General features: G+C 45.5%; 6 protein-coding genes and 1 pseudogene across 6 annotated transcripts; all 7 read left to right on the forward strand.

Moving 5' to 3' along the window:
• The first annotated feature begins 6,344 nt into the window (after positions 1–6,344).
• On the forward strand, positions 6,345–12,061 carry LOC136652519 (vomeronasal type-2 receptor 26-like). The gene is made up of 3 exons (XM_066629462.1): positions 6,345–6,371; positions 7,862–7,988; positions 11,157–12,061. Exons 1-3 carry the CDS (start codon positions 6,345–6,347, stop codon positions 12,059–12,061), a joined length of 1,059 nt encoding a protein of 352 aa, XP_066485559.1.
• A 4,522-nt stretch (positions 12,062–16,583) lies between these two features.
• LOC136652521 (vomeronasal type-2 receptor 26-like) lies at positions 16,584–38,917 on the forward strand. The gene is made up of 6 exons (XM_066629463.1): positions 16,584–16,748; positions 23,506–23,559; positions 24,050–24,113; positions 24,479–25,375; positions 34,148–34,298; positions 38,533–38,917. The coding sequence occupies exons 1-6, from the start codon at positions 16,584–16,586 to the stop codon at positions 38,915–38,917; spliced, it is 1,716 nt and encodes a 571-aa protein (XP_066485560.1).
• A 15,875-nt stretch (positions 38,918–54,792) lies between these two features.
• On the forward strand, positions 54,793–60,521 carry LOC136652522 (vomeronasal type-2 receptor 26-like). Its single transcript, XM_066629464.1, has 3 exons — positions 54,793–54,819; positions 56,310–56,436; positions 59,617–60,521. The coding sequence occupies exons 1-3, from the start codon at positions 54,793–54,795 to the stop codon at positions 60,519–60,521; spliced, it is 1,059 nt and encodes a 352-aa protein (XP_066485561.1).
• Positions 60,522–85,407: 24,886 nt separating this feature from the next.
• LOC136652523 (vomeronasal type-2 receptor 26-like) lies at positions 85,408–86,142 on the forward strand. The gene has a single exon (XM_066629465.1). The coding sequence runs from the start codon at positions 85,408–85,410 to the stop codon at positions 86,140–86,142; it is 735 nt and encodes a 244-aa protein (XP_066485562.1).
• Positions 86,143–95,837: 9,695 nt separating this feature from the next.
• Positions 95,838–106,501, forward strand: LOC136652524 (vomeronasal type-2 receptor 26-like; the record flags this gene model as incomplete). The annotated part of the gene is made up of 5 exons (XM_066629467.1): positions 95,838–96,378; positions 101,366–101,375; positions 104,556–104,721; positions 105,160–105,286; positions 105,648–106,501. Coding segments are annotated over exons 1-5 (1,698 nt in total), but the record flags the coding sequence as incomplete, so codon positions are not given.
• Positions 106,502–110,568: 4,067 nt separating this feature from the next.
• Positions 110,569–122,416, forward strand: LOC136652525 (vomeronasal type-2 receptor 26-like; the record flags this gene model as incomplete). The annotated part of the gene is made up of 3 exons (XM_066629468.1): positions 110,569–110,634; positions 121,075–121,201; positions 121,563–122,416. Coding segments are annotated over exons 1-3 (1,047 nt in total), but the record flags the coding sequence as incomplete, so codon positions are not given.
• A 16,851-nt stretch (positions 122,417–139,267) lies between these two features.
• Positions 139,268–140,255, forward strand: LOC136652526 (olfactory receptor 6B1-like; annotated as a pseudogene).
• The last annotated feature ends 3,924 nt before the right edge of the window (positions 140,256–144,179 follow it).

Genomic DNA, 144,179 nt, shown 5'->3' on the forward strand with positions numbered 1-144,179 from the left:
TTAGGAAGGGTATTGAGAACAAAACGGCTAATATTATAATGCCATTGTACAAATCTATGGTAAGGTCACACCTGGAGTATTGTGTCTGGTTCTGGTTGCCGCATCTCAAAAAAGACATAGTGGAAATGGAAAAGGTGCAAAAGAGAGTGACTACGATGATTACTGGGTTGGGGCACCTTCCTTATGAGGAAAGGCTATGGCGTTTGGGCCTCTTCAGTCTAGAAAAGAGACGCCTGAGGGGGGGCATTTTTGAGACATACAAAATTATGCAGGGGATGGACACAGTGGGTAGGGAGATGCTCTTTACACTCTCACATAATACCAGAACCAGGGGACATCCACTAAAATTGAGTGTTGGGCGGGTTAGGACAGACAAAAGAAAATATTTCTTTACTCAGCGTGTGGTCAGTCTGTGGAACTCCTTGCCACAGGATGTGGTGCTGGCGTCTGGCCTAGATACCTTTAAAAGGGGATTGGACAAGTTTCTGGAGGAAAAATCCATTACGGGGTACAAGCCATGATGTGTATGTGCAACCTCCTGGTTTTAGAAGTGGGTTATGTCAGAATGCCAGATGCAAGGGAGGGCACCAGGATGAGGTCTCTTGTTATCTGGTGTGCTCCCTGGGGCATTTGGTGGGCTGCTGTGAGATACAGGAAGCTGGACTAGATGAGCCTATGGCCTGATCTAATGGGGCTGTTCTTATGTTTTTATGTTCTTATGAAGACCAAAAAATAGGTCTATATGAAGAAGATGTAAGTTTTGATAAAATATTTTTGATTGATGAAGGGAAATATATAAGAAAAATGTACAGTTTTCTGGAGATAAGAATGGAAGATGAGATAGTTAAAGATGCAATGGTGCGTTAGGCAAAAATTTTTAGATATAATATATCGATGGATGACTGGAATTAAATTTGATCTTCATAAACATGAAGATAAACATAAACGTTTGATCTTCATAAACATGTATGTTATTCATTTCACAAGGACGATCAGGGAGGTGTTTAGGTACTCTGTAATTATCCAGTACTGTAATTTCCTTCCTTGGGTAATCAGTAAGAAATACATCCATATTTCAAAAGGAGATGGATTTATTCTGAACTGTGTCAGTGCTCAATGGTGGAACAGAGATTGATCAGGCATCTCTTCTTTAGCTCACCTCACCGGCCAAACATTTCAGGAGGAAACTCTGTGACCACACATGCTGCTTACATGTGGCTCCAGAGTGAGGCTCTAGCGAGGAGCCTGCCATAGAGATATCATTGTAGCTGGAACTGTAGTTCAGGATGCGGAAGTTCAGATGCAGCTGGGTTAGACATGCATTTGCAGCCCTGTGGTTGTTTTTGCTCTTCTTGCTGCTGTTTCTCCCTTCTCTTGCCTGTTGGGAGGATGTGCCCAGTGAATGTGAATTTGAAGAAAGCTATGGGGATACTAGGCTAGGAGATGCAGTCATTGGTGGGGTCCTCTCTCTTATACGTCCTGTACACTCTGCAATCAATTTTCAGAGACTACCAGCAATGAAGACAAACACATTCTTGTAAGTTATTTCTTGTTTGGTACCCATCATGCTATTTGAAATATGAAGACTAGGGAACAAATGACTGCACTGTGGTGGAATTTCAACAGTTGCAGCTTGTTGGAAAGAACAGGGTGGGGATAGGGGTGTGCCATGGCCGGAAAGGGAATGGCTATTGTTGCAACCAGCTTCACTGACATTTGGTCTCCCTTCCTGGCCACCAACAACTCACACATATCCACTGGGACTTGCACAAGCAAAATCATTGCTGCAGGTCTGAGTAGATCCATTGCAGATCTATGATTGGGGCAGCTAAGACATGCTTCATGGCAAAGGAAGAAGTGTTATCTTACCTAATCATTTTTGTCCTGTTCAACTTCATTCCAGCTCCCCTCTTCCTTAACCCTCTTTAATTCAGCTTCCTTTTCTCATTGTACTAGCGATGAGTTTTTCGGTGTAGAATACTGCAGGGATCATTGTCCCTCAAGTGATTGAGTGCCGTGTGAGTGCCATGTGAACCAGCACTAAAAAAAACAACAACTTTGATCTTGATGGGGCAAGAACCTGACACTGATTGGCCGCTTGCATTCACAATAGCTGTCAGTCATGCCCAGGATGAACAATGCTGTAGCAAAACAGTGCTCATGGAAATGCCACTGTGGGTGGTACTGCTTTATATGTATTTGTGGTGCATGTGACAATGTGATAGACGTTATCTCTGCCTCAATGTCAATCTAATTGCAGAATAGAGTTCAAACATTATCAACATGCCCTGGCCTTCATTTTTGCCATTCATGAAATCAACAGGAATCCCAACCTCTTCCCCAACATGACCCTGGGTTTTAAAATCTACGACAACTTTTTTGAAGGAATGGACACGTATAAGTCCATCCTGGATCTACTCTTCAAAAGGCAAAGGAGTGTACCCAATTACAAGTGTGATAAGAAAGGTGATGTCTTGTCTGTCATTGGGGGATTCATGGTAGAACATGTCATCCAAATGGCCAACATTCTTAGCCACTACAAGTTTCCACAGGTATGTACATTCAGATGCATGAATGGGTGGCAGAAAACTGCTCCTCACTCATTATCTATTATTTGGGACTTTATCAGTGAATGCCCTTTTTTTAGCTTGAAAAGAATTGCAAAGGGGCAATGCAATGAAATAAGTAAATTGCTTATTTTAAAAAAGTAACCATTTGAGGAGGTCCTTGAGATCTCAATTGTATAGGAGGACATAAAATGACTGACCAGCATCCCAGGTGTGGGCAGAGAGACCTTCAGCTCTTAATAATAATAATAATAATAATAATAATAATAATAATAATAATAATAATAATAATAATAATAATAATAATACTGGTATTTTTATGCCACCTTTCTTGGTCATCAGATTTCTCCTCAGACTTTAAATCAAGGCAGTTTTCATACCAAGGTTTTCTAAACCCCCAAAGAGATTTTTACAATAGAATTGCCTCCCAGTCTGGCCTTCCTCTGGCTGCTTCGTCTCCCATGCAACTTGACCGCAACTCTTCTCTGTCACCGATGGTCAACTCGTTATCAGCGTGTCAATAACTCTCGGATACTTCTGGTTGTTTTGTACTGGTGTCCCCAGATCTTCAGGCAGGCATGGCAGTAGCTGAGCTAGACCTCCTGCACAAAATATGTCTTTCAGTGTATAAAACTCAGGTTTGTATCAAGAAAATGTCTCATAAATACAGCACATTATATAAACTGTTCTTAAGCGCACCAATCTTGTCGCACTGATTTAATACTATTTAGTCATGTCTCATATTCTGGGGATACAAACCATAGAGGTGATTTTAATCTTTCAAAAAATTGAAACTTGAAGCTCGGCAAAACAATAGCTTGGTCTGAATCAAATACATTATCCATTTCAGGACTTTAAGTGATGGCTTGTGGACATGGTGAAAGGAAATGTGTTGTAACACATTGAGAGCACAACCCTAAGCATGTCTACAAGTCTCACTGTGTTCAATGGGGCTTACTCCCAGGAAAGCAAGTATAGTGTTGCAGACTTACTATAAATTCCAGGCATAAGTGTGCATAGGATTGCAAACTTACTATAATTTATTGATGGGAATGTCTTCAAAGATACATTGTTCAGTATACTCAGAGTATCATTGATAAGCAAAAATCTGGATTGTAGTAAACACTTTGGTTTGGAAAACAGTGGTTAATTCTCAAACCTGATATGAGCCATGTTTCCCCCTGTTAGCTTACCTATGGAGCATATGAGATGCCAGTCACAAGAAATAATTTTCCTTTTATATACTGGATGGCAATAAGGGAAGGTACTCTACACACCGGAATAGTCCAGCTACTGATGCATTTTCAATGGACATGGATTGGCCTCATTGTTTCAGAGGATGATAGTGGAGAAGGCTTCCTGCAAATGTTGACACCATTGCTTGCCCAGAATAGCATTTGTGTTGCCTTCTTAAAAAGGACTGACAGTCCCAAGGATTTTAATGTGTATTCCACTCAAAGTACATACTTAAAAAATATATTAAGTATACGCCCTACACTTTTATCAACGACAGCCAATGTTGTTATTGTCAGTGGGGACTCTCAGTCTCTGGTAACACTAGCCATCATTTTAAATATTGCTGAATTTATCTATAAATCCCATATAGGGAAGATTTGGATCACACCACCTCAATGGGATATCACCAGATCTACAGAAAATGAGGGCTTCTGTGCAAAAACATTCCATGGGACTTTGTCTTTCACAACCTCCACAAGGCCCGTGCCAGGATTCCAGGACTTCCTTCAGACTCTAAAGCCTGATAAGTCACTCACACGTTTTCTCTGCATTTTCTACAAATCTGCATTCGGGTGTTTCCATGATGGGGAACACTGTACAGGAGAGGAGAAACTGGAGAGCCTGTCTCAGTCTCTGTTTGAGATGGAGATGAGTGATCAGAGCTACCGCATTTACAATGCTCTCTACGCTGTAGCGCATGCTTTAAATGCCATGTTTTTGCCCAGACCAAAAACAGTGCTGAACAGAGGCACATCCAAACTGTTGAACATTGAACCGTGGCAGGTATATTCCTCACTGCATTGATATGGTTATGTATGATGTAATTCCAAACACAGTTAGTAGGAAGAAACTTGCTACTGAGCAGAATGAAAAGTTCTTCTAAATGAAATTGCTGTGGATGGAATGGGTGGTGTGGGTGAAATCATGTCCCTGGGCACATGGGGTGGACACACTGCAGAAGCTAAGCAGATTTGGATCTTGCAGAACTTTGAAGACAGTCAAACTGGGTATCCCAGATGCAATGCTTTAAGTTGCAAAAGGAAAGAAAGATGGAATATAAATATTTAATTGTGAAAACCAGCCACTAGTATTGTTAACACAAAGCTCCCTGTAAACCACTGAGTAGAGGAACAAATGAAATACTTCAATAGAGCTCAACTTTTCCAGCTTTCTATCACCAAGGCAGCTGCAGTGTAGCCCCTAGGCCTCTGTGACTAGCCCCACACTGCAGGATGTAGTGCATGCCCCATTGGCATCAGTACTAGAAAGTTGAATAGCATTGGGCCCAAAGATATGGAAATGTTGGATGGATATAATGGTGAGCTGAGAGGAGAGAAAGATGAGGAAGATCTGGCAAGCCTATTCTGTTTTTAATGAATGAATAAAATGTTCTTGTATCTTGTAATTGGTACATCTCAGGTTTACAGGTACCTTTTTTTGACTGGGTGTTTGATAATACAGTGTACAATATTAAGGTATCAACTGTTTTCTACTTTCCGTTTTTGTCCAATCTAGATGCACTCTTTTCTGAAAAATGTCCACTTTAACAATGGTGCTGGCCATGAAGTCTGGTTTGCTGATGAGGAATTGTCATCTGGACTTGATGTTATTAATTGGGTCACTTTCCCTAATCAATCCTTCCTTAAGATTCAAGTTGGAAAGATGTCTCCAAGTCAAGAGTTTACCATCCACGATGATGCCATTGTGTGGAATAGCAGATTTAAGGAGGTAGGGCTAAAATTCTTCAGCAAGGTGACCTCCTCATTTGCCTGGGAACATGATTTTACCCACACCACCCAAGCATTCCTGAGCATCTGAACGTTCCTGGAGACATGCACTGCATGCTATGGTGAAGGCATGACTGAGAGGCCTTTGAGATGTAAGGGAACATACTTTCCCCTTACCTCTGCATAGGCCCCTGACAGTTTATGGGTCTCCTCCTACCTATGCCTGCCAGTTAATTGGTATGAGCCCAAGGAGATCCAGAGGGTGGAGCAGCTTGAAAAATAGGGGATCGAATCCAAAATGCATGACTGCCAGCAGATCAACCCTTTCCTTCCCTGACACACCCCAGTTCCTCCCCTGAAGTGCCCCATTACTCTTCCTCTCTGCTTATGGCCCACCCCTGACGACAACTTGCTTGGGATGGTAGAGACTCCTGAAGCCACGGCTGTGCACTCTGTGGTGCTCACCATTTGTGGCATTGGCCTGACAGCACGCAACAGAGGCCCGGCTCTTGTGCTGCCACAAAGTGTCCTGCAATGCTGGAATGTGAGTTCTGGCAGTGCAGAGTGACCATAGGATTGTACCCTTACAGAGCAATCCTATGCCTCCCTACTCAGAAATAAGTCTCACTGAGTTCAATTGAATTCTCAAACTGTGGGTCAGGACCCACGAGGTGTGTCACGAGCCATTTTCAGGTGGGCCTCCATTCATTTCAAGGTGTATTTTATTTTTAATATATTAGATGCATGTGACTGCATTTGTGGAAATGTTACCGATCTGCACTTTTAACAGGCTACTATGGGTATGCCTTTAACGATGATAGTCAATGGGGATTACACCCAGGTAAGTGTGAATAGGATTGCAGTCTGTGTGGTGTTTGGGGCATTTTTAAAAAACTGATTGACAACAGCTTGGGAGGGTTGTTCTTTATTTTAAGCCAATCTGTAATATTTTAATGTACTTATTTACTCTAATTTTGTTGTATGGGGGAGTGAAAAACGTTCCTGCTTGATGATGTCACTAGAAGCCATAAGATCACTTCCAGGTTAATGACATCACTTCTTTTGGGTCCCAATAGATTGTCACTCTAAAAAGTGGGTCTCGGGGCTAAAATAAATAAAAGACAGAATAAAACTATTTTAAACATATTTGCAAGGCACATAGCATGTCATGTTGATTAAACAAATACCTATATTGAGATAAACGTTGAGATAAATATCAAATAGATAGCTGGGTTTTGAGGTGGGACTCAAAGTTTGTGTCCCATGTACAAGTTTTAACAAGTTGAAGCCTACTGGAGAAAGAAGGATGGCCATAGTGGGGGACATTAAAAGAGCTTCTACTTATGTCCCTATTTTTTATTCTTAGACATCACCCCATCAGAATCTAATTGCTATTGGGCACTGGCAGACCTGGGGAGGAGGTAAAATGCCATGGGGCGCCACACCTCAGAGCCGGCCAGCCCCCATGCCTCCGTCCACACCCCTGCTGCCAGCCATGCCCCCTCACCACTGCTTTTGGGTGACCTCCGGAGGCATTCTGGGGGCTGTGGAGGTCGCACATGTCAGATCTGCCACATTTCCCATCATGCATACCATGGTAGCATCAGGTTTAATATGCTTAAAATGAAGTGAAGTGAATGGGGACACACCTGACCGACCTAATCAATCCTGAACCACAGTTAGCTGCCATCCACACCCCCACCGCCATCCACATCTCCCAATCGCCATTTTCGGCTGCCCTCTGAAGTCCTTCTGGGAACTGAGATGGCGGCACAAGGCCTTCTTCAAAACCCTGCAAACTGTCACTTCTGGTTTTCCGACAAAAACTGGAAGTGATGTTTAAAAGCACTTGAAGGCCTCCGGAAGGCCAGAGGAGGCCACGTGCCTCCTGGATGTGATGGTAAGAGGTAGCAACCACTGGGGCAGGCAGCATTCTGTAGTCCTGGCCTGGGGCAGCACAGGGGCCAGGAATGCCAGTGCGATGGGCCAGTTCCCTGATGAAATAAAAGCATGCTAAGTCTTCTGCTAGCAAAGGGCCCTTTGGGAATAAAACCAAATGCTGACGTATTTCCTGTTTCATTTGGCTCTGCCCTGGGCTCTTTTGAGCCTCGGTAGGAAAAAGAAACCTCTCTACCAAAATGTGAGAATAGAACTCTCCCTGAAATCCAATAGAACGGGAGTCTTCAAGAGGTCACTCGCAGCACGGGAGTAATCTGTTGCTGGTCAGGTGAGCTGCTCTCGATAAGGTGAAGTGCACTGAAAGGGAAGGATGGTCATGGTGGTGGGCATCCAACGTTGGCTTCAGCGTTTCTCCTCATTCTTTGCTCTTAGAATCTGCCTCGTTCAACCTGTGTTGAGAGCTGCCGTGTTGGACACAGCAAGACGGTTCGAGAGGGGGAAGCAATCTGTTGCTATGATTGTACTCCGTGTCCCGATGATATGATGTCTAACCAGACAGGTAAGTGGCAGTGCACAGATTTTCCAGGAAATATTTGCAAATATTAGTCCACCCTAAAACCATAACATATACCTTTGTACTGGCCTGCTCTGCTGCAAACAATTTATGATGCACTGCTTCTTAAAGGGATCACTGATTGCAACTGCAACAAGGGAGGCACCATGAAAGACTTCATAAGAACATAATAACATAAGAATAGCCCCACTGGATCAGGCCTTAGGCCCATCTAGTCCAGCTTCCTGTATCTCACAGCGGCCCACCAAATGCCCCAGGGAGCACATCAGATAACCTCATCCTGGTGCCCTCCCTTGCATCTGGCATTCTGACATAGCCCATTTCTAAAATCAGGAGGTTGCACATGCACATCATGGTTTGTAACCTGTAATGGATTTTTCCTTCAGAAATTTGTCCAATCCCCTTTTAATGGCATCCCAGGCCAGATGCCATCACCACATCCTGTGGCAAGGAGTTCCACAGACTAACCACACGCTGAGTAAAGAAATATTTTTCTTTTGTCTGTTCTAACTCTCCCAACACTCAATTTTAGTGGATGTCCCCTGGTTCTGGTGTTTTGTGAGAGTGTAAAGAGCATCTCTCTCTCCACTCTGTCCATCCCCTGCATAATTTTGTATGTCTCAATCATGTCCCCCCTCAGGCGTCTCTTTTCTAGGCTGAAGAGGCCCAAACGCCGTAGCCTTTCCTCATAAGGAAGTGCCCCAGCCCCGTAATCATCTTAGCTACCCTCTTTTGCACCTTTTCCATTTCCACTATATCCTTTTTGAGATGCGGCGACCAGAACTGGACACAACACTCCAGGTGTGGCCTTCCCATAGATTTGTACAACGGCATTATAATATTAGCCATTTTGTTCTCAATACCTTTTCTAATGATCCCAAGCACAGAATTGGCCGTCTTTACTGCCACCGCACATTGGGTCAACACTTTCATCAACCTGTCCACCACCACCCCAAGATCTCTCTCCTGATCTGTCACAGACAGCTCAGAACCCATCAGCCTATATGTGAAGATTTGATTTTTTGCCCCAATGTGCATGACTTTACACTTACTGACATTCAAGCATATCTGCCATTTTGCTGCCCATTCTGCCAGTTTAGAGAGATCCTTCTGGAGCTCCTCACAATCACTTCTGGTCTTCACCACTGGCAAAAGTTTGGTGTCGCCTGCAAACTTAGCTACCTCACTGCTCAAACCTGTCCCCAGGTCATTTATGAAGAGGTTGAAAAGCACTTGGGGCACACCGCTTTTCACTTCTCTCCATTGTGAAAATTGCCCACTGTCACCCACTCTCTGTTTCCTGGTCTTCAACCAGGTCTCAGTCCAGGAGAGGACCTGTCCTCTAATTCCCTAACTGTGGAGTTTTTTCAGTAGCCTTCGGTGAGGGACCGTGTCAAATGCCTTCTGGAAGTCCAGATATATAATGTCCACGGGTTCTCCCGCATCCACATGCTTGTTGACCTTTTCAAAGAATTCTAAAAGGTTCGTGAGGCAAGACTTACCCTTACAGAAGCCATGCTGATTCTCCCTCAGCAAGGCTTGTTCGTCTATGTGTTTTGAGATTCTATCTTTGATGAGGCATTCCACCATCTTACCCGGTATGGATGTTATTCTTAGATGTTATCGCATCAGAATCTAATTGCTATTGGGCACTGGCATACCGGGGGGAGGTAAAATGCCCTGGGGTGCCACCCCTCAGAGCCGGCTGGTCCCCCTGCCATCATCCACACCCCTGCTGCCATCCTTGCCGCCTCACCACTGCTTTTGGCTGCCCTCTGGAAGCATTCTGGGGACTATGGACGGTGCACATGTCAAAACTGAAAGTAGTGTCTAAAAGCACTGGAGGGCGAGAGGAGGCCATGCGCAGCCTGGTGGCAACCAGTGGGGGAGGGGCAGCATTCTGTGGTCCTGGCCTCGGGTGGCACAGGGGCCAGGAATGCCAGTGCTACTGGGCCAATTCCCTGATAAAATAAAAGCATACTAAGTCTTCTGCTAGCAAAAGAGCACTTCTGGAATAAAACCAAATTCCGATGCATTTCCTGTTTCATTTGGGCTCTGCTCCGAACTGTTTTGAACCCAGTAGGAAGACTAAATCTACAGCAGCGGTTCTCACACATTTAACATTGGGACCCAGTTCTTGGAATGAGAATCTGTCAGGACTCACCTGACCGGAAATGACATCATCAAGTAGGAAAAAATTTTACAATCCTAGGCTGCAATCCTACCCACATTTACGCAGGAGTAAGTCCCATTTACTATCATTGTGAAAAGAATATACATAGTAGCTTGTTAAAAGTACAGGTCTGAAACATTTTCCCAAATGCATTCACATACCACAGTAGCATCAAATCTAATATACTAAAAATAAAATATTGAAATGAATGGAGACACACCTGAAATTGGCTCACGACCCACCGAGTGGGTCCCGACCCACAATTTGAGAAAAACTGCTCTACAGAAATGTGAGTATAGAACCCCTGCTGAAGTCAAATACAACAGGAGTCCTTAACAGGTCGCTGCAGCAGGGGAGTTCTCTGTTGCTGGTCAGAATTGAGTTGAGCTCCTGCTCTTGATAAGCTGAAGTGCACTGAAAGGGAAGGATGGTTCTGGTGGTGGGCATCAAATGTTTGCTTCACATTTTTGTTCTTCGAATGTGCCTCGTTCAACCTGCGTTCAGAGCTGCCACGTTGGACACAGCAAGACGGTTCGAGAAAGAGAAGCAATCTGTTGCTATGATTGCACGCCCTGTCCCGATGGCATGATGTCTAACCAGACAGGTAAGTGGCAGTGCACAGATTTTCCAGGAAATATTTGCAAATATTTGTTCACCCTAACACCATAGCACATGCATTTGTATGGTCTGCTCTTCTCCAAATACTTAAATCATGATCCACTGATTCTTAACGGGAACACTGGTTACAAATGCAACAAGGGAGGCACCTTGAAAGACTTCAGAGGCAGTCCATCATACAGTTCAGTGCACTTAATCCCGCTGGTGCCTATCCCTTGCTGCATTTGGTCATTCACTCCCCCAACCCTAAGCACTGAAGTGCTTACAAAGAAAATGGGGAATTCCTGTCCAACATTTTCTCTCAACCTCCCATCATTCTTCTGGATTCATACAGCTAGTGACACTCTCTTTGTCCTTTTCAGATGCAGCTCATTGTGACAAATGCCCAGAAGATCAGTACCCAAACAAGAATCAAGATCAATGTATCCCCAAAGAGACAGCCTTCCTAAACTACGAGGAACCCTTAGGAATCAGTTTGGTTTCTATTGCTGTTTCCTTTACAGCAATAGCAGTTATGGTGATACTGATCTTTTTAAAGAACTGGAACACTCCCATTGTCAAAGCCAACAATCAAAACCTCACCTGCATTCTTCTCACCTCCATCCTGCTTTGCTACCTTTCCTCCCTGCTCTTCATCGGCAAACCTGGAAAGGTCTCCTGCCTTCTCCGACAATTGGCTTTTGGCATCATTTTCTCTGTGGCTGTTTCTTCTGTTTTGGCTAAAACCATCACTGTAGTCCTGGCCTTCATGGCCACCCAGCCAGGGAACAGGATGAGGAAATGGCTGGGGAAAAAAGTGGCCCACTCCATTGTTCTTTCCTGTTCCCTCATTCAAGTGGGGATCTGCACTGTATGGCTGTCCACCTCTCCTCCATTTCCAGATGTTGACATGCACTCCCAGACTGAGCACATCATAGTGGAGTGTAATGAAGGGTCGATCATCATGCTCTATTCTGTCCTGGGCTACGTTGGTTTTCTGGCCCTCACCAGCTTCACAGTCGCTTTCCTTGCCCGAAAACTGCCAGATACTTTCAATGAAGCCAAATTCATCACCTTCAGCATGCTGGTCTTCTGCAGTGTGTGGATCTCCTTCATTCCTGCTTACCTGAGCACCAAGGGGAAAGACGTGGTGGCTGTGGAGGTCTTTGCCATCTTGGCTTCCAACACTGGCCTTCTGATTTGCATTTTTCTGCCTAAATGCTATGTTATTGTGCTAAAACCAGCTCTCAACTCCAAGCAGCTGCTAACAGAGAAAAGAAGTAATTAAATCCGATTCCAAGATGATAGTTGTTTTGCATGTTTCTCTCTCTCTATGTTTCCATACAGCAAGAATACTAGAGCATAGCATATCACATTTTTAACTCAGATCAGATTCTTTGGTATGGAATGTACACGGAGGGATGAGAAATCATTTCAGGATCAATAGTTGCATCTCCTTGGCAGCTATCCAAGGATAATGTTAATAATGCAGGATAAAGACACAACCCAGAAGTCAAAATGATGAAACAAGGAAATAGAAACTTCATATAAATGCATGATACTGAGGCAGCACAGGGTCACCAAAACAACCCAAAGGTTTCCATCCTTTAAGACAGGGGTGTAAAACCTTTTGGCAAAATGGCCACATCATCTCTCTCACACTGTGTCAGGGGCTGGGGAAAAAAAGAATGAATTCAGGTTAAAAGTTGAATAAATATACATAAGTTTACATAAATTAATATACTAGAGGTGGAACTTATATGAATGAATGAAGGTCTTGCAATAGCTCAAGGCCTATAAAAGGTCTTACAAAAGGCAAGGCAGGCTTTTTCTTTGCTGCTGCTACTGCATCACAGATGTGAATCAGCAAGCAGTGGAGGGAGCCCTCATCCCACAGCTAATGTGAGAGGTCAAACAGTCGCCAAACAGTCACCCTCATGCTGAGAGCAGTTGCATCCGGACAGTGCAGGCTCCAGCAAGTTTCTGGAGGGCCAGAGGCTCATTGGAGACTGGGGTGTCCCTGAGGGTTGCATTGGGATTCTTCAATGGCCGCAAGTGACCCCATGGCAGGGGTTTGGGTACCCCTGTTCTAAGAGTAGTATCTTCCTCCAAGAAGTCCTTCTTTCACAGGAAGAACACTTTATCTGAGTAGAGGAAGGGAATCTCTGTAGTCCAAACTATTGGAAATTTTCTATAGTTCTGAGTTTTTTTTCTAATCATGGATATTTCTGGTCATGATCCAATAACCCAATTTCTTCTCAGCATTATAAAGTGCTGCTTCTCAGTACTTTTACCACAGTACACTTATAACGGGCCCTTTTCTTTCAATGTTTATCATCTAGATCTCAGCCACACAGTCATAATGAACTCCAGGTTGATGCATTAGACCAGAATAAGCACCCAACACTGATGCACTGGTGCGGTCACTGGGTCAGAAAGAGAAAAATTGCGATATGCCTTATGTGGTATCATGAAGGGGTGTGGATGGTGCGTACTGCATCGGCTGACACCCTCAGGGAGATGGAACCACTAGTGGTCGACATTTTGGAAACCTATTTGACTATTTGAATTTATGAATAATACCATCATGTTATATGGGACTTGAATGTTAGATATAGTAATAGTAATTGCATGCAGAACATAAATGAAACAAACCATGTTGAATTATCTGCATTCCATCACACATTGGGCCATTTAACCCCCAGAAAGAAAACACAACTGCCTTCCTTATGTAACAAAAAGTGAATTTGCTGAACTCAAAACTCACCAGTAACACTGATTGTTCCAAGTACCAATGATGTGTTATTGTGACACAGCAGGCAACCAATACGGTGTTCGTATGCAAGGATCAGCAAATTAAGCGCAGCTTGACTTGACTCAAGTTATGAGTCTCCACCCCCTTTAACTTGACTCAAAAAGGAGCCCGAACAAGCGGACTTTCCTACTTGCCTAGAGCATTCTGGGGACTCTAAAAGACTTAAATCCTGAGTTTTTAGGTAAAAAAGGCAACTGCAGCTCTGTGGACAAAAACGGAGCTGCTGGCAGGGTGTGTGTTTATGTGTATGTTGGAGTTCTCATTTAATACTCCCCTGATGTCCCCATCATATCTGTAAACAAGGTGGGAGGGGGTGGAACAAACTGTGAGTGCGCAGACAGAAGTGGCACGAGGGAGGAGGGTCACATGCAGCAGCGGGCAGGCTTACCAGTATGACCCACTCCTTTGCAGCTCTACTCATAAGTAGTTTCATTGTGACCAGTCATTCAAGGAGCCTGCTGAAACCATGCCATGACTCCTGGATGGCTATGAATTACCACCACCACCACCCCCGCCGCCTTCTTCCCTCACTCGTCCAGGGAAAAAATCTTCTTCCAATTATCACTAGTTCCTTTAGAGATGGACAAGGGAGCCCACCCGCCTGCTTCTCAATGCAAATCCAAAACATTAAGTCTTCCCTGCCTCCCAGCTGGAAATGCCCTGCTGCTTGCCCGGTCTGAATGATGGCCCCACAATGTCTTTCACACCTCAGAAAAAGTAAACAAGCACACCCAGACAGAGACAGACTTGATTCTGCATGTGTGGGGACTCCTTTCCGAGTGACCTCAGACCCGAGTCAGTGCCAGAGTAAATAATATATAACACTAAATTCATAGCATGGGATGGCTGCTTTGCCTTCTTTTTTATTTTTTTATAAGTCAAATAGCAGTTGGAGGACCTGCCATATGGAGCAAAAGTTTCAGGATGTGGCTGCAGTTCTTTTGGACTTTGCTTTGGTTCCACTCCTGATCTCACCACTATACAATATTCCAGCAGTTTGCAAACTTTGTAGAGGCCCGAGAGGCTGCAGCCTGATTTCTAAATGCCAAGGAATGTGGCTATAATGGTGATTGGGCAGGAGTGCTCTCCCCCCTCCCGATTAGCAGCTTGTTGCACCCTTGATGCACAGTCTGCCCTGTCAGTTTCACACCCAAACAAATATGGGGTCAAGTCCCACTAGTGGGTTTCAGACTCACAGTTTGGAAACTGCTACACGATTTGAAACAGAACAATGTTTGCATTGACAAACCATTTGGTGCTTCTTTCTGTTTAAATTTTCACACAGGAGCATGACTGGAAATGTAACCATATGTCCAAAAGTCCTAAACCCCCCTACCATCCACCATTGTTTTGTTAAATTAAATACTATCCCCACAGTTTTAAAAAAAATTCCAACAGACCATTTTTCATATGTAGTATAATAAAATTTGGCCCATCTGCCTAGCACTCCTTTATCAGATTTATCTAACATATAGCAACTCATCTATGGAAAGGGGTGAAATCTGAATGGGGATCACAAGGAAGGCAACCCACATCTCACCATGATCCCAGTTCAGACTCCCTTCCACAAAATTGCATACCCTTTGATCTTTGTAAACATGTATGTTTTTCATTTCACAAAGACGATCAGGGAGATGTTTAGATACTCTGTAATTATCCAAAGTATGGTTATTTCCTTCCTTGCGCAGTTGGTAAGAAATGCATCCATATTTCAAAAGGAGGTGGATCTATTCTGAACTGTATCAGTGCCCCATGGAGGAACAGAGATCACCAAACATTTCTTCTTCAAAACATTTTGGGAAGACATCTCTGTGACCACACATGCTGCTGAGTGAGGTTCCTGTGAGGTTCCATCAGGATGCCAGCCACAGAGATATCATTGTAGCTGGAACTGTAGTTCAGGATGCAGAAGTTCAGATGCAGCTTGGTTAGACATGCATTTGCAGCCCTGTGGCTGTTTCTGCTCTTCCTGCTGCTGCTTCTCCCTTCTCTTGCCTGTTGGGAGGATGTGCCCAGTGAATGTGAATTTGAAGAAAGCTATGGGGATACTAGGCTAGGAGATGCTGTAGTTGGTGGGGTCCTCTCTCTTATACGTCCTGTACACTCTGCAATCAATTTTCAGAGACTACCAGCAATGAAGACAAACAAATTCTTGTAAGTTATTTCTTGTTTGGTACCCATCATGCTATTTGAAATATGAAGACTAGAGATCAAACAACTGCACTGGGGTGGAATTTCAACAGGTGCAGCTTGTTGGGAAGAACAGGGTGGGGTTGGGGCTGTGCCATGGTCAGGAAGGGAGCGGATATCTTTGAACGCACCTTTGTTTATATCCTATCTCCCTTCCTGGCCACAAACTACCTACACATATCCACTTGGACTTGCAGCAGCAAAATCACAGGCACAGTAGATCCATTGCAGCAGCTAAGACTTACTTCAGGACAAAGGAAGAAATGTTCCCTTACGTAATCATTTTTGTTCTGGTCAGATGAACAACTCCATTCCTGCACCCCTCTTCCTTACACCTCTTTAGTTTTGTTTCCTTTTCTCATTGTACTTGGGATGAGTTTTTCACTGTACAAGCATATATCCAGTAGTGTGGGTGTCACTGTCCTCTAAAATTGAGTGCTGTGCAAATCAGCACTAAAAAAGCACACTGTTCTTGATGGGACAAGAACCTGACACTGATTGGCCAGAATACACTGCTCTGATTGACAATAGCTGTCAGTCATGCCAAGGATGAACAACACTGTAGCAAAACAGTGCTCAAGGAAATGCCATTGTGGGTCGTACTACTATAAATGTATATGTGGTGCACATGACAATGCGCTAGACCTTATCTCTGCCACAATGTCAATCTAATTTCAGAATAGGGTACAAACATTATCAGCATGTCCTGGCCTTCCTTTTTGCCATTCATGAGATCAACAGGAATCCCAATCTCTTACCCAATGTGACCTTGGGCTTTAAAATCTATGACAACTTTTTTGAAGGAATGACCACATATAAGTCCATCCTGGTTCTATTCTTCAAACAGCAAAGGAATGTACCCAATTACAAGTGTGGTAAGAAAGGTGATGTCTTGTCTGTCATTGGGGGATTCACGGTAGAGTATGTCATCCAAATGGCCAACATTCTTAGCCGCTACAACTTTCCACAGGTATGTACATTCATATGCATGAATGGGTGGCATAAAACTGCTCTTCACTTGTTATATTATTTGAGACTTTATAAGTGAATGCCTTTTTTAGCACACCAATCTTGTCGCACTGATTATAATACTGCTAAGTCATGTCTCATATTCTAGGGTTACAAACCATAGAGGTGATTTTAATCTTTCAAAAAATGGAAGATTGAAGCTCGGCAAAATATAACTTGGTTTGTATCAAATACATTACACATTACAGGACATTAAGTGATGGTTTGTGGACATGGTGAAAGGAAATGTGTTGTAACTCATTGAGAGCCCAACCCTATGCATGACTACTCAAAAGCACGTCTCATTGTGTTCTATGGGCAGTGGTGTAGCTAATAAGTACACATATAAGTCCATCCTGGATCTACTCTTCAAACAACAAAGGTATGTGCCCAATTACAAGTGTGATAAGAAAGGTGATGCCTTGTCCGTCATTGGGGGATTCATGGTAGAGTATGTCATCCAAATGGCCAACATTCTTAGCCACTACAAGTTTCCACAGGTATGTACATTCAGATGCATGAATGGGTGGCATAAAACCACTTATTATATTATTTGGGACTTTATCAGTGAATGCCTTTTTTTAGCTTGAAAAGTATTGCAAAGGGGTAATGCAATGCAACAAGTAAACTGTTTATTCAGAAGAAATAACCATTTGAGAAGGTTCCTGAGATCTCAAGTTGTATAGGAGGACATAACAGGACTGATCTGTAATCCAGATGTGTGGGTAGAGAGACCTTCAGTTCTAAATAATAATAATAATAATAATAATAATAATAATAATAATAATAATAATAATGTTTGTCGGGGTCGCTGCCTCCCTCCCACCCCGACTGACCTGGAGAGGCAGGGGGAGGGAGACCCCACTGGCAGCAAAAGCCTCGGGAGGAGGAGGAGAGGCTGCCTGGACCCTGGGACCACCCGCCCAGCTGCCTGTTCCACCAAACACGAGGGAAAGAAGGGAGGCAGGGACCAGAGCCCCAGGCCCCTGTAAGGAAGTGGGAGGAGGGTGAGGGAGGAAGGGGGGAGCAGAGAGGGCTTCATAATGGAGGCCTGTGATGAGAGTGAAGGGGGCAAGGTGTGGAGCGGTTCCTGCTGCCCCACTGGTGAACACCACCCTCAAGAGACAGAGAGGAGGAGAAGGGTGCTGTGACCCCCTCCCTCTGGTCACCCAGCTGAGGCTCCAGAGGCACTCCCCTCCACCCTTCGTTAGGCCTCCTCTCCCTTGCTGGGAAGGCCTGGGAGACAGTGAACCAAGCTCCACGGACGACATCCGCCTCGCCCCCACACGAAGCCTGACAATACTAATGTTGGTATTTATATACCGCCTTTCTTGGGCATCAGATTTCTCCTCAGACTTTAATTCAAGGTGGTTTGCATAGCAAGGCTTTCTAAACCCCGCAGGAACCTTTATAATAGAATAGTTCTGATCTTTCATACAAAGCCTCATTACAGCTGAATTCCTTCCCAGTCTGGCCGATTCTCCTCCCATGCGCCTTGACAGCAACTCCTCCCTGCCACTGATCATGCACTCGTTATCAGCATGTCGACAGCTCCCAGATACTTCTGGTTGTTCCGAACTGGTGTCCCCAGATCTTCAGGCATACAAGGCAGCAGCTCTACCACTGAGCCAGACCTCCTGCCCTAAATATACTTTTCAGTGCATAGCACCCAGGTTTGTATCCCAAGAAAATGTGTCATAATTGCAGCCAGTTATATACAGTGTTCTTCAGCTTAAGCAAGCCAATCCTATCGCACTGATTTCAATACTGCTTAGTCATGTCTCATATTCTGGGGATACAAACCATAGAAGTGATTTTAATCTTTTAAAAAATGGAAACTTGAAGCTCGGCAAAACAATAGCTTGGTCTGAATCAAATATATTACCCGTTTCAGGACATTAAGTGATGGCTTCTGGACAAGGTGAAAGGAAATGTTTTGTAACTCATTTGGAGCACAACCCTATGCATGACTACTCAGAAGTCAGTCTCATTATGTTCTATGGGCAGTGGCATACCGAATGATTGTGTAGCCCAGTGCTAAGCTCAAAATGTTGCTCGGGAAGTGATGTCACAACTGGAAGTGACGTCACACCCGGGCTTTTAAATACAGGGAAGAACACACCTCCTCCTCCCAGCAGCTCACCACCCACTTGCTCTGCTGCCTCAGTGGCATAGCTAAGGCATCTATCTGCTACCTGGGTTCAAAGAAGATTTGTAGCCCCCCCCCCCAGATAAAATAAATGAAAAGTGTGCCCCTGATTGGTTCAAGATACTGTGATGGGGTGAAGAGGGATGGTTTTTCTCCCCTTGATAAATATAAGAGGGGCATCACTTGAAAAAGTGCCTTTTTACCCGGCTAGCACGGGTAACTGTATTATGATGCATGGAAATGAGAGCTGACTCATATTTACACCTTCTTGGTTTCATGCTGTATCATGATAATATGTCATTGCAACAAGTCAATAACAAAATTACATGTCATTGACTCTCAGAACAATTAGTGTCATAGGTCAGTTTTGAGTTAGAAAATCCACTTTTTGTTCCATAAGGCAGTTGTTTTTATTTTCTGGTTAATTGGCCATAACTTTTGATAGAATACAGATATTCCAATGCCATTTTGTTTCATTGCATTCTGCATTACATTACTTGTCCAATGATATATAACATGATGGTATTATTCATAAATACCAATATTTTCATACCAATATTTTCACAATATTGGTCACTAGTGTCAAGCTCAGCTAGTTCTCCCACTAAAGCTTGATGCCCGGTGCAACTGCTACCCCCTGTACCCCCTTAGCTAAGCCACTGTCTACGGGGCTTCCTCCCAGGAAAGTGTGCAGACGATTGCAGACTTATTATAATTTATTGATGAAAATGTTTACAAAGATGCATTGTTCAGTATACTTAGCATATCATTGATAAGCAAAAGTCTGGATTGTAATAAATATTTCGGTTTGGAAAACGGTTGTTAATTTTCAAAGCGGTTATGAGCCATGTTTTCCCCATTAGATTACTTATGGTACCTATGAGAAACCAGCCACAAAAAATAATTTCCCTTCTCTATACTGGATGACAATAAGGGAAGGTACTCTGCACACCAGCATAGTCCAGCTACTGCTGCATTTCCAATGGACATGGATTGGTCTCATTGTTTCAGAGGCTGATAGTGGAGAAGGCTTCCTGCAGAGGCTGACACCACTGCTAACCCAGAACAGCATTTGTGTTGCATTCTTAGAAAGGACTATCGTTGTCAAGGATCTTAATTTGGATAACACTCAAAATGCATTAAGGCAAAACATATTCAAGATACGCTCCACACTTTTATCCACTACAGTCAACGTTGTTATTGTTGACGGAGACGCTCAGACTCTGGAACCATTGGAAGCCATTTTATACGTAGCTGAATTTTTAGATAGACGTCATATAGGGAAGGTTTGGATCACGTCACCTCAGTGGGATTTCGTCAGCACTGTTTACACTGAGGGCTTCTTTGCAAAAACATTCCATGGGACTTTGTCTTTCACAACCTCCGTGAAGGCCGTGCCAGGATTCCAGGACTTCCTTCAGACTCTAAAACCTAAAAAGTCGCTTGTACGTTTTCTCTGCCTTTTCTACAAATCTGCATTCAGGTGTTGCAGTAATAGGAAAATTAAAACTTGTAAACACTGTACCGGAGAGGAGAAACTGGAGAGCCTGCCTCAGACTCTATTTGAGATGGAGATGAGTGATGTGAGCTACCGAATTTACAATGGTCTCTATGCTGTAGCACATGCTTTAAATGCCATATATACGTCCAGGTCAAAAACAATGCTGAACAGAGATACATGCAAACCTTTGAACATTGAACCCTGGCAGGTATATTACTCACTGTATTGAAACGCTTATGTATGGTGCAATCCCAAGCACACTTACTAGGAAGATAATTGGAGCACAGTGGAAATCACTTCTATGTAAACTTGCTGTGGATTGAGTGGGTGGTGTGGGTGAAATCATGTTCCCAGGCACATGGGGGGGGCATATTGCTAAAGCTAAGCACATCTGAACCTTGCAGGACTTTGATGACAGACCTCTTGTATATCCCAGGCACATTGCTTTATAGCCCAAGCCTATGCTTGTCTACTCAGATATAAGTCCATTGTGTTCAATGGGGTTTACTCCTAGGAAACCGCATAGGGCTGAAGCCTTAAGTTCCAAAATGTAAGAAAAGCAGAATATAACAGGAATGTGTGATTCAGGCTGCGGGCAAGACAGAACTTTCCCTTTGTAGCCCATGGAAAAGTGCCACAGCTTCCCCGCCTGCTTACACCTGAGGAGGCTCTCTTTACATTCGAGAAAGTAGGGGCGAGGAGAGCCTCCTCGGGTGTAAGCAGGCAGGGCAACTGAGGTGCTTTTCCAAGGACAAAGACAGGGCAGTTCTGCCACACCTATTGCTCTGAACCGCACAACCCTGAAATATTAATTTTCATTGTGAAAGCATCCACAAAGCTCCCTGGAAACCTTTGAGTAGAGGAGCAAATTGAATACTTCAATAGGGCCCAATCCTACCCAATTTCCAGCACCAATGAGCTGCACCGTAGCCCCAAGTAAAGGAAAAATTATTCCCTGACCTCGACAAGGCCTCTGTGACTACCCCCACAGGGTATAGCAGAATGCAGAGCAGGCCCCATTGACACAGTTGCATCAGTGCGGCAAAGTTTGGATTGGGCCCATAGATGTTGAAATGTTGGATATGATGGTGAGCTGAGAGGAGCTGAAGATGAGGAAGATCTGCCAGGTGTATTCTTATAGTTTTTAATAAATGAAAAATGTTCTTTTAACCTGTACATCTAAGGTTTACAGGTGTCTTTTCTGACCAGGGGATTGGTAATACAGTGCGCAATATACATTTAAGCTATCAGCTGTTTTCTGTTTGTGTCCAATCTAGATGCACTCTTTTTTGAAGAATGTCCACTTTAACAATGGTGCTGGCCATGAAGTCTGGTTTGCCAATCAGGGACTGTCTTCTGGACTTGATGTCATCAACTGGGTCACTTTCCCCAATCAATCCTTCCTTAAGATTCGAGCTGGAAAGATTTCTCCAAGTCAAGAGTTTACCATCCATGACGAGGCCATTGTGTGGAATAGCAGATTTCAGCAGGTAGGGCTAAAATCCTTCAGCAAGGTCACCTCTTCATTTGCTTGGGAACATTCCTGAACATGAGAGCATTCCTGGAGGCATGCACTGCAAGCTATGGTGGGGGCAGGATTGAGAGGCCTTTGAGAATGTAAAGGAGCATACTTTCCCCTGACCTCCGTATAGGCCCCCTGACAGCCTAGGGGTCTCCTTGTACCTATGCCAGCTCTATAACTGATATAAGCCTGAGGAGAGCCTGAGGGTGGGGAAGCTTGTAAACTAGGGGATAGGATTCGACATGCATGACTCCCGCCAGATCAAACCCCTCCCCTCCCTGACCGACCCCGGTTCCTCCCCTGAAGTGCACTATTACTCCTCCTCTCTGCCCAAAACCCAACCCTGCCAACAACTTACTTGAGTCTCCAATTGTGGCAGCCAGAAAGTGTCCTGCAATGCTGGAATGTGAGTAATAGCAGTGCAGGGTGACCAAAGGATTTTACTCCTGTGGTGCAATCGTTTGCCTGACTACTCAGAAATAAGTCTCACTATGTTGAATTGGGCTTACTGCCAGGAAAGTGTATATAGGATTGCAGCCTTACAGTCACAGCTGGTATTGAACAAGTCTTGTAGGAATGCTGAAACAAACCATTAGTACATGTAAATGAATTTTAACTGATCTATTTTCCCCAAACATCCCAGAAGCTGTAAATCTAACCACGCTTACCTCGAGTAAGACCCATTGACTATCACTGTTAAAAGCATATACATAGTAGCCTGTTAAAAGTACAGATCTGAAACATTTCCCCAACATACATACCATGGTAGCATAAAGTCAAATACATTAAAAATATAATGCACATTGAAATGAATGGGGACCATCCAAAATTGGTTCGCAACTCACCTAATGGGTCCTGACCAACAGTTTGAGAAACACTGAATACGACTGCAAGAGTCACAGATCGGTATTATCCAGGTTTTGTAGGATTGCTACGACTACACCATTAGTACACTTGCCTAAAGTAAATATCCTCAAGCACTTTAACCTAAACTTATACTGGGTCATTCCTGTCCTCTACAGACACAGAATAAAATCATTTTAAACATATTTGCAAGGCACATAGCCTATCAAGTTGATTAATCAAATATCTATATTGAGGAAAAGATGGTAAATAAATATACCTATATTGAGAAAAATATCAAATAGATAGCTGGGGTTTGAGTTGGGCCCCACTCCAAGGTGGGCCCCACCTTTTAACAAGTTGAAACACACAGAAAAAAGGAGGATGTCCCTAGTGTTGAGTATTAAAAGACAGCTTTCTCTTATGTCCCATTCCTTTTATTCTTAGATGCTACCCCATTCAGAATCTAATTGCTATTGTGCACTTGCGTACCACAGAGGGTAAAGGGGGACACACGTCCCAGGATTCCACCCCTCTGCCCCCCTGCCAGCATCCATGCCTCCATCCTCTCAAGCACCACTTTCACCACTTTCAGCTGCCCTTCAGAGACCTTCTGGGGCCGGGGAAGTTGCATATGGCCTCCTCATGCCTCCGAAGGGCTTCTGAATCCTCTGGAAGGCTTCTAAAAGCCCTTTTGTTTAAAGCCTTATAAGACCTCCAGAGGACCAGAGGAGACCACGTGCGGCCTGGACGCGATGGTAAGGGGTGGCAACCGGTGAGGGGGGGCAGTATTCTGTGATCCTTGCCCTGGATGGCACAAGGGCCAGGAATGCCAGTGCAATTGCCAATTCCCTGATGAATAAAATCACGCTGAGTTTTCTACTAGCAGAAAGACACTTTGGAATTAAAACCAAATCTTGGTGTATTTCCTACTTCTTTTGGACTGTGCTCTGAACTGTTTTGAATCCCAGTAGGAAAAACAGATCTCTCTGCCGACTCTCCCTGAAGTCAAATACCACAGGAGTCCACAGCAGGTCGCTTGCAACAGGGGAGTTCTCTGTTGCTGGTCAGGATCAAGTTGATCTCCTGTTCTTGATAAGCTGAAGTGCACTGGAAGAGAAGGATGGTCGTGGTGGTGGGCATCCAATGTTTGCTTCAGCGTTTCTTCCCCTTCTTTCTTCTTAGAATCCGCCTGGTTCAACCTGTGTTGAGAGCTGCCGTGTCGGACACAGCAAGACGGTTCGAGAGGGAGAAGCAATCTGTTGCTATGATTGTACTTCGTGTCCAGATGACATGATATCTAACCAGACAGGTGACTGACAGTTGCTGATTTTCCAGGAAATATTTGCAAATATTTGTCCACCCTAACATCATAACATATGCCTAGGTATGGTCTGTCCTTCTCCAAACACTTAAATTATGATGCACAGATTCTTAAAAGGAAACTGGTTGCAACTATAACAAGGGAGGAACCTTGAAAGATTTCAGAAGCAGTCCATTACACAGTTCCGTGCACTTAACTCCACTGGTGCCTGTCACTTGCTGCGTTTTGTCGTTCCCCTGATACTAAGCATTGTTCTCCAGGAAAATGAGGAATTCTTGTCCAACGTTTGCTTTCAACCTTCCATCATTCCTCTGGATTCATAGAGCTACTGAAATTCTCTTTGTCCTTTTCAGATGCAGCTCATTGCGTCAAATGCCCAGAAGATCAGTACCCAAACAAGAACCAAGACCAATGTATCCCCAAACAGACAGCCTTCCTAAACTACGAGGAACCCTTAGGAATCAGTTTGGTTTCTATTGCTTTTTCCTTTACAGCAATAACAGTTATGGTGATACTGATCTTTTTAAAGAACTGGAACACTCCCATTGTCAAAGCCAACAATCAAAACCTCACCTGCATTCTTCTCAGCTCCATCCTGCTTTGCTACCTTTCCTCCCTGCTCTTCCTCGGCAAACCTAGCAAGGTGTCCTGCCTTCTCCGACAATCGGCTTTTGGCATCATTTTCTCTGTGGCTGTTTCTTCTGTTTTGGCAAAAACCATCACTGTGGTCCTGGCCTTCATGGCCACCCAGCCAGGGAACAGGATGAGGAAATGGCTGGGGAAAAAAGTGGCCCTCTCCATTGTTCTTTCCTGTTCCCTCATTCAAGTGGGGATTTGCACTGTATGGCTGTCCACCTCTCCTCCATTTCCAGATGTTGACATGCACTCCCAGACTGAGCATATCATAGTGGAGTGTAATGAAGGGTCGATCATCATGCTCTATTCTGTCCTGGGCTACGTTGGTTTTCTGGCCCTCACCAGCTTCACAGTCGCTTTCTTTGCCCGAAAACTGCCAGATACTTTCAATGAAGCCAAATTCATCACCTTCAGCATGCTGGTCTTCTGCAGTGTGTGGATCTCCTTCATTCCTGCTTACCTGAGCACCAAAGGGAAAGACGTGGTGGCCGTGGAGGTCTTTGCCATCTTGGCCTCCAACACTGGCCTCCTGACTTGCATTTTTCTCCCTAAATGCTATGTTATTGTGCTAAAACCAGATCTCAACTCCAAGCAGCTGCTAACAGAGAAGAGAAGTAATTAAATTGGATTCTAAGATGATAGTTGTTTTGCATGTTTTTCTCTCTATATGTTTCCATGCAGTATGAATACAGGATCACAGCATTTCACATTTTTAATCGTCCTGATTCTTTAGAATCCACAATGTGGGGTGAGAAATCATTTCAGAAGCAATAATTGCACCTCCTGGGTAGCTATCCACGGATAATGTTAATAATGCAAGATACAACCCAGAAGTCAAAATGTTGAAACAAGGAAATATCAAGTTCATATTAAAGGCATGATGCTAAGGCAACACAGGTTACCAGAAGAACCCAAGGGTTTCCATCCTCTAAAACAGCCTTGCCCAAACCCCAGCCCGGAGGCCATTTGTGGCCCTTGGGGACCCCCAAACCAGCCCACAGAGCATCCTCAGTCTCCAGTGAGCCTCTGGCCCTCCAGAGACTTGTTGGAGCCTGTGCTGGCCGGACGTGACTACTCTCAGTGAAAGGGTCCACTGTTTGACCTCTTGCGTGAGTTGCAGGCCAAGAGCTTCCTCCGCTGCTTGCTGTTTTACATCTGTGAAGCTGCAGCAAAGGCCAGCCTTGCTTTGTTCAATACATTACACATAAGCAGCCCCGCAGCATTAATTGTTCTATCTTTCGATTGCCTTTCGAATAGACAGGTCTCTGGCAATATCGTGTCAGTAGGTAAGTCCCAAAGTTGATGAAAGATGTCAGAATTGTGCCCCACCCTGGAATTGAAATCTCCTGAAATTAGAATCTTATAAGAGGGAAATTTACCGGATTTACCAAAATTAAATCCGGATAAGACAGAGGCTCTCCTGGTTCGGAAATCCTTGATGCAGGTGCTGGACTATCGGCTTGCGCTGAATGGGGTTGCACTCTCTCTGAAGGAGCAGGTCCGCAGCTTGGGGGTCCACCTGGACTCGCAGCTGCTCCTGGATTCCCAGGTGGCGGCTGTGGCTAGGGGGGCCTTCGCTCAGCTTCGGCTGGTGCGCCAGCTGCGGCCGTACTTGGATCGTGCAGACCTGGCCACGGTGATCCATGCCTCGGTGACATCGAGATTAGATTACTGTAACGCACTCTATGTGGGGCTGCCCTTGAAGACGGTTCGGAAACTGCAACTAGTGCAGAATGCGGCGGCCCGTGTGGTTACTGGAGGTAGGCGGTTCGACTCTGTCAGTCCGCTTCTCCATCGGCTGCATTGGCTGCCCATTCGTTTCTGGGCCCAATTCAAGGTGCTGGTATTGACCTTTAAAGCCCTATACTGCTCAGGACCAGGGTATCTTAGAGATCGCCTGCTCCCGTACAATCCGGCTTGTCCTCTTAGGTCATCAGAGAAGGCCTTTTTACAAGTGCCACCGCCTAGGGAGGTACGTGGGGCGGCTGCAAGAAATAGGGCCTTCTCAGTAGTGGCACAAATGCTATGGAACTCCCTTCCCCCTGACTTAAGAATGGCTCCCTCTCTTGAGACCTTTCGGCAAGGCCTGAAGACCCTTCTGTTTAAACAGGCCTTCTGAGTTCTCGGCCTTTTAACATCTTTTTAACATCTTTTAATATTTTTACAGGCCTGTTTCTTTTATGACTTGCTGCTGCTCTATGCTCTTTTCACCTATTTTTTACTCTGACTGCTGTTTTTTATGATGTGTTAATATGTTTTTATTTGTTTTTAAATTCTGTTTTTATATGTTGTAAGCCGCCTTGAGTCCCTTTGGGGAGAAAGGCGGGATAAAAATAAAGTTATTATTATTATTATTATTATTATTATTATTATTATTATTATTATTATTATTATTATTATTATTACCAGTCAGGTCATTAATTATACCACTAAGATATGCACATTGCTTTTCAGTAGCAGATTTATCTTTTAAAGGAGGCATATATATATATATTAATTATCATTATGCTTTGGGGCATTAGCTTCACCTTGATCGCTTGTATTTTGCAAAAACTGTCAGCCATAAATAGCAATTCATGTTTGAAAGCAGGTTTCACTAATATGGCAAGGCCTCCAACTGGGCGGCCTTTTACTGCATTCTTCCGTGCGGGTAAACATATAGAAAGAAACCCATCAAACTCAATAGGTCTAATTGCCCAAGTTTCCTGCAGTAAAATAATGTCTCGGTCTCTTAAAACAGTATCTAGCTCTTTTCCACGAGTCTTTGCAAACCAACCAGCGATATTCCAAGAAAGGATTTTCAGCTGGCCCTGTGGAATGCTCTGGGAGCGGGTAGGTGGAAGTCAATCTAATGAAGTTGACGTTGAGAGAATTTGAGTATCTGAATCCCTCTGATTTCTTATAAGAGAATGTCGTGTCCCTTTTTCAGGGGTAGTGTCCTCAGACAGTCTTGACTTGGCATCTAGGTTGTTCAGCAGCTTTGCCCCTTCTGAGGTTGTTTTGGTTTCTGGAAGAGGATGAGTGTAATCAGGTGTAGAAGGTATCTGCACCAATTGGCTAGATTGAATATCCTCTGATGAGAGCTGTGGTAGTTGTGCTGTAGCTTCCTCTAGATTAGCAAATACTGTCTGTTGTTTAGTTGGTGGAAGAAAATTACATGTCTCTGCCGCTGCTTTCTCCAACACTACCATTGATTGGCAAAGGCCACTGACAATGGTCTCTGTATATGGTGAGTCCAGATTATTCAAAGGCAGTTCCATAGTCTCAGAGATCTGAGCCATGTTGACAGATGATAGACCTAGAGAGGAGGACAAACTACCTCCAGTTGGAGGCTCCTGATGAATCTCTGCCTGGATGGATCACCTCTGAGGCGGGGCTGCATCTGGAACAGAAGTTGTATGGTCTCGTGAAGGAGGTAAGCTCTTAGATGATGCAGAGCCACAAGGGATCAATAGAATGTCCGTTAGTTCTTGCCATACCATCTCCAATTTCTTGACCATTCTTAGTTGTTCCCGTCGGGGAAGAAATCTAAAAGCCTCCAGGGCCTCCCTGGTCAATGTGTCCTCATCAATGTTCAGGTACAGTGATAGATCTATTGACTAGGAGCTTGTGATGCTGCTGAGAGAGCCAGTTTTCTGAGGAGATATCAGTTTGTGGAGGGTCGTTAGGTGGACGCTGGGGAACATCACCAGTACTTGCAATCTCCTCAGAGCTGAGCACAGAGTTCTTTGAAGGATGTTTCCTGGCGCATTCCATATCTATGTCGGGCATCTCATCCTGTGGTTCTGTAGTTGAGTTAATGACCCTCTTTGGGCACCTTATTGAAGGTGAACCCACATGGTCCATCCTGACCAGTTGGTCATTTAGTGTCGCGGGGGGTCGTTGGTTCAGACCTGCAGAGGTGGTTGAAACTCTTTTAGCAGTCAGCTCTATGGATGAAAGAGAGTCTGGAGGAACAGACCCATCTGCCAAATTCCTTGAGTTATTGGATTCTTCAGCAATTTCCATACTATCAAGCTCAGTAGCATCGAGCTGTGATAAAAGGTCTTTCCTAGGATTTCCAGGCATTGTGCCCACAATGACATCAGCTGTTTCATCAACATCCAAAGGACAGCTTACCGACTTAGGTTCAGTCTCCCTCATTTGTTCCTGCCGTGTGGCAAACGTATACATCAGATGGGACTCTGACAGAGCGGGTTGGGAAAGCTTTCCACATATGTCTTTGTCAGTTCCTGGATATCGCAGGTTGGAATTGCGATTCAGTTCAGTTAAGGCAGTTTCTAGGCAGAGGGATAGGCTTTGCTAGGTAGCAGAGTCCCTTTCAGTAGTGTTCTTTATTATATTTGGACTCGGAGAGTTTGTTTGCTCATTAGAGGGGGATGTTGCTGCAGTCTTATCAGCTGTCTGAGCAGGCAAGAATCACTTTGTGCAGGGATGGAGGATGATACAGTGGTCAGAGGCTTGGAGCTATGTGTGGAGGAGGGCAGCAGCTCTTGATTAGAGTCAGAGAAATCAGAGAAGACTCTCTTTGCTGTTATTTTGAATGTACTGAGAAACCTTCTCATTCGAAGCAGAGTCAGGGGAATTGTAGAGGTGTCAAAGGACAGAAGGAGTCTGACTCTAGATGCAGGACTACTTAGCCATTGGGCACTTATCATGTCAATTTGATTAAGATCCATACATAAAAGTTTACTTAAGGATATTTTTACACAGAACCTGTCCCTCCATTTTCCATAATTTACTGGCACTCTGCCAACCTCCAAGAGAATTTGGTTTGCTTGGAAACAGCGTGAGTGAGAGCCAGCAGCTTTAAGCAAAGAGACAGGTTTGATCCTAGATTCTTTCGCAAAGACAGAGGCGTCCTTGGACATTATCTGCGTGTGGCTATAAGCTTGTGTTGTTGCTGGAGAACTGCCCTTGGGTCTTGGGGCTGATTGCTCCTGCAGCTTCTTTTGTAGTTTATCAATTTGGGAGGATATAAACTTAAGTTCCCGAAAGATTGCCAAAACTGTTCTAGCCGCAACAAGGGAGTGATCTCCCAAAAGAGTTAAGATGGAAGTATTGCCTGGTTCAAGGTCCACCTGTTTCTCTTGGTCTCTGTGAGTTAGGTCCTTATCTCCCAGTGCACTCTCATGAGCATAAACATTTACTGAGATCGCTTCAGGGCAGGACCCATTCTTAGTGTTTCCCAAACATGGTATGCTGTTATGTTCTTCCCCCTCCAAATCAATTTCAGCCTCTAGACAGCTCGAGTTATTAGATGAAGCAGGGTTGGGAGTAACACTTACGGTCTCGTTCCAAGATGTTATTTGGTCCAGTCTGAGCTGTTTAGAGACCTTTGGAGGGGACCCGCTGCCAGCTCGCTGCCTTTTCTTTCTCCTGCCCATGCTCAATCCAAATCAATCCACAGAAGTAGGCACTCCAAAGCGGCAAAATAACCAGTATCAATGTTGTCAGCAGGGTCTTCAGCTAGTTAAAATAACTTTGGAGAAGAAAAAACCTCCCGCGTTGCCACTAAGGCAAAAAGATAAGAGCTCCAGCAGCTGAAATTCTGCTAGACGGCAGCCCAGTTCTAAGTAACATGACTGAGAAGCAGTGCTTCATAATGCTCAGAAGAAGCTGGGTTATTGCATCATGACCAGAAATATCCAGGACTGGGAAAAAGTAGATACTGCATACAAATTTCCAAAAGTCAAGTGGGCTATAGAGGTCCCTACTTGGAAAAAGTGCTCCACTTGTGAAGGAAGGACTTCTTGGAGGACGATTCTTCTCTTAGAGCAGGGGTGTCCAAAATTTTTGTCAGGAGGGCTACATAATCTCTCTGACATATGTGTTGGGGGCCAGGAAAAAAAGAATTCCTTTACATTTAAAATTTGAATAATGGTTTTACATAAATGAATATATTGGAGATGGAACTTATATGAATAAATGAAGGTTTCTTTTTTTCTTTTTTTTAATATATTTTATTCATTTATTACAGATACAGGAAAGGAAATAGGCTTAACTTTGGGTAGGGTACAACACAGGTTACGCATAAGGTTTGGCCCCAGATTCCAACATACATCATTCAATTAACACAAAAAAACACACAATAATCATCAATACAAAGGTTCGCATATTTATCAATATAAAAAATTAATTTTTACGAAACACTCAATTTTATCTAACTAGATTTATCTGCCCAATCATAAAAAAACTTCCAATATTTTCTTACTCTATCTAGATCTCTCTCTTTCATTCTTTCTGTTAAAACATCCATTTCTGCTACTTCATAAATGTTATCTATTAAATCTTCTTTAGTTGGTACATCTATAGATTTCCATTTTTGCGCAAACAATATTCTTGCTGCTGTAACAATATTTACAATAAGGTGTTTCTTAGGTTGGTCTTTAATTTCTGATGACACATTTAGGGGGAATATTTCTGGTTTGAATGGTAATACACAATGCAATATCTCTTGCAACACTTTATGTATCATTTTCCAATATTTCTTTGCTTTTTCGCATGTCCACCACATATGATAAAAAGTTCCTTCTAACTCATTACATTTCCAACACTTATTTGATAACCCAGAGTACATTTTTGCTAACTTCTCTGGTGTTAAATACCATCTATAAAACATTTTATATAAGTTCTCTTTAAAAGTCACTGCTTTAGTTATCTTAATATTTGTATTCCAAATTTGATTCCAATCCTCCATTAATATATTATATCCAAATTTTTTTGCCCAACGCACCATTGCATCTTTAACTATCTCATCTTCCATTCTCATCTCCAGGAGAAAACTGTACATTTTTCTTATATACTTCCCCTCATCAATCAAAAATATTTTATCAAAACTTATATCTTCTTCACATAGACCTATTTTTTGGTCTTCTCGTAATCTTGTTCTTATTTGCATTTCATTCCACCAGTCCAACTTTATTCCTTTCCCTTCTAACTCAGACTTACTTAAAATCTCTCCTTTATTGTTCAGCAAGTCACTATATGACATGCACAATACCACAATACCACAATTTTAGACTTTTCATAGTTTAGCTGCAAAGAGTTTGTTGTAAGATATTCAATGCAGGCTTTGACCAGTCTCCATAAGCCCATTTTTGTACATGAGATCAGAGCCATGTCGTCAGCTTATAAAAGTAAAGGGACGTCCACCGATCCTAGTTCGGGGCAATGCGAGTCAAGCTTTGATAAGATGGGGGCCAAATCATTGATGAAAAGGATGAACAGAGTGGGTGCCAGCACACAACCCTGCTTGACCCCCTTGTTGATCGGGATTGGAGCTGAAAGGTCACCTTGTGGGGATAATTTCACTTGAGAGGAAGTGTTTAGGTGTAGGACACGAATTAGTTCTAGTAATCTTTTGTCAAGTCCCATCCCTTTTCCAGATGTCGACCTGCACTCCCAGACTGAGCATATCATAGTGGAGTGTAATGAAGGGTCGATCATCATGCTCTATTCTGTCCTGGGCTACGTTGGTTTTCTGGCCCTCACCAGCTTCACAGTCGCTTTCCTTGCCCGAAAACTGCCAGATACTTTCAATGAAGCCAAATTCATCACCTTCAGCATGCTGGTCTTCTGCAGTATGTGGATCTCCTTCATTCCTGCTTACCTGAGCACCAAAGGGAAAGACGTTGTGGCTGTGGAGGTCTTTGCCATCTTGGCCTCCAACACTGGCCTCCTGACTTGCATTTTTCTCCCTAAATGCTATGTAATTGTTCTAAAATCAGCTCTCAACTCCAAGCAGCTGCTAACAGAGAAAAGAAGTAATTAAATCCGATTCTAAGATGGTAGTTGTTTTGCATGTTTTTTCTCTCTACATGTTTCCATACAGTATGAATACTGGATCACAGCATATCTCATTTTTAACTGACCTCATATCCCTTTAGAATCCATTTGGTGGGATGAGAAATCATTTCAGAAGCAATAGTTGCATCTACTTGGAAGCTATCAAAGGATAATGTTAATATTGCAGGATAAGGATACAACACATAAGTCAAAATGTTGAAACAAGGAAATACAAATTTCATATTAGAAGCATGATACTGATGCAGCACAGGTTCTTTGGGAAAGAACCCAAAGGTTTCCATTCTCTTCCAAGGATGGAAGAATCGTCTTCCAAGAAGTCCTTCCTTCACAGGAAGAACGCTTTTTCTAAGAAGAGGTAGCCTACTTAACTATTCTTTTCCATCTCCTTTCAAATGACTTGGCCTCTTGTCTGGGTGAAGCTGAGGGACATCTGCCTCTGCTGGGCTCGCATCGAGTCCCTTTACTGTTGTATGCTGATGATGTGGTCCTGGTATCTCAATCACGTCTTGGTTTAAAACTTTTGGTTCTTAAATGTGTAGGTTACCTTACATCAAACAAACATTCCCTCAGTTTTGATAAAACTAAAATTATGATCTTTAGTGATGCTTGGAGGAAATATTCCTGGCCTTTCAGAGGAAGGCAGATTGAGCAGGTAAAATGCTTTACCCCCACACCCACAAATAAAGAGTCCAGACTTCGGCTTGGATGCAAATGGGTCACTTTATTGTGTCTCAAACTGCAGCAGGGCAATAAACTATAACCTCAAGCATGCGGGGCTATATGGGGGAAACGGTCCTAGCCGTCTGCCTCCCCCTGCAAACTCCTTGGGTGTACCGCCTGACTCGAGGCCCCAGCTGTCAATTGCCAGCCTAGGTCTTTCAACGCCACCCCCAAAGGGGGCAAGACAGTCAGACTTCAGACCAGTCAATAGAGCCTCACCGGCCTGACAGTCCAGGCAAGGGGTTCGCCTGCCTGCCTCCTGGAGCTGGTCAGGCATCATGGGAGCAGTTCAGGCTCACCCCTCACCTTGCTGCCTTGGATGGACACTGAGCCAGAAACTTACCTACCCAGCCCCGCATGTATCCTGCCACAGGGGAGGACAGCCTAGCGCTTGTCCTCACCACTCCCCACAAGGATAAAATTCCTCAAGCCCTGCTGTAGGTCCGCTAAGAACTAATCATTGCCCATTGGTGACAAATGCACCCCATCACTGTGGAACAGGGCAGGCTGCCTAATCCCAATAGCAGGGTGCTGGATTACTGTCCCGCCCTGCTCAACTACTACCCTTCCCAGGTACGCATTAACTCTTTTTCTGGTGACATCTATTCTACGGATGCTCTGCACCCCGCACCAAACATGCCGGGGGAGGAGATTGGACCAAAGGATAGCAATCCCCGGGAACCAGCTTCTAAGCATTGAGAACTCCCTGTGGGCCTGAAGCCTCAAAGACATCGAAGTCCTCTGGCCCAGGTCAATTTCCCCTAGATGTACCATGATTACCTGGGGAGGGGGATGCCATTCAAGATAGTTAAGCAGCATGGGCAAGAACTGTCCCCAGCACATGCCCCTTCTGGCAGCCCAGGTGACACTGGCCAGGCCGCCCAGTCCCAACTGGGAGTCGAACCCACTGGCCAACGCTCTTTTCCGGGCCCAAAAGACAATTGAGTGTCCGCAGATCAGGACCCTCACCAGAGTCGACCAACGCAGACCTGCAACAGAAAAGGTAACGTAAGCCACAGATATGGAACCAGAACAAGATGCCATAGGCAACACGACCAGCGACTCCAACCGGACCATCCCTCCACTTAACACCAAGGCTGGCAATGCCAGTCAACATGCCCCCCTAACCACTGGGGGAGCCCGATAACACAAACTCTGGTTTGTGACTGGTGGACCTCAGCAAACATAATATCCAAAGGCATCTGAGCGCCATCGCCCAATCCTCTGAATAGCTCCTGCATGGAAGCCAAGCCTGCATGGAAGCCAAGCCTGGCTGCTGTCAATGCGGCACTGATTCTAAAGGAATGCAGGCTGAACTGCCCGGCTGCCACTCCAAGCCTCTGTAAGGTGGCATTAAAAACCGCCCTGAACTGATAAACTGTCAGGGGGGAGGTGTTCTGGTGCCGAAAAAATGGCCTGTCTCCCCGGGGCGCCACGCGGCGGTAGTCCGCGATCACCTGAACCGGACAGATATCCACAATGGCAGCTCTTTTCAGGTGGACCCACTGGCCCTTGCCACGCTGGTCAGTTTAGAACACCTTAAAAATAGAGAAACACGGTTAACACCCAACTGACAATCGCCCCATCACAAGGCTCTGTCCCCGGGGGTGACTTTGGAAACAGACACTACCTCACTGGGGCAAAAAACCCCAAAAAATAAGACCAGGCAACCGGCCTTGAACAGCATCTCCTCATAGTGCGATGCGCAATGTAAACCGAAGTCGTCACATAAGCTCTGTAATAGCCCTGGGGTGACCGGCCTCTGGGCATCCAGGGGCACCGGACAGGTGCTCCTAATCCCATCCAGCATCCGCCTAACTCGGAAATCAGAGGTGGTGTCAACCCATCCCAAGGCCTTGGTCTGGAAAGAAAGAGCTGCCAAGTAGTCAGAAATTGAGCGTGCTGACAACTCCCTGTTCCAAAGGGCAATCACAAACTTCATCAGGTGGTGTACTGGCAGAGGCCATGCGTCCTCCAGACGCTGCTGCCTGCGAAAAGCCAAAAACTCCTGAACCTCCCTCCCATAACTGACCCTGGTAGCGGCTACTAGGGAAGACCAGATCATGTTTTGGGCGGTGCTGAGCCAAGGTTCCACAGCCATAGGGGAATGAGTTCTGGGTCCAGACGAGACTCCGGAGCCAGCTGCCTGAAATGCTCCTCCTGAAAACGGGAGAGAGCATCGGCAATGCTGCTTTCAACCCTGGGCACGTGCCTTGCAGAAAAAAGGACATTAACTGATAAGCACTGGCGAACAAACGCTCTCACCAAGCGCATAACCCTGGACGATTTTGCTTGTTGATGATTCTGACCACCGCCTGGTTGTCACACCAAAAGCGAACGGAGGAGTTGGCAAACTCAGGGGCCCATACATGCACTGCCACACTGATGGGAAAAATCTCAAGAAATGTTAAATTCCTTGTGATGCCCAACTGCTCCCATTCGCTTGGCCAGCGAGCAGCACACCAGCTGTCTCTAAAATAAATTCCGAACCCATGACCCCTGGCTGCATCAGATTGGACCTGCAACTCAGCCTCCACCAGCCTCCGTGTTCTCCAAAAGGAAATACCATTAAACTGATTGAGAAACCGGAGCCACAGGGCCATGTTGTCCCGCAGGCCAGACGTGACCCGTATGCGATGGGAAGGCCTGCGCAGCCCTGCCATTACTTCACACATGCGCCTCAAAAAGGCCCGCCCCGGTGCCACGACCTGGCAGGTGAAGTTAAGATACCCAACTAGTACCTGAAGCTTCCTCAGGGTCATCTTCCTGGCAGCCAGGGCCTGCCTAAGCAAGCCCTCCAGCCTGTGCAGCTTGGCCTCTGGGAGCCTACTACATTGATTAACAGTGGCAAGCTCGATGCCAAGGTATGTAAGCTGAGTGGCGGGACTCTCGGTCTTGTCATGCACCAGGGGAACTCCCAGCTGCTCGCACAGAGAAGTAAAAGTCGTGAGCAGCATTTTGCATGTTTCAGTACCAGCCGGTCCCATAAATGAAATCATCGAGATAGTGAGTGGTGGTAAGCAGTCCAGTCTGAAACTGGACCGCCCACTCCAGGAAGGTACTGAAGCACTCAAAATGGGCACACGAGATAGCATATCCCATTGGCAACACTCTGTCAACATGGTAGGTGCCTTCAAAACGAAAGCCCAGGTGGCAGAAATCATCCGGATGGACCGGCAGCAGGTGGACTGCTGACTCTATGTCTGCCTTTGCCATTAGAGCACCCATGCCGCACGACTGCAGCCGCCCTACTGCCTGGTCTAGAGAAGTGTACCTGATGGAACACAGGTCACTAGGGATACCATCATTCCCTCCGGGAAGGAAAGATGGTGAATTAGCCTAAACTCACCTGGAGCTTTCTTGGGACCACCCCCAAAGGAGAAACCTGCAGGTTGTGAATAGGCGGGGTCGGAAAAGGACCAACCACCCTACCCGCTGCAACCTCCTTAGCAATCTTCCTCCGTACAACGTGCTCCATCCCCTTAACTGAATGCAAATTCTCGGCCAGCACAGGCTCAACAGGCCTTGCTGCCGGAATTCAGAAACCCCAAGAAAACCTCTCCACCAAACACACCACTGCAACTCTGCTGGGGTAAGAACCCAACCATAAACGTAACTGAGGCAACTTAATCGGTGTTGGCCCCTTTGGTATTGGAGGGAGGGAAAGAGGGAATGCCGCCCCTGCAGCTACCCCCTGCCTGCTGCCCGGTGCCCTGCCTGGACGCCCCCAGCTTGGGGCAGGTGGACACCAGGTGTTTCGCCCCACACAAGCCGCATGCGTGCAGGAAAGTGCAGTTGCTCCTTCCACACTTCCCTGAGGCATTGAATTCAAAACACGTGCGCGGGTTTTGAACCCAGGGGGCACCGTTGGGTGCCTTGCTGGGTTCTGATTTATTCCTGGCTATAAGATGACTGCTGTCTGAGCAGTCACCCCACGCTAGCCTAGAAGGGATGACTAACTGTGTCCACAATTCCCATTGCGGAACACGCCAATCCAGCACCGGATTGTGTGCTGTGCGCAACCGAAAATGGTGGTCATAAGCCATCCAGGCCGTGCCAGTGTAATCCCTGAACGCCCTGTGCACAATATCTAAGTACTTGAACAAAGCAGGTTGGGGTACATCTGGAGCAGCACGGATGCGTAAATGAGAAAACTTTTCAGCCTATTAACCCAGTTCTTGTCAATCTTCTACTTCCTCACCATCTCCTGGTCCTGTACCGGCTCCCCCAACTTCAGGACGGGATCAGGCTGATCTGCAGGAGGCTAAACATGTCCACATATTCGCCCCTCCAGATCCTTTCTTTGACCACTACAGCCAGATGACCCCCCCAGAGGGAGTGTGATGTCTCCATAAGCTATCCGAGGATGCTCAACCTGCTCCACACAGCCCCCTAACGGCAGTCCAGGGGTGGCCAAAGAGGCCATCAGGTGCCCTAGAGGAGGAAAAGCAGCTAGACCTGGTGCCCCAGGAGCCCAAATGGGGGGTGGGGGAGTGCCCACACCGGCTGGTGCCAATGCAGCCTGGGCAAACCCACCCTGGGCTCCTTGCTGGTATGAGCCCCCCAGAAAATAAGGATTGGGAGCCCCCCACTGAGACCAGGGCCACCTTTGTCCCACTAGGGTGGCAGAGGGCACTGCGAAGCCCTCCTGCTCATCCCAGACTGCTCCTATACTATCACCTGCATCCAGCGCCTGCTCACCTGAAGTGCCTGGTGCCAGCAGCGTGCCCTCCTGAACTACCTGCATGGCACCTGTGATCTCCACCTCAGGCGTGTGGTCCCCTTGGGTGGAGGGCTCTGGAAGGTAACACCCCCTTGGCCCCTCATACACTTCCTGGAAGACAAAAGTTCACTAAGCCTGGCCCCCCGACCTTTCCTCGTAGATTAACACAGCGGGGTAACTGTACCGGATACCCCACCCCCATCACCTTTCCCAGCACCTCGGAGGGCTTTCTCCTTCTCTCTGGCCTCAAAGCATGCCAAGAGAGCTCTCAGCTCATTGAAATCTTCTTCCCCCTCTGAGGAAGAAACTGGAGGAGAAGGAGGGGGTGCAGGTCTCTTGGGGGATTTCCTGCCCAATTTTGGCTTTTCTTTCCCATAGGCCTAGAAGAGAATGTCCATCCCCCCATGTGCAAAAATTCACTGTGGGATACAGGTGCCTGCCGGCACAGAACAGTAGGGGAGGAGGCACATGCCCTGACTCCCAAGCTCTCTGTCGCCCGCTCTCTTCCTGCACCCTCAGGTGGATGGAGGAGCGCCGCTCAGCCCGGGAAGGCACCCCACGCGGTCTCATGCCTTGCGCGCCACGCCCTCCTCAGTGGGACCGCTGCCTGCCTGGCCACCTCTGCCTCGCTGTCCGAGGCTCCCCACTGCCCACCGCTGCAGCCCATCGACGGGGGGCGGGAGGCTTAACAGCTGCGCGCCGCCTGCTCCCGCATGCCTTCGCCTCCCTGGGCACCGTGCTGCCGCTGGCGGAGCCGCAAGTCTGCCCCCAGTTTGATCCCTCTGAGACAGATGCATCTGTCCTTGTTGCCAGCTGGAAGCGAACTGAGCCCAGCTGGAGCGCACGCTCCAGGATTGTGCTCTGGCCTCGCCTCCCTCCAGCCGCGATAACTAACCGCGGATAAGCCTCAGCCTGGAGGCACGAGGCGGGGAGGGGGGTAATCAGCTGCTGGCACTGAATTGGCACCAACAGCTTATTTTGGCATTCACTTGTCGTACAATCTTACTTGGACCAGACACTGTAAAATCAGGATGAATCATTGATGGTGCAGAATATTTTACGTTTCCACTTTTCTAGAGGGGGTGCTTATGTCTCTGCATCTCTGAAGGTACTCAATGCCAAAATTATCCCCCAGATCCTGTATGGTGCTCCAATCTGGATTAAGGAGATGAATTGTTCCTTAGAACAAATTCAATCTGTTTTTTTCTGAGGAAAGTCTTGGATCTACCCAAATGTGTTACCTTTGTTTACAGATGGGACAATAATTGGGCTTGGTTAAGGACTTTTAAATTTTGGTTAAGAGTTTATTACATGTCTAGTCAGAATAGCCTTTTATTTGAGCTCTTAAGGGATCTGCTTACCCCAGTGGGATCTACGGGGTTTCTTCATAAGATCAGGACAATTGGCATTGATGTAGAGGTGATGGATGCACTGCCCTTTAAGTTGGCAAATCACTTAATTAAAAGGAGATTTTTGGACATCCACACCCAACTTCTTTACAGCGCAGTGAGTCAAGTTTGTTCCCCACAGAATTTTAAGACTTTAACGAAAGCAGGTGTTATGCCATCATATTTAACTTTGTTACTGTGTCCTTATGAGCACAGAGCGTTCACATTGGTTAGATGCAATTCCATGCTATATTTTCTATTTTTTCCATTCAGAGATATTTCTGGTCGTGCTCCAATAACCCAGCTTTTTCTGAGCTTTATGAAGCACTACATCTCAGTAGTGTTACTGCAGTACACTTATAATTGGCCCTTATCTTTCAATGTTCATCGTCTAGGTCTCAGCCACATAGTCACAATGATCAGAATAAGGACCCAACTCTGCAGTACTGAGAGATCTCGATATACCTTCAGTGGTATCACGGGGGGGGGGGGCATGGAAGGTGTGTACCAGACCAGATGACACCCTCAGCTTGACTTGAGTCAGGTTATGAGTCTCCACCCCCTTTAACTTGACTCGAAAAGGAGCCAAACAAGCGGACTTTCCGAGTTGCATTCTGGGGACTCTAAAAGACTCAAGTCCGGGGTTTTTAGGTAAAAAAGGCAACTGCATCTCTGTGGACAAAAATGGAGCTGCTGGCAGGGTGTGTGTTTTTGTGAATGTTGGAGTTCTCATTTAATACTCCCCTGATGTCCCCATCATATCTGTAAACAAGGTGGGAGGGGGTGGAACAAACTGTGAGTGCGCAGACAGAAGTGGCATGAGGGGGGAGGGTCACATGCAGCAGCAGGCAGGCTTACCAGTATGACCCACTCCTTTGCAGCTCTACTCATAAGTAGTTTCCTTGTGACCAGTCATTCACTGAGCCTGCTGAAACCATGCCATGACTCCTGGATGGCTATGAATTAACACTCCCACCACCCCCGCCGACTTCTTCCCTCACTTGTCCAGGGTTAAAACCTTCCAATTATCACTGGTTCCTTTAGAGATGGACAAGAGAGCCCACCTGCCTCCCCCTCCCCCACCTCCTTCTCAATGCAAAACCAAAACATTAAGTCTTCCCTGCCTCCCGGCTGGAAATGCCCTGCTGCTTGCCCGCTCTGAATGATGGCCCCTCAATGTCTTTCACACCTCAAAAAAAGGAAGCAAGCACAGCCAGACAGAGACAGACTTGAGTCTGCATTCGTGGGGACTCGTTTCCCAGTTAGTGGCCCCAGACCCGAGTCAGTGCCAGAGTAAATAATATATAACATTAAATTCATAGCATGGGATGGCTGCTTTGCCTTCTTTTTTTATTTCAAACAGCAGTTGGAGGATGTGGCAAATGGAGCAAAAGCTTGAGGATGTGGCCGCAGTTCCTTAGGACTTTGCTTTCTACTCCTGATCTCACCACTATACAATATTTCAGTGGTTTGCAAACTTTTTAGAGGCCCTAGAGGCTGCAGCCTGATTTATAAATGCCAAGGAATTTGGTTATAATGGTGACTGGGTAGGAGTGCTATCCCCCCCCCCCATTAGCAGCTTGTTTAACCCTTAAAAAAAGGGTGGAATTTCAACAGGTGCAGCTTGTTGGGAAGAAAAGGGTAGGGATCGGGGTGTGCCACGGCTGGGAACAGAGTGGCTATTGTTGGAAACAGCTTCATTAATATCCTATCTCCCTTCCTGGTCACAAGCTACCTAAACATATCCACTTGGACTTGCACCAGCAAAATCACTGGCACAGGTCTGAGTAGATCCATTGGGGATCTATGACTGGGGCAGCTAAGACTTGCTTTGGGGGAAAGGAGGAAGTGTTCCGTCACCTAATTATTTTGTCCTGATCAGATGAACAGCGCCATTCCTGCACCCCTCTTCCTTACACCTCTTTAGTTTTGATTCCTTTTTTCATTACACTAGGGATATGTTTTTCAGTGTACAAGCATATATCCAATAGCGCAGGGGTCATTTCCCCCTATAATTGAGTGCAGTGTGAAGCAGCACTAAAAAGACATTGCTCTTGATGAGACAAGAACCTGATACTGATTGGAAAGAATACACTGCTTGAATTGACAATAGCTGGCAGTCATGCCCAGGATGAACAACACTGTAGCAAAATAGCGCTCAAGGAAATGCCATTCTGGGTGGTTCTGCTGTATATGTGGTGCACATGACAATGTGCTAGACCTTATTTCTGCCTCAGTGTCAATCTAATTGCAGAATAGATTGCAAACATTATCAGCATGTCCTGGCCTTCCTTTTTTCCATTCATGAGATCAATGTCCTTCCTTCACAAGAGGAACAATTTTTCCAAGTAGGGACCTTTATACCCTAATTGACTAATGGAAATTTGTATGCAGTATCTACTTTTTCTTTTTCAGTCATGGATATTTCTGGTCATGATGCAATAACCCAACATCTTCTGAGCATTATGAAGCACTGCTTTTCAGTCATGTTCCTTATAACTGGTCCTTTTCTTCCAACTTTCATCACCTAGTTCCCGGCCACTTAGTCATAATGAGCTCTAGGCTGGTGCATCAGATCAGAATATGCACCCAACTCTGCTGCACTGGTGGGGTCGCTGGGTCAGAAAGAGAAAAATCTGGATATACCTTCAGTGGCATCACAGGGGTGTGTGTGTGGAAGGTGTGTACCAGACCAGATGACACCCTCAGGGGCATGGCACCACTAGTGGCCAAGATTTTGGAAAGCTTTGGGAAAATGTGTATTTATGAATAATACCATAATGTTATATATCATTGGAATAATAATTTCATGAAGAATGTAATGAAACAAACCATGTTGAATTATCTGTATTCTGTCATCTATTATGGCCAATTAATCTAATAAAGAGAACACAACTGCCTTATGTAACAAAAAGTGGATTTACTATACTCAGCAGGCAACCAATAAGGTGTTCAAATGCAGAGATGGGCAAGTCAAGCACATCTTGACTTGAGTCAAGTTATGAGTCTCCACCCTCTTTAACCTGACACAAAAAGGAACCCTAACAAGCAGTGGCGTAGTTAGGTCATTTGACATCCAGGGCCCATAAATTTTTGTCACCCCATAAAACATCATTCCTTCCTTCCTTCCTTCCTTCCTTCCTTCCTTCCTTCCTTCCTGTTTTTATACCACTTTCCCTCTAAGCAGCTCAGGGTGGTGTGCAAGGTTCCTCTCCTTATTTTGTCCTCACAACCCTGTGAGGTAGGTGAGACTGAGAGATAGTAATGGTCATGACATGAAATGAATAATAATAATGGCCAGAAAATAAAGCAGTGAATATTTTCCCACAAACAACGCATAAAAATCTGCATCAAATGGTATTTAACATGATGGCATTATTCCTATAAGTCATGATTTCTAGAATTTTGGTCTCTAGGATGCCACCCACTTTCCACCCCCCAAGGAAGTCTCATTGAACTGTTTTCAGTTAAGGCAGTAGTTCTCAAACTTTTAACACTGGGACCCACTTTTTAGAATGACAGTTTGCCCAGGACCCACTGGAAGTGACGTCATGACTGGAAGTGGCATCATCTAGCAAAGTAAAATAAATAATTAAAAAAATAAAATAAAGAAAAATAAATAATTAAATAAGGGGAAACCAGCCCTGTTTCACCAAGGGAATTTTCTCTGTAGCCTACCTGCTATAACACCCCCCCCCCCCAAAAAAAAAAAAAATAGTGAGATTTCCAGCCCTCCCCAGTGTCCAGTTCAGTGTAAGTTTTTATATTTCAAGCATATCACTATCAGGACCCACCCGGCTTTACAAGTCTAAAAACAACGAAAAATTGACCTTACCAACTGACGACTCTGTTCTGTTCTTGGGGGGGGGGGTTGCTGCCTTTTGGAGCATTTGTTGAGCTCCACTTTCATCGCATTGGGACCATGTAGCTAGCCTTGCATTCCCCTTTCCATGACTTGACCAGCAGCCAAGCACAGTTGCTTACTTGTGAGTAAACATGACATGTGAGTTACTTACACTTTCGATAGGGCTCAATACTTTCCTTTGCTTGAAGGGAGGGACTTCCTTCTTAGGTGTTTTTTTGGGGTTGCTTTCAATGGATAGGAACCATTCCGGTGTCTTTGGATTCCTCTAAGTCTACCCTTTTGAAAGAACTAAGGCAGGTTCACCTACTCATGAGTAAACGTGCAATATGGCTCAATTTCACTTTCCATAGGGCTCCATGCATTTTTCAGTTTCCTGTTTTTTGTCCATTACATTTGATGGAAAGAAGATATCTTACCCTGCTTTTTTTCCACTGCATTCAGATAGAAATTCGGCATCCAATGGTATGTAGCATGATGGGGATATTCCTAACCTCTGCAACATTAGCGATGTTGGGTCATGTCAGGGGTCGAGCCCTTGTCTGACCCCTGACTTACCTGGCTGTAGGCCAGAAGCAGAACTGCTGAGCCGAAGATCCACCACTGCCTCTGCAGTTAACCAGGCAAGACACAGTGCAGCTGGTTCGAGAGACTACCCACCCAGAGCTCACCTGACCAGAGCAGTGAACAGGGCAGGGTCACCCTTAACCACCAAAGAGGAGGGAAGCAGGCTAGGGTCAGGGCCCCTTTCAGCCTAGAGAGGGAGGAAGGGGAGGAGCCGAGGGTGTGACTGGGGAGGATTAAAGCAGGGAAGCCTGTGATGACAGGCAGTTCTGGAGAGGGAAGACAGGTGTCCCTTCCTGAAGACCAAGGGTCTTAGGTCCTGCCTCCAGGGAGGAGGACAAGGATGTCTTGAACCCCCTCCCCCTGGCCTGGTCTGAGGCTTTCCCAGCAAGGAACCCAAGGGAGTTTGACACCCTACCCAGGGGTCCCAAGTTGGCACTTGGCACCCTGTCGGGTGACCCCAAGAGACCCCCCCTTTAGGGGCACCCCTCACAGGTCATATGTGGTGTCACCCCCCAAGGCTGGTACTTGGGGTAGACCACCCCCATGCTCCTCGCTAGCTACGCCTCTGCTAACAAGCAGAATTTCTGAGTTGCCAAGAGCATTTTGGGGACTTTAAAAGACTCCAGTGCCAAGTTTTTCTGCAAAAAGGTCGGCTGTGGCTCTGTGGACATAAACAGAGCTGCTGCCAGTGTGTGTGTGTGTATGTTGGAGTTCTCATTCGATACTCCCCTGGTATCCCCATCCCATCTGTAAAAAAGGTGGGAGGGGGTGGAACAAACTGCGTGAGAGTGGGGACAGAAGCGGTGAGAGGCAGGAGGGTCACATGCAGCAGCTGGCAGGTTTACCAGTATGACCCACTCCTCTGCAGCTTGACTCAGAAGTAGTAGGGCTAGGACTACATAGGTTACACACAAGGGTGGTGGCCATCAATTACAACAAACATTAATCCAAACGAAATTAATTATCAATACAAAAGTTATCATATTCATTAACCCAACTGGTTAATACTTTAACATTCCATATTTTTCCTCTAACCTTATCTATCCCATCATTTAAAAAAACTTCAAATTTTTACTTATACACTCTTCTTACCACTAAACTAGTCTCTAAAATAAAATCTTTCTTATCTAATTCTTAATTTCTAATATCACATCTAAAAAAGAAGTCTCCGATTACAATGGTATTACCCCCTTCAATATCTCTTATAACATATTATATATCATTTTCCATAACTATCCAATCAAAAAAGGCTTCAAATTTTTACTTATAGACTCTTCTTACAACTAAACTAACCTCTAAAATAAAATCTCTTATCTGATTTTTAATTTCTAATATCACATCTAAAAACAAATATCTCCAATTACAATGGTATTATACTTCACTTATCCACCACATATTTATTAACCCAAAATACAGGTTTAATATTTTCTCCAAAATAAATTGACATCTATAATTTATACTATTTACCTTCTCTTTTAAAAAATAACCCTTTTATTTATCTTAATACCACTTTGGTTTACACAATACTTATATTCCAAATTTGCAGTTCCATCTAATTTATTTCATATGTTTACCACTTTAATTTTCACAATACTTATAGTCCAAATTCCCTTTTCATCCACTTTAATTAATATAATTAATAAAATATTTATCTGAATACCACTTAATTTCCACAATGTTTATATTTCAAATTTTTATTTACATCTATTTTGATTTAATATGATTTAAAAAAATTCTACTTATTGTTCAACCATTTTGACCTACTTCTTATTGCTTACTTTGTACTCTATCTTATTGGTGTTCCCTCTTAGTTCTCCGACTGGTTCTTCCACTTCTTCTTTTTCTTCTTAGGTCTGTTGAATTTCTTGGCCCCCCTCTGTTTTTCTTTCTTCTTTTTCATTCTGTTATTCTTGAATTCAATCCATAAATTCTTCCTCTTCTTGAGACAGCTTGCTCTCTCAACATTTCCTCTTTTTTCTTCCTTAAGGTTCTTAGTTATTATGACAATTGCTTCTTCCGTCTCATGTCCCATTTCAAAATACTCCACTTCTTTAACTTCACCCGACATCTGATCCATTCTTTTTTCTTCTCTATTGTTTATAATCTGTTCCTGCAAGTTTACAAGGGAGGAGCTTATTTGCCCAATTTTTTCAGACAGTTCTCTGACCTGTTGCTCCATTTCTCTTCTAAAATCCATCACAAAATCCACCAACAAGGCCTGGCTTCCACGAACATCTTTTAAATTTTCAAAAGCCATTTTTATCAACATCAACTCAAACCACTTCCTGCAGGGCTACTTTCCAATTTTGTATCCAGGGCTACTTTCCAATTTTTATATCCAAAAAAAGTCAGTCAAATCAACACACTCAAATTAGGTTAGTATGCCTTTAAATGACCAAAAAAATTCAAGCCTCTTGCTGAGAAACCAAAAGTAGCAGTGACCAGGCTTAAATCAAGGCTTTTTGCTGGGAAAATGAAAGTAGACTTTATTCCTTCGTTGAAGATTACTTATTTATTTCTCTTCGGTACATACCATTAAAAAATAATAATCTTGTACTTACTCCAGCAGGGGAAATACCAATTCACCTATCCCCCCCGGGTGACTAGCGGCCAGCGTGAATAATCTTGAAATCTCCTCCTCCTCCAGACTTCTTACTTACAGTTCTCGGCAAAACTTTTTAACGAGCCAAGTTCACTCACTCTTAATAACTTTTTTTGCTATGAAGGCTATAAAGAGTGGCTGTCGTTGTTTCCTGCATTTCTCCTGCAGTTGTCTAAGGGAGAATACCATATCAGTGGTGGACCTGTTGGCTCGGAATCCGCACTGTGATTCTGGATAAATGCTCTCTGCAAGTACCTGGAGCCTCTTTAGTGCAACTCGGGCAAACAACTTTCCTACAACGCTAAGGAGAGAGATGCCGCGGTAGTTGTTGCAGTCACCCCTGTCGCCTTTGTTCTTGTACAGCGTGATGATGTTTGCATCCCTCATGTCTTGAGGTACTCCACCTTCTCTCCAGCAGAGACAGAGGATTTCATGCAGCTCAGTGACGATGATCTCTTTGCAGCACTTTAGGACTTCAGCAGGGATGCTATCTTTTCCAGGTGCCTTGCCAAAGGCAAGGGAGTCCCGGGCCACGTGAAGTTCTTCTAGGGTTGGTTCACTGTCAAGCTCCTCCAGTATAGGCAGGCACTCAATGTTGTTCAGCGCTTCTTCGGTGACTACATTATCTCTGGAGTATAGCTCAGAATAGTGCTGCACCCAGCGTTCCATCTGCTGCGTCCAATCCTGGATGACCTCGCCTGTGGCAGACTTCAGAGGGGCAATTTTCTTCTGCGTTGGACCTAGGGCCTGCTTGAGACCGTCATACATCCCCTTGATGTTGCCTGTGTCAGCTGCTATCTGTATCTTGGAACAGAGCTGGAGCCAGTAGTCGTTAGCACATCTCCTGGCAATCTGCTGGACTTTGCTGCGAGCAGCTCGGAGGACCTGCAGGTTGCGCTCACTGGGACAGGCCTTGTATGCTGCTTGAGCTCTCCTCTTTTCCTCAATGACTGGTGTCAACTCATCAGAGTGGGCTTAACAAACCTGTCTGCCGTCTTGTTGGTCTTCTTGCCAAATATGGACAAGGCGGTGTTGTAAACGGCATTCTTGAAATGTTCCCATCTGTTGGATGCGTTTGCATCGACCGGGCCTGGAAGAGATTCCTCAAGCGCTCGTGCAAATTCCTCCACTTTTCTCTGATCCTGGGTCTTGCTGGTATCAATGTGAGGTCTTCCTTCCTTTTTCGTGTGGTACAGTCGCTTTGTTCGCAGTTTCACTCTGCTGCACACCAGGGAGTGGTCGGTGTCGCAGGCAGCACCCTGATAGCTGCATGTGATCTTGATGCTGGGAAGGCTGGAGCGTCTGGTGAGAATCAGGTCCCAAATTGGTGAGAATCCACCAGGATTGGTGAGAATCCTGGATTGGTGAGAATCCAGGATTGGTGAGAATCCAATCCAAAGATTGGATGTCCACCCAGACTCCTCAGCATCATCAGATCCTTCCACAAGGACATGAAGGGCACTGTTGTCTTCGATGGATCCACATCAGACCCCTTTGACATCCGAAGCGGCATGAAGCAGGGCTGTGTTCTTGCACCAACCTTGTTTGGGATTTTCTTCGCTGTTCTGCTGAAGCATGCCTTTGGAACTGCAACAGAAGGCATCTATCTCCGGACCAGATCAGATGGAAAGCTCTTCAACCTCTCTAGACTGAGAGCAAAGTCCAAAGTCCAGCTGAAATGTCTGCGTGACTTCCTCTTTGCCGACGATGCAGCTATCACTACCCACTCTGCCAAAGATCTCCAGCAGCTCATGGATCGTTTTAGCAAGGCCTGCCAAGATTTTGGACTGACAATCAGCCTGAAGAAAACACAGGTCATGGTTCAGGATGTGGACTCACCTCCCTGCATTACAATCTCTGCACGTGAACTAGAGGTTGTCCATGACTTTGTGTACCTTGGCTCAACGATCTCCGACACTCTTTCTCTCGATACCGAGCTAAACAAACGCATCGGTAAAGCAGCTACCAGGTTTTCCAGACTCACAAAGAGAGTCTGGTCCAACAAGAAGCTGACGGAACATACCAAGATCCAGGTCTACAGAGCTTGCGTCCTGAGTACACTTCTGTTCTGCAGCGAATCATGGACACTTCACTCACAACAGGAGAGGAAACTGAACGCTTTCCACATGCGCTGCCTCCGACGCATTCTCGGCATCACCTGGCAGGACAAAGTTCCAAACAACACAGTCCTGGAACGTGCTGGAATCCCTAGCATGTACGCACTACTGAAACAGAGACGCCTGCGTTGGCTCGGTCATGTTGTGAGAATGGATGATGGCTGGATCCCAAAGGATCTCCTCTATGGAGAACTGGTGCAAGGAAAGCGCCCTACAGGTAGACCACAGCAGCGATACAAGGACATCTGCAAGAGGGATCTGAAGGCCTTAGGAGTGGACCTCAACAGGTGGGAAACCCTGGCCTCCGAGCGGCCCGCTTGGAGGCAGGCTGTGCAGCATGGCCTTTCCCAGTTTGAAGAGATACTTGGCCAACAGTCTGAGGCAAAGGGGCAAAGAAGGAAGGCCCATAGCCAGGGACACAGACCAGGGACAGACTGCACTTGCTCCCGGTGTGGAAGGGATTGTCACTCCCGAATCGGCCTTTTCAGCCACACTAGACGCTGTTCCAGAACCACCTTTCAGAGCGCGATACCATAGTCTTTCGAGACGGAAGCTTGCCAACTACCATTGAGTGTTTCAATAAATGCAATTTTTTATATTGATAAATATGATAGCCTTTGTATTGATGATTATTTTGTTGCTGTTTTTTTAATGTATGTTGGAATCTAGGGGCCAATACCCTTATGTATAACCTGTGTTGTACCTACCCTAAATATAACCTATTTCCTTTCCAGTATCTGTAATAAATAAACAAAAAAATATTTAAAAAAGGAGTATGAAATATACAATACTAAGGGCAGAATCCTAATCAGGTCTACTCAGAAGCTGATCTGTAATAGGGGTGAAATCTGAACTGCAATCACAGCAAAGGCAGTACACATCTCACATCTCACCATGATCCCAGTTCAGACTGCCCTTCCCAAAATTGCATACCGTTTGATCTTCATAAACATGTATGTTATTCATTTCACAAGGATGATCAGGGAGGTGTTTAGGTACTCTGTAATTATCCAGTACTGTAATTTCCTTCCTTGGGTAATCAGTAAGAAATACATCCATATTTCAAAAGGAGATGGATTTATTCTGAACTGTGTCGGCGCTCAATGGTGGAACAGAGATTGATCAGGCATCTCTTCTTTAGCTCACCTCACCGGCCAAACATTTCAGGAGGAAAATCTGTGACCACACATGCTGCTTACATGTGGCTCCAGAGTGAGGCTCTAGCAAGGTGCCTGCCATAGAGATATCATTGTAGCTGGAAATGTAGTTCAGGATGCGGAAGTTCAGATGCAGCTGGGTTAGACATGCATTTGCAGCCCTGTGGTTGTTTTTGCTCTTGATGCTGCAGCTTTTGCCTTCTCTTGACTGTTGGGAGGATGTGCCCCATGACTGTGAATTGGAAGGAAGCTATGGGGATACTAGGCTAGGAGATGCTGTCATTGGTGGGGTCCTCTCTCTTATACGTCCTGTACACACTGCAATTGATTTTCAGAGCCTACCAGCGATGGAGGTCGGCAAATTCTCGTAAGTTATTATATGTTTGTTAGCCATCACTCTATTTAAAACATGAAGACTAGGGAACAAATGACTGCACTGTGGTGGAATTTCAACAGGTGCAGCTTGTTGAAAAGAACAGGGTGGGGATAGGGGTGTGCCATGGCCGGAAAGGGAATGGCTATTGTTGGAACCAGCTTCACTGACATTTGGTCTCCCTTCCTGGCCACCAACAACTCACACATATCCACTGGGACTTGCACAAGCAAAATCATTGCTGCAGGTCTGAGTAGATCCATTGCAGATCTATGATTGGGGCAGCTAAGACTTGCTTCATGGCAAAAGAAGAAGTGTTCCCTTACCTAATCATTTTTGTCCTGGTCAGATGAACAACTTCATTCCAGCTCCCCTCTTCCTTAACCCTCTTTAATTCTGCTTCCTTTTCTCATTGTACTAGCGATGAGTTTTTTGGTGTAGAATACTGCAGGGGTCATTGTCCCTCAAGTGATTGAGTGCCGTGTGAGTGCCATGTGAACCAGCACTAAAAAAAACAACAACTTTGATCTTGATGGGGCAAGAACCTGACACTGATTGATCGCTTACATTCACAATAGCTGTCAGTCATGCCCAGGATGAACAATGCTGTAGCAAAATAGTGCTCATGGAAATGCCACTGTGGGTGGTACTGCTTTATATGTATTTGTGGTGCATGTGACAATGTGATAGATGTTATCTCTGCCTCAGTGTCAATCTAATTGCAGAATAGAGTTCAAACATTATCAACATGCCCTGGCCTTCATTTTTGCCATTCATGAAATCAACAGGAATCCCAATCTCTTGCCCAACATGACCCTCGGTTTTAAAATCTACGACAACTTTTTTGAAGGAATGGACATATATAAGTCCATCCTGTGTCTACTCTTCCAAAGGCAAAGGAGTGTACCCAATTACAAGTGTGATAAGAAAGGTGATGTCTTGTCTGTCATTGGGGGATTCATGGTAGAACATGTCAACCAAATGGCCAACATTCTTAGCCACTACAAGTTTCCACAGGTATGTACATTCAGATGCATGAATGGGTGGCAGAAAACTGCTCCTCACTCATTATCTATTATTTGGGACTTTATCAGTGAATGCCCTTTTTTTAGCTTGAAAAGAATTGCAAAGGGGCAATGCAATGAATTGCTCAAATGGTTACTTTTTTAAAATAAGCAATTGTTTTTTTCAAAAGAAGTAACCATTTGAGGAGGTCCTTGAGATCTCAGTTGTATAGGAGGACATAAAATGACTGACCAGCAACCCAGATGTGGGCAGATTTCTCCTCAGACTTTAAATCAAGGCAGTTCACATGCCAAGGTTTTCTAAACCCCCAAAGAGATTTTTACAATAGAATTGCCTCCCAGTCTGGCCTTCCTCTGGCTGCTTCATCTCCCATGCAACTTGACCGCAACTCTTCTCTGTCACCGATGGTCAACTCGTTATCAGCGTGTCAATAACTCTCGGATACTTCTGGTTGTTTTGTACTGGTGTCCCCAGATCTTCAGGCAGACATGGCAGTAGCTGAGCTAGACCTCCTGCACAAAATATGTCTTTCAGTGTATAAAACTCAGGTTTGTATCAAGAAAATGTCTCATAAATACAGCCCATTATATAAACTGTTCTTAAGCGCACCAATCTTGTCGCACTGATTTAATACTATTTAGTCATGTCTCATATTCTGGGGATACAAACCATAGAGGTGATTTTAATCTTTCAAAAAATTGAAACTTGAAGCTCGGCAAAACAATAGCTTGGTCTAAATCAAATACATTATCCATTTCAGGACTTTAAGTGATGGCTTGTGGACATGGTGAAAGGAAATGTGTTGTAACTCATTGAGAGCACAACCCTAAGCATGTCTACAAGTCTCACTGTGTTCAATGGGGCTTACTCCCTGGAAAGCAAGTATAGTGTTGCAGACTTACTATAAATTCCAGGCATAAGTGTGCATAGGATTGCAAACTTACTATAATTTATTGATGGGAATGTCTTCAAAGATACATTGTTCAGTATACTCAGAGTATCATTGATAAGCAAAAATCTGGATTGTAGTAAACACTTTGGTTTGGAAAACAGTGGTTAATTCTCAAACCTGATATGAGCCATGTTTCCCCCTGTTAGCTTACCTATGGAACATATGAGATGCCAGTCACAAGAAATAATTTTCCTTTTATATACTGGATGGCAATAAGGGAAGGTACTCTACACACCGGAATAGTCCAGCTACTGATGCATTTTCAATGGACATGGATTGGCCTCATTGTTTCAGAGGATGATAGTGGAGAAGGCTTTCTACAGAGGCTGACACCATTGCTTGCCCGGAATAGCATTTGTGTTGCCTTCTTAAAAAGGACTGGCAGTCCCAAGGATTTGAATGTGTATTCCACTCAAAGTACATACTTAAAAAATATATTAAGTATACGCCCTACACTTTTATCAATGACAGCCAATGTTGTTATTGTCAGTGGGGACTCTCAGTCTCTGGTAACACTAGCCATCATTTTAAATATTGCTGAATTTATCTATAAATCCCATATAGGGAAGATTTGGATCACACCACCTCAGTGGGATTTCGTCAACGCTGTTGACACTGAAGGCTTCTGTGCAAAAACATTCCATGGGACTTTGTCTTTCACAACCTCCACAAGGCCCGTGCCAGGATTCCAGGACTTCCTTCAGACTCTAAAGCCTGATAAGTCACTCACACGTTTTCTCTGCATTTTCTACAAACTTGCATTCAGGTGTTTCCATGATGGGGAACACTGTACAGGAGAGGAGAAACTGGAGAGCCTGCCTCAGTCTCTGTTTGAGATGGAGATGAGTGATCAGAGCTACCGCATTTACAATGCTCTCTATGCTGTAGCGCATGCTTTAAATGCCATGTTTTTGCCCAGACCAAAAACAGTGCTGAACAGAGACACATCCAAACTGTTGAACATTGAACCGTGGCAGGTATATTCCTCACTGCATTGATATGGTTATGTATGATGTAATTCCAAACACAGTTAGTAGGAAGAAACTTGCTACTGAGCAGAATGAAAAGTTCTTCTAAATGAAATTGCTGTGGATGGAATGGGTGGTGTGGGTGAAATCATGTCCCTGGGCACATGGGGTGGACACACTGCAGAAGCTAAGCAGATTTGGATCTTGCAGAACTTTGAAGACAGTCAAACTGGGTATCCCAGATGCAATGCTTTAAGTTGCAAAAGGAAAGAAAGATGGAATATAAATATTTAATTGTGAAAACCAGCCACTAGTATTGTTAACACAAAGCTCCCTGTAAACCACTGAGTAGAGGAACAAATGAAATACTTCAATAGAGCTCAACTTTTCCAGCTTTCTATCACCAAGGCAGCTGCAGTGTAGCCCCTAGGCCTCTGTGACTAGCCCCACACTGCAGGATGTAGTGCATGCCCCATTGGCATCAGTACTAGAAAGTTGAATAGCATTGGGCCCAAAGATATGGAAATGTTGGATGGATATAATGGTGAGCTGAGAGGAGAGAAAGATGAGGAAGATCTGGCAAGCCTATTCTGTTTTTAATGAATGAATAAAATGTTCTTGTATCTTGTAATTGGTACATCTCAGGTTTACAGGTACCTTTTTTTGACTGGGTGTTTGATAATACAGTGTACAATATTAAGGTATCAACTGTTTTCTACTTTCCGTTTTTGTCCAATCTAGATGCACTCTTTTCTGAAAAATGTCCACTTTAACAATGGTGCTGGCCATGAAGTCTGGTTTGCTGATGAGGAATTGTCATCTGGACTTGATGTTATTAATTGGGTCACTTTCCCTAATCAATCCTTCCTTAAGATTCAAGTTGGAAAGATGTCTCCAAGTCAAGAGTTTACCATCCACGATGATGCCATTGTGTGGAATAGCAGATTTAAGGAGGTAGGGCTAAAATTCTTCAGCAAGGTGACCTCCTCATTTGCCTGGGAACATGATTTTACCCACACCACCCAAGCATTCCTGAGCATCTGAACGTTCCTGGAGACATGCACTGCATGCTATGGTGAAGGCATGACTGAGAGGCCTTTGAGATGTAAGGGAACATACTTTCCCCTTACCTCTGCATAGGCCCCTGACAGTTTATGGGTCTCCTCCTACCTATGCCTGCCAGTTAATTGGTATGAGCCCAAGGAGATCCAGAGGGTGGAGCAGCTTGAAAAATAGGGGATCGAATCCAAAATGCATGACTGCCAGCAGATCAACCCTTTCCTTCCCTGACACACCCCAGTTCCTCCCCTGAAGTGCCCCATTACTCTTCCTCTCTGCTTATGGCCCACCCCTGACGACAACTTGCTTGGGATGGTAGAGACTCCTGAAGCCACGGCTGTGCACTCTGTGGTGCTCACCATTTGTGGCATTGGCCTGACAGCACGCAACCGAGGCCCGGCTCTTGTGCTGCCACAAAGTGTCCTGCAATGCTGGAATGTGAGTTCTGGCAGTGCAGAGTGACCATAGGATTGTACCCTTACAGAGCAATCCTATGCCTCCCTACTCAGAAATAAGTCTCACTGAGTTCAATTGAATTCTCAAACTGTGGGTCAGGACCCACGAGGTGTGTCACGAGCCATTTTCAGGTGGGCCTCCATTCATTTCAAGGTGTATTTTATTTTTAATATATTAGATGCATGTGACTGCATTTGTGGAAATGTTACCGATCTGCACTTTTAACAGGCTACTATGGGTATGCCTTTAACGATGATAGTCAATGGGGATTACACCCAGGTAAGTGTGAATAGGATTGCAGTCTGTGTGGTGTTTGGGGCATTTTTAAAAAACTGATTGACAACAGCTTGGGAGGGTTGTTCTTTATTTTAAGCCAATCTGTAATATTTTAATGTACTTATTTACTCTAATTTTGTTGTATGGGGGAGTGAAAAACGTTCCTGCTTGATGATGTCACTAGAAGCCATAAGATCACTTCCAGGTTAATGACATCACTTCTTTTGGGTCCCAATAGATTGTCACTCTAAAAAGTGGGTCTCGGGGCTAAAATAAATAAAAGACAGAATAAAACTATTTTAAACATATTTGCAAGGCACATAGCATGTCATGTTGATTAAACAAATACCTATATTGAGATAAACGTTGAGATAAATATCAAATAGATAGCTGGGTTTTGAGGTGGGACTCAAAGTTTGTGTCCCATGTACAAGTTTTAACAAGTTGAAGCCTACTGGAGAAAGAAGGATGGCCATAGTGGGGGACATTAAAAGAGCTTCTACTTATGTCCCTATTTTTTATTCTTAGACATCACCCCATCAGAATCTAATTGCTATTGGGCACTGGCAGACCTGGGGAGGAGGTAAAATGCCATGGGGCGCCACACCTCAGAGCCGGCCAGCCCCCATGCCTCCGTCCACACCCCTGCTGCCAGCCATGCCCCCTCACCACTGCTTTTGGGTGACCTCCGGAGGCATTCTGGGGGCTGTGGAGGTCGCACATGTCAGATCTGCCACATTTCCCATCATGCATACCATGGTAGCATCAGGTTTAATATGCTTAAAATGAAGTGAAGTGAATGGGGACACACCTGACCGACCTAATCAATCCTGAACCACAGTTAGCTGCCATCCACACCCCCACCGCCATCCACATCTCCCAATCGCCATTTTCGGCTGCCCTCTGAAGTCCTTCTGGGAACTGAGATGGCGGCACAAGGCCTTCTTCAAAACCCTGCAAACTGTCACTTCTGGTTTTCCGACAAAAACTGGAAGTGATGTTTAAAAGCACTTGAAGGCCTCCGGAAGGCCAGAGGAGGCCACGTGCCTCCTGGATGTGATGGTAAGAGGTAGCAACCACTGGGGCAGGCAGCATTCTGTAGTCCTGGCCTGGGGCAGCACAGGGGCCAGGAATGCCAGTGCGATGGGCCAGTTCCCTGATGAAATAAAAGCATGCTAAGTCTTCTGCTAGCAAAGGGCCCTTTGGGAATAAAACCAAATGCTGACGTATTTCCTGTTTCATTTGGCTCTGCCCTGGGCTCTTTTGAGCCTCGGTAGGAAAAAGAAACCTCTCTACCAAAATGTGAGAATAGAACTCTCCCTGAAATCCAATAGAACGGGAGTCTTCAAGAGGTCACTCGCAGCACGGGAGTAATCTGTTGCTGGTCAGGTGAGCTGCTCTCGATAAGGTGAAGTGCACTGAAAGGGAAGGATGGTCATGGTGGTGGGCATCCAACGTTGGCTTCAGCGTTTCTCCTCATTCTTTGCTCTTAGAATCTGCCTCGTTCAACCTGTGTTGAGAGCTGCCGTGTTGGACACAGCAAGACGGTTCGAGAGGGGGAAGCAATCTGTTGCTATGATTGTACTCCGTGTCCCGATGATATGATGTCTAACCAGACAGGTAAGTGGCAGTGCACAGATTTTCCAGGAAATATTTGCAAATATTAGTCCACCCTAAAACCATAACATATACCTTTGTACTGGCCTGCTCTGCTGCAAACAATTTATGATGCACTGCTTCTTAAAGGGATCACTGATTGCAACTGCAACAAGGGAGGCACCATGAAAGACTTCATAAGAACATAATAACATAAGAATAGCCCCACTGGATCAGGCCTTAGGCCCATCTAGTCCAGCTTCCTGTATCTCACAGCGGCCCACCAAATGCCCCAGGGAGCACATCAGATAACCTCATCCTGGTGCCCTCCCTTGCATCTGGCATTCTGACATAGCCCATTTCTAAAATCAGGAGGTTGCACATGCACATCATGGTTTGTAACCTGTAATGGATTTTTCCTTCAGAAATTTGTCCAATCCCCTTTTAATGGCATCCCAGGCCAGATGCCATCACCACATCCTGTGGCAAGGAGTTCCACAGACTAACCACACGCTGAGTAAAGAAATATTTTTCTTTTGTCTGTTCTAACTCTCCCAACACTCAATTTTAGTGGATGTCCCCTGGTTCTGGTGTTTTGTGAGAGTGTAAAGAGCATCTCTCTCTCCACTCTGTCCATCCCCTGCATAATTTTGTATGTCTCAATTATGTCCCCCCTCAGGCGTCTCTTTTCTAGGCTGAAGAGGCCCAAACGCCGTAGCCTTTCCTCATAAGGAAGTGCCCCAGCCCCGTAATCATCTTAGCTACCCTCTTTTGCACCTTTTCCATTTCCACTATATCCTTTTTGAGATGCGGCGACCAGAACTGGACACAACACTCCAGGTGTGGCCTTCCCATAGATTTGTACAACGGCATTATAATATTAGCCATTTTGTTCTCAATACCTTTTCTAATGATCCCAAGCACAGAATTGGCCGTCTTTACTGCCACTGCACATTGGGTCAACACTTTCATCAACCTGTCCACCACCACCCCAAGATCTCTCTCCTGATCTGTCACAGACAGCTCAGAACCCATCAGCCTATATGTGAAGTTTTGATTTTTTGCCCCAATGTGCATGACTTTACACTTACTGACATTGAAGCATATCTGCCATTTTGCTGCCCATTCTGCCAGTTTAGAGAGATCCTTCTGGAGCTCCTCACAATCACTTCTGGTCTTCACCACTGGCAAAAGTTTGGTGTCGCCTGCAAACTTAGTTACCTCACTGCTCAAACCTATCCCCAGGTCATTTATGAAGAGGTTGAAAAGCACTTGGGGCACACCGCTTTTCACTTCTCTCCATTGTGAAAATTGCCCACTGTCACCCACTCTCTGTTTCCTGGTCTTCAACCAGGTCTCAGTCCAGGAGAGGACCTGTCCTCTAATTCCCTGACTGTGTAGTTTTTTCAGTAGCCTTCGGTGAGGGACCGTGTCAAATGCCTTCTGGAAGTCCAGATATATAATGTCCACGGGTTCTCCCGCATCCACATGCTTGTTGACCTTTTCAAAGAATTCTAAAAGGTTTGTGAGGCAAGACTTACCCTTACAGAAGCCATGCTGATTCTCCCTCAGCAAGGCTTGTTCGTCTATGTGTTTTGAGATTCTATCTTTGATGAGGCATTCCACCATCATACCCGGTATGGATGTTATTCTTAGATGTTATCGCATCAGAATCTAATTGCTATTGGGCACTGGCATACCGGGGGGAGGTAAAATGCCCTGGGGTGCCACCCCTCAGAGCCGGCTGGTCCCCCTGCCATCATCCACACCCCTGCTTCCATCCTTGCCGCCTCACCACTGCTTTTGGCTGCCCTCTGGAAGCATTCTGGGGACTATGGACGGTGCACATGTCAAAACTGAAAGTAGTGTCTAAAAGCACTGGAGGGCGAGAGGAGGCCATGCGCAGCCTGGTGGCAACCAGTGGGGGAGGGGCAGCATTCTGTGGTCCTGGCCTCGGGCGGCACAGGGGCCAGGAATGCCAGTGCTACTGGGCCAATTCCCTGATAAAATAAAAGCGTACTAAGTCTTCTGCTAGCAAAAGAGCACTTCTGGAATAAAACCAAATTCCGATGCATTTCCTGTTTCATTTGGGCTCTGCTCTGAACTGTTTTGAACCCAGTAGGAAGACTAAATCTACAGCAGCGGTTCTCACACATTTAACATTGGGACCCAGTTCTTGGAATGAGAATCTGTCAGGACTTACCAGAAGTGATGTCATGACCAGAAATGACATCATCAAGTAGGAAAATTTTTTACAATCCTAGGCTGCAATCCTACCCACATTTATGCAGGAGTAAGTCCCATTTACTATCATTGTGAAAAGAATATACATAGTAGCTTGTTAAAAGTACAGGTCTGAAACATTTCCCCAAATGCATTCACATACCACAGTAGCATCAAATCTAATATACTAAAAATAAAATATTGAAATGAATGGAGACACACCTGAAATTGGCTCACAACCCACCGAGTGGGTCCCGACCCACAATTTGAGAAAAACCGCTCTACAGAAATGTGAATATAGAACCCCCGCTGAAGTCAAATATAACAGGAGTCCTTAACAGGTCGCTGCAGCAGGGGAGTTCTCTGTTGCTGGTCAGAATTGAGTTGAGCTCCTGCTCTTGATAAGCTGAAGTGCACTGAAAGGGAAGGATGGTTCTGGTGGTGGGCATCAAATGTTTGCTTCACATTTTTGTTCTTCGAATGTGCCTCGTTCAACCTGCATTCAGAGCTGCCACGTTGGACACAGCAAGACGGTTCGAGAGGGAGAAGCAATCTGTTGCTATGATTGCACTCCCTGTCCCGATGTATGATGTCTGACCAGACAGGTAAGTGGCAGTGCACAGATTTTCCAGGAAATATTTGCAAATATTTGTTCACCCTAACACCATAGCACATGCATTTGTATGGTCTGCTCTTCTCCAAATACTTAAATCATGATCCACTGATTCTTAACGGGAACACTGGTTACAAATGCAACAAGGGAGGCACCTTGAAAGACTTCAGAGGCAGTCCATCATACAGTTAAGTGCACTTAATCCCGCTGGTGCCTATCCCTTGCTTCATTTGGTCATTCACTCCCCCAACCCGAAGCACTGAAGTGCTTACAAAGAAAATGGGGAATTCCTGTCCAACATTTTCTCTCAACCTCCCATCATTCTTCTGGATTCATAAAGCTACTGACACTCTCTTTGTCCTTTTCAGATGCATCTCATTGTGACAAATGCCCAGAAGATCAGTACCCAAACAAGAATCAAGATCAATGTATCCCCAAAGAGACAGCCTTCCTAAACTACGAGGAACCCTTAGGAATCAGTTTGGTTTCTATTGCTGTTTCCTTTACAGCAATAACAGTTATGGTGATACTGATCTTTTTAAAGAACTGGAACACTCCCATTGTCAAAGCCAACAATCAAAACCTCACCTGCATTCTTCTCACCTCCATCCTGCTTTGCTACCTTTCCTCCCTTCTCTTCCTTGGAGAACCTAGCAAGGTGTCCTGCCTTCTCCGACAATCGGCTTTTGGCATCATTTTCTCTGTGGCTGTTTCTTGTGTTTTGGCAAAAACCGCCACTGTGGTCCTGGCCTTCATGGCCACCCAGCCAGGGAACAGGATGAGGAAATGGCTGGGGAAAAAAGTGGCCCACTCCATTGTCCTTTCCTGTTCCCTCATTCAAGTGGGGATTTGCACTGTTTGGCTGTCCACCTCTCCTCCGTTTCCAGATGTTGACATGCACTCCCAGACTGAGCACATCATAGTGGAGTGTAATGAAGGGTCGATCATCATGCTCTATTCTGTCCTGGGCTACGTTGGTTTTCTGGCCCTCACCAGCTTCACAGTCGCTTTCCTTGCCCGAAAACTGCCAGATACTTTCAATGAAGCCAAATTCATCACCTTCAGCATGCTGGTCTTCTGCAGTGTGTGGATCTCCTTCATTCCTGCTTACCTGAGCACCAAGGGGAAAGACGTGGTGGCTGTGGAGGTCTTTGCCATCTTGGCTTCCAACACTGGCCTTCTGATTTGCATTTTTCTGCCTAAATGCTATGTTATTGTGCTAAAACCAGCTCTCAACTCCAAGCAGCTGCTAACAGAGAAAAGAAGTAATTAAATCCGATTCCAAGATGATAGTTGTTTTGCATGTTTCTCTCTCTCTATGTTTCCATACAGCAAGAATACTAGAGCACAGCATATCACATTTTTAACTCAGATCAGATTCTTTGGTATGGAATGTACACGGAGGGATGAGAAATCATTTCAGGATCAATAGTTGCATCTCCTTGGCAGCTATCCAAGGATAATGTTAATAATGCAGGATAAAGACACAACCCAGAAGTCAAAATGATGAAACAAGGAAATAGAAACTTCATATAAATGCATGATACTGAGGCAGCACAGGGTCACCAAAACAACCCAAAGGTTTCCATCCTTTAAGACAGGGGTGTAAAACCTTTTGGCAAAATGGCCACATCATCTCTCTCACACTGTGTCAGGGGCTGGGGAAAAAAAGAATGAATTCAGGTTAAAAGTTGAATAAATATACATAAGTTTACATAAATTAATATACTAGAGGTGGAACTTATATGAATGAATGAAGGTCTTGCAATAGCTCAAGGCCTATAAAAGGCCTTACAAAAGGCAAGGCCGGCCTTTTCTTTGCTGCTGCTACTGCATCACAGATGTGAATCAGCAAGCACTGGAGGGAGCCCTCATCCCACAGCTAATGTGAGAGGTCAAACAGTCGCCAAACAGTCACCCTCATGCTGAGAGCAGTTGCATCTGGCCAGTGCAGGCTCCAGCAAGTTTCTGGAGGGCCAGAGGCTCATTGGAGACTGGGGTGTCCCTGAGGGTTGCATTGGGATTCTTCAATGGCTGCAAGTGACCCCATGGCAGGGGTTTGGGTACCCCTGTTCTAAGAGTAGTATCTTCCTCCAAGAAGCCCTTCTTTCACAGGAAGAACACTTTATCTGAGTAGAGGAAGGGAATCTCTGTAGTCCAAACTATTGGAAATTTTCTATAGTTCTGAGGTTTTTTTCTAATCATGGATATTTCTGGTCATGATCCAATAACCCAATTTCTTCTCAGCATTATGAGGTGCTGCTTCTCAGTACTTTTACCACAGTACACTTATAACGGGCCCTTTTCTTTCAATGTTTATCATCTAGATCTCAGCCACACAGTCATAATGAACTCCAGGTTGATGCATTAGACCAGAATAAGCACCCAACACTGCTGCACTGGTGCGGTCACTGGGTCGGAAAGAGAAAAATTGCGATATGCCTTCTGTGGTATCATGAAGGGGTGTGGAAGGTGCGTACTGCATTGGCTGACACCCTCAGGGAGATGGAACCACTAGTGGTCGACATTTTGGAAACCTTTTAGACTATTTGAATTTATGAATAATACCATCATGTTATATGGGACTTGAATGTTAGATATGGGAATACTAATTGCATGCAGAACATAAATGAAACAAACCATGTTGAATTATCTGCATTCCATCACACATTGGGCCATTTAACCCCCAAAAAGAAAACACAACTGCCTTCCTTATGTAACAAAAAGTGAATTTGCTGAAATCAAAACTCACCAGTAACACTGATTGTTCCAAGTACCAATGATGTGTTATTGTGACACAGCAGGCAACCAATACGGTGTTCGTATGCAAGGATCAGCAAATTAAGCGCAGCTTGACTTGACTCAAGTTATGAGTCTCCACCCCCTTTAACTTGACTCAAAAAGGAGCCCGAACAAGCGGACTTTCCTACTTGCCTAGAGCATTCTGGGGACTCTAAAAGACTTAAGTCCTGAGTTTTTAGGTAAAAAAGGCAACTGCAGCTCTGTGGACAAAAACGGAGCTGCTGGCAGGGTGTGTGTTTATGTGTATGTTGGAGTTCTCATTTAATACTCCCCTGATGTCCCCATCATATCTGTAAACAAGGTGGGAGGGGGTGGAACAAACTGTGAGTGCGCAGACAGAAGTGGCACGAGGGAGGAGGGTCACATGCAGCAGCGGGCAGGCTTACCAGTATGACCCACTCCTTTGCAGCTCTACTCATAAGTAGTTTCATTGTGACCAGTCATTCAAGGAGCCTGCTGAAACCATGCCATGACTCCTGGATGGCTATGAATTACCACCACCACCACTCCCGCCGCCTTCTTCCCTCACTCGTCCAGGGAAAAAATCTTCTTCCAATTATCACTAGTTCCTTTAGAGATGGACAAGGGAGCCCACCCGCCTGCTTCTCAATGCAAATCCAAAACATTAAGTCTTCCCTGCCTCCCAGCTGGAAATGCCCTGCTGCTTGCCCGGTCTGAATGATGGCCCCACAATGTCTTTCACACCTCCAAAAAAGTAAGCAAGCACACCCAGACAGAGACAGACTTGACTCTGCATGTGTGGGGACTCCTTTCCGAGTGACCTCAGATCCGAGTCAGTGCCAGAGTAAATAATATATAACACTAAATTCATAGCATGGGATGGCTGCTTTGCCTTCTTTTTTATTTTTTTATAAGTCAAATAGCAGTTGGAGGACCTGCCATATGGAGCAAAAGTTTCAGGATGTGGCTGCAGTTCTTTTGGACTTTGCTTTGGTTCCACTCCTGATCTCACCACTATACAATATTCCAGCAGTTTGCAAACTTTGTAGAGGCCCGAGAGGCTGCAGCCTGATTTCTAAATGCCAAGGAATGTGGCTATAATGGTGATTGGGCAGGAGTGCTCTCCCCCCTCCCGATTAGCAGCTTGTTGCACCCTTGATGCACAGTCTGCCCTGTCAGTTTCACACCCAAACAAATATGGGGTCAAGTCCCACTAGTGGGTTTCAGACTCACAGTTTGGAAACTGCTACACGATTTGAAACAGAACAATGTTTGCATTGACAAACCATTTGGTGCTTCTTTCTGTTTAAATTTTCACACAGGAGCATGACTGGAAATGTAACCATATGTCCAAAAGTCCTAAAACCCCCTACCATCCACCATTGTTTTGTTAAATTAAATACTATCCCCACAGTTTTTAAAAAAAATTCCAACAGACCATTTTTCATATGTAGTATAATAAAATTTGGCCCATCTGCCTAGCACTCCTTTATCAGATTTATCTAACATATAGCAACTCATCTATGGAAAGGGGTGAAATCTGAATGGGGATCACAAGGAAGGCAACCCACATCTCACCATGATCCCAGTTCAGACTCCCTTCCACAAAATTGCATACCGTTTGATCTTTGTAAACATGTATGTTTTTCATTTCACATAGACGATCAGGGAGATGTTTAGATACTCTGTAATTATCCAAAGTACGGTTATTTCCTTCCTTGCACAGTTGGTAAGAAATGCATCCGTATTTCAAAAGGAGGTGGATCTATTCTGAACTGTATCAGTGCCCCATGGAGGAACAGAGATCACCAAACATTTCTTCTTCAAAACATTTTGGGGAGACATCTCCGTGAGCACACATGCTGCTGAGTGAGGTTCCTGTGAGGTTCCATCAGGATGCCAGTCACAGAGATATCATTGTAGCTGGAACTGTAGTTCAGGATGCAGAAGTTCAGATGCAGCTGGGTTAGACATGCATTTGCAGCCCAGTGGTTGTTTTTGCTCTTCTTGCTGCTGTTTCTCCCTTCTCTTGCCTGTTGGGAGGATGTGCCCAGTGAATGTGAATTTGAAGAAAGCTATGGGGATACTAGGCTAGGAGATGCTGTCATTGGTGGGGTCCTCTCTCTTATACGTCCTGTACACTCTGCAATCAATTTTCAGAGACTACCAGCAATGAAGACAAACACATTCTTGTAAGTTATTTCTTGTTTGGTACCCATCATGCTATTTGAAATATGAAGACTAGAGATCAAACAACTGCACTGGGGTGGAATTTCAACAGGTGCAGCTTGTTGGGAAGAACAGGGTGGGGTTGGGGCAATGCCATGGTCAGGAAGACAGCAGATAGCATCTCTGTTTATATCCTATCTCCCTTCCTGGCCACAAACTACCTACACATATCCACTTGAACTTGAACCAGCAAAATCACAGGCACAGTAGGTGCACTGTAGCAGCTAAGACTTGCTTCAGGCCAAAGAAGAAATGATCCTTTACCTAATCATTTTTGTTCTGGTCAGATAAACAACTCCATTCCTGCACCCGTCTTCCTTTCACCTCTTTAGTTTTGTTTCCTTTTCTCATTGCAATTGGGATGAGTTTTTCACTGTACAAGCATATATCCAATAGTGTGGGTGCCATTGTCCCCTAAAATTGAGTGCTGTGCAAACCAGCACTAAAAAAGACATTGTTCTGGACGAAACAAGAACCTGACACTGATTGGCCAGAATACACTGCTCTGATTGACAATAGCAGTCAGTCATGCCCAGGATGAACAACACTGTAGCAAAAGAGTGCTCAAGGAAATACCATTGTGGGTGGTACTACTGTAAATGTATATGTGGTGCACATGACAATGTGCTAGATCTTATGTCTGCCTCAATGTCAATCTAATTTCAGAATAGTGTACCAACATTATCAGCATGTCCTGGCCTTTCTTTTTGCCATTCATGAGATCAATAGGAATCCCAATCTCTTACCCAATGTGACCTTGGGCTTTAAAATCTATGACAACTTTTTTGAAGGAATGACCACATATAAGTCCATCCTGGATCTATTCTTCAAACAGCAAAGGAATGTACCCAATTACAAGTGTGGTAAGAAAGGTGATGTCTTGTCTGTCATTGGGGGATTCACGGTAGAGTATGTCATCCAAATGGCCAACATTCTTAGCCGCTACAAGTTTCCACAGGTATGTACATTCAGATGCATGAATGGGTGGCATAAAACTGCTCTTCACTTGTTATATTATTTGAGACTTTATAAGTGAATGCCTTTTTTAGCACACCAATCTTGTCGCACTGATTATAATACTGCTAAGTCATGTCACATATTCTAGGGATACAAACCATAGAGGTGATTTTAATCTTTCAAAATATGGAAGATTGAAGTTCAGCAAAATATAACTTGGTTTGTATCAAATACATTACACATTACAGGACATTAAGTGATGGTTTGTGGACATGGTGAAAGGAAATGTGTTGTAACTCATTGAGAGCCCAACCCTATGCATGACTACTCAAAAGCAAGTCTCATTGTGTTCTATGGGCAGTGGTGTAGCTCATAAGTACACATATAAGTCCATCCTGGATCTATTCTTCAAACAGCAAAGGAATGTACCCAATTACAAGTGTGGTAAGAAAGGTGATGTCTTGTCTGTCATTGGGGGATTCATGGTAGAGTATGTCATCCAAATGGCCAACATTCTTAGCCGCTACAAGTTTCCACAGGTATGTACATTCAGATGCATGAATGGGTGGCATAAAACCACTCTTCACTTATTATATTATTTGGGACTTTATCAGTGAATGCCTTTTTTTAGCTTGAAAAGTATTGCAAAGGGGTAATGCAATGCAACAAGTAAACTGTTTATTCAGAAGAAATAACCATTTGAGAAGGTTCCTGAGATCTCAAGTTGTATAGGAGGACATAACAGGACTGATCTGTAATCCAGATGTGGGCAGAGAGACCTTCAGTTCTAAATAATAATAATAATAATAATAATAATAATAATAATAATAATAATAATAATAATAATAATGTTTGTCGGGGTCGCTGCCTCCCTCCCACCCGACTGACCTGGAGAGGCAGGGGGAGGGAGACCCCACTGGCAGCAAAAGCCTCGGGAGGAGGAGGAGAGGCTGCCTGGACCCTGGGACCACCCGCCCAGCTGCCTGTTCCACCAAACACGAGGGAAAGAAGGGAGGCAGGGACCAGAGCCCCAGGACCCTGTAAGGAAGTGGGAGGAGGGTGAGGGAGGAAGGGGGGAGCAGAGAGGGCTTCATAACGGAGGCCTGTGATGAGGGTGAGGGGGGCAAGGTGTGGAGCGGATCCTGCTGCCCCACTGGTGAACACCACCCTCAAGAGACAGTGAGGAGGAGAAGGGTGCTGTGACCCCCTCCCTTTGGTCACCCAGCTGAGGCTCCTGAGGCACTCCCCTCCACCCTTCGTTAGGCCTCCTCTCCCTTGCTGGGAAGGCCTGGGAGGCAGGGAACCAAGCTCCATGGACGACAACCACCTTGCCCCCACACGAAGCCTGACAATACTAATGTTGGTATTTATATACCGCCTTTCTTGGGCATCAGATTTCTCCTCAGACTTTAATTCAAGGTGGTTTGCATAGCAAGGTTTTCCAAACCCCGCAGGAACCTTTATAATAGAATAGTTCTGATCTTTCATACAAAGCCTCATTACAGCTGAATTCCTTCCCAATCTGGCCGATTCTCCTCCCATGCGCCTTGACAGCAACTCCTCCCTGCCACTGATCATGCACTCGTTATCAGCATGTCGAGAGCTCCCAGATACTTCTGGTTGTTCCGAACTGGTGTCCCCAGATCTTCAGGCATACAAGGCAGCAGCTCTACCACTGAGCCAGACCTCCTGCCCTAAATATGCTTTTCAGTGCATAGCACCCAGGTTTGTATCCCAAGAAAATGTGTCATAATTGCAGCCAGTTATATACAGTGTTCTTCAGCTTAAGCAAGCCAATCCTATCGCACTGATTTCAATACTGCTTAGTCATGTCCCATATTCTGGGGATACAAACCATAGAAGTGCTTTTAATCTTTTAAAAAATGGAAACTTGAAGCTCAGCAAAACAATAGCTTGATCTGAATCAAAGACGTTACCCGTTTCAGGACATTAAGTGATGGCTTGTGGACAAGGTGAAAGGAAATGTTTTGTAGCTCATTGAGAGCACAACCCTATGCATGACTACTCAGAAGTCAGTCTCATTATGTTCTATGGGCAGTGGCATACCGAATGATTGTGTAGCCCAGTGCTAAGCTCAAAATGTTGCTCGGGAAGTGATGTCACAACTGGAAGTGACGTCACACCCGGGCTTTTAAATACAGGGAAGAACACACCTCCTCCTCCCAGCAGCTCACCACCCACTTGCTCTGCTGCCTCAGTGGCATAGCTAAGGCATCTATCTGCTACCTGGGTTCAAAGAAGATTTGTAGCCCCCCCCCCCCAGATAAAATAAATGAAAAGTGTGCCCCTGATTGGTTCAAGATACTGTGATGGGGTGAAGAGGGATGGTTTTTCTCCCCTTGCTAAATATAAGAGGGGCATCACTTGAAAAAGTGCCTTTTTACCCGGCTAGCACGGGTAACTGTATTATGATGCATGGAAATGAGAGCTGACTCATATTTACACCTTCTTGGTTTCATGCTGTATCATGATAATATGTCATTGCAACAAGTCAGTAACATAATTACATGTCATTGGCTCTCAGAACAATTAGTGTCATAGGTCAGTTTTGAGTTAGAAAATCCACTTTTTGTTCCATAAGGCAGTTGTTTTTATTTTCTGGTTAATTGGCCATAACTTTTGGTAGAATACAGATATTCCAATGCCATTTTGTTTCATTGCATTCTGCATTACATTACCTGTCCAATGATATATAACATGATGGTATTATTCATAAATACCAATATTTTCATACCAATATTTTCACAATATTGGTCACTAGTGTCAAGCTCAGCTTGTTGTCCCGCTAAAGCTTGATGCCCGGTGCAACTGCTACCCCCTGTACCCCCTTAGCTAAGCCACTGTCTATGGGGCTTCCTCCCAGGAAAGTGTGCAGACGATTGCAGACTTATTATAATTTATTGATGGAAATGTTTACAAAGATGCATTGTTCAGTATACTTAGCATATCATTGATAAGCAAAAGTCTGGATTGTAATAAATATTTCGGTTTGGAAAACGGTTGTTAATTTTCAAAGCGGTTATGAGCCATGTTTTCCCCCATTAGATTACCTATGGTACCTATGAGAAACCAGCCACAAAAAATAATTTCCCTTCTCTATACTGGATGGCAGTAAGGGAAGGTACTCTGCACATCGGCATAGTACAGCTACTGCTGCATTTCCAGTGGACATGGATTGGTCTCATTGTTTCAGAGGCTGATAGTGGAGAAGGCTTCCTGCAGAGGCTGACACCACTGCTAACCCAGCACAGCATTTGTGTTGCATTCTTAGAAAGGACTGTTGTTGTCAAGGATCTTAATTTGGATAACACAATCAGGCAAAACATATTGAGGATACGCTCCACACTTTTATCCACTACAGTCAACGTTGTTATTGTTGACGGAGACGCTCAGACTCTGGAACCATTGGTAGCCATTTTAAACGTAGCTGAATTTTTAGATAGACGTTTTATAGGGAAGGTTTGGATCACGTCACCTCAGTGGGATTTCGTCAGCACTGTTGACACTGAGGACTTCTGTGCAAAAACATTCCATGGGACTTTGTCTTTCACAACCTCCGTGAAGGCCGTGCCAGGATTCCAGGACTTCCTTCAGACTCTAAAACCTAAAAAGTCGCTTGCACGTTTTCTCTGCCTTTTCTACAAATCTGCATTCGGGTGTTGCGGTGATAGGAAAATTAAAACTTGTAAACACTGTACCGGAGAGGAGAAACTGGAGAGCCTGCCTCAGACTCTATTTGAGATGGAGATGAGTGATGTGAGCTACCGTATTTACAATGGTCTCTATGCTGTAGCACATGCTTTAAATGCCATATATACGTCCAGGTCAAAAACAATGCTGCAGAGAGACACATGCAAACCTTTGAACATTGAACCCTGGCAGGTATATTCCTCACTGTATTGAAACGGTTATGTATGATGCAATCCCAAGCACACTTACTAGGAAGATAATTGGAGCACAGTGGAAATCACTTCTATGTAAACTTGCTGTGGATTGAGTGGGTGGTGTGGGTGAAATCATGTTCCCAGGCACATGGGGGGGGGCACATTGCTAAAGCTAAGCAGATCTGAACCTTGCAGGACTTTGATGACTGACCTCTTGGATTTGCCATTTTGCTTTATAGCCCAAGCCTATGCTTGTCTACTCAGATATAAGTCCATTGTGTTCAATGGGGTTTACTCCTAGGAAACCGAATAGGGTTGAAGCCTTAAGTTCCAAAATGTAAGAAAAGCAGAATATAACAGGAATGTGTGATTCAGGCTGCGGGCAAGAAAGAACTGCCCCTTTGTAGCCCATGGAAAAGTGCCACGGCTTTCCCGCCTGCTTACACCTGAGGAGGCTCTCTTTACATTCGAGAAAGTAGGGGCGAGGAGAGCCTCCTCGGGTGTAAGCAGGCAGGGCAACTGAGGTGCTTTTCCAAGGACAAAGACAGGGCAGTTCTGCCACACCTATTGCTCTGAACCGCGCGACCCTGAAATATTAATTTTCATTGTGAAAGCATCCACAAAGCTCCCTGGAAACCTTTGAGTAGAGGAGCAAATTGAATACTTCAATAGGACCCAATCCTACCCAATTTCCAGCACCAATGAGCTGCACCGTAGCCCCAAGTAAAGGAAAAATTATTCCCTGACCTCGAAAAGGCCTCTGTGACTACCCCCACAGGGTATAGCAGAATGCAGAGCAGGCCCCATTGGCACAGATGCATCAGTGCGGCAAAGTTTGGATTGGGCCTATAGATGTGGAAATGTTGGATATGATGGTGAACTGAGAGGAGAGGAAGATGAGGAAGATCTGCCAGGTGTATTCTTATAGTTTTTAATAAATGAAAAATGTTCTTTTAACCTGTACATCTAAGGTTTACAGGTGTCTTTTCTGACCAGGGGATTGGTAATACAGTGCGCAATATACATTTAAGCTATCAGCTGTTTTCTGTTTGTGTCCAATCTAGATGCACTCTTTTTTGAAGAATGTCCACTTTAACAATGGTGCTGGCCATGAAGTCTGGTTTGCCAATCAGGAATTGTCTTCTGGACTTGATGTCATCAACTGGGTCACTTTCCCCAATCAATCCTTCCTTAAGATCCGAGCTGGAAAGATTTCTCCAAGTCAAGAGTTTACCATCCATGACGAGGCCATTGTGTGGAATAGCAGATTTCAGCAGGTAGGGCTAAAATCCTTCAGCAAGGTCACCTCTTCATTTGCTTGGGAACATTCCTGAACATGAGAGCATTCCTGGAGGCATGCACTGCATGCTATGGTGGGGGCAGGATTGAGAGGCCTTTGAGAATGTAAAGGAGCATACTTTCCCCTGGCCTCCGTATAGGCCCCCTGACAGCCTAGGGGTCTCCTTGTACCTATGCCAGCTCTATAACTGATATAAGCCTGAGGAGAGCCTGAGGGTGGGGAAGCTTGTAAACTAGGGGATAGGATTCGACATGCATGACTCCCGCCAGATCAAACCCCTCCCCTCCTTGACCGACCCCGGTTCCTCCCCTGAAGTGCACTATTACTCCTCCTCTCTGCCCAATACCCAACCCTGCCAACAACTTACTTGAGTCTCCAATTGTGGCAGCCAGAAAGTGTCCTGCAATGCTGGAATGTGAGTAATAGCAGTGCAGGGTGACCAAAGGATTTTACTCCTGTGGTGCAATCGTATGCCTGACTACTCAGAAATAAGTCTCACTAGGTTGAATTGGGCTTACTGCCAGGAAAGTGTATATAGGATTGCAGCCTTACAGTCACAGCTGGTATTGTACAAGTCTTGTAGGAATGCTGAAACAAACCATTAGTACATATACCTAAAGTTAATATCCAAATGAATTTTAACTGATCTATTTTCCCCAAACATCCAAGACTGAGAGATAGTAATGGTCATGACATGAAATGAATAATAATAATAATGGCCAGAAAATAAATGCAGTGAATATTTCCCCACAAACAGCACATGAAATTCTGCATCAAATGGTATATAACATGATGGTATTATTCCTAAAGTCACGATTTCTAGAATTTTAGTCACTAGGGTGTCACCCATCCGCCACTTCCCCGAGGATGTCTCATTGACCTGTTTTGAGTTAAGGCAGTGGTTCTCAAACTTTTAACACTGGGACCCACTTTTTAGAATGACAATCTGTCCGGGACGCACCAGAAGTGATGTCATGACTGGAAGGGACATCATCTAGCAAAATAAAATAAATAATTAAAAAAATAAATTAAAGAAAAACAAATAATTAAATAAGGGGAAGCCAGCCCTGTTTCACCAAGTAAATTTTCTCTGTAGCCTGTCTGCCATAACACCCCCTCCACCCAAATAGTGAGATTTCCAGCCCTCCCCAGTGCCCAGTTCAGTGTTTTATATTTCAAGCGTATCACTATCAGGACCCACCTGGCTTTAAAAGTCTAAAAACAAATAAAAATTGATCTTACTAGCTGATGCCTCTGTTCTATTCTTTGGGGGGGGGCTGCCTTCTGGAGCATTTGTTGAGCTCCACTTTCATTGGATTGGGACCATGTAGCTAGCCTTGCATTCCCCTTTGCCTGACTTGATCAGCAGCCAAGGCACGGTTGCTTACTTTTGAGTAAACATGACATGTGGCTTACTTTTGCTTTCCATAGGGCTCAATACATTCGTCTGCTTGGAGGGAGGGACTTGCTTCTTATGTGTTTTTTGGGGGTTGTTTTCATTGCATAGGAACCATTCTGGCGTCTTTGGATTCCTCTCAGTCCTTTCAAAAGAATTAAGACAAGCTCACCTACTCATGAGTAAACATGCAATATGGCTCAATTTCACTTTTCATAGGGCTCCATGCATTTTTGGGTTTCCTGTTTTTTTGGCCATAACATCTGATGGAAAGACCTTACCCTGTTTTTTTTTTCCACTGCATTCAGATAGAAATTCGATATCCAATGGTATGTAGCATGCTGGGTTTATTCCTAACCTCCGCGATGTTAGTGATGTTGGGTCATGACAGGGGTCGAGCCCTTGTCCGACCCCTGCCTTACCTGGCTGCAGGCCAGGGGCAGAACTGCCTAGCCACAGAGCCACCACTGCCTCTCCAGCTGACCAGGCAAGATGCAGGGCAGCTGGATGGGAGAGACTGCCCCCCAGAGCTCACCTGACCAGAGCAGTGAGCAGGGCAGGGTCACCATTAACCACCAAAGAGGAGGGAAGCAGGCTAGGGTCAGGGCCCCTTTAAGCCTAGAGAGGGAGGAAGGGGAGGAGCCAAGGGTGTGGCTGGGGAGGATAAAAGCAGGGAAGCCTTTGATGACAGGCTGTTCTGGAACAGGAAGGCAGGAGCCCCTGCCTGAAGACCAAGGGCCTTAGGTCCTGCCTCCAGGGAGGAGGACAAGGGAACTCCTTGTGAACCCCCTCCTCCTGGTTTGGTCTGAGGCTTCCCCTGCAAGGAACCCCAGGGAGGTGGACACCCCACCCAGGGGTCCCAAGAGACCATCCAGCTGACCCTTAACAACCTGCTGTGTGATTCCAAGAGATCCCCCTTTTGGGGCACCCCTCACAGGTCATATGTGGTGTCACCCCCCCAAGGGTGGGTGGACTTGGGGTGGACCACCCCCATGCTGCTCGCTAGCTACACCGCTGCTAACAAGCAGACTTTCTGAGTTGCCAAGAGCATTTTGGGGACTTTAAAAGACTCCAGTCCCAAGTTTTTCTGCAAAATCGTCAGCTGTGGCTCTGTGGACAAAAATGGAGCTGCTGCCATGGGGTGTGTGTGTGTGTGTGTGTGTGCATGTTGGAGTTCTCATTTGCTACTCCCCTGGTATCCCCATCCCATCTGTAAACAAGGTGGGGGGGTGGAACAAACTGTGTGAGAGTGGGGACAGAAGCGGTGAGAGGCAGGAGGGTCACATGCAGCAGCTGGCAGGTTTACCAGTACGACCCACTCCTTTGCAGCTTGACTCAGAAGTAGTTCCACTGTGGCCAGTCATTCACTGAGCCTGCTGAAACCATGCCATTTTTTCTGAATGACTAAGAACCACCACTACCCTTGGCCAACACCTTCTTCGCACACTTGTTAGGGAAAAAACCATCCAATGATTCTCAGTTCCTTCAGAGATGGACAAGAGAGCCTGCTCCCACCTCCCACCCAGCCCCCCTCCTTCTCAGTGCAAACCCAAACATTAACCCTTCCCTGTCTCCTGGCTGGAATTTCCCTGCTGCTTGCCCTGTCTAAAGGATGGCCTCATTATTTATTTATTTATTTATTTATTTATTTATTTATTTATTGGATTGGTATTCCACCTTTCTCCCCGAACGGCACCCAAGGCGGCTAACAATAAAGATTAAAAAATACTGATAGACATTAAAAATACAATATAATGTCTTTCACGCCTCAGAAAAAGTAAGCCAGCACACCCAGACAGAGACAGACTCATATCTGCATGTGTGGGGACTCATTTCTGAGTCAGTGACCTATACTCGAGACAGTGCAAGAGTATATAATATACCACACTAAGGGCAGAATCCTAACCAGGTCTACTCAGAAGTAAGTCCTATTTTGTTCAATGGGGCTGACGTTCAGGAAAGTGTGGCTATGATTCCAGCCTTAATTCATAGCATGGGATGGCTGTTTTGCCTTCTTTTTTATTTTTATATAAGTCACTGGATCCCAACCTATGGTCCGGGGACCACAGGTGGTCCGTGAGACCCTGAGAAGTGGTCCGCAACATCACAAGAAAAAAAAATTATTTTGATCACTTCCAGTGTCTTGCAGAGCCACTTATTTACCCAGCACCCCCCAATAAAGACACAGGCAAGGGCATATGGTACAAAGGGCCACTTTATTAACTATTTAAATATACTTTAGATTGCAACTGGGCCTAACAAATAAGTCATGCGGTTTCTACATGGGGGAAACGGAGCTGCCCGTCTACTTCCCCCTATAGTGATTTGGGCGACCACACCAGACTCTGGGCAGCGTCAGTACAAGCCTGCCGCCCCCTTCATTGTCACCCCGAAGGGGCAGGGTGGCAGGCTAGCTCAGGCCACCCGAGCGAACCCGCGGTGCTCCTTTACCACCAAGCCAAGGTTCATCCAGCCTGCGCCACCCAGCCGGGAATGCCAGCATGACCAAGCGTGGAGTCCACCCGGCCCTTGCCACCCTGCGGTGTACACCGATATGACCTTACCTACCCAAAACCCGCACGACACCTGCCACCTGGGGGGGTCAGCCTAGCGCTTGGCCTCCGCAGGCCGACACTTTTCTGAGCGCCAGCCCAGCTTCCTCCCAAGGAGGCGCAAATGTGCCATATGGCTCGTTTGCAACCCTCCTGGGCCAGCGCCAGGGACTTGCGCCGGCCCAAGTCAAGGGCTGGATTGTGCCCTAAAATACCACATGTAACATGGGATTGGTATTACATGGATATTGCTTGTGTATTTATCATTAAATTCCTTCCCCTTTGCTATACAGCCCCTGACAATTCTGTTCAAATTTATCCCGCTGGGAAGCAAGACATCCAGTCGCACAGATCAGACAAGAGCTCCCTATTACCTGCACAGGCTGACCAAAGATATGAGTCATTTCAGTAAAGCAAGGGTTCAAAGATGGGTTAGAGATGAAACTAACCATTTTGTGGGTCATAAGGCAGTATAAAAAAATGATGGCATGACTGATACGTTACAGCTGCATTTGTTCTATTTTTTAACAGACATGGATGATTGTCATAAATGTCCAGAAGGTAAATTTCCGAACAAGAAGCATGATCAATGCCTTCCCAAAGATCTCAGTTTCCTGTCTATCACAGACCCTTTGGGAATGACATTAAGTGCCAGGAAGCTGGACTAGATGGGCCTATGGCCTGATCCAGTGGGGCTGTTCTTATGTTCTTAAGCCTGGAGGCTTGTGCTGTATCCAGCGCAGGATTGTGGCCAGAAGTGACTCAACCAGAGGTAAGGGGAAACTTTTCCCCTTACCCCTGGATAAGGGCTGCTGGCCACAATGGGTCTCCTCGGACTCCTCTGGAGGTGGAGCCGCTCCATTCTCCCTGGGAACGGAGGTTGGGATCTGGCATAACTGCCGAATTCCAGCCCCACCTCCTGTTCACCGCCCACCCCCAGGGCCACTCATCGCCCACCCTTCCCCCGCCCAGGAACGCCTCCCTCCATCCTCCTCCCTGCCCCCCACGCCTACCTTTTCCACTTGTGTCGGCGCCGGCGGGCCGACACAAGTGGCTGACGGGAAGCTGGCGCAGAGGCTTATGTCAGCCTCCCATGCTGGTGCTTCTTGGAGCACTGGCCTGGCTTCCCTTGAGGAGGTGCAAATATGCTTTATGACACTTTTGCAACCCTCCTAGGCTGGCCCAAGGGACTTGGGCCGGCATAGGGCGCAGTTTGGATTGCGCCCTAAGTGTTTAAGGAAAGCCTGAGATCAGGCTAAGGCAGTGGTTCCAAAACGGTAAGCCATGGCTCCCCAGGAAGCCATGGAAACCAGCCAGGGGAGTTGCAAAAAACCCATAACCCTATATAATGTATAGCATTGTAGCTCTCACAGAGGCCGTGGCCAGTGACCCAGTGGCCAACTGAGCCATCAGTCAAAAAAGTTTAGGAACCATTGGGCTAAAGGCCTCTATTGAACAATTTCTGTTAACCAATCCGTCAAGGACTCTGAAGAAGAAGAGGGGAAGAATTGAAAAATGGGCTGGAAAGTTGAATCTCAGTGGCAAAAGTGTGCACTGAATCCTATCCCCCTTTTCCCAATCTGCCCTAACCGCTTCCTCTCCTCAGACTTATGCCAGCTTCATAGCTGGTGTAGGTCCAAGGAGACTCATAGGTGGCCAATGCTATGCACATGAAACAGGAGAGACAGGCTGGTATATCTTGGTCCTTCATACATTCTTGCTATCAATCCACAAAATCCCATATCTCATTCCTTGTCTTGTGTGCAATCAAATTGGTGGTGCACATGGGGGGATATTGAGACACACAAAATTATGCAAGAGATGGATAGAGTGGATAGAGGGCTGTTCTTTTCCCTCGCACACAACGCCAGAACCAGGGGACATCCACTAAAACTGAGTGTTGAGAGAGTTAGGACATACAGAAGGAAATATTTTTTACCCGGCATGTAATTAGTCTGTGGGACTCTTTGCCACAGGATGTGATGATGGCATCTGGCCTGGATGCCTTTAAAAGGGTATTGGACAAATTTATGGAGGAAAAGTCCATCAGGAGTTACAAGCCATGAGGTGTATGTGCAGTGCAACCTCCTGATTTTAGAAGTAGGCCACCTCAGAATGCCAGATGCAAGGGAGGGCACCAGGATGCAGGTCTCTTGTTGTTTTGTGTGCTCCCTGAGGCATTTGGTGGGCCACTGTGTGATACAGGAAGCTGGACTAGATGGGCCTTTGACCTGATCCAGCGGGGTTCTTCATATGATTTTATGTTCTTATGTGCCTCTGTCATTTTCCTCCTGGGTGTAAGTCATAAGTCTGCTGTGTGAGAAGTTCTGGAAGTGGCCGGGGGTGGGGGGGGGGTGGAATTAGAATTGGAATGTCACTTGTCTAGTCAATTTTGCTGATTTTTAGTTATGACTAATTTGGATGCAACATATTAATTTCAATTGAAGGGGCACCTGGTGTCGTAACAATAGGGGTTTGGAAGACCTAGGGCTCTTGGTTTTCTGAACCTTAAAACCCTCAAGACCCCTTGCCCGGTAGTACTGCCACCACCCTGTACATGCCAGTGCCTCAGTCTAGGGACACTGAGACTCTCTAGGCTTAATTCTATCCCTTGCAAGCACTGAGCTCTTTCTCATTTAAAGCCTCAGTCCTCAAGTTACTAGATCTCAACGAGTACTTAGTAGCTTACTGAGCAGCTAGGCAGGATTCTGAGCCTTTGTCCCCAACAGACAATGAAACAACTTAGTAAAAGATATTTTAGTTTATTAAGTACATAAGGTTACACACTCTACAATAAGGCAGCAAACGCTAGAGGCATAAACATCTAGGAAACATTTCAGCACTAAAACAATAAAGCTAGCTGGCTATCTCTAGTAATACCTATTTCTCACCTGGTTAGTTACTCTTTTCAGATCTCTTAGCTCCAGGGCTAATTATTAGACTGTCCAATCAGAACCCTTGGTGAACAGAGCCTTCCCGAAGTTGGCCTGGTTGTTAAACCCTCATAGTTCTTACCACTCCCAACTGAAGATCCACAGCTGCACTCAATCACCCTTGATAAGGCGGCACTCTGTCTGCTGAGGTGCAAGCATTCCATTTGGTTGTAATTCCTGGCCATAAAAGGAGAGATTCCTCTTTGTTTATTTACCTACATTCCTATAACTGGGAACCGCTAGCAGCTTCTCAGTTACACTTTCTTAGTTTGGTTCAGGCTTCTCCTGCCAACTTAGGCCTAACATGGACTTGACATGAATGACACCTGGGTACAGGTAGGCAGGTACTTCCCTCTCCTAGGTTCTTCTGGAAAGCTATCTGATCTCCCTATATCCCTTCTTCTGCACACTTTCACCCACTTTGCTCTGCCCCTTCCCCTTCTAAGGAAATTCTCCATCCTCCTCCTCTCTCTTCCTTTCTCCTCCTTTGATAGCCCAAACCTGTGGGCTGGAGCCGCCAGTGGAACATGAGCCATAAAGCAGGTAAACCAGCAGGAGAGGTGGGAAGGGGTGGAACCCAGGCAGGGGGAAGACTGGGTTGGGAGGGGAGCGGGGAGAGAGCAGGGGCTGCGGGAGGAGGTGGATTAGGTGGTGATGGCTCATGCCGGATCGTATCCCTGTTTCTTGTAGCCTTGATTCCCCCATTCTCTCTTGGACCTGCACTAATGAAAGGGGACCCACTGTGGAGCGGGAAGCTTATGCAGGGGTAGGGGGATTTAAATCCCCTTTCCCTGCTGAAGCCTCCCAAACCGCCTCCCCTAGCTGGGTACAGTGCACCATTTTTGGTGTGGCTGCACCACTGGAGTGAGGGGCAAGGATAGATTTGGGTAGTCTAATCATTGGGTATGCACAGCCAGTAATGTCAATTAAGGCACTTGAATCAAATAAAGATGGAGGCAGCATTGTTCTATATTAGCTGCATCTTCTGAGCATTGACCAAGACCAGCCCCACAGAGGACAGTTTACAACAATCTAATTTTTTTCCTCATTGTGAATGTGTACAAGGGGATGGGTGGGGGCAGATCAGCAAGCAGTGCAGTGCAAGTCAATGTAAAGGAGCTTCTCTCTCAGATACATCAACAGACCCCTCTGTTTCCATCCCATAGGCATTCTGTTTGGCTGCCATTTCTCTCTGTCTCTCTGGGTCCCATTGACCCCATACCTCACCAAGTCACAATGAGATCCAACAAATATTTTCTTCTGCTCGTATAATGGGGGGAAAAAACTATCACACCAGGCACTATAGTCAGGAGCAGTGATTTTGAAAGCTGTAATTAACTTCAATTACTATGAGTCATGCTACATCAAATCACACAAGTCGGAAAGTGGACATAAAATATCCACAATATCCTGCACTGTTCAGACACTGAACGTTCTGAATCAGACTTGACCAAGATGAAAGGGACCTTTCTGTTTGGGCAGATGCTCATTGTGGGCCTGCAATTTCCTCCAGTGGAATGCAAGGCGCAGCCTGTCATGTGTACCATCACAGATCCCTCCCAGTTCCCATACAAGTATCATCAGAGTGGAGATCTCATCATCGGAGCAATTGTTTCGCAGTTTGGCTGCCTATTTGATGGACTTTCTTTCAACGAACACCCCAAAACAAAGCTAATAGATGAAGTGAAGTAAGGAAATTCTTTTACCTCTCCCTAACATTGCAGTTCATATCCTCCCCTCCACACTTCCTCTTCTTTTCCGCCCAATTCAGGGAGTAGAAGGAGGAGGAACAGTGGAGGTAAGTAGGAGTACAGAGATGGGGACTCTGAGGGGAGTGTCCCAGAGGTGGGCACCCCCTTGCCAATCTGTTGCCTCAGGCTTCAGTAGCCCTTTGCCCCTTCTCTCATCTCATATGGGATTGAAGCTTTACAAAATTAAATTTTAATCATTTCAAGAGGCTGTCTGCCTCAGGAATGCAAGCTGGTGGCCCAGTTGGGCTTGGAGTCCACCTCAAATGCTGTCAGATTTGGGATATGCAGAGCAGTTGGCTGCCAGGTGTCCCCTTTCAGAGGCTGACGTGGAAAGGCTGGGGTTGCCTTGAAACTACCTCAGGTTCAAGCCATGTTGTTGTAGAGGTTCAGGAGTTGGACTTAGACCTGGAAGAGCCGTGTTCAAATCCTGACTCAGCCATGAAGCTTATACTATCTCTTGCATGGTTACTGTGAGGACAAAAGGAAAGGAGGAACTATGCACATCACCCGGAGCTCCTAGAAAAAAGGGTGGTATAAAAATCTAGAAAATAATTAAATAAAAATGTCCAGGGGAGAAATAGCAGGGCTTTTGTCTCTTACAGTGCAGGTGTCCACACTAAAGGGGATAAACATCACTTTTAGATGAGCCTGCGGCATGTTGATTATTACGTATATGCTATTAATTAATAAATGTGGCCCATTTAACCCAATAAACAATCTTGCCTTGTGTCATTCATGGGGGTGTGTGTGTGCTGCTGCCATAGCAATATCTGTTTCACACAGACTCTGTTCTAAACCTTCCTTTAGCCCAACACCAAAGAACTACCAGCATATCCTGTCCTTAGTGTTTGCTGTAAAGGAGATCAATGAGAACCCAAAAATCCTACCAAATGTCAGCCTGGGCTTCCACATCTATGACAGTTACTTAAATGCAAGGATGACTCATCAGAACACCATGAAACTTATTTCCACTGATAAAAGGATTGCCCCCAACTTCAAGTGTGAGAAGGAAAAGCATCTGATAGCTGTCATTGGAGGATTTGATTCTGAAATCTCTCTTCACATGGCTACCCAGTTAGGCATCTACAAGATTCCACAGGTACAATGAGCATATAGGTCAAGATGATTTTTCAGCTGTGGGGGTATTTATCCTATTAACAGCGACATTCATTGAATTGTGTTCAATTAGAAATGCCCAGAAGAACCTGTGTAGAAATGCCACCTTAGCTAATGTTGATAAAATTTATTCATCTCAAATATTCATAAGAAATGATGATGATTCCAAATTCATATAAAATGAATGAAATAATCTTAGCAAAGCCATTTGACTCTTTTGTAGGTACAGACGTCTCCCTGGATCCTGTATCTGCGGATTCAGTTATCTGTGACTCTCCACAGCTCTCAGCACCCCATCTACCTTTTGTTCTATTAGCAAGCATGCATGTTTCTTGCTTTTACAGAGGCTAGAACAGGTATGTGACAAGCAGGGGCATGTCCCTACATGCTCTAGGGACACAGTAAGGAAGTTAGCAGGAAGCTTTCCCATTAGGTTTCGAAAGGTGGGGCTTAAAAAACAATAATAAAACTATTCACACCATGTGCTATTAAATGCACTCAGTGAAAGAAGTATGTTTTTTAATTCAGAATTGGGCTTCATCTCAGCAGATGTTTGACCAGATTCACTACAGCTGAGTCTCGGTTCTCCTCCCCATCTGAAAAATTATCATTATTTCCTTAGATTGCTCCAGTGATGAATACCAAAATGAAATTCCCATCCTTTTACCGAATGGTCCCCAATGAAGGGCATCAATACAGAGGGATTGTCCGTCTACTTCAGCATTTTCAATGGACTTGGGTAGGGATCATTGCTTCGGATGATGGCGATGGTGAAAGGTTTGTGCAGACCATGATTAAAATGCTTTCTAAACATGGTATCTGCACAGCCTTCAGTAAAAAAATAGTCATGTATATAAGTACAGCGATTACGATATCATCTCAAATAGGAAAGGTTAAGGAAGGAGAAGGCTTACTTATGAATGAGATCATTTCACTAATCAATTCAGAAGTCAGAGTCTATGTGTTACATGCAGAGGTTAAGACCACAACATGTTTGAAATGGATGATCTTTCTTCATATGGTGCTAGAGGGTAATACGGAGACTTCTGCGGGGAAAGTGTGGATTATGACCGTCCAGTGGGATTTTTCAACAATGGCAATTCAAAGGGCTTTAGACATAGGATTCTTTCATGGTGCCTTGTCTTTTGCAATTCATTCTAAGGAAGTGATGGGGTTTCCAGAATTCCTTCTACATCCTGACTCACAAAAAGGAGATGACTACATCAGGATCTTTTGGGAACAGAGTTTTGGTTGCTTATTTTCCAATTCTGATGAGGACAAAGAGAACGGTAATACCTGCACTGGTCAAGAAAAGTTGAAGGACCTCCCAGGGACTGTTTTTGAAATGAGCATGACAGGCCAAAGCTACAGCATCTACAATGCCGTTCATGCTGTAGCACATGCATTGCAAAAGATGTGTCCCTTCAGGCCCAACCACGGCACAATTGAAAACAAATGTAGATTGTTTCCTCCAAATCTTCGAAGTTCTCAGGTAAGGTTTCACAAGTTCCTTTCTCCATGGTGACATATAAAGCATACAGAACCAAAACTGTTCCACTGGATTCAGAGATGGACAAAGTGACATTAACTTTTTTAAACACTTATTCAAATGTTCACAAAGTGTGTGACTCTTGAGAGCAATCAACTGGACAGCTGTTTCTCAAGTTCATCACTTAAAGCAAAGTGTTCCTATTTGGGGGTGAGGAAGGTGATGGCAGGGGACTGGTAGTTCTAGTCCAAGAATAGTAAATGCTGTACCTATGATTTCTGCGCAGAAAAAGGACCTCTGAGAGCCCTCTTTCTGATGAACGTTAAATAAAAGAAAGCTGGTGCTGGCCTGCTGGTGCTATATCAACAGGAAAGCCTACTGGCAGAGGTGAGTAGTCCATTGAGCAGCACAGGGAAAGGGGGAATGTGGTGGAAAGGTGGAACAGTGATGGGGGAAAAGAATGCTTCTAGGTGGGGGGAGGGCAGAATAGGAGTGGGGCAGGCCTGGGAGGGGGGTCGGGATCTGCCATTTCCTAACCCTGTTCCCAGTGCTGGTATTCTTACATGGAGCTGCCCAGATTTGGGAATTAGTAGACCCCATCTCCACCAGCAAAGGATGCCACGGGGTCTTGGAAGTGTTCACTATCATTGCATTCTGCCCCTTCTGGATACAGATGCAACAGTGGCTGGTGCTGATTACCACAAGCTTGTTGCAAGTGAGCAACTGGATACTCACAAAAGGTTAAGCCTTTGCTGGCATGGCTGTGTCTGGCTTGTGCAAGCATTCAGGCAGAAGTGTCTAGATACAACCAGTGTGTTTTTTCTCTTTGATAAGAAAACCAAATACTCCAAGGCACTGAAACAGATAAACAGAAATGAAGAAATAAAAAAAGCAACTTTATACCCTTACAGAGGTCTCGGTTTGTAATATCTTCCTATATCTTTTTTTTTTTTTTAATGCAGCTTCACCCTTTCCTGAAGAGCATCTCTTTCAACAACAGTGCTGGAGACCTAGTGTCTTTTGACAAGGAAGGTCAATTAGCAAGTGGATTTGATCTGATCAACTGGGTGACTTTCCCCAACCAGTCCTTTATAAGAGAGAAAGTAGGAATGATGGACCCACTGGCTTTCCCTGGCAAAGAGTTCACCATTAATGAAGAGGCCATCACATGGCACAGCATGTTCAATCAGGTAAGAATCCACACACTTCTACTATCAAGGCCCACCCCCTACAGCCTGCTCTTTGCCCCATGCCCTCCCCTCTCCCTGCACCAGCCTCCCTAGAACTGCCTCCTCCATCACCTTACCTGGGATGGCATAGCATCTGAGAAAATCTGGTGTATACACATAGCCTCTGACTACTTTTGCCAGTGGCTCCATCACACTCAACTGTGGTGCAATGTTTGCACTCAGGGTGCCCAGTTAAAATGGAGGTCAGAGTACCTATACCTTTAACCATTGTATACAAGAGGGAATTTTAGCAGGTGCAGCTCAATATGGAAGGGTTTAAGTAGCTGCCCAATTTCCCTTTTCTATACAATGGTTAAAGGTATAGGCACCCTGTCCTCCATTGTATCTGGTCACCCTGTTTGCACCATCGTATTGTCATTTATGGCAGTGGGTTGATAGATCCACTTCATAAACCGCCCATAGGATGGGGTGATTCTGCTGAGCCCCCCCCCCCAATGAGGAACCCCAAAGAGTTGCTTGTGCTGCTTCTGCGGTTGCCCTGGACATTCTAACAAAGATCAGAACGCTGCATTCTGAGATTAGGTCTTTCTCACTTCAAACCAGCCCTTTGAAAGTCAAGCTGAAGTGGAACTGTCCAGTGCTGGGCCTTCAACATTCATTCATTTGTGAATGCTCCCATTCATTCATGATCCACCATGGAAGAGAAGCGAGTTTCATCTTTGATGAGGTCAGAACATTGTTTATTAGATAAAGAAGCAAAACGAGGATGATTGTCCTTTTTTATCTATAGGTAGTGCCCCTTGCTGTATGTAATGACCACTGCCATCCAGGTCACAGGAGAAAAAAGAGGAAGGGAAGCCATTTTGTTGCTATGATTGTCATCCATGTCCTGAAGGGAAGGTTTCATACCAGAAGGGTAAGAGACATGAAGTGCAGGGTCATGAATCAGACACTGAATATCTTCTGCTGGTTTCCCCTTTTCTCCACTTTCACACTTCCAAACAGAGAACATAATCAGCAGACTCTACTGATTGTTCAAAAAAGGTGACTAACCGAATGCTTGAACTCAATGAGTCTGGATTATTTTATTGTCAAATTATGCACACACACACCCCCTAAGAAGAACCTGAGGCCCATAATGACTTTTAAATTGGACACATTTATTTGATAAAGCTGATTTAAGACAGAATAGAAACACCAGAGCGGGTCATATTCATCACTCCTCCCCCCAGGCAAATCCTGCCAAGCCATAGAAATTTCAAATCCTAATCCTTTGATACCACATTGCCTCCTTGGGATGAGGCCATGGGGGGTTCAACTAGCATTCCAAGCGTGGAATGCACTTTAAGGCTATTGCAAATGGCCTGACAGCAGCACATGGAGCCACATAATACCTGCCCACCAGCAGAGCAGCCACATTGTTTCCTCCTTCCCCCTTCCCTCCTTGACTTCTTCCTTCTCCTGGCTTAAATCTATTCCCTGCCATGTTGCCCTGTCTTCCACCCTGACTTAGGTCCTGAAGGGCCTGACAAGAACAGACATGCTGAGATACTCCTTGTTTTGCCAGGTCTTGGCCAGGTCTCCTTGCTAGTTCAGTCCACTCTGCAGCAGCTATCACAAGGTGGCATGTTCAATTCTGCTTCCCAATAAATGATGATGTGGAGGACTCTTCTTGCTGGATTGGAAAAGGAAAAATGGTCCAGACCAGTAGAGGAAGTGTGGAGGGGAGAGGATTATTTTCTCCGCCAGTCTTCCACTCTGTCCCTCTTCCACTCTGTCCCTTCTAATGCAGAGAGGAGGAGGAGGAGGAGAGGAGTTACAGCAGAGGCAAGAGGGAGAATAAATTCCCTTGCCAATCTGCTGTCTGGGGTGACCTCTTCAGTTGGTCCCATGGACAGGCAAGCCTTACCTGTCCTGTCATGTTCTTTTCCACTAACTACAGGTCTCATGCCAAGAAGATGTTCTTCCACCCATAACAACCTGGTTTGGACCTTCCTCTATGTGAAATGCTATTCTGCAGCTCTAAGTGTATACTAGGTTTATAAGCCAGTAAAACACCACACTAAACATCACATGGTTGATATTGTTTGAACAATGTGTCTTTTTTCATCATCCAATCATCCATAGAGTACTTAACAGGCATCATGGAATCTTTTCAACTGACAAGCAAATTTCCCAACCTTGTAAATAATACAATAGCACCATATTACTTGTTCATGCTGTACAAAGAGGCCACAAAAGGTTTCCATCAGTTTTGAATGGTTTGAGTAAAGCAACATTTCAAAGGACTCAAGTTAAATGACTAACACAGCACATTGGAGATGAATACATTCACTTCTGATGATAGGGGACAATATAAAGCCAATGATGGCATGAATGATAATACTGAATTTGCAATTATTCTGTGGTTTCAGACATGGATGACTGCCTCAAATGTCCCAACGGTCAGTTTCCAAACAAGAATCAAAACCAGTGCTTTCCCAAGAACCTCCATTTCCTCTCTTTTGAAGAGCCGCTGGGAATTATATTAACTATACTTGCTTTGTGTTTTTCTCTGATCACAGTTTTGGTGCTCAGAATGTTCATCAAGAACAAGGACACTCCCATTGTCAAAGCCAACAATCGAGACCTCACCTACTCTCTGCTTGTCTCCTTATTGCTCTGCTTCCTCTGCTCCTTGCTATTCATTGGTCAACCTCAGATAGAGAGCTGTTATTTACGACAAACTTCTTTTGGTCTTGTCTTCTCAGTGGCTGTTTCTTGTGTCTTGGCGAAAACCATCACTGTGGTTCTGGCTTTCATGGCCACCAAGCCAGGATCCAGGATGAGGAAATGGATGGGGAAGAGACTGGCCAACACCATTGTCCTTGGATGCTCCCTGATTCAAGCCAGTATCTGTGCTGTGTGGCTCTCCACTGCTCCTCCATTCCCACATTTGGACATGGACTCTCTGGCTGAAGAAATTGTAGTGGAGTGCAATGAAGGCTCCATCACCATGTTTTGTTGTGTTCTGGGCTACCTGGGATTTCTGGCTACTGTCAGCTTCTTGGTGGCTTTCCAAGCCAGGAAGTTGCCAGATATTTTTAATGAAGCCAAGTTCATCACCTTCAGCATGTTGGTGTTTTGCAGTGTTTGGTTGTCCTTTGTCCCACCTTACCTGAGCACCAAGGGGAAATACATGGTGGCTGTGGAGATCTTCTCCATCTTGGCCTCCAGTGCTGGCTTGCTGGGCTGTATCTTTTTCCCCAAATGCTACATAATTCTCCTGAGGCCTGAGCTGAACAGCAAAGATCAGCTCAGAAGGAGAAATTAACATTGCTCCCCAGGGGAAGACCTCATTTGAAATGTTTTCTGTCATCTGCTAATGTCTTATTAGGGGACAGAACCTGTGACAGCTATGCCCCCAGAAAAATTTGAGTGTTACCATAAGGGGTGGGCACCAGTGGTGCATTTGCACACCTTTTGGACATCTCATTATTAACTAACAAAGGGTGTAATCCTAAGTGTGCCTGTGGATGTTCCTTGCACCAGCCCAGCAGGGTCGCAAATATGCCATGACACATGTTTGCGCCGCCTCGTGTGTCGGCTGGGCTGGCGCAGGGATGCACGTCAGCCCACAAAGGTTGCATCCAGCCTCTATGCCAATGCGGAGGTGTTCCAGGGCAGCAGAGGGGATTCCAGGGAGTGGGCACGCGAGGAGCAAGAGGTGGGGCTGGGACCCAGCAGTTATGCTAGATCCCAACCTGCTTCCTGAGCAGCACAGAGCAGCTCGAAGTCACTCCGTTCTCCTCAGACCTGTGCCACCTCCTGAGGTAGTGCAGGTCTGGGGAGACCCATTGGGGCTGTGGTGGCTTACCCGGGGGATACGGGGAAGAGTTTCCTCTTGCCTCTGGCTGAGTTGATTCTGGCCCCAATCTTGCACTGGATACCACGCAGGCCTCCTGGCCTGCCTGTTCCAGTGCAAGATAGGATTGTGCTGAAAGGGGCCTTAAATTACATGTCCGTTTCATCCTAACCATAAGCTTGGCATAGCCTCGCATGGAATAATCATAGCGCCTCAGCATCCTAGCTTCCCTCAGCATGGAAATGCCATTGCATTGCCAGACAGCAGAAACACCCCAAGCAGGCAAAGTGAATTTCAATAAAATTGCAGATTTGTTGTTCCACAGTGCGGTGTTTTTCTTTGAGTATAGCAAGCAAACAGTAAAAATGCCATGTGTTTAGATTTTCTTTTCCGCTCAGGTTTCCCTCTCTGAATTTGTAGGGCACTGGATGAGCTGTGCTATCATGACTAATAAGTCTCTGAATCACCCCAAATTAGTGGCGGATTATGACAAGATTCTTTAAAGGAAAAAGTTTTCACACACACGCATAGGCAGCAGATAGAGCAAAGAACTGGTGGTGCTTCTTCTTGCTTCAGGGCTTGCCTGGCTGAATGAAATTTGAATCACCTGTGATCAGACTGGAGGACACAGATCCACAGATTAATTGGATTTATGTGCCCTTATCCCAAGTAATGCCCCAGTCACCTCAATGGGTCTACCTGGATCTGCAACAGCAAAAGTGTTGGCACAAATCCAAGCTTCCTGGTGTAATGCCGAGCTGCTCAGGTGTGGGGTTAGGATCCAACCTAAGTGCCAAAGGCCAGTCCCACCCCCCCTCCCAGGCCTTTGAAGCCCAGAGCAAAGTTCAAAATAATGCCCCACTGACATTATGCCCAGAAGTGATGTCACTTCTGGGTATGATGTCACACACACATCCCCCCCCCCCATTTTTTGTTTGTTTTAACAGAAAGAATGGCATAGGATCACATCATTCATTCATTCATTCGTTCATTTAAATTTTTTTTATCCTGACTTTCCTCTATTGGAGCAATGTCCAAGTTGGCTTACAATGTACAGAAAATAAAAATTAAAAAAAGTTAAATAAATATAATTTATTTAAAAAATGAATAAACTCTAAAGTAAATACATAAATCAAATCAGATGAGACAAATCTATCTCTTAGTCACCCAGCATTGCTTTTGAAATTATATTAGTTCCAAAGTGAGTGTTTAGCATTAAGGTCCCTTTCCAACCAGAAGGATCCATGAACAGATCCTTTGTGGAGTGTGGACCACGGTACCAGGAGTAGTAAAGCACTGCTGTGCTGCTACTTACATTCAAATGCTCTTCGGTGAGAGGACCATGCGAGCACATTTGGGCATCATCTAAAGTACCTCATTTTCACCTTTGCAGGGCAGCCTCAAAGCAGCAAAAACTTGCAGGGGAAAAAAGACAACTCAAAGATGTCATTCTTGTGCAATACCCAGTAAACCCAGCAAACCCCTGGGGTTGTGTGTTGTAATTTGAGAGGAAGCTGTTTGCTGGTGTCTTGTGTAACATCAATCGTGAGGTCCATTACGGCCTCAGAACTGATCCCAATCACCGGGTCTCTCAAGCCTCACTGCTTGCTGCTGTCGCGTCCTATTGACTTTTTTAATCTGTGACTATCATTTACTGATTAGGCTAATAAGACCCTTTAAATAGGGACTTTAAATCAGTCACGTCTTGTTATTGCTGCTTCTCACATCTTATTGTCTTTTGCAATCTGCCACGAACAGCTGATAGTCAGCCCTTTAAACAGGGCTTTAAATCAGACATGGCTGATTTTAAAATCCCTCCTTTGAGCAGCAGGACACTGTCATCCCCTAGCAGAGTGGAGCCTCCCCCACCCCGGCAGCATGGAGCATGGGGCAATTGCCCCCTCGGCCTCCCTTAACAATGCCACTGGCTGAGAGTAAGGGTAGGGGAAAGCAATAAAGTGCTTTAAATGTAAGGTCAAGGAGTTTGTACCAGATCTGGGAGCAGATAGGAAGCCAATGAAGGGACTTAAGGAGTGATGGGATGTGATGTGTGTGATGAGCGGGGTTAATGACTTGAACAGAGCAGTGTTGGAAGAGGTGAGGGGCTAAGATGAGCCAATGGAAGACCAGCAATAGATTTCTACTGTCAAGGTAAGAGATTACCAGGCAATAAACTGTAGGTTTGTTCCCAACAGACCAGAGAGAAAGAGCCAGAGTCTTGTCAGATTATTGTAAATTGTAAAGAGCCAGATTAACGCGACGGGAGAAATAACAGTAAATAATAAATAATTAAGTAACAGACTAAATATGAGGTGCAAAGGAATTGTACCAACTGGGGTGCTGGACTCCCTGAACCAAACTTTGATTTTTTGCAATATCTCCTGGGTAGCAAGAGCAGGAAAGTTCAGACTTCTTGGTATTTCAGAAGGCAAGGGATTTGAGGGTCCTTGTAAAACCAAGCACTGTGCTTGCTGATAATTTACACTCAGCTTAGCCATTTGAAACTGCAAGTCTTCTTCTCTAAAGCAAACAGATGGCAATTAGAAGGAGTCAATACAAACTCTTTATGACTGGATAATGGGCTGAGCTGGAGTATGTCTGAATGGTTACCCCACAGTCAGGATGAATTCGCTTCATGTTCCACTGATCTCACAGTAGACCTCTTGACTTTCAATATTACTATGAGAGCCAATAATAGTTTTTTGTTGTTTTTTTTTCCTTGCCTGGCAGGGGAAAAAAAAGATCACTGAGTAGTACAATAGTCTGGAACAATTATTTGAAAACCTATAATCGACTTCAGTTATCATTGAATTACCATCCAGGCAAACCCCATGTGGATTTTCTAAAGCCACAAGCACGATCTATAACCAAGCACATTTTAGACATCATGCCTGTGCTCTTCAAAGTGGGGTTGTGAATCTGTGAACAACGAGGACAGCACTAGTCTTGCCTTCAATAGCTTAATTCACCCAAAGATTCTGCAACATCTAAAGGAGGGTGCTGTACCCCAGCTGCCAATGGGTGAGAGACAGACACTGGACATTCTCAGTCAAGATTTGACCAAGATGGCAAGAATCTTTCTGTTGGTGCGGCTGCTTATTCTGAGTCTGCAATTAACTCCCACGGAATGTAAGGCACGGACCGTAATGTGCACCATCGCTGATCCCCCCCAGTTCCCATTCAAGTATTATCAGAGTGGAGACCTCATCATTGGTGCAATTGCTTCACAGTTTAACTGCCTCTTTGAGCAAACATCCTTCAGAGAACACCCCATAACAAAGTTGGTGGATGAACCTAAGTAAGGAGATCTGTTTATCCAGCTATAATGTCCAGCAGTCCAAATCATATCCATGGCAAAAATTCTACAGAAGTTCCAAGCATGTTCATAGCACAGGATGCCTTTAGATTTCTTTGGATGACACATTTACCTCTATTGAGTTTTTTTAACTATGGTAGAAATATATTTTACCCAGCACCCCCCAATAAAGACACAGGCAAGGGCATATGGTACAAAGGGCCACTTTATTAACTATTTAAATATACTTCAGATTGCAACAGGGCCTAACAAATAAGTCATGCGAGTTCTACATGGGGGAAACGGAGCTGCTCGTCTACTTCCCCCTATAGTGATTTGGGCGACCACACCAGACTCAGGGCAGCATCAGTACAAGCCTGCCGCCCCCTTCATTGTCACCCCAAAGGGGCAGGGTGGCAGGCTAGCTCAGGCCACCTGAGCGAACCCGTGGTGCGCCTTTACCACCAGGCCGAGGTTCATCCAGCCTGCGTCACCCAGCCGGGAATGCCAGCATGACCAAGCGTGGAGTCCTCCTGGCCCTTGCCACCCTGCAGCGTACACCGAGATGACCTTACCTACCCAAAACCCGCACAACACCTGCCACCCGGGGGGTCAGCCTAGCGCTTGGCCCCACTGCTCCACACGAAAATAAATTTCCGCAGGCCCTGTTGCAAATCACGAAGAAAAACATCATTGCCAAACACCGAAAGGTGTACTCCATCGCTTCTGAACAATTAGGGCACATCATAGCTGATATCTGGGTGAGAAATGACACCGTCTCCATGACGGAGCACCGCCCGCCTCACATAAGAATTTACCTTCTTCCTAGCCAGTTCGATCTTCTTAACATTAGAGGCATAACGCCAAACCCTGCGAGGCAAGAGGTCAGACCATAAGATGACCATCCCGCGAAAACACTGACTAATGTGGAGAATATCGCTGCAGGCCTGAAGCCTCAAGGACAGAGCCGTCCTCTGGCCCAGGTCGTTCTCCCCCAAATGAATAACGATGATGTGAGGCGGGGCATGGGCATGCACAAACTCATAAAAAGTGGGAAGAAGCTGATCCCACAGTATTCCCCGCTGTGCAACCCAGTGCACAGTAGCCAATGAACCAAGCTGCAGCTGCGTGCCAAAGCTACTGGAGGCCGCCCTCTTCCTTGCCCAGAAAACGGTGGAGTGGCCGCAGATAAGGACCCGAACTGCTCCCGCCCTGGAACCTGTTGACAGGAAAAAACAGGAATCACAATCCCAGAAACATGCATCACTTGACTATATAGCACCTGGCAAAGCCAGTGCAAGAGAGCGCCCAACCGCTGTCACGGGACAAACCCGGAAATATAGCCTGCAACACAGGAACATGTGGCAGTGCCACTATAAACACCTGGCAATGCCAGAACAAAGCGCCCAACCGCTGTCACGGGCTACGCCCAGAAATTTGTTGTGGTATCTGCATCACCCCATGCCCCTACCACCAGGGCAAGGGGGAAATAGCGGAGCCAATCCTGCTCAGGCTCTCTGACATAATATTTAAATGCCCAGGAGCGCCAACGGCCAATCCTCTGAATGTCCCGGGCTAGGAGGCCGATATCAGCTGCAGCCGATGCAGCCCCAATCCTGAAAGAGTGCAGGCCGTAATCTTCCGCCCAAAACCCAAGGTCCGCCACTGCCCTGCGAAAAAGGACCCTAAACTGAAAAAACGTAACAGGTGAGGCATCAACATGGCAGAACAAGGCACCCCAAACCGCAGGACGCGCAGCCAAATAAGACCGAAGAGTCCTTACTGGGCACAAGGCTAGGTTCTGTGCCAGGCCCAGTCGCAATTTAAACCCCCCCCCGCTGGTCGATTTTTGAACGACGGAGGGTGATAATGACCACATCAGCCTTAATATGTACATCCTGCAGCTGTAAGGCCCTTCCAGACTCGTCACCCGCTGAGGCATATAAAACCTCACTGGGGTGGAAGGCACAAAAAAACATAATGATGCTGATGGTTCTAAACAATAAGGACACATAAGGAGTCGAGCACAGCACCTCAAAATGAGCAATCAACCTGACTAAAATCCCAGGGGTAATGGGCTTACGCCGGTCAGGCATAGGGGGACAGATCCGCTTCAAACCCTCGACCAACTTGTGTACCCTAAAGTCAGCAGTAGCATCAGCGAAACCTGAGGCCTTGGCACAAAATGCCAAGGCCGCCAAGTACACCGATAAAGACCTACAAGCTACATTAATGCTATGCAGGTATAACAGGAACCGCATCAGGTGTTCCGGAGGAATAGGCCAGACTTGGGGTAAGGCCAGGGCTGCCCGAAAGGCCTCAAATTCCCTTGCCTTACTTTGGTAGCTGTGACGGGTAGAAGGCGCGAGCGCAGACCAAATTACATGTTGCGCTCTGCACAGCCAAGGGTCCAAAGCCAAAGAGGCATTGGGTCGGGCTCCCGCAGTGCCCCCGGTGCCAGCTGACGGAAACGCTCCACCTGAAAACGAGATAGGGCGTCAGCTATGCCATTGTCAAGACCCGGGACATGCTTAGCTAAAAACAAGATGTTATTTTTAAGGCAGTGCAAAACAAACACCCTCACCAGCCTCATTACCCGTGGGGACCGGGACATCTGCTGGTTAACGACAAACACCACAGCTTGGTTGTCGTACCAGAAATGCATGGAGGAGTTGGCAAATTCCTCTGCCCATAAATGAACTACTACCACAAGGGGGAACAGCTCCAAAAAGGTCATGTCCGCTGTAACCCCCTCTGAAACCCATGCATCCAGCCAAGGGGCGGAACAGCATTTCCCTCTAAAATAAACTCCAAACCCAAAACCACCCGCAGCATCAGAGTGAACCTGCAGCTCCGCCTCAAGTAAACACTCCTGCCGCCAAAAGGATACACCATTATAAAATTCCAAAAACTGTAACCAGGTTGCCAAATCTGCCTTCATGTCCTGAGTGATCCGCAGGCGGTGGTGAGGCTTCTTGATACCCGCCATGCAATCACACAGCCTCCTCAAAAAGGCTCGACCAGGGGCAACTACCCTGCAGGCGAAATTCAAATGCCCCACCAGAACCTGCAAATGCCTCAAGGACAATTTCCGAGCCTGGAGGCCAGCACAAATTAACTGCTGCATCCTAACCAACTTATGCACCAGGCAGCCTACTGCTGTACCTTGTCCAATTCAACACCCAAAAACGTAAGGGTAGTGGCGGGGCCCTCAGTCTTTTCATGGGCAAGGGGTACCCCCAACTCCTTGCACACAGCCACAAAGGTATGTAGCAGGTGCAGGCACTGATCAGATCCACCCGCGCCCACGAAAAGAAAATCATCAAGATAATGGACCACTGAGGCGAGTCGTGCTCTGCTCACCACTAACCACTCCAAAAAGGAGCTAAATTTCTCAAAAAGGGCACAGGAGATTGCGCATCCCATTGGCAGCGCTTTATCCAGGTATAGGGAACCATTAAATTGAAAACCAAGCAAACAAAAATCATCAGGGTGGACGGGCAAGAGTCTGAATGCAGACTCAATATCCACCTTGGCCGTGAGGGCGCCACGGCCACAGCCACGTACCACCCCGATAGCTTGGTCCAAAGAAGTGTATCATAATGAACAAAGGTGTGCAGGGATCCTATCATTAACTGAGTCCCCATAAGGATAGGACAGATGGTGAATGAGATGGAAGGTCCCAGGGACCTTCTTGGGAACTACACCTAAAGGGGACACCTGAACCTTGGGAAACGGAGGAGACTTAAAGGGGCCCGCCAAACAGCCGGCTCCCAAATCCTTATCTATCTTAGCTTGAACTATCCCCTCCATACCCTTGACCGATGGGAGATTCCTGGTCCAGGTAGATCTGGAGGGAGGGGGCGCAGGAATCCAAAATCCTTTATCAAAACCTTCCAATAACATTTGAGCATCCTGAAACTTTGGATACCCCTTCAGAAATGAAGCCAACGCCTCTACTCTAATCGGGGTGGGCCCCCTTTCCAGCTTGAGGGGGCTGACCACCCCCTCTCTTGTCCTGCCCAGCCTGGGGCCTGGGACCCTTCCTAAAACCTGCCAGCTTGGGGCACACGGACACTGAGTGCTGACCGTTGCACTGCCCACAGACATGTGCAAAAGTGCAGCCTGCCTTACCGCACTGCCCTGAGGAGTTAAACTCGTAGCAGGAGTGGGGGGGGGGTTGAACCCAACGCACTCCTGACATCCCTGCCACTGGCCTGATGGTGCTCCAAGCAATCAAATGCCCGCTATCAGATCGGTCACCCAAATTGGACTGGGACGGCAGGACAATTTGGACCCACAATTCCCACTGTGGAACCCGCCAGTCAAGGGCTGGGTTGTGCGAAGCACGTAAACGAAAATGTTCATCATATGCAAGCCAGGCCATGCCCGCATATTCACGGAAAGCCCTGTGGATAATATCCAGGTACTTAAAAAGCGCAGTTGCCCGTGCTGGCTACATCTGAATAACTACTGCAGCATAAATAATGTATCCATTTCACCAGTTATTCCAATTCTTATCAATTTTCCACCTTCATGCCACTTGGGGATCAGGCACTGGATCACCCACCTTCAGGGCTGGCTCAGGTTCCTTATGTAATAAACTAAACACATCAACAAACTCACCCCTCCAAATTTTCTCTTTAACCGCCAAGGTGAGGTGACTACCCAAAGGCAGGGCCACATCCCCATAAGCTACTTGCAGACACTCACCTGACCTTTCCATGGCTCCCTGAGAAAAAACCCCATATGGGACATTGGCATAAGGGGCAAAGCTATAAGGGACACCAGAGACTGGGGAAACCCCCGTAAACGGCAGAGCGGCAGCTACGGTCTGTCCCACCTGGGATGCCGGTGCCCCGGGGAGATCCCAGGTTGCTGCCACATTCCTGGTGAATATGGAAAAGGGGGGGCTTGCGGCACCTGAGAATAACCCCAAGCCGGCCAATGCAGCAACGGAGGTGCCAACACTGGGGAATTCACACCTTCACACTCACCCCATACACCAGCCCAGGCTGAGCTATCCATCTGCCCGCTCTCACCCAATGGAGGCATGGGTATTGACTGGCAAGATGCTCCTTGCGAATGCTGCTGTTCCTCAGGGTCTGATGCCTGCACCTGAACAACTGGAGGTCCAGGCGGAGCGTGCCGCTCAACGGGTTTCTCCAAAGCGGTTAACCTGGAAGAGAGGATTTCCATGAGCTTCGCACCACACCCTTTTCTGCTAGACCTCCGACTGGGGGGGAGCACCTGATGTGCTACCACCATCTTCCAAACCAGCATCACGCATTGCTTTCTCCTTCTCAAGCGCCTCCCCCCGTGCAACCAGGGCCCGCAGCTCAGCTGTATCATTCTCCTCATCCGAGGAGAAGCTGGTGCGGGATTGGGGGGGGGCGACACTTCGGGGCCTTCCCCCCGGATTTCTTGTTTCTCTTAGGCATAGCAGCTATTGAACAACTGTGGGGGGAAAGCAGTGTCAACTAACCTACCACCCCTACAATACTTACCACTAAACTACTATAATATTCCCACTCCCTTGATCTTATTTTTATTTAATTTTTTAATTTCAAAAAAAAAATTAATTTATATTTAAATTACAACTTCCTTAAATATGATTTTTTTTAAACTCACCTTTTTATTTATTTATCCAATTAACTTCTTGTTTTCTTTCTCCCCCTTCCTTTTTTTAAAAATTTATTATGCAAAGGACACAGCAAAACTGCTACCAACTTTAAGGTCTCCCATCCAATTCAAGACCTAAGCTGACTGTGCTTAGCTTCAACCAATGTTGAGTGCAAACACCACTCAGCCATCAGGCCTCCCAGGCAAGTGAAGGAAGCAAACTAAAGAAAAAACGTGCGTCCCCACCATGCGCTGGGAGGAGGAATGCCCAGCGCGGACCCAAAAGCCCCAAACACAAGCAGGAGGGCGCGCAGGGAAGAAACCTCCTAGTGCTTCTGCCAGCAGGCTCAACAAGCAGCCGGCAGGAGCCCAGGCAGGGCAACTCCAAGGGCAGCAGGGACCAGCCGCAGCCAGGCATGTGCCCAAACGCACCCCCACGGAGCACTTGCAAACCAAGCAGGCGAACCCGCTCCACACAGGCACCCCAACAACCGGCAGGGCAGCAAGCATGCCCAAAATCAAAGCTCAGCCGGGAGCTCAGCAGCCTGGAGCAGGAAGACGAAGAGTAGCCAAGCACCCAACCAAGCAGCCTCGAGCAGGAAGACGAGGAGTGGCCAAGCACCCAGCCCCAAAGCACACCGAGCCCACCAGAGGTGTGGGCACACCAGCCGCTCACACACGGCCAAAGAGGGGCGCAGCCGGACCGCTGCCCCTGCAAGGCAGCCCCCCACAACCCAGCCAAGAAGCCCAAACAGGCACCACCCCCAACAGCCGCTCGCTGCCCAAAGGTAAGCCAAGAGGGCAGGTGGGCAGGCGGGCGCCCGCAGCCAAGTCTGCTGGGCTTGGGGCCCCAGCAAAGTGACCTGAGTCAGGGAGCAGCATGCAGGACCGCTTCCCTGACCTTCCCTGACCTTCCCTGACCGCTGCCTGGTCCCGACTGCGCAGGCTTCTCTGAGCAGCCTGCACATGGCCCCAGACCAATTAGCACCCAGCCAATCGGCTGCGAGACTGGCCCTTCCTGCGCCTCGTGCGGGGGCAGGGTAAACGCCGGTGGTGTGCTAATACATATGCCACCGGAATTATTATTTATAAATCATAAATCTCTAATAAATCCTTTCTAATTACAAATCTTTTCTAATTCCGAACCTGTGGTGCCGGTGAACCTGGAGCCCCCGGAAGTGGAGGAAGCTGTGTTCCTCTTGCCTCTGGAGGCTCTTCCGAAGCTCATAGAGGATCTATGCATCTGTCCATGGCCTCTGCGAGCTTCAGAATGAAGCCCAGAATCATTTAACGTGATTTCTGGTTTTCAATGAAAACAAGAAGACCCCTTTAAATGAGTTCAGGTTTCATATGGAAGCCTGCAGAGGCTGAAGGCAGATATACATGTCCTCTGCAGGCTTCAGAAGAGACTCTAGGAGTTTGGGGGGGCAGGACCACCATTTCATTATCCATGGGGGTTCCATGAACAGAACCCCTGTGGATAATAAGGGCTGCCTGTATTACAAATTTAAATGTATTTTTAGTGTGCTGGGGTGGAAGGCTTGCATGTGGTCCCTGACAATTCCAACTTTTGCCTCAGTGGTCTGTGGTCTCTTAAAGGTTGGGAACCACTGTTATAAATGAAAGAGAAGTTGGAGGGCCTGGCAAATGGAGCAGACCTTTGAGGATGCGGCCACAGTTCTTTAGGACTTTGTTGTGGTTCTGCTGCTGATCTCACCACTACACAATATTCCAGTGGTTTGCAAACTTTTTACAGGTCCTAGAGGCTGCTGTCTGATTCATAAACACTAAGGTGTGTGGCTATAATGGTGGTTGGGCAGCTGTGCCCCCACCCTGCAATTGGCAGCTTTTTTAACCCTTGATGCACAATCTGCCCTGTCTGTTTTGCAACCAATCAAAAATTGGGTCATGCCCCACTGGTGGGTTTCAGACTCACAGTGTGGGAACTGCTGCACGATTTTAAAAAGAACAGTGTTTGCATTGACAGATATTGGTTACTTGCTTTTTGTTTAAATTTGCAAACAGTGGCATGATTGGAAGGGTAACCTTATACCGTAAAGTGCTAAAGCCCTCCCCCCATCCACCATTGTACTGTTTATTAAATGTTGTACCCAATGCTATAAGAAAAAAATACCAACAGGCCATGTTTTATATGTAGTATAATATGATTGGGCCCACCTGCGCAGCATTCCCTTATCAGTTTTATTTACCATAGCGTAGCTGATCTGTAATGAGGGGTGAAATCTGAACTGGAATCACAGCAAAGGCAACACACATCTCACATCTCACCATGATCCCAGTTCAGACTGCCCTTCCCAAAATTACATACCGTTTGATCTTCATAAACATGTATGTTATTCATTTCACAAGGACAATCAGGGAGGTGTTTAGGTACTCTGTAATTATCCAGTACTGTAATTTCCTTCCTTGGGTAATCGGTAAGAAATACATCCCTATTTCTAAAGGAGATGGATTTATTCTGAACTGTGTCGGTGCTCAATGGTGGAAAAGAGAGAGGTTGATCAGGCATCTCTTCTTCAGCCTGCCTCACCGGCCAAACATTTCAGGAGGAAACTCTGTGGCCACATATGCTGCTTCCATGTGGCTCCAGAGTGAGGCTCTATCAAAGTGCCTGCCATAGAGATATCACTGTAGCTGGAACTGTAGTTCAGGATGCAGAAGTTCAGATGCAGCTGGGTTGGACATGCATTTGCAGCCCTGTGGTTGTTTCTGCTCTTCTTGCTGCTGCTTCTCCCTTCTATTGTCTGTTGGGAGGATGTGCCCAGTGAATGTGAATTCGAAGGGAGCTATGGGGATACTAGGCTAGGAGATGCTGTCATTGGCGGGGTCCTCTCTCTTATACGTCCTGTACGTACTGCAATCAATTTTCAGCGCCTACCAGCAATGAAGAAAGGTGATTTCATGTAAGTTATTTTGTGTTTGGTAGCCATCACTCTATTTGAAACATGAAGTCTAGGGAACAAATGACTGCACCGGGGTGGAATTTGAACAGGTGCAGCTTGCTGGAAAGAACAAGCTGGGGATAGGGGGTGTGCCATGGCTGAAAAGAGAATGGCTATTATTGGAACCAGCTTCATTGATATTCTGTCTCCCTTCCTGGCAACCAACTACTCATACATATCCACTCGGACTTGCACCAGCAAAATCAATGGTGCAGGTCTGAGGAGATCCATTGCAGATCTGTGATTGGGGCAGCTAAAATTTGCTTCATGGCAAAGGAAAAACTGTTCTTGATGGGGCAAGAACCTGACACTGATTGGCCGCTTGCATTCACAATAGCTGTCAGTCATGCCCAGGATGAACAATGCTGTAGCAAAACAGTGCTCATGGAAATGCCACTGTGGGTGGTACTGCTGAATGTGTATTTGTGGTGCATGTGACAATGTGATAGACATTAACTCTGCCTCAATGTCAATCTAATTTCAGAAGAGAGTACAAACATTATCAACATGCCCTGGCCTTCCTTTTTGCCATTCAGGAGATTAACATGAATCCCAACCTCTTGCCCAACATGACCCTGGGTTTTAAAATCTACGACAACTTTTTTGAAGGAATGGCCACATATAAGTCCATCCTGGATCTACTCTTCAAACAACAAAGGAATGTACCCAATTACAAGTGTGGTAAGAAAGATGATGTCTTGTCTGTCATTGGGGGATTCACGATAGAGTATGTCATCCAAATAGCCAACATTCTTAGTCACTACAAGTTTCCACAGGTATGTACATTCAGCTGCATGAATGGGTGGCATAAAACTGCTCTTCACTTCTTATATTATTTGAGATTTTATCAGTGAATGCAGGCAATGCAGTGCAATAAGTAAATCATTTATTCAGAAGAAATAACCATTTGAGGAGGTTCTTGAGATCTCAGTTGTATAGGAGGACATAACATGACTGATCCATAATCCAGATGTGGGCAGAGAGACCTCCAGCTCTAAATAATAATAATAATAATAATAATAATAATAATAATAATAATAATAATAATAATAATAATAATAATAATAATAATAATAATATTGTCGGGGTCGCCCCCACACGAAGCATGACAATACTAATGTTGGTATTTATATACCGCCTTTCTTGGTCATCAGACTTCTCCTCAGACTTTAATCCAAGGTGGTTTGCATAGCAAGGTTTTCCAAACCCTGTAGGAACCTTTATAATAGAATAGTTCTGATCTTTCATAGAAAGCCTCATTACAGCTCAGTTCCTTCCCAGTCTGGCCTCCCTCTGGCTGCTTCGCCTCCCATGCGACTTGACAGCAACTCCTCTCTGCCACTGATGGTCAACTCATTATCAGCATGTCCCAGATACTTCTGGTTGCTTCGAACTGTTGTCCCCAGATTTTCAGGCATACAAGGCAGCAGCTCTACCACTGAGCCAGACCTCCTGCCCTTAATATGCTTATCAGTGTATAGCACCGAGGTTTGTATCCCAAGAAAATGTGTCATAAATGCAGCCAGTTATATACACAGTTCTTAAGCTTAAGCAAGCCAATCCTATCACACTGATTTCAATACTGCTTAGTCATGTCTCATATTCTGGGGATACAAACCATAGGGGTGATTTTAATCTTTCAAAAAATGGAAGCTTGAAGCTCGGCAAAACCATACCTTGGTCTGAATCAAATACGTTACATATTTCAGGACATTAAGTGATGGCTTGTGGACAAGGTGAAAGGAAATGTAACTCATTGAGAGCACAAGCCTATGCATGACTACTCAGAAGTAAGTCTCATTGTGTTCTATGGGCAGTGGCGTAGCTAATGATTGTGTAGCCCGCTGCTAAGCTCAAAATGTTGCCCCGGAAGTGATGTCACAACCAGAAGTGACGTCACACCCGGGCTTTTAAACAAGTGAAAACTGGGAAGAACACACCTCCTCCTCCCAGCAGCTCACCACCCACTTGCTCTGCTCATTGAGTGGCATAGCTAAGGCATCTACTTTCTCCCACGGGTCAAATAAGATTTGTAGCCCCCCCCCCGATAAAATAAATGAAAATTGTGCCCCTGATTAGTTCAAGATACTGTGATGGGGTGAAGAGGGATGGTTTTTATCCCCTTGCTAAATATAAGAGGGGCACCACTTGAAAAACGGCCTTTTTACCCAGCTAGCAGGGTAACTGTATTATGATACATGGAAACGAGAGCTGACTCATATTAACACCTTCTTGGTTTCATGCTGTATCATGACAATATGGCATTGCAACAAGTCAATAACATAAAATATCATTGGCTCTCAGAACAACTAGTCTCATAGGTCAGTTTTGAGTTATGAAAATCCACGTTTTGTTCCATAAAGCAGTTGTTTTTATTTTCTGGTTAATTGGCCACAACTTTTGATAGAATACAGATATTCCAATGCCATTTTGTTTCATCGCATTCTGCATTAAATTACCTTTCCAATGATATATAACATGATGGTATTATTCATACATACCAATATTTTCACAATTTTGGGCACTAGTGTCAAGCTCAGCTTGTTGTCCCGCTAAAGTTTGATGCCCGGTACAACGGCTACCCCCTGCACCCCCTTAGCTAAGCCACTGTCTATGGGGCTTCCTCCCAGGAAAGTGTGCATACAATTGCAGACTTACTATAATTTATTGATGGGAATGTATACAAAGATACATTGTTCAGTAGAATTAGCATATCATTGATAAACAGAAGTCTGGATTGTAATAAATACTGTGGTTTGGAAAACGGTGGTTAATTTTCTAAGCTTTTATGAGCCATGTTTTCCCCCATTAGATTACTTATGGTACGTATGAGAAACTAGTCACAAACAATAATTTCCCTTCTATATACTGGATGGCAATAAGGGAAGGTACTCTGCACACCGGCATAGTCCAGCTACTGCTGCATTTCCAATGGACATGGATTGGTCTCATTGTTTCAGACGATGATAGTGGAGAAGGCTTCCTGCAGAGGCTGACCCCATTGCTGGCCCGGAACAGCATTTGTGTTGGATTCTTAGAAAGGACTGGCATTCTCAAGGATCTTAATTTCGATCCCACTCAAAATACATTCTTGCAAAATGTATTCAGGATACGCTCCACACTTTTATCCACTACAGTCAACGTTGTTATTGTTGATGGGGACGCTCAGACTCTGAAACCATTGGCATTCATTTTATATGTCGCTGAATTTATGCATAAACGTCTTATAGGGAAGGTTTGGATCACGTCACCTCAGTGGGATTTCATCAGCACTGTTGACACTGAGGGCTTCTGCGCAAAAACATTCCATGGGACTTTGTCTTTCACAACCTCCGTGAAGGCCGTGCCAGGATTCCAGGACTTCCTTCAGACTCTAAAGCCTAAAAAGTCACTTGCACATTTTCTCTGCTTTTTCTACAAATCTGCATTCGAGTGTTGCGGTGATGGGAAAATTAAAACTTGTAAACACTGTACCGGAGAGGAGAAACTGGAGAGCCTGCCTCAGACTCTATTTGAGATGGAGATGAGTGATGTGAGCTACCGTATTTACAATGGTCTCTATGCTGTAGCACATGCTTTAAATGCCATAAATAAGTGCAGGGCAAAAACAATGCTGAACAGAGACGCAGGCAAACCTTTGAACATTGAACCCTGGCAGGTACATTCCTCACTGTATTGAAACGGTTATGTATGATGCAATCCCAAGCACACTTACTAGGAAGATAATTGGAGCACAGTGGAAATCACTTCTATGTAAACTTGCTGTGGATTGAATGGGTGGTGTGGGTGAAATCATGTTCCCAGGCACATGGGGGGGCATATTGCTAAAGGTAAGCAGGTCTGAAGCTTGCATGACTTTGATGACAGACCTCTTGGAAATCCCATGCACATTCCTTTATAGCCCAAGCCTATGCATGTCTACTCAGATGTAAGTCCATTGCGTTCAATGGGGTTGACTCCTAGGAAACGGCATAGGGTTGAAGCCTTAAGTCCCAAAATGTAAGAAAAGTGGAATATAACAGGAATGTTCAATACAGGCAATGGGTGAGACAAAACTGCCCCTTTGTAGCCCATGGAAAAGTGCCACAGTTGTCCCGCATGCTTACACCTGAGGAAGCTCTCTTTACAACCGAGAAAGCAGGGGCAGGGAGAGCCTTCTCTGATGTAAGCAGGCAGGACACCTGCGGTGCTTTTCCAAGGACAACGACTGGGCAGTTCTGCCACACCTGCTGCCCCAATCCACGCATCCCTGAAATATTAATTTTCATTGTGAAAGCATCCACAAAGCTCCCTGGAAACCACTGAGTAGAGGAACAAATTGAATACTTCAATAGGGCCCAATCCTATCCAAGTTTCCAACATCAATGAGCTGCACCGTAGCCCCAAGTAAAGGAACAATTTTTCCCTGACCTCGACAAGGCTTCTGTGACTACCCCCAGACTGCAAGATGCAGAGCATGTCCCATTGGCATAGTTGCATCAGTGCTGCAAAGTTTGGAAAGGTTGGATATGATGGTGAGCTGAGAGGAGAGGAAGATGAGGAAGATCTGCTAGGTGTATTCTAATAGTTTTTAATAAATGAAAAAAGTTCTTTTAACTTGAACATCTCAGGTTTACAGGTGCCTTTTCTGACCAGGGGTTTGGTAATACAGTGCGCAATATACATTGAAGCTATCAGCTGTTTTCTGTTTTTGTCCAATCTAGATGCACTCTTTTTTGAAGAATGTCCACTTTAACAATGGTGCTGGCCATGAAGTCTGGTTTGCCAATCAGGAACTGTCTTCTGGACTTGATGTCATCAACTGGGTCACTTTCCCCAATCAATCCTTCCTTAAGATCCAAGTTGGAAAGATTTCTCCAAGTCAAGGGTTTACCATCAATGATGAGGCCATTGTGTGGAATAGCAGATTTCAACAGATAGGACTAAAATCCTTCAGCAAGGTGACCTCTTCATTTACTTGGGAACCTTCCTGAATATTAGAGCATTCCTGGAGGCACGCACTGCATGCTATTGTGGGGGCAGGATTGAGAGGCCTTTGAGATGTAAAGGAGCATACTTTCCCCTGACCTCTGTATAGGCCCCCTGACAGCCTAGGGGTCTCCTTGTACCTATGCAGGCTCTATAACTGGTATAAGCCCGAGGAGAGCCTGAGGGTGGGGAAGCTTGAAAACTAGGGGATAGGATTCGACATGCACCACTCCCACCAGATCAACCCCTTCCCTCCCTAACACACCTCGGCTTCTCCCCTATTGTGCTCTCTTACTCTTCCTTTCTGCCCATGGCCTACCCCTGCTGAAAACTTACTTAGTGTGGTAGAGTCTCCATTTGTGGCAGCGGCCAGACAGCATGCAACAGTGGCTTGGCGTTTGTGCTGCCAGAAACCGTTCTGCAATGTTGGACTGTGAGTCCTGGCAGTGCAGGGTGACCATAGCATTTTACTCCTGCAGCGCAATCCTATGCCTGTCTACTCGGAAATAAGTCTCACTGGGTTGAGTTGTGCTTGCTCCCAGGAAAGTGTTCATAGGATTGCAGCTTGACAGTCACAGTTGCCACCATAAAAGTCTTGTAGGAATTCTGCAAACATACCATTAGTACATATACCTAAAGTTTATATCCAAATAAACTTTAACTTAAACCCACACTGGGTCATTCCTGTCCTCTTTGGACGCAGAATAAAACTATTTTAAACATATTTACAAGGCACATAGTCTGTCATGTTGATTAATCAAATACCTCTATTGAGATAAAGATGCTAAATAAATATATCTATGTTGAGATAAATAACAGATAGCTGGGGTTTGAGGTGGGCCCCACCTTTTAACAAGTTGAAGCACACTGAAAAAAAGGATGGCTGTGGTGTTGGGCATTAAAAGACAGCTTCCAACTCTGTCCCAGTTTTTTACTCTTAGATGCTACGCCATTCAGAATCTAATTGCTATTGGGCACTGGCATACCTGGGAGGATAAAGGGGGACAAATGCCCTGAGGTGCCACCCCTCCAAGGCCCCCCACCACCATCCATACTCCCGCCGCCACCCACACCCCCAACCACCGATTTCAGCTGCCCTTCAGAGGCCTTCAGGGGATCATGGAAGCTGCATATGGCTTCCGCTGGTCTTATAAGTCCTCCAGAGGGCCAGAGGAGGTCACGCACAGCCTGGACAGGATGGTTTGGGGTCGCAACAGGTGGGAGGAGCATTTTGAAATCCTGACCCCGGGAAGCACAGGGGCTAGGAATGCCAGTGCTGTTGGGCCAATTCCCTGATAAAATCAAAGCATGCTAAGTTTTCTGCTAGCGGAAGGGCACTTTTGGAATAAAGCCAAATACTGATGAATTTCCTCTTTCATTTGGGCTCTGCTCTGAACTGTTTTGAATCCCAGTAGGAAGAATAAATCTTACAGAAATGTGAGTGTGCAACTCTCCCTGAAATAAAATACAGCAGGAGTCTTCACCAGGTCGCTGGCAGCAGGGGAGTACTCTGTTGCTGGTCAGGATTGAGGTGAGCTCCTGCTCCTGATAAGCTGAAGTGCACGGAAAGAGAAGGATGATTGTGGTGTTGAGCATCAAATGTTTGCTTCAGCATTTCTCCGCATTCTTTATTCCTAGAATGTGCCTCGTTCAACTTGTGTTGAGAGCTGCCACGTTGGACAAAGCAAGACAGTTCGAGAGGGAGAAGCAATCTGTTGCTATGACTGTACTCCGTGTCCAGACGACATGATGTCTAACCAAACAGGTAAGTGGCAGTGCACAGATTTTCCAAGAAATATTTGCAAACATTAGACTACCCTAACATACGCTTTTGCATTGGTCTGCTGTTCTCCAAAGACTTAAATCATGAGGCACTGATTCTTAAAATGCACACTGGTTGCAACAAGGGAGTCACCTTGAAAGACATCAGAGGCAGTCCATTACACAGTTAAGGACACTTAATCCCGCTGGTGCCTATCCCTTGCTGCATTTGGTCATTCCCTCCCCCGACCGCAAGCACTGAAGTGCTAACAAAGAAAATGGAGAATTCTTGTCCGACATTTACTTCCAACCTCCCATCATTCTTATGACTTAATAGAGTTACTGACACTGTTTGTCCTTTTCAGATGCAGTTCATTGCATCAAATGTCCAGAAGATGAGTATCCAAACAAGAACCAAGATCAATGTAACCCCAAACAGACAGCCTTCCTAAACTACAATGAGCCCTTAGGAATCAGTTTGGTTTCCATTGCTTTGTCCTTTACAACAATGACAGTTTTGGTGATCCTGATCTTTTTAAAGAACTGGAACACTCCCATTGTCAAAGCCAACAATAAAAACCTCACCTGCATTCTTTTCAGCTCCATCCTGCTTTGCTATCTTTCCTCCCTGCTCTTCATTGGTGAACCTGGAAAGGTCTCCTGCCTTCTCCGACAATCAGCTTTTGGCATCATTTTCTCTGTGGCAATTTCTTCTGTTTTGGCAAAAACCATCACTGTGGTCCTGGCCTTCATGGCCACCCAGCCAGGGAACAGGATGAGGAAATGGCTGGGGAAAAATGTGGCCCACTCCATTGTCCTTTCCTGTTCCCTCATTCAAGTGGGGATTTGCACTGTATGGCTGTCCACCTCTCCTCCATTTCCAGATGTTGACATGCACTCCCAGACTGAGCACATCATAGTGGAGTGTAATGAAGGGTCAAACATCATGCTCTATTCTGTCCTGGGCTACGTTGGTTGTCTGGCCCTCACCAGTTTCACAGTCGCTTTCCTTGCCCGAAAACTGCCAGATACTTTCAATGAAGCCAAATTCATCACCTTCAGCATGCTGGTCTTCTGCAGTGTGTGGATCTCCTTCATTCCTGCTTACCTGAGCACCAAGGGGAAAGACGTGGTGGCCGTGGAGGTCTTTGCCATCTTGGCCTCCAACACTGGCCTCCTGACTTGCATTTTTCTCCCTAAATGCTATGTAATTGTTCTAAAACCAGCTCTCAACTCCAAGCAGCTGCTAACAGAGAAAAGAAGTAATTAAATCAGATTCTAAGATGATAGTTGTTTTGCATGTTTTTCTCTCTACATGTTTCCATACAGTATGAATACTGGATCACAGCATATCTCATTTTTAACTGACCCAATTTTTTAGAATCCATTTGGTGGGGTGAGAAATCATTTCAGAAGCAATAGTTGCATCTCCTTGGTGGCTATCCAAGGATAATGTTAATATTGCAGAATAAAGACAGAACACAGAAGTCAAAATGTTGAAAGAAGGAAATACAAATTTCATATTAGAAGCATGATGCTGGTGCAGCACAGGGTCACTGAAAGAACCTAAAGGTTTCCATCCATTTCCAAGGATGGAAGAATCTTCTTCCAAGAAGTCCTTCCTCCACAGGAGGAACACTTTTTCTAAGAAGAGGAAGGGAATCTTTGTAGCCTACTTAACTCTTCTTTTCCATCTCCTTTCCAATGACTTGGCCTCTTGTCTGGGTGAAGTTGAGGGACATCTGCCTCTGCTGGGCTCACATCGAGTCCCTTTACTGTTGTATGCTGAGGATGCGGTCCTGCTATCTCAATCACGTCTTGGTTTAAAACTTTTGGTTCTTAAATGTGTAGGTTACCTTACATCAAACAAACTTTCCCTTCGTTTTGAGAAAACTAAAATTATGATCTTTAGAGATACTTGGAGGAAATATTCCTGGCCTTTAAAGGAAGGCAGATTGAGCAGGTAAAATGCTATAAGTATCTTGGCATTCACTTTTCGTACAATCTTACTTGGACCAGACACTGTAAAATCAGGGTGAATCTTGCTGTTGCGATGGTGCGGAATGTTTTATGTTTCCACTTTTCTAGAGGGGGTGCTTATGTCTCTGCATCTCTGAAGGTACTCAATGCCAAAATTATCCCCCAGATTCTGCATGGTGCTCCAATCTGGATTAAGGAGATGAATTGTTCCTTAGAACAAAGTCTTGGATCTACCCATATGTGTTACCTTTTTTCAGAGACAGGACAATAATCAGGCTTGGTTGAGGACTTTTAAATTTTGGCTAAGAGTTTATTACAAGTCTAGTCAGAATAGCCTTTTATTTGAGCTATTACAGGATTTGCTTTCCCCGGTGGGATCTACGGGGGTTCTTCATAAGATCAGGACAATTGGCATTGATGTAGAGATGCTGCATGCACTGCCCTTTAAGTTGGCAAATCACTTAATTAAACGGAAATTTTAGGACATCCACACCCAACTTCTTTATAGTGCAGTGAGTCAAGTTTGTTCCCCTCAGAATTTTAAGATTTTAACGAAAGCAGGTATTATGCCATCATATTTAACTTTGTTACTGTGTCCTTATGAGCATAGAGCATTCACATTGTTTAGATGCAATTCATTTCCATCAGCTGTGCTGTATGGAAGATACAACAGTATCCCCTATAGTGAAAGTCTCTGTAATTGTGGGTTGGGCGCAGTTCAGTCTCTTACGCATATGGTCCTACATTGTCCGTTATATCAGACCTTGCATAACCAATATCTCTCCTTCTTTTGAAACAAAGGGGCCGTATACCCTGATGTCATCCAACTGAGAAATTTATTATCATCTGTGGACCCCACTATAACAGAGGTCATGGGAGTCTTCTTAAAGCTTTTAATGAGATGCTATAGTTTTACTTGTAGTAATGGGGAGTGTAACTCCTCCCGATTAATTGCCTGATTTGTTTCTGGATTGTACATTGCATATTGATGTATTTTATTTTATTTTAATATGCCAATAAAGGTTTTTGTACTGTATTGGAAATTTCCATGCTATATTTTCTATATATATTTTTTCCATTCAGAGATATTTGTGGTCATGCTCCAATAACCCAGCTTCTTCTGAGCATTATGAAGCATTTGGGTGAGTTCAGCAGCAGGGCAAGGAGGCCAGGGCCCCAGACACCACCCTTCTCTTCCCTTGAGAAGAGGGCTGCTAACCAGTGTAAGGTTTTTTATAGTACCCCTAAATAAAACAACAACAACAACAAAAAAGCTATGTATTCAGATAGCCAGCAGCAGGGTGGGGGCTATCCAGTGTTCTGCATTGAGTGCCACATGTATGATTATATGCCTTTGGGGCATAAGTCATGGGTGTGTCCTCAGTGCAAGGAGCTGCAGGGTCTCAGGGAACGCATCCGCTCCCTTGGAGCCTTGGTGAGTCCCATTATAGTCAACAGAGCTTACTGCAGCATGAGAGCTCAAGCCTATACATGTCTGCCTGAAGATAACATCCACAAGGTCGCCAGTTCGAGGCCACCGGCACCATGTGACCCTGAAGCAGCTGACAAGCTGAAGCCGAGCTATTCCATCTGCTCTGTGTGGGAGGATGGAGGCCAGACTGTGAAGCCAGATCGGAATGAAACACCTGAATGTAGTGGTTCTTGAAAGAAAGAACCTTCTTTCAATTGTAAAAATCCCTATTTAATAAGGGATTTAAATAAGCCTGCCTATGTAAACCACCTTGAATAAAGTCTTGAATAAAGACCAAGAAAAGCGGCATATAAATACCTGTTGTTGTTGTTGTTGTTGTTGTTGTTATTATAGATTCTCATTATAGCCAAAGGGGCTTACTCGCAGGAAAGTGTGGCTAGGACTGCAGCCTTTGAGCACAATCCTATGCGTGTCTACTCAGGAGAAAGTCATTATAGCCAAAGGGGCTTACTCACAGGAAAGTGTGGCTAGGAGTGCAGCCTTTGAGCACAATCCTATGCATGTCAAGTAGGAGTAAGCCATTATAGCCAAAGGGGCTTACTCGCAGGAGAGTGTGGCTAGGAGTGCAGCCTTTAAGCACAATACTATGCATATCTACTCAGGAGTAAGTCATTATAGCCAAAGGGACTTACTCCCAGGAAAGTGTGGATAGGATCGCAGCCTCAGATGCTTCCGGGATGGGTTGGCCCGGCACGGCTGCTGCCCCCAGGAAGGTTAGCCATGACATTTCAAGGCACGAGCTCCCTGACCAGCAAACAGTTCTTAGAACCACCAGCTGAATTAGGTAGGGGTTCTATAGAATAGGTGAGAACCTGCTGAATCCCACCACTGCTTTAAATGCCATATATATGCCCAGACCAAAAACAATGCTGAACAGAGACACATCCAAACTGTTGAACTTTGAAGCGTGGCAGATATATTCCTCACTGTAACGAAATGGTTATGTATGATGTAATTCCAACCACACTTAGTAGGAAGAAACTTGCTACTGAGCAGAATGAAAATTTCTTCTAAATGAAATTGCTGTGGATGGAATGGGTGGTGTGGGTGAAATCGTGTCCCTGGGCACATGGGGTGGACACATTGCTGAAGCTAAGCAGATCTGGATCTTGCAGGAGTTTGAAGACAGGCCAACTGGGTATCCCATGTACAATGCTTTAAATAGCAAAATGAAAGAAAGGTGGAATATAAATATTTAATTGTGAAAACCAGACACTTGCATTGTTAACACAAAGCTTTTTGGAAACCTTTGAGTAGGGGAGCAAATGACATATTTCAGTAAGGCTTAACCTACGAGTTAGGCTTAACCTCGTATTCAGCTTTCTATCACCAATGCAGCTGCAGTGTAGCCCCTTGGCTTCTGCGACTACCTCCACACTGCATGATGTAGTGCATGCCCTAGCTGCATCAGTGATAGAAAGTTGGATAGGATTGGGCCCTTAGATATGGAAATGTTGGATATGATGGTGAGCTGAGAGGAGAGAAAGATGAGGAAGATTTGCCAAGACTATTCTGTTTTTAATGAATGAATAAAATGTTCTTGTAACTTCCAACTTGTACAACTCAGGAATACAGGTACCTTTTTTTTGGCCTGAGGTTTGTTACAATACAAGTATACAAAAAGAATGTAACAACTGTTTTCTATTTTCCATTTTTGTCCATTCTAGATGCACACTTTTCTGAAAAATGTCCACTTTAACAATGGTACTGGCTATGAAGTCTGGTTTGCCCATGAGGAATTGACATTTGAACTTGATGGCATTAACTGGGTCACTTTCCCTAATCAATCCTTCCTTAAGATTCAAGTTGTAAAGATGTCTCCAAGTCTAGAGTTTACCATCCACGATGAAGCCATTGTGTGGAATAGCAGATTAAAGCAGGTAAGGCTAAAATCCTTCAGCAAGGTGACCTCCTCATTTGCCTGGAAACATGATTTTACCCACACCACCCAAGTATTCCTGAGCACCTGAGCGTTCCTGGATGCTATGCTATGGTGAGGGCATGACTGAGAGGCCTTTGAGATGTAAGGGAACATATTTTCCCCTTACCTCTGCATAGGCCCCCTGACAGCTTATGGGTCTCCTCGTACCTATGCCAGCTACATACTTGGTATAAGCCCAAGGAGATCTGAAGGGTGGAGCAGGTTGAAAAATAGGGACTACGATCCAAAATGAATGACTGCCATCAGATCAAACCCTTCCTTCCCTGACACACCCCAGTTCCTCCCCTGAAGTGCCCCACTATCGTCTTCACTACCCATGGCCCACCCCCGCCGATATTGTTCAGGTCTTGTAGGAATGCTACAAGTACACCATTAGTACCCATGCCTAATGTTCAATATCCTAATCCACTTTAATCTAAACCCATACTGGGTTCATTCCTCTATGGACACAGAATAAAACTACTTTAAACATATTTGCAAGGCACGCAGCATGTCATGTTGATTATCCAAATATATATATTGAGATAAACGTTGGGATAAATCTCAAATAGATAGCTGGGTTTTGAGGTGGGCCCCATTTCTTAACATGCTGAAGCCTACTCGAAAAAGAAGGATGGTCATAGCGGGGGACATTAAAAGAGCTTCTACTTATGTCCTTATTTTTTATACTTAGACATCACCTCATCAGAATTGAATTGCTATTGGGCACTGGCATACCTGGGGAGGAGGTAAAATGCCATGGGCACCACCCCTGGGAGCCAGCCAGCCCCCATGCCACCATCCACACCCCTGCTGCCATCCATGCCCCCTCACCACTGTTTTTGGCCGCACTCTGGAGGCATTGTGGGGGCTGTGGAGGTTGCTCATGTCAGATCTGTCACATTTCCCAAAATGCACACCATGGTAGTATCAAGCCTAATATATTTAAAATGAAGTGAAGTGAATGGGGACACACCTGAAATTGGTTTGTGAACAACCTAATCAATCCTGAACCACAGTTAGCTGCCATCCACACCCTCACTACATCCACACCTCCCAACCGCCATTTTCGGTTGCCCTCTGGACTCTGGGAATGCCTTCTTAAAAACCCTTCAAACGGTCACTTCTGGTTTTCTGACAAAAACTGGAAGTAATGTATAAAAGCACTTGAAGGCCTCCGGAACGCCAGAGGAAGCCACATGATGGTAATGGGTAGCAACTACTGGGCTGGCAGCATTCTGTGGTCCTAGCCTCAGGCGGCACAGGGGCCAGGAATGCCAAAGCGATGGGCCAATTCCCTGATGAAATATAAGCATGCTAGGTTTTCTGCAAGCAGAAGTGCACATTGGGTATAAAACCTAATACTGATGTATTTCCTGTTTCATTTGGGCTCTGCCCTGAGCTCTTTTGAGCCTCAGTAGGAAAAAGAAAACTCTCCACTGAAATGTGAGTGTAGAACTCTCCCTGAAATCAAACAGCACAGCAGTCTTCATCAGGTTGCTGGCAACAGGGGAGTTCTCTGTTGCTGGTCAGGATCGAGTTGAGCTCATGGTCTTGATAAGCGGAACTGCACTGAAAGAGAAGGATGGTCTTGGTGGTGGACATCAAATGTTTGCTTCAGCATTTCTCCCCATTCTTTCTTCTTAGAATGTGCCTGGTTCAAGCTGTGTTGAGAGCTGCCATGTTGGACACAGCAAGACTGTTTGAGAAGGGAAAGCAATCTGTTGCTATGATTGTACTACGTGTCCTGATGATATGATGTCTAACCAGACAGGTAAGTGGTAGTGCACCGATTCTCCAGGAAATATTTGCAAATATTAGTCCACCCTAAAACCATAACATATGCCTTTGTATTGGCCTGCTCTTCTCCAAACACTTCATTTATGATGCACTGCTTCTTAAAGGGAACTCTGATTTCAACTGCAACAAGGGAGGCAACTTGAAAGACTTCAGAGACATTCCATCACATTAATCCCAAAGATACCTATTCCTTACTGCATTTGGTCATCCCCCCGTACCAAAGCAATGAAGTTCAAAAGGAAAATGAGGAATTCTTGTCCAACATATGCTTCCAACATTCCATCATTCTTAAGACTTAATAGAGTTACTGACACTCCCTTTGTCCTCTTCAGATGCAGTCCATTGCGTCATATGCCCAGAAGATGAGTACCCAAACAAGAACCAAGATCAATGTATCCCCAAACGCAAGGCCTTCTTAACTTACAATGAGCCCTTAAGAATCAGTTTTGTTTCCATCACTTTTTACTTTACAGCAGTGACAGTTTTGATGATACTGATCTCTGTGGCTGCAGTTCTTCAGGACTTTGCTTTGGTTCTACTCCTGATCTCACCACTATACAATATTCCAGTGGTTTGCAAACATTTTAGAGGCCCTAGAGCAGGGTTGCTCACACTTTTTTGGTTCGAGAGCTACTTTGAAACCCAGCAAGGCCCAGAGATCTACCAGAGTTTTTTTACAATGTTCGCACCATCATAACATATAACATTTATGTGTACAATGTATGTTGGTGTACCTTGCATAACTGCATGAGCCAATATTGCACAACACAACATAATTAACTATAAACATTTTTTGTAATTACTTGAGTTTACTTTGATGACTTGCACTGAAGTGAATCAGCCAAGGATGCATAGTCCGGACAGTAGCTGCTGACAGCCAGCCTCAAGCACACTTCCAAATGTTCATCAGTCATGGTGGAACGGTACTTGGACTTAATGAACTTCATGTAGGAAAAGGCTGACTCACATAAATAAGTGGAGCCCTTCCTGCCTCAGGTGCTCTTATATTCCTGAGGGCCCTATTGCCTTCAAGTGGCTGCAGCTGTGCAGCACACTCTGCTGGATGCCCAGGTCTTACCCTTAAAGGGGCCACTGCTGACACCACATCAACCTCCTCACCAGATCTTCCTTTACCTCCTCTCCAGATCTTCCTTGTACTTCCAATACAAGTGGGGGGGAACAGATCTCTATACAGACCAGTGCAAAAACAGGGGAAAGGTGTGGGGGAGGGAGGATCTCTATATAGACATCACAGCAAGACCAGTGCAAAACCCCTTGCACACAGAACCAACAGATGGAAGTTGGGGGGAGGGCAGATCTCCATACATACCAGTGCAAAAAGAGAGAAAAGGTAAGTCAGCCCCAGTAGAGTCAACAGGGCTCACTCTCAGGGATGCGTGGATGGGAGAGAAGCCTGCGATTGACTCATTTTGCCTCGCGATCGACCGGTAGTTCGCGGGCGACGTATTGAGCACCCCTGCCCTAGAGGCTGCAGCCTGATTGATAAATGCCAAAGAATGTGGCTATAATGGTGATTGGGCAGGAGTGCTCTCCCCCCTCCCAATCAGCAGCTTGTTGCACCCTTGATGCACAGTCTGCCCTCTCAGTTTCACAACGAAACAAAAATGGGGTCAAGTTCGACAGGTGGGTTTCAGACTCCCAGTTTGGGAACTGCTGCACAATTTGAAACAGAACGATGTTTGTATTGACAAACCATTTGGTGCTTCTTTCTGTTTAAATGTTCACACAGGGGCATGACTGGAAATGTAACCATATGTCCTAAAATCCTAAATGCCCCTACCATCCACCATTGTTTTGTTACATTAAATATTATCCCCACTGTTTTTTTAAAAAGATTCCAACAGATCATTTTTCATATGTAGTATAATAAAATTCGGCCCATCTGCCTAACACTCCTTTATCATATTTATCTAACATATAGCAACTAATCTATGGAAAGAGGTGAAATCTAAATGGGGATCACAACGATGGCAGCCCACATCTCACAATGATCCCAATTCAGACTGCCTTCCAAAAAATTGCATACCGTTTGACCTTTGTAAACATTTATGTTTTTCATTTCACAAAGACGATCAGGGAGATATTTCCTTCCTTGCGCAGTTGGTAAGAAATGCATCCATATTTCAAAAGGAGGTGGATCTATTCTGAACTGTATCCGTGCCCCACGGAGGAACAGAGATCACCAAACATTTCTTCTGCAAAACATTTTGGGGAGAAATCTCTGTGACCACACATGCTGCTGAATGAGGTTCCTGTGAGGTTCCATCAGGATGCCAGCCACAGAGATATCATTGTAGCTGGAACTGTAGTTCAGGATGCAGACGTTCAGATGCAGCTGGGTTAGACATGCATTTGAAGTCCAGTGGGTGTTTCTGCTCTTCCTGCTGCTGCTTCTCCCTTCTCTTGCCTGTTGGGAGGATGTGCCCAGTAAATGTGAATTTGAAGGAAGCTATGGAGATACTAGGCTAGGAGATGCTGTCATTGGTGGGGTCCTCTCTCTTTTACATGCTGTAGACACAGCAATCAATTTTCAGGCACTACCAGCAATGAAGAAAGACGAGTTCTCGTAAGTTATTTCTTTTGGTTCCCATCATGCTATTTGAAATATGAAGACTAGAGATCAAACAACTGCACTGGGGTGGAATTTCAACAGGTGCAGCTTGTTGGGAAGAACAGGGTGGGGTTGGGGCAATGCCATGGTCAGGAAAGGAGCGGATATCATTGAAAGCACCTCTGTTTATATCCTATCTCCCTTCCTGGCCATAAACTACCTGCACATATCCACTTGGACTTGCAGCAGTAGAATCACAGGCACAGTAGATCCATTGCAGCAGCTAAGACTTACTTCACGACAAAGGAAGAAAGATTCCCTTACGTAATCATTTTTGTTCCGGTCAGATGAACAACTCCATTCCTGCACCCCTCTTCCTTTCACCTCTTTAGTTTTGTTTCCTTTTCTCATTGTACTTGGGATGAGTTTTTCACTGTACAAGCGTATATCCAATAGTGTGAGTGTCACTGTCCCCTAAAATTGAGTGCTGTGCAAACCAGCATTAAAAAAGACATTGTTCTTGATGGGACAAGTACCTGACAGTGATTGGCCAGAATACACTGCTCTGATTGACAATAGCTGTCAGTCATGCCCAGGATGAACCACACTGTAGCAAAACAGTGCTCAAGGAAATGCCACTGTGGGTGGTACTACTGTAAATGTATATGTGGCTCACATGACAATGTGCTAGACCTTATCTCTTCCTCTATTTCAATCTAATTTCAGAATAAAGTGCAAACATTACCAGCATGTCCTGGCCTTCCTTTTTGCCATTCAGGAGATCAATAGGAATCCCAACCTCTTGCCCAACGTGACCTTGGGCTTTAAAATCTATGACAACTGTTTTGAAGGAATAGCAACATATAAGTCCATCCTGGATCTACTCTTCAAACAACAAAGGAATGTGCCCAATTACAAGTGTGGTAAGAAAGGTGATGTCTTGTCTGTCATTGGGGGATTCACGGTAGAGTATGTCATCCAAATGGCCAACATTCTTAGTCACTACAAGTTTCCACAGGTATGTACATTCAGTTGCATGAATGGGTGGCATAAAACTGCTCTTCACTTATTATATTATTTGAGATTTTATCAGTGAATGCAGGCAATGCAGTGCAATAAGTAAATCATTTATTCAGAAGAAATAACCATTTGAGGAGGTTCTTGAGATCTCAGTTGTATAGGAGGATATAACATGACTAATCAGCAACCCAGATGTGGGCAGAGAGACCTCCAGTTCTAAATAATAATAATAATAATAATAATAATAATAATAATAATAATAATATTTATCGGGGTCGCTGCCTCCCTCCCACCCCGACTGACCTGGAGAGGCTGGGGGAGGGAGACCCCACTGGCAGCAAAAGCCTCTTTTGCTTGAAGCTCGGCAAAACCATACCTTGGTCTGAATCAAAGACGTTACCCATTTCAAGACATTAAGTGATGGTTTGTGGACAAGGTGAAAGGAAATGTAACTCATTTGGAGCACAACCCTATGCATGACTACTCAGAAGTAAGTCTCACTGTTTTCTATGGGCAGTGGTGTAGCTAATGATTGTGTAGTCCAGTGCTAAGCTCAAAATGTTGCCCCGGAAGTGATGTCACAACTGGGCTTTTAAAAAAGTGAAAACTGGGAAGAACACTCCTCCTCCTCTCAGCAGCTCACCACCCACTTGCTCTGCTGCCTCAGTGGCATAGCTAAGGCATCTGTTTGCTACCTGGGGTCAAAGTTGTTTTTATTTTCTGGTTAATTGGCCACAACTGTTGATAAAATGCACATATTCCAATGCAATTTGGTTTCATCGCATTCTGCATTAAATTACCTTTCCAATGATATATAACATGATGCTATTATTCATACATACCAATATTTTCACCATTTTGGTCACTAGTGTCAAGCTCAGCTTGTTGTCCCTCTAAAGCTTGATGCCCGGTGCAACTGCTACCCCCTGCACCCCCTTAGCTAAGCCACTGTCTATGGGGCTTCCTCCCAGGAAAGTGTGCATACAATTGCAGACTTACTATAATTTATTGATGGGAATGTATACAAAGATACATTGTTCAGTATACTTAGCATCTCATTGATAAGCAAAATTCTAGATTGTAATAAATACTTTGGTTTGGAAAATGGTTGTTCATTTTCTAAGCTGTTATGAGCCATGTTTTCCCCCATTAGATTACTTATGGTACCTATGAGAAACCAGTCACAAAAAATAATTTCCCTTCTCTATACTGGATGGCAATAAGGGAAGGTACTCTGCACACCGGCATAGTCCAGCTACTGCTGCATTTCCAGTGGACATGGATTGGTCTCATTGTTTCAGACGATGAGAGTGGAGAAGGCTTTCTGCAGAGGCTGACACCACTGCTGGCCCAGAACAGCATTTGTGTTGCATTCTTAGAAAGGAGTGTCATCAAGGATCTTAATGCCAATCATACTCAAAATACATTCATACAAAATATATTGAGGATACGCTCCACACTTTCATCCACTACAGCCAACGTTGTTATTGTTGACGGAACCGCTCAGACTCTGGAACCATTGGTAGCCATTTTATACGTAGCTGAATTTTTACATAGACGTCTTATAGGGAAGGTTTGGATCACGTCACCTCAGTGGGATTTCGTCAGCAATGTTGACAGTGAAAGCTTCTGTGCAAAAACATTCCATGGGACTTTGTCTTTCACAAACTCCATGAAGGCTGTGCCAGGATTCCAGGACTTCCTTCAGATTCTAAAGCCTAAAAAGTCACTTGCACATTTTCTCTGTCTTTTCTACAAATCTGCATTCAGGTGCTGCCGTGATGGGAAAATTAAAACTTGTAAACACTGTACCGGAGAGGAGAAACTGGAGAGCTTGCCTCAAACTCTATTTGAGATGGAGATGAGTGATGTGAGCTACCGTATTTACAATGGTCTCTATGCTATAGCACATGCTTTAAATGCCATATATAGGTCCAGGCCGAAAACAATGCTGAACAGAGACACAGGCAAACCTTTGAACATTGAACCCTGGCAGGTACATTCCTCACTGTATTAAAACAGTTATGTATGGTGCAATCCCAAGCACAATTACTAGGAAGATAATTGGAGCACAGTGGAAATCACTTCTATGTAAACTTGCTGTGGATTGAATGGGTGGTGTGGGTGAAATCATGTTCCCAGGCACAATGGGGGGGGCATATTGTTAAAGCTAAGCAGATCTGAACCTTGCAGGACTTTGATGACAGACCTCTTGGATATCCCAAGCACATTGCTTTATAGCCCAAGCCTATGCATGTCTACTCAGATGTAAGACCATTGTGTTCAATGGTGTTGACTCCTAGGAAACCGCATAGGGTTGAAGTCTTAAGTTCCAAAATGTAAGAAAAGCAGAATATAACAGGAACGTGCGATACAGCCCTCGGGTGAGACTGGACTGCCCCTTTGCAGCCCATGGAAAAGTGCCACAGCTGTCCAGCTGTCTCTTTACACACAGAAAGAAGGGGCAAGGAGAGCCTCCTCGAGTGTAAGCAGGCAGGGCAACTGCAGTGCTTTTCCAAGGACAATGACAGGGCACTTCTGCCACACCTGCTGCCCCGAACCGCACATCCCTGAAATATTAATTTTCATTGTGAAAGCATCCACAAAGCTCCCTGGAAACCTTTGAGTAGAGGAACAAATTGAATACTTCACTAGGGCCCAATCCTATCCAATTTCCAGCACCAATGAGCTGCACCATAGCCCCAAGTAAAGGAACAATTGTTCCCTGACCTTGACAAGGCCTCTGTGACTTCCCCCACACAGCAAGATGCAGAGCAGGCCCCATTGGCACAGTTGCATCAGTGTTGCAAAGTTTGGATTGGGCCCATAGATGTGGAAGTGTTGGATAAGATGGTGAGCTGAGAGGAGAGGAAGATGAGGAAGATCTGCCAAGCGTATTCTAATAGTTTTTAATAAAAGAAAAACGTTCTTTTAACTTGAACATCCCAGGTTTACAGGTGCCTTTTCTGACCAGAGGATTGGTCATACAGTACACAATATACATTGAAGCTATCAGCTGTTTTCTGTTTTTGTCCAATCTAGATGCACTCTTTTTTGAAGAATGTCCACTTTAACAATGGTGCTGGCCATGAAGTCTGGTTTGCCAATGAGGAACTGTCTTCTGGACTTGATGTCATCAACTGGGTCACTTTCCCCAATCAATCCTTCCTTAAGATCCCAGCTGGAAAGATTTCTCCAAGTCAAGGGTTTACCATCCATGATGAGGCCATTGTGTGGAATAGCAGATTTCAGCAGGTAGGGCTAAAATCCTTCAGCACGGTGACCTCTTCATTTGCTTGGGAACGTTTCTGAACATTAGAGCATTCCTGGAGGCATGCACTGCATGCCATGGTGGGGGCAGGACTGAGAGGCCTTTGAGATATAAAGGAGCATACTTTCCCCTGACCTCAGTATAGGCCTCCTGACAGCTTAGGGGTCTCCTTGTACCTATGCGAGCTCTATAACTGGTATAAGCCCGAGGAGAGCCTGAGGGTGGGACAACTTGAAAACTAGGGAATAGGATTTGACATGCATGAATCCCACCAGATCAACCCCTTCCCTCCCTAACACACCTCGGCTTCTCCCCTATTGTGCCCTCTTCCTTTCTGCCCATGGCCTACCCCTGCTGAAAACTTACTTGGTTTGGTAGAGTCTCCATTTGTGGCAGCGGCCAGACAGCATGCAAAAGTGGCTTGGCGTTTGTGCTGCCAGAAACCGTTCTGCAATGTTGGAATGTGAGTCCTGGCAGTGCAGGGTGACCATAGTATTTTACTCCTGCAGTGCAATCCTATGCCTGTCTACTCAGAAATAAGTCTCACTGGGTTGAGTTGTGCTTGCTCCCAGGAAAGTGTTCATAGGATTGCAGCCTGACAGTCACAGTTGCCACTATAAAAGTCTTGTAGGAATACTGCAAACATATCATTAGTACATATACCTAAAGTTTATATCCAAATGAACTTTAACCTAAACCCATACTGGGTCATTCCTGTCCTCTATGGACGCAGAATAAAACTATTTTGAACATATTTACAAGGCACGTAGTCTGTCATGTGGATTAATCAAATACCTCTATTGAGATAAAGATGCTAAATAAATATATCTATGTTGAGATAGATAACAAATAGATAGCTGGGGTTTGAGGTGGGCCCCACCTTTTAACAAGTTGAAGCACACTGAAAAAAGGATGGCTGTGGTGTTGGGCATTAAAAGACAGCTTCCAACTCTGTCCCAGTTTTTTACTCTTAGATGCTACGCCATTCAGAATCTAATTGCTATTGGGCACTGGCATACCTGGGAGGATAAAGGGGGACAAATGCCCTGAGGTGCCACCCCTCCAAGGCCCCCCACCACCATCCATACTCCTGCCACCACCCACACACACCCAACCGCCGCTTTCAGCTGCCCTTCAGTGGCCTTGAGGGGGTCATTGAAGCTGCACATGGTCTCCGCTGGTCCACTGGAGGCCTTTGAGGCATTTTAAATGAATGATGAAAACTCGAAATGATGTTTAAAAGCGCTTATAAGGCCTCCAGTGGGCCAGAGGAGGTCACGCACAGCCTGGACAGGATGGTTCGGGGTCACAACAGGTGGGAGGAGCATTTTGAAATCCTGACCCCGGGCAGCACAGGGGCTAGGAATGCCAGTGCTGTTGGGCCAATTCCCTGATGAAATAAAAGCATGCTAAGTTTTCTGCTAGCAGAAGGGCACTTTGGGAATAAAGCCAAATACTGATGCATTTCCTGTTCCATTTGGGCTCTGCTCTGAACTGTTTTGAATCCCAGTAGGAAGAATAAACCTTACAGAAATGTGAGTGTGCAACTCTCCCTGAAATGAAATACAGCAGGAGTCTTCACCAGGTCGCTGGCAGCAGGGGAGTTCTCTGTTGCTGGTCAGGATTGAGGTGAGCTCCTGCTCGTGATAAGCTGAAGTGCACTGAAAGAGAAGGATGATTGTGGTGTTGAGCATCAAATGTTTGCTTCAGCACTTCTTCCCATTCTTTATTCCTAGAATGTGCCTCGTTCAACTTGTGTTGAGAGCTGCCGTGTTGGACACAGCAAGACGGTTCGAGAGGGGGAAGCAATCTGTTGCTATGACTGTACTCCGTGTCCAGACGACATGATGTCTAACCAAACTGGTAAGCGGCAGTGCACAGATTTTCCAGGAAATATTTGCAAACATTAGTCTACACTAACATATGCCTTTGTATTGGTCTGCTGTTCTCCAAAGACATAAATCATGAGGCACTAATTCTTAAAATGCACACTGGTTGCAACAAGGGAGTCACCTTGAAAGACATCAGAGGCAGTCCATTACACAGTTAAGGGCACTTAATCCCACTGGTGCTTATCCTTTGCTGCATTTGGTCTTTCCCTCCCCCGACCGCAAGCACTGAAGTGCTAACAAAGAAAATGGAGAATTCTTGTCCGACATTTACTTCCAACCTCCCATCATTCTTATGACTTAATGGAGTTACTGACACTGTTTGTCCTTTTCAGATGCAGTTCATTGCATCAAATGTCCACAAGATGAGTATCCAAACAAGAACCAAGATCAATGTATCCCCAAACAGACAGCCTTCCTAAACTACAATGAGCCCTTAGGAATCAGTTTGGTTTCCATCGCTTTGTCCTTTACAACAATGACAGTTTTGGTGATCCTGATCTTTTTAAAGAACTGGAACACTCCCATTGTCAAAGCCAACAATCAAAACCTCACCTGCATTCTTTTCAGCTCCATCCTGCTTTGCTATCTTTCCTCCCTGCTCTTCATTGGTGAACCTGGAAAGGTCTCCTGCCTTCTCCAACAATCGGCTTTTGGCATCATTTTCTCTGTGGCGGTTTCTTGTGTTTTGGCAAAAACCGCCACTGTGGTCCTGGCCTTTATGGCCACCCAGCCAGGGAACAGGATGAGGAAATGGCTGGGGAAAAATGTGGCCCACTCCATTGTCCTTTCCTGTTCCCTCATTCAAGTGGGGATTTGCACTGTATGGCTGTCCACCTCTCCTCCATTTCCAGATGTTGACATGCACTCCCAGACTGAGCACATCATACTGGAGTGTAATGAAGGGTCAATCATCATGCTCTATTCTGTCCTGGGCTACGTTGGTTTTCTGGCCCTCACCAGCTTCACAGTCGCTTTCCTTGCCCGAAAACTGCCAGATACTTTCAATGAAGCCAAATTCATCACCTTCAGCATGCTGGTCTTCTGCAGTGTGTGGATCTCCTTCATTCCTGCTTACCTGAGCACCAAGGGGAAAGACGTGGTGGCCGTGGAGGTCTTTGCCATCTTGGCCTCCAACACTGGCCTCCTGACTTGCATTTTTCTCCCTAAATGCTATGTAATTGTTCTAAAACCAGCTCTCAACTCCAAGCAGCTGCTAACAGAGAAAAGAAGTAATTAAATCAGATTCTAAGATGATAGTTGTTTTGCATGTTTTTCTCTCTACATGTTTCCATACAGTATGAATACTGGATCACAACATATCTCATTTTTAACTGACCCAATTCTTTAGAATCCATTTGGTGGGGTGAGAAATCATTTCAGAAGCAATAGTTGCATCTCCTTGGTGGCTATCCAAGGATAATGTTGATATTGCAGGATGAAGACGCAACACAGAAGTCAAAATGTTGAAACAAGGAAATACAAATTTCATATTAGAAGCATGATGCTGGTGCAGCACAGGGTCACCGAAAGAACCCAAAGGTTTCCATCCTCTTCCAAGGATGGAAGGATTGTCTTCCAAGAAGTCCTTCCTTCACAGGTAGAACACTTTTTCTAAGAAGAGGAAGGGAATCTTTGTAGCCTACTTAACTCTTCTTTTCCATCTCCTTTCCAATGACTTGGCCTCTTGTGTGGGTGAAGCTGAGGGACATCTGCCTCTGCTGGGCTCGCATCGATTCCCTTTACTGTTTTATGCTGAGGATGCGGTCCTGCTGTCTCAATCACTTCTTGGTTTAAAACTTTTGGTTCTTAAATGTGTAGGTTACCTTACATCAAACAAACTTTCCCTTAGTTTTGAGAAAACTAAAATTATGATCTTTAGTGATACTTGGAGGAAATATTCCTGGCCTTTAAAGGAAGGCAGATTGAGCAGGTAAAATGCTATAAGTATCTTGGCATTCACTTTTCGTACAATCTTACTTGGACCAGACACTGTAAAATCAGGGTGAATCTTGCTGGTGCGGAATGTTTTACGTTTCCACTTTTCTAGAGGGGGTGCTTATGTCTCTGCATCTCTGAAGGTACTCAATGCCAAAATTATCCCCCAGATCCTGTATGTTGCTCCAATCTGGATTGAGGAGATGAATTATTCCTTAGAACAAATTCAATCTGCTTTTCTGAGGAAAGTCTTGGATCTACCCAAATGTGTTACCTTTGTTTAGAGACGGGACAATAATCGGGCTTGGTTGAGGACTTTTAAATTTTGGCTAAGTGTTTATTACAAGTCTAGTCAGAATAGCCTTTTATTTGAGCTCTTACAGGATTTGCTTACCCCGGTGGGATCTACGGGGGTTCTTCATAAGATCAGGACAATTGGCATTGATGTAGAGGTGCTGGATGCACTGCCCTTTAAGTTGGCAAATCACTTAATTAAAAGGAGATTTTTGGACATCCACATCCAACTTCTTTATAGCGCAGTGAGTCAATTTTGTTCCCCTCAGAATTTTAAGATTTTAACGAAAGCAGGTGTTATGCCATCATATTTAACTTTGTTACTGTGTCCTTATGAGCATAGAGCATTCACATTGTTTAGATGCAATTCATTTCCATCAGCTGTGCTGTATGGAAGATACAACAGTATCCCCTATAGTGAACGTCTCTGTAATTGTGGGTTAGGCGCAGTTGAGTCTCTTATGCATATGGTCCTACATTGTCCGTTATATCAGACTTTGCGTAACCAATATCTCTCCTTCTTTTGGAACAAAGGGGCCATATACCCTGATGTCATCCAACTGAGAAATTTGTTATCATCTATGGAACCCACTATAACAGAGGTCATGAGGGTCTTCTTAAAGCTTTTAATGAGATGCTATAGTTTTACTTGTAGTATTGGGGAGTGTAACTCCTCCCGATTAATTGCCTGATTTGTTTCTGGATTGTACATTGCATATTGATGTATTCTATTTTATTTTATTTTAATATGCCAATAAAGGTTTTTGTACTGTATTGGAAATTTCCATGCTATATTTTCTATTTTTTTTTCCATTTGGATATATTTGTGGTCATGCTCCAATAAACCAGCTTCTTCTGAGCATTATGAAGCATTTGGGCGAGTTCAGCAGCAGGGCGAGGAGGCCAGGGACCCAGACACCACCCTTCTCTTCCCTTGAGAAGAGGGCTGCTAACCAGTGTAAGGTTTTTTATAGTACCCCTAAATAAAACAACAACAAGAACAAAAAAGCTATGTATTCAGATAGCCAGCAGCAGGGTGGGGGCTATCCAGTGTTCTGCATTGAGTGCCACATGTATGTTTATATGCCTTTGGGGCATAAGTCATGGGTGTGTCCTCGGTGCAAGGAGCTCCAGGGTCTCAGGGAATGCGTCCGCTCCCTTGAAGCCTTGGTGCAGGACCTGGAGAAGCAGAGGCAGGCAGAGAAGTACTGTGGGGAGACTTCCGGGGACAATCAGGCTTCGTCGCAACCTCAGGCGTGCAGCTCCTCAGCTTTCTGGGTGGGAAGTCTCGGGGCTGGAGGACGTCATCCTGGAGAGGAGGGAAACAATCCCCTAGGGGGGACCCCTTCTCCAGGGGACGGGCCCATATCTGAACGCACTCAGGATACTCCTCGGCGGGAGGGGGGTCAGGGGCATCTTGTAGTGGGGGATTCGATTATTAGAAACATAGAGAGAGGGGTTTGCGATGGCTGTGAGGACCGCATGGTGACTTGCCTGTCTGTTGCGAAGGTTGCGGACATCACTTCTCATCTAGACAGGCTGGTACACAGTGCTGGGGGAGAGGTAGCGGCTGTGGTGCATGTCGGCACCAACGACGTGGGCAAGTGTAACCGGGAGGTCCTGGAGGCCAAATTTAGGCTTTTAGGCAGGAAGTTGAAAGCCAGGACCTCAAAGGTAGCGTTCTCAGAAGTGCTACCAGTTCCATGCGCAGGGCCAGCTAGGCAGGCGGAGATCAGTGGTCTCAATGCGCGGATGAGACGGTGGTGTAGGGAGGAGGGGTTTAGATTCGTTAGGCACTGGGAACGTTTTGGGACAAGCAGGGCCTGTACAAGAGGGACGGGCTCCACTTGAACCAGAATGGAACCAGACTGCTGGCGCATAACATTAAAAAGGTGGCAGAGCAGCTTTTAAACTGATCCCTGGGGGAAGGCCGACAGGAGCCGAGGGGCATACGGTTTGGGACTCCTCATCCCTATGGGAGGAGGATGGGGAGGTTAGAGAACAACAAGACAAAGGCAGAGTAGGAGAAGAAATTGGGAAAGGTAGTGTGATGGAATGTGATAGACAGTTTGGCACAGTGAGAGGATGGGGGGACAAAGGAGCGAATAAGCAGCCCATCCTGGGGCATTCCATGTACCAATGCTTTTATGCGAATGCCCGAAGTCTCCGAGCAAAGAAGGGAGAACCGGAATTTATGGTGACAAGGGAAAACACTGACATAGTGAGCATAACGGAAACCTGGTGGAATGCGGAGAATCAGTGGGATACCGCAATCCCGGGCTATAAACTCTACAGGAGGGACAGGCAGGGGCGTGTTGGAGGTGGGGTGGCCGTTTATGTTAAGGAAGGGATAGAATCCAGCAAAGTAGAGATTGAAGGTGGGTCCGACTCCACTGTAGAATCTCTGTGGGTTAAATTACCAGGCTTGTGCAGCGATGTAATACTGGGGGCGTGCTATCATCCTCCAGATCAGAAATCAGATGGGGACTTTGAAATGAGGAAACAGATCAGGGAGGTGATAAGGAGGGACAGGGTTGTAATCATGGGGGACTTCAATTATCCTCATATTGACTGGGTCAATTTGTGTTCTGGTCACAAAAAGGAGACCGGATTCCTTGACATGCTAAATGACTGTGCCTTAGAGCAGCGAGTCATGGAGCCCACCAGAGGACAGATGACTCTGGATTTAATATTGTGCGGTACACAGGACCTGGTTAGATATGTCAATGTTACGGAGCCATTCGGGAACAGTGATCATGCTGCAATCCATTTTGACATGCACGTTGGGGAAAGAATACCAGGCAAATCTCTAACAAAAACCCTTGACTTCCGACAGGCAGACTTCCCTCAAATGAGGAGGCTGGTTAGAAGGAGGTTGAAAGGGAGGGTAAAAAGAGTCCAATCTCTCCAGAGTGCTTGGAGGCTGCTTAAAACAACAGTAATAGAGGCCCAGCAGAGGTGTATACCACCAAGAAAGAAGGGTTCCACTAAATCCAGGAGGGTGCCCGCATGGCTAACGAGCCAAGTTAGCCAGAAGATTGGAGGATAGCAAATGTCACGACTATCTTTAAAAAGGGAAAGAGGGGCGACCCGGGAAACTATAGGCCGGTCAGCCTAACATCTATACCGGATAAGATGGTGGAATGCCTCATCAAAGATAGAATCTCAAAACACACAGATGAACAGGCCTTGCTGAGGGAGAATCAGCATGGCTTCTGTAAGGGTAAGTCTTGCCTCACAAACCTTATAGAATTCTTTGAAAAGGTCAACAGGCATGTGGATGTGGGAGAACCTGTGGACATTATATATCTGGACTTTCAGAAGGCGTTCAACACAGTCCCTCACCAAAGGCTACTGAAAAAACACCACAGTCAGGGAATTAGAGGACAGGTCCTCTCATGGATTGAGAACTGGTTGAAGACCAGGAAACAGAGAGTGGGTTTCAATAGGCAATTTTCACAATGGAAAGAAGTGAAAAGCGGTGTGCCCCAAGGATCTGTCCTGGGACCGGTGCTTTTCAACCTCTTCATAAATGACCTGGAGACAGGGTTGAGTAGTGAGGTTGCAAAGTTTGCAGACGACACCAATCTTTTCCGAATGGTGAAGACCAGAAGTGATTGTGAGGAGCTCCAGAAGGATCTCTCCAAACTGGCAGAATGGACAACAAAATGGCAGATGCACTTCAATGTCAATAAGTGTAAAGTCATGCACATTGGGGCAAAAAATCAAAACTTTAGATATAGGCTGATGGGTTCTGAGCTGTCTGTAACAGATCAGGAGAGAGATCTTGGGGTGGTGGTGGACAGGTCGATGAAAGTGTCAACCCAATGTGCGGCGGCAGTAAAGAAGGCCAATTCTTTGCTAGGGATCATTAGGAAAGGTATTGAGAACAAAACAGCTAATATTATAATGCTGTTGTACAAATCGATAGTAAGGCCACACCTGGAGTATTGTGTCCAGTTCTGGTTGCTGCATCGCAAAAAAGACATGGAAAAGGTGCAAAAGAGAGTGACTAAGATGATTTCGGGGCTGGGGCACCTTCCTTACAAGGAAAGGCTACGGCGTTTGGGCCTCTTCAGCCTAGAAAAGAGACGCCTGAGGGGGGACATGATTGAGACATACAAAATTATGCAGGGGATGGACAGAGTGGATAGGGAGATGCTCTTTACACTCTCACATAACACCAGAACCAGGGAACATCCACTAAAATTGAGTGTTGGGCGGGTTAGGACAGACAAAAGAAAATATTTCTTTACTCAGCGTGTGGTCGGTCTGTGGAACTCTTTGCCACAAGATGTGGTGATGGCAGCTGGCCTGGACACCTTTAAAAGGGGATTGGACAAGTTTCTGGAGGAAAAATCCATTATGGGGTACAAGCCATGATGTGTATGCGCAACCTCCTGATTTTAGAAATGGGTTATGTCAGAATGCCAGATGCAAGTGAGGGCACCAGGATGGGGTCTCTTGTTATCTGGTGTGCTGCCTGGGGCATTTGGTGGGCCGCTGTGAGATACAGCAAGCTGGACTAGATGGGCCTATGGCCTGATCCAGTGGGGCTGTTCTTATGTTCTTAAGCACTGCTTCTCAGTAATGCTACTGCAGTACACTTATAACTGGCCCTTTTCTTTCAGTGTGCATCATCTAGGTCTCAGCCATATAGTCACAATGAGATCTGGGCTGATGTATTTGATCAGAATAATTACCCAACTCTGCTGCACTGGTGGGGTTGCTGGGTCAGAAAGAGAGAGATCTCGATATACCTTCAGTAGCATCACGGGGGGGGGCCTGGAAGGTGTGTACTGGACCAGATGACACCCTCAGGGGGATGGCACTACTTGTGGCCAAGGTTATTGAAAGCTTTGGGAAAATGTGTATTTATGAATAATAGCATAATGTTGTATATCATTGGAATAGTAATTTCATGCAGAACATAAAGACCGTTAGTGCTGTGTGCGCTATCGGCCATTGCCCCGCCCCACCTCGTGCGGGCAGGCTGAGGAGGCAGGCTCCCATTGGTCTGTGCAGTTTGGCGCAGTGGGGGCCAAGCTCACACGGGCGATTCCCGCCCGCAGGAGCTCACTCAGGGGTGCAGCAGCAACGAGGAGAGACGTGCACCCGAGGCTCTCTCTCTCTCGCCTCTTCCCTCCACATCCTCGGTGCCCAGCTGGGCGAGAAAGGCGGTGGTATTGGGAAGGAGGGTGGCTGGCTGGAGGAGCGCTCCCAGTGGGCGCAGCAGTCGTGTGAGGGGGTTTTCTTTCCCCGTGTTGTGGTGGAAAAGCGGCCCCCCCGCCTCCCCCTCTCTTGGAGCAGCCATCCGTGGAGTGCCTTTGCAGCGCACCCTAGGCTGCAGGACCCCTGCAAGGGGCGAGGGGTGTGCTGGGTGCTCAGGCGCTGTGGTAGGCGGTTGCTGGAGCAGCTAGGTTACACCCCTCTCTGCCACCTCAGGGGTAGTCTTCGTGGGTGAGGACTGTTTAGGGTTGGTTGCCCCCCCTTTTTCTTCCCCTATGAAGGTTGGCAGCCCCTGTTCTTCATAAGAGTGGGGCTGGTGGCTGAGAGTGCTTGGGTTTGTAAAGGCAAAAGCTAAGCAGAGTCAGCTGTGGTTGAGTTTTGGAGGGGAGACCTAGAGTTGGATAACATAGTGTTTTTTCCCCTCTGCTTTTCATAACATTTAAATGCAGAACTCTCCCCTCCCCCCATTTATTTAAGGCTGATATAGTGGCACTTCTTGTTCAAGTTGTTGCCATGCCTAAGAAAGCCCAGAAAAAAGGCGGGAAGGCGCCTAAGCGCCCCCCACCCAAACCAGTGGAGCCTGTCTCATCTTCTGACAAATTGGAGGAAGTGAATGAGCTGAGAGCTTTGGTGGCACGTTTTGAGGCATGGCAAAAGGAGAAAGCCCTCCATAGAGGGGGATGGTGGAGCTTCTTCAGGGTCCAAGGTGCCTGGGCATACATTTACCAGGCCAGGGCATGGGTCTAACTTAAAGTATATTTTATCCTCTGGGAAAAGGGCCAAGGCTGTGGTGGTCACTGAGGACTCTTCTGAGGATGAAGTGCAGGTGTCCGGGGAGCTGGAACAGGCAAAGGCGCCGGCAGTGAGGCCAGTGCCGGTGGCTGCTCCTACGGCCAGTACAAGTGAGATCAATTCCAGTGAGCAGGATGCAGTGGCAATGGGATGGGGGGGAGGGAGAGGCCTCACATGGTCAGGTCTCACCTCTGGCCCCGCCTCATTCACAGGGCTGGCAGTGGTGGGAACCACAAAGAGCGGTTGCACAAATTTCTCCAAGTCAGCCCTGGTCCGCTGAAGGGTATTATGGACATGCTGGCGCAGCTCCTGTTTCCTGGGGTTATGGGGGCACGCCTTTGTTATCACCTACCATTCCTGGTGAAATGCCTTCCCCGGCCCTGGGACAGCAAGCAGGCCCACAGGGCCCATGGTTGGGGGGGTGGATTGATCACGGAAGCCAGTGAGCGCCCCAGGATTTCTTACGGAGATATTGCTCTTCGCCTGGGTGGACACCTAGCTCTAGCTGTTAAGGAGAAGATATGGAGGGGGGAATATGTGGACATATTTGGCCTCTTGCAGATGGAACCCGAGCCAGTCCCAAAGGTGGGTGAACCTTTGAGAGACCAGGAGTTAGTTCGCCATAGGAAGATAGATAGGAATTGGACTAACTGGCTGAATGGGTTTGTGATATATGCATCAGTGGTGCTGCAAATGTACCCCAATAAAGCTACAGCCTTGTTCAAGTATCTTGACATAATCCATCGTGCTTTTCATGACTATTCTGGGCCCGCTTGGCTTTCTTATGACCAGCACTTTAGACTGAGATCATCTCATGACCCCGCCCTTGATTGGAAGGTTCCCCAATGGGAGTTGTGGTCGCAGCTGGTTGTGCCTTCACAGGCAGCCATGGGTGACCGTTCAGACAGTGGTCATCTCATTGCCCACAACAGGTTTGATCAGGATAGGGCACCTAGCGGTGCACAGGGGGCTCAATACCCACGCACCTGTTTTGAATTTAACTCTTCCAGGAGGTGTAGCCAGGTTAACTGCAACTTCCTGCATGCATGTGTCCAGTGCGGAGCAAAGCATGCCATTGCCGCCTGCCCCAAGCTCGGGTGGTCACGCCCTGGCTCAAGGGGTGCCTTCTCCGGTGGAAGGAGAGGTGGAGGCACTGCACCTGCTGCTTCGGGAAAGGGGGCCAACACCGATTAGGCTTTCTACATTGTTTACTTTGTTGATTGATTACCCCAACAGGCCGGCCGCTCAATATTTAGCCGCAGGTTTTTCTCAAGGTTTGAGAATTCCGGCACCGCCTCCTCTCTGCCACACTTGGGCGAAGAATCTTCGCTCTGTCTGTGGGATGGAGGAGATAGTTCGGAATAAAATTAAGAAGGAAGTGGGGGCGGGTTGAGTGGCCAGCCCATTTGTTAATTTGCCCTTGCCTAACTTGCTGGTGTCCCCCTTGGGTGTGGTCCCCAAGAAGGCCCCCGGTGAATTTCGTCTGATTCACCACCTTTCATACCCCAGGGGTGATTCTGTCAATGATGGGATCCCCCATGAGCTGTGTTCTGTGAGGTATACTTCCTTGGACCAAGCCATAGCCCTTTTGTGTAAATGCGGCCCAGCAGCCTTAATGGCGAAGGCCGACATTCAGTCCACCTTTTGCCTCTTGCCTGTCCACCCAGTTGATTTTTGCCAATTGGGTTTCCACTTTGATGGCGCATTTTATGTGGACAGAGTGCTGCCGATGGGCTGTTCAGTTTCGTGTGCAGCCTTTGAAAGTTTTAGCACTTTCCTCCAGTGGGCGGTACAATCCAGAGTTAGGTCTGGATTTACCGCTCACTATCTTGATGATTTTCTTTTTATGGGCCATGCCGGAACCAGTGCCTGCCACAACACCTTGGCAGGCTTTATTTCCCTGTGTGAAGATCTGGGGGTCCCTTTGGCTCACGATAAAACTGAGGGCCCCACCACTTGTCTCACTTTCCTCGGCGTGGAATTGGATACAGCCCAACAGACAAGCAGGCTTCCTCAGGTAAAACTTGAAAAGATTGTGCAGCTAATGAGAGCCGCCATTTCATCCCATAAGCTTACACTTCGAGAGCTGCAGTCTCTGGTTGGGCACTTAAATTTTGCGTGTAGGGTAGTTTCACCTGGCCGGGCTTTTTTGAGGCGCCTCTGCGACGCTATGGCAGGTTTGAAGCGCCCCTACCATCGTCTTAGGGTTACAGCTGAAATGCGGGAGGACATGCATTTATGGCTCAAGTTTATGGAGCATTTTAATGGAGTTTCTTTTTGGAGACAGCAAAGGCTTTTGGGAGCGGAGCTTCAGATCCAGTCAGATGCCGCAGGTGGCCTTGGTTTTGGTGTTTATTTCCGGGGCCGCTGGTGCGCTACACCCTGGCCGGCATCTTGGAAGAACGATGGCATTTGTAGGGACTTGACTTTTTTAGAACTATTCCCCATCGTAGTTGCAGTATTTTTATGGGCACCAGAATTTGCTGATTCTGCTGTGAAATTTTGGTGCGATAATCAGGCAGTGGTGCAGATAGTGAACAGTTAGACCTCCAAATCTCCCCGAGTCATGCGTTTGTTGAGGGTTTTTGTTCTACACTGCCTGTGTAATAACACCTTATTTACTGCTAGACATGTGCCCGGGGTCCAGAACAGCGTTGCCGATGCGCTCTCTCATTTTCAGGAGGAGCATTTTCGGCAGCTGGCCCCTGAAGCTTCCCTGGACCCAGAGCCTATGCCCCCCTGGCTGTGGAACCTTGGCTCACCAGGGCCCAGGGGGTAATATGGTCTGCATTGGCATCATCCACGAGGGCTAGTTATCGCTCTAAAATGCGTGAGTTCATAGACTTCTGTTTAGATTCTGGCCTGCCATTCACAGGCTCCATAGCACCTGAGACTGTCATGCAATTTCTACTGGCGCTTAGCGAACGCAACCTGTCAGCCAGGTCGATAGCAGTCTACCTGGCTGCAATTTCCTTTCAAACCAAGGCAGCCAGTTTTCCTGACCCAACAGATAACTTCAGGGTAAGAAAAATGCTGGAAGGGTTACAAAAGCAGTCCCAACCCCTGTAGACAAGCGCAAGCCCATTTCTCTTGCCGTCCTTCAGGGGCTCTGTGTCGAGTTTGGGCTGATCTGTTCTTCCCAGTATGAGGTTGGCCTTTTTCGCACTCTTACATTGGTGTTCTTTTTTGGGGCTTTCCATCCTAGTGAAATTTTAACGCAGGCCAGAGGCGTTCAGAATGATAGAGCCCTCCAGTGGGATGATTGCGTGCTGGAGAGGGAATCTGTTCGCCTACACATTCGGATGTCCAAGACGGATCAGGCAGGTAGGGGGCATCAGGTCACACTTAGGAGGTCACCTACTGAGGGCATTTGCCCTGTAAGGGCCTTGGCTGCATATTGCGCTTTGGCCCCACCTGGCCCAGGCCCACTTTTTCGCCACAGCGATTTTTCCTTGTTAACTGTTGCGCAGTTTAGAGTTATTTTCCAAAGGGCCATTAGGCGTATGGGCCTCGCTCTGGGTGAGTATAGTCTGCATTCCTTTCGAATAGGTGCTGCCTCAGCGGCAGCGCAGCTAGGCCTCCCAGTTGCGGCCATTCAGAGGATTGGTAGGTGGTGCTCCGGGGCTTTCAAGTATTACGTGAGGTAAGGCTACCTGGAATTGTCGGAGTTCTTTGTTCTGTAAGTATGGTTTGGGACGCTTCTGCCCTTCAAGGGGAGTCTCAGTGGCATTGTGCCTTCCTGGGGGCCATGTGGCTCTGTTTGTTTGGGATTCCTAGTTGGTCTCCTGGTTTTGCCCTAAGGGGAGTTTGGGCATTTTGCTGGTTATTGATTTGTTTTTCTCTTAACTTGGCAGGTCCTCAGCAGCTGACCCCAGTGCAGGTCCTCATCTGCGGGCACTCTATCGTTTTTTGGGCCAGGAAGCATGCCTTGTCCATCAGCTATGGCTCGCAGCTGGGGTTTAGCAGTTTCACCAATGTTGGCTGGGCAGCCCAAAGAGGCATGTGCTGGGGACAATTCCTGCCCATGGTTTGTCAGTTTGCCCTTTCACACCCTCCTCCTCAGGTAATCTTAGTCCATTTAGGCGAGAATGACCTGGGCCAGAGGATCTCTAAGTCCTTGAGGCTCCAGGCCCATAGGGACTTTATGACATTGCTGGGTTGGTTCCCAGGAATTGTTATTCTTTGGTCGAACCTGTTGCCCCTTAGGGTGTGGCGTGGCGCTAGGAGTGTTAGGAGGATCGATGTCAACAGGAAGCGCATCAATGATTACCTGGGGAGGGTTGTTGCGAGTTTGGGCGGGACTGTTATTCCTCACCCGGTTATCCGGTGGGATTGCCTGCCCTCTTTTGTAGCAACGGTGTTCACCTTTCTTCTCAGGGCTATGATTTGTTCTTAGCAGATTTGCAGCAGGGCTTGCGTAGCCTAATTTTGGATGGGGAGAGGAGGGACAAGCAATAGGCTGTCCCTCCCTGTGACGTGATGCGTGCAGGGCGGGGTAGGTAGGGCAACTCGGTGCCCATCCAGGGCAGCAAGGTCAAGGGAGCGAGCCAGAACCACCCACATGATGCCTAGCCGGCTCGAAGAGGTAGGCTGGCAACCCCTCCTGACTGGTCTGGCTACGCTTGCATGGTTTGCCCAGCGAGCCAGCTGGCCAGCTCCCCTGCCCCCTTTGGGGGGTGACGTAGACAGGCTATACTCAGTTGATTGACTGGTGGCAGCCCGAGTCAGTTGGTTCGCCCTTGAGCCCCGGGGAGGTAGACGGCTAGGTCCGTTTCCCCCAATTTTAGGCCCCCGCACGCTGGGGGGCTAGCCCCCTGGCCCCATCCAGCCCTGGTGCTGTTTGTGTTGTTGTTGTTAATAAAGTGGCCCTAGTTCAATCCAAGAAACCTCAGCCTGGCGTCTTATTTGGGGGATCAGGGGTAATGTGATGTCACAGGAGGGCCATCGCACTACCGGGAAACCCCTGCAAAATCAGAATTAATTAGATGATTAGTCTAGCAGCCCCTTTTGTAGTGACCAGTCAAAGGTATCTGGGAAACCCAGAAGCAGGGTGTCAAAGCAAAACAAGTGGTATCCAGTGGCCTCTCAACTGAGAGGTCCCACTTGATAATCATGATTACTAGCCATTGATAGGCCTCTTCTCCATGAAATTGTCTCCTCTCCTTTTAAAGCCATAAAACTCTTTTTGTAGCAGCAAATCCCAGAAGTTTATTTTGTTTCGTTTATTCTATTTTTTTATAAATTCAAAATTGAAATTCAAAACCTTTATTGGCATAAATAATGAAAAATTTAAGACAAATAAAAGGAGCATCAAGGATCAAATCCTTACCAGGCACTACATGCTGGGAGCATCTGAGTTAGATATCCTCAATCTACATCATCTCTGAATCATTAAATTAATACATTTAGCAACTTTTTTAGTTAACTCCTTACTCAGTCCCCTCAGCAAATAACAGATTTTATCCTTCTCTGTTCAGCCCAAAGAATTAGAAAGGATCAGATCAAGATACTGTAAATGAAGATCTTGATACCAATCATACTGGAATAACATGTGATACAAAGATTCAGTAACACCTACATTACTATACCTGTTAGAATCTCTGCAGAAACAAAGGGCCTTGTCTTTGGCAAGATGTAATGTCCTGCCCTCAGCTGTGACTGATGGAAGATGGACATGTACAACTCCTTATAACAATAGGCGTTGTGCATGTGACTGGGGAGAAGTTGAATCGCTGACCCACACGATCTTGCATAGCCCATTTCATTCGAAGGCCCACTCAAAACTTTTAGTTTTGAGTTTTTAGGGGAGTGACTTATTATTATAATTATGATCTATATTTGAAACTGTAGCATGATTGTATATATGCCAATTAAGTTTTAATAAATAAATGAAATTATTCCTGTGGTCCTGGAAGTGGCAGGTCCAGCAGCTACCATCCTATCATTAGGGCCTCTCTTCCTGAAGACAGCTGCAAAACTTGTAGCACTTGCAAATTTGAGACTGCACACACCCCTCATATTTTGATGGTAAACTAGTGGGGAAAAACCCTCATCTTCTTTTCAGGTACACACAGGATTTGCGGATAAAGCACATAGAGCTGTAATGCCACAAAATCTCCTGTGCCCTCTCCTCCTAAGCAAAATGAATGAGAGCAGATTTGCCATCAAATCTTCTTGCTGCTCAAGGAAGTGTGGAGCCCATCAGAGTGCAGAAGAGAAATCTTTCACCACCCCCATGCCTAAACTGGTGCAATTCTGAAGATGCCCACAAAGGAGGTCAGATGCCTTGAAGCATTTTAATCTTTAAGCATCACTTTTCAGATAACTCTCCCCTGGCTGGCAAGAGACAACTTCCTAAGATTGCTTGAAGAATCAGGGACATTCAGAATGCAAAAGCCATTAAGAAATCCTTCTTAGATCTTTCGTTTCTCAATCACTGTAGACAGGAAAAGAATGAAATTCCTGCCAAAAATGCACCCCTGATCTCTCTCCTGATCATTAGATCCAACATCATTACTAAAACGCTACAATAACCAACAAGATCACTAATAGTCTCTTCATCCCTCCCTCTTCTTCTCACCAATTTAATCTCTTTGTCATATTAAAGATGAAAAATGTGAAATGAGGGTAACCAAGAAGGACTTACTAGCCTGATCTGGTCTGGTCTTTCTGGTCTGGTGAGGGCAATGTTCTGATCAACTGACAGTTGACCTAAGGGACTATGATGTCAGCATGTGATGTCACAAGAGGACCATTACATTATAGGAAACCCCTGCATAATCAGATTGCTGAGATGTGGTCTGTACCTACATGGAACATATATGCAGGCATTGTACGTGCCAATGTGCTGCAGGTGTATTGGGCAGCCCTGTTGAGTCACTGAGGAGGGGGAGCCCAGCTTGCAATTTCTGAAGGCTGGGGAGAGCCTGTCTTGGTGGGTGTTACTAGACACATGTCCCCCCATAAACACACAGGGTTAGGGTTAGGTCCTTTGCTAAGCAGGAGGGATAGTCTGCATAGATATGCATTCTTACTTTATAATTTACCAAGGAAAACTCTTTAGGCAAAGGTTACAAGGGATGCCTTAGGACACGTTTGGTGCACTTCATGCATGTACTAGAACATGTTTTTCCTGGAACAAGAAACCAATAGAAACCATCAAAAACCAGGTGCACACCCACCAAAAATTGACACAAATATTTGAAAGAGGTCACACAAAAAGAGAAGAAACAATGTAAAACTCATTCAGGGATTGATTGGGATGGAAAAGAAAATAAATCATATAGTTAACCATTAATCCAAAAGAAAGTCTTTTAAGGCTGCAATACTTGATACAACCTGAAGATGTCACTGTTTTCAAAGAATGTGAGAATAGTACACTGCCTCTTTAAGGCTTAATTAATGTTTGCTGTTAAAGTTAACAAGGTTATCAGGGGCATAGATATAAATATTATTTCAATAACTGTAAGTTCATATTAGCAAAAGTCCTAGGGGAGAGTTTAAGATTCAACACATTTGAATGGATCAACAGAGACAACCAACTCCCAAGACAGAAACAGGGAGGGGGAATTACCGTAAATAAAAGCTCCACAGAACAAAAGATAGTCATTACAGGAAGATCTGATGCATAGGCCATGCCTGTGGCTTCCATTCCCAGTCATGAACTCTAAAGAGGTTCTATCAGCAAAAAGTTTTGAATTGATGGCCTTCTTCTTTCTCATCAAGCTCATGTTGGTTTTCTGAAGAAAGTGCCTTACGGCCACCAAGGAGTTAGAACATGCTGCTCTCTGGAAAGTAACGACACTCTTGCCTTACTATAAGATGGACCCAAGCCTATGTTTCTATAGGGTACTGCATCAATTCCTAAACTCTCCAGGATACTCTCCAGGAGTTTGGAAGCATCTGTCTGTCTTTGTGGGGGAAGGAGAGATGCGGAGGTGTGATTGGGATGATTGCACCACTGCCAGGGCTTTCAGGGGCATTTTTACACTTACCTGAGTTTGCACTGGCCTCTGGGGTGGGTGTGGGGAGTCCCATGGAAACCCCCACAGGGCACTCCAAGTCTCATAAAATCTAAAAGTAAAAAATGCGACCCACTTCCAGTTTTCGATCAGGAAACCAGAAGAGGGTCACAAGCTCTATTTTTAGATTTTACAAGGCTTGGGGAGCTCTGCAGGGGTGTTCACAGAGTTCCCCACACCCACCCCAGAGGCCAGCATGAGCTCAGTTAAGTGTAACAATGCCCCTAAAAGCCCTGACTGCGGTGTGATTGCCCCGATTGTGTTGCTGCATTCCCCCTCCCCACCCCTTAAAGGGACACAGACAGAGCTTCTCTGACTGCGGCATTGCGATGCACTAGTTTGAGAATCTCTGGGCAACTATATAATGTTCTTGTAAAGCCAGTAGAAAGATGGAAGGGACTAATGGAAGGAGAATAGAACTGTAAACTGATTGTGTGTGTGTGTGTGTGTGTGTGTGTGTGTGTGTGTGTGTGTGTGTGTGTGTGTGTGTGTATATATATATATATATATATATATATATATATATTTCCCATGGGGCTGATAGTTACTACATAAAACTTATAACAAAATTGTTTGCATGTCTACTCAGATATAAGCCCTATTGTGTTCAATAGGGCTTACTTCCAGGGAAGTGTGTATAAGATTGCAGCCTAATGTATCTGGGGTCATATTGGTTGTCTTTTCATTTGGTCATATAGCCTTTCTCTGGAAGTGAAGGGAAGAACATCTTCCAAGACTGGGAGTTAACCGATTACCCCAGAGAAATTTTTACAGCAGTGCCCTGACTTTCATCCACTTGACCTTCAGCTTGTTGTTCTTTCAGCATTTTTGATTATAACCACATTTCAAAATTGGTCCACATGCTTTTCCACTTTTGTCCAATTTTACCCAATTATATACAATGTTTGCTGGCATTCTTATGTTTATTTTAATTTTATTTTTGTTCAAATGTGTTAAAGAGTTAGCTTTTTATGTTCTATCATAGGTTTTTTGCTAGTTTTTCACTGCAAACTAAATAAGAGCAGAGCCTTACTCCAGCAGTACAGGTAAACAAAGTTTTAACTAGTACGTGGCAAATAAGTTTACCTTCTCTATGCATTATCATACTGATAGCACTCAAGAGATAATAATTACAGTTCAGAGTTGCTATGATTTCTAAACTGACTGTTCCATGCTGTTTATTTGGCTTTATCGCTTGACCTGCTTCCCCTCTGGTGCAGCTTTTAATGGGAGTGGATTTCCAGTATTTGAACTTGTCATCACACCATTCGGATAACTAGTTTCTCTTGCTTTGGTGTTAGTTACAAGGTCTTTTTGAAACAGTGTTTATGAAAAGGAGAGAAAGGGGTGCAAACATTGTTTAACAATTTTAAAAAATCCATTAACATGAGATTGAAATGAATGCGCTGTTTAGTTTCCACAAAGAGAAAGCGAGAGAGAGATGTTATTTCCGAATGAATATACGTCCAACAGACATTCACTGAAAAAACGTAAGATGGTAGAAATGCAGTGGGTGGGAACTGGTGCAAGGTTTAACTGTCAAAAATGTTCATATATACTCAGTTTAATTAAGGGCACAATCCTATCCAACTTTCCATTGCTGATACAGTTGTGACAGTGGGATGTGTACCATATCCTGCAATGGGAGAGGCAGTCATGGATGCCTGCTCAGAATCATTCTCAATAGAAATTTTAGTGAAGGCAATAGGTGCTCTTGGTTAAAACTGCACTGAACTGCGGTATTGTTTTTCTCCCCCTAGATGCAGATGATGGCAATCAGAGAAGAGGGAAATCAAACCATCAACACAGAATTAATTCTTCAGGGTTTTGGAGATTTTCAGGATCTCAATGTTGTCCTCTTCCTCTTATTTCTAGTGATTTACATTCTCACCATGGCTGGGAACATCCTCATTGTTGTATTAGTTGTGGCAAAAAATAACCTTCACACTCCCATGTACTTTTTCCTTGCAAATCTCTCTTGCCTGGAGACCTTCTACTCTTCAACCATCCTGCCCAAGATCCTTGCTGGTTTGACTGGGGAGAAAGCTATTTCCATTCCTGGCTGCATTGCCCAGTTTTATTTCTTTACTGCTTTAGTGCTCACCGAATTGGGCCTCCTAGCTATTATGTCTTATGACAGGTATATAGCAATATGTATGCCCCTACATTATGCCTCTGTTATGAGTGACAGACTCTGCCTTATCATGGCTGTTGGGTCTTGGATGAATGGGTTCCTGGCCATGTCAGTAATGATGTATCTGATGACCAGATTGACATTCTGTGGTCCCAATGAAATCGACCATTTCTTTTGTGATCTGGCTCCTGTAGCACAAATCACTTGCAGTGAAGTCCACAGATTTGAATTGATGGGATTTGTGTTCTCAACTATTTTCACCCTGCCTCCCTTTTTATTGACTCTGACGTCATACATGTTTATCATCACCACCATCCTACGAATCCCATCTGCCACTGGAAGGCAGAAGGCCTTTTCCCCATGTTCATCACATCTCATTGTTGTTACCATCTATTACAGTACCCTAATCATTGTCTATGTTCTCCCAAATCCAGAAAAAAATGAGAAAGCTGAACAAAGTCTTCTCTGTCTTTTACACTATCCTGACACCCCTGGTCAATCCCCTGGTTTACAGTCTGAGGAACCGAGAAGTGAAAGAGGCCATTAGAACATCCATTGGCAAAGTGATTCAGGTTATAAGACCAAAGGAAAACCAAGTTATTGTTTCAAGAATAAGGTAGTGTGAGCTGAGTCCTAAACCTACTTAAACGTACTTATGCTGTTTATCCCAGCGTAGCATCACCGGTGTTTTACCAGGGTTTTTTTTGGTTTTTTTGGTTTTGTTTTGTTTTGTTTTTTGCATCTGTATATATTTTCCAGTGTGAGCCCCTTTGGGACAGGAACCTATTTCATCCCACAATTTATTTTGCTATGTAAACCACATGATGAACTTCTTTGTTGAAATGCAAAAATAAAAAAGTATTTTAAATATGTAAATACATGCCTGTGCCTCTCCTATATAGAAGATTGTGGGTGGGAAGAATTTATTCATCACAGCCTATGCTAGACTGATTATAGTCTGCAATTCAGGATCTAGCCAAAATTCTGGGAATTACAGAGATATCATATTGTTGTAGGATTCTTGCATTTCCAAGCAAAGGCAGCTAGCATGCCTGTATTGGCACGCTAGCAATGATTGCCATAGCTAGCCCCCCTATCAGCCAGCAGCAGGGCTTTGCTGCCAGCTGATTGGCTGGCTGGCATTAGGGGGCGGGACGACTGAGCCTGATCTAGCACACAGGCGATAGACCCAGCTCAGTTCCGTTTCTGGAAGCGACCGAGCAGGTCGCTTTTCTGGGAGCGGAAAAGAGGCTGCCCCAAGACGGGGCTTGGAGCACGGGGACCCGCACTTGCAGGCTCCCGTCATTGTGGCAGCGGGTAGCCTCTCTGGGGGTGAGCTGCGCGCTCTGCATTATCGCTCCGGGGCGTAGCGACGAGCAGCCCCATGAGCAATCGCGATGGGGGCGACCCGCTGCGCACTCTGCAAGTGGCATCAAGGGGGGTGGCCCGCTGCATGCTCTGTCCGAGCGGCAGCAGTAGGGGGTGGCCTGCTGCGCGCTCTGCCAGCCGAGTGGCTGGGCGCAGCGGCTTTGCACACCCCACGGCTGCAGGTGCCTTTGGAGGGTCCGTGGGGGGGCGGCAGATGCCCGTGGTGGGCGGCCACCCCGCGGTCCCCTTTTGCCAGCCTTGACTGGGCGACCATTGGTGGCGCATTTCAGCGGCCATTGGGGGGTGCCTCATGGCTGGGCGCCATTTTAGGTCCCTGCCTCGTGGCACTCCGCCATTTTAAAAATTCAAATTAGCCTGGCGGGGTGCAGGGAAGGCCAAGCGCTAGGCTGACCTCCCCTTGTGGTGGTAGAAGTGCAGGGTGGGTAGACAGAAGGCCTTCTCGGCATCCAATCTAAGCCAGCAAGGGCAGGGGTGAACCAGAACCGCACTTTGGATGCTTGTCCGGCTCGAGGAGGCAGGCTGGCTAGCCCCTTGTCTGAACTTTGGGGCCTTGCAGGGGTGACCTGAAGGCAGAGTAGTTTGGCTGGCTTACCCTCTTCGGGCAACGGTGAAAGGCAGGCTTAATAACTATTGAGCTACGCCTGGAGTTGGGTGGATGCCCTATGAGACTGGGGGCGTAGACGGCTAGGGCCGTTTCCCCCACTTAGAACCCCACACTTAGGATGGGTATTGTTTACCTATTTTGCCTTGTTGTGCTTGTTGTAAGTTAATAAAGTAGCCCATTTAATCCCATACCTGTTGTCGGCTGTATTTATTGGGGAATGCATGGTAATGAAGTGTTCTGGAGTTGAGCTGGTGTGATTTGCTCCAGACCAAGAATGTTGAGGTGTTTCTTCAGACTTTTAGGCACTGCTTCAAAAGCTCCAATGACAATTGGCTCAATATTGACCTTCTTCTCCTAGAGATACCCATATTCTATTCTCAAGTTGTTGTTGTTGTTGTTGTTGTTGTTGTTGTTGTGCTACTGTGTTTGCTGCTGCTGGTAGTAAGAGTTGATGTCTAGCATTTTTAGGCTTCTTATTTATACCTTATATTTATTCTTATATTTATTTATAGGAAAGAAGGGAAGGACTAGGTTTATTGCAATGAAAATTCTGCTCCCTTTTTGAACTCCCTTTCCTCCAAAGGAGGAAGATGTTTAAACCTGTACTCACACAAGCAGAGAGAACACACATTTGAATGAGGATGAGGACATCCTCCTTGTTAGGAAGTTCAAGACAGAGATCAGCAAATCCAGTGCAGCTTGACTTGAGTTGAGTCACGAGTCTCTGCCCCCTTTAACTTGACTCAAAAACGAATCCTAACAGGTGGACTTTCTGAGTCACCCAGAGCATTTTGGGAACTCTAAAAGACTCCAGTCCTGAGTCTTTTCCATAAAAAACCTCAGCCATGGCTCTGCAGGACAAAATGAAGCTGCTTCTGGGGTGTGTGTTGGAGTTCCCTTTAAACACTTCCCTGATGTCCCCATCCAATCTGTAAACAAGGCAGAAGCAGGTGGGACGGACTATGTGAGATTGGGGACAGAAGCGGCAAGAGGGAGGAGGGTCACGCACAGCAGCTGGGAGGCTTAAGAGTATGACCCAATTCTTTGCAGCTCTACTCAGAACTAGTCCCATTATGGTCATTCATTCAATGAGCCTGCTAGAGTCCTGCCATGAGTTTATGGCTAGGAAATGCCCCCATCCCCTGTATTCTTCTCTCACTCATCCAGGGGATAAAACTTTCATCTAATGATCCAATGATCATTGGTTCCTTCAGAAATGGACAAGGAAACCCACCCCTTCCTCCCCCAACCTCGTACTTGATGCAAAAGCATTAACCCTTCCCTGCCTCCTTGCTGGAACTTCCCTGCTGCTTGCCCGGCCTGAATGATGGCCCCACAAGGTCTTTCACACTGCAGAAAAAGTAAGCAAGCGCACCCAGACACAGAGTCAAGTCTATACATGTGGGGACTCATTTCCAAGTCAGTGGCCTCAGACTTGAGTCAGTGCCGGAGTCACTGACACGCCTGACACAAGTCAGCAAGTCACAAGTGTACACAAGTCAGCAAAAATCATGTGTTTTTGTGACTTGGAGTCACCTGACTTGAGTTCCCATCCCTGGTTCAAGATATTGTAATGTTCAATGTTTGGAGAACTGAGTGAAAGGATTATTTCAATGTCTGTATGGATATATTACTCCTCGCTAATTTCAAATTCCATAAATGGAACGATAGAGGATATTTTTTTCCATTTAATGAGTCATGTGAGACCTCTAGTCCTTTGCTGATGGAATATAGACCAAGGAAACAAATGAGGTAGTCAATTCAGAACATAAATAAGAGCACATGAAGACAAGAAGACATGAAGGAGTCTAGATCCTGGCAAAATATGGTGCTTTTGGCCCATCTGTAGACATGCAAAAAAGGTGAAAATTGATATCATTGCTCTTTAGTTAATTATCCATCCTAATAGTGTTTGTTAATTCATTTGAATATGGATGCAATATGAAATAAGACATAACCTTAGTTACATGAATATTACTGCAGAAGAAGAAAGATGTTGGAGACTATATGATGCTAGTAAATGAACTGGTTTGTCTTATGTCATTGGGCTATGTGATTTATAAATCCATAGAAGAACATTGATAGAACTGTGGGTGAAGCTTTCTTTTCTGAGTTCTCTATGACTTACATATACTATTTCCAGAGGCAGTATCTTCTGAATGCAGGTGAATAACAACAGGAGAGACATAAGTCTTCATCTCCTGCTTGTAGGTCTCTCAGAGGCAACTGATTGGCCTTTGATGCTGGACCAGATGAATCTCTGGATTGATATAAGAGACCTTTCCTTATATTCTTGACTGAGAAATACCATTCAGTTCCCTAAATTCCTTTGGCTCCTTTCAAAATTTTTTAGCAGTTTTAACCAAGAAGAAAACTTTGAACTGTCTTTTATGTGAAATTTGAGGGCACCTGAAGAAATTAGTGACTACTAACCTTCTCTTGGCATATTCTTAGTGTCAATGCCAAGAGTAGTTTCTGAAACAAGAGGTCTACCATGTTGTTTGTTCATGATGAGAAAATATTTCAGTTGCTTTTCCTTAGGTTATCAGTC

Source organism: Tiliqua scincoides, chromosome 5 (genome assembly GCF_035046505.1).
Source record: "Tiliqua scincoides isolate rTilSci1 chromosome 5, rTilSci1.hap2, whole genome shotgun sequence".
In the NCBI taxonomy this organism is placed as follows: domain Eukaryota; kingdom Metazoa; phylum Chordata; class Lepidosauria; order Squamata; family Scincidae; genus Tiliqua; species Tiliqua scincoides.

Coding starts and splice junctions, on each gene's coding strand:
- LOC136652521 (XM_066629463.1), top strand. CDS start 16,584: ATGACCACATATAAGTCCATCCTGGTTCTATTCTTCAAACAGCAAAGG. Junction 24,114..24,478: donor CATGATATCTAACCAGACAG/GTGACTGACAGT, acceptor TGTCCTTTTCAG/ATGCAGCTCATTGCGTCAAA. Junction 25,376..34,147: donor GCTGCTAACAGAGAAGAGAA/GTAATTAAATTG, acceptor CCCTTCTGGCAG/CCCAGGTGACACTGGCCAGG.
- LOC136652523 (XM_066629465.1), top strand. CDS start 85,408: ATGTTCATCAAGAACAAGGACACTCCCATTGTCAAAGCCAACAATCGA.
- LOC136652522 (XM_066629464.1), top strand. CDS start 54,793: ATGATAGTCAATGGGGATTACACCCAG. Junction 54,820..56,309: donor TCAATGGGGATTACACCCAG/GTAAGTGTGAAT, acceptor CTTTGCTCTTAG/AATCTGCCTCGTTCAACCTG. Junction 56,437..59,616: donor TATGATGTCTAACCAGACAG/GTAAGTGGCAGT, acceptor TGTCCTTTTCAG/ATGCATCTCATTGTGACAAA.
- LOC136652519 (XM_066629462.1), top strand. CDS start 6,345: ATGATAGTCAATGGGGATTACACCCAG. Junction 6,372..7,861: donor TCAATGGGGATTACACCCAG/GTAAGTGTGAAT, acceptor CTTTGCTCTTAG/AATCTGCCTCGTTCAACCTG. Junction 7,989..11,156: donor TATGATGTCTAACCAGACAG/GTAAGTGGCAGT, acceptor TGTCCTTTTCAG/ATGCAGCTCATTGTGACAAA.